The sequence below is a fragment of the Calypte anna genome, chromosome 3, assembly GCF_003957555.1.
Source record: "Calypte anna isolate BGI_N300 chromosome 3, bCalAnn1_v1.p, whole genome shotgun sequence".
In the NCBI taxonomy this organism is placed as follows: Eukaryota; Metazoa; Chordata; class Aves; order Apodiformes; family Trochilidae; genus Calypte; species Calypte anna.
Window position 1 is genome coordinate 94,720,971 of NC_044246.1, and position 144,179 is coordinate 94,865,149.

Consider the following 144,179-nt stretch of genomic DNA (forward strand, 5'->3'; position numbering starts at 1 on the left):
AGCTGGAGCAAATGTGCTGCTTCTCAGTAAAAATAGCCAGCAGGTCACATAAAAAATCAATCAGCCTAGTCTCAAGGGGGATGATTCCTGGCCAGTGCCACTACAGAATTTCTAATTTCAGGAGGTTAGGAATCATTTAACAAAACTGTTACTTCACACAGGTTAAATACTTGGTCCATATCTTAGGGACCAAGAAGCTCTAAACCTCCCTAGATTACAAGCTCCAAGTACAGCTCACACAGAAGTATGCAGGCTAGGTTTTACAATTAGGCAGGATAGAACACTGCAAATAGTGTACCCATGGCAGCATGGAGCTGAGCATGGATTAATGATTAGTTATTTACCCAGCTAATTAGGTGGGCTTTGCAGCCTTCCCTTACTGCCTCCATTATGCTGTGGGCACATGTCCAGCACACTAGGTAGGATTTGTATCCCTGCACTGTCCAGCCCTGCTACCAGTGTCTGTGCAGATGCAAAGCTGCTGGTAGGCTATTCTTTTCTGGTTTCAACTGGCAGACCCATGTCTTGGAAAAACAAATGTTGTAGCACCAAAATTCTGGAACTGTCATAGGTTAAACTTGGTAGCGTTTCTCCTGTGCAGTATCAGATACATAGTGGCAGGAGCTGATTCCCTGCAGCACCCCAAGATCTGAGTCACGGCCAAAAGCAAAACTGAAATAACAAAACAAGCAGTAAAGAAAACCTGAGTCCTTTTCCTTACCCTGTGTTTGACAGCTGAATGTTCCTGTGTGAAATGCTTCTTAGTATTGTAACACAATGGTCTCAAGGATTGGTTTGATGCTTTTCCTGGCACCAACAAAACATTTATTGTACTTCTGCTGAGCACCCAAAGATACATTTTGTATATTTGGAATACAAAAACCATAGGTGCTGTAGGCATGTTACAGAGGATACATGTAATGGATCTGATGCTGACTCTAGGTGATCTGCATTTGTGTAATATTTTTCACACATTCCAGTAATACACCCAAAATTCAATTGAATTGAAAGAAAAGGGGTGGTTGCATTGGGATGGTTATCAGCTTGAAGCAGATAGAGTAATAGTAGTCATAAGGAGAAACAGATCATAAAGATTTCTTCGGTGTTGGGTTGCACACTTCTGTGCACCAGAGACAGATCAATATAATTTTTAATATAAGCAGAAAAACCAAAACAGAATAACAAAAGAGACTGTATTCATGCAGACTTTTATCACCTGAAATAATGCTCTGAAATAGTAGAACAGCTCTTAATGAGATGGAAAACATAAGGGTAACAAGATGGAGAACACACAGCATTTACCTAGATGAACAGTTGAGAAAATCTGCATATCATCTCCTAATTCAATGAAAGAACAATAAAAATTGAAAGAATTTGAAAAAGAGAATGAAAGCCTACCCTGGCTGGTTACAGTGCTCTGAGATAACCCAGTCAACGTTTGTCCATATTATGTCCATAATGTCCATAACTGGCTATAGATTGGTCCACTACCTGCCTAGTAAACATGAATCTATGACTATGGCTTGTGAGCAAAATACCTCATGATCAGTCTATTTCTCCCAAAATACTGGTGTACCAATGAAACATTGTCATATATAGGTAGAGGCTATAGGCAGCTTTACTTGCCTGGACAGTGGGGGTTGTGCAGCTAAGGAAGTGACTGGCACACAGAGCCTCTGGATGCGTGTCAGTAATGTTTGAAGTGCTCCTGAGTTCAGCAGTGTAGATGCAGCTTAAGTTAACTGATGGTGTCAGTTGCTTGTGATCAGGATTAGGAGCATCACAGCCTGCTCTGAGCAACATTGCAGAAAAGAAGTTGCATTTAAAATCTTGGCTGAACTAGGGGTAATCCTCATTAATGCATGCAGCCTGTGCTACCCAAATCTCCAGGAAAAAAAAATCTCTTTAGAAAGGAAACATTAAAAAGCACTTAGTGTAGTCTGACAGGCTCAAAGTGAGACCAATAGAATGTCTCTCCAACATGGAATGATAGAAAGCAAAAATGAAAAATCCATATCCCTGTAGCTAGGCTGTGTCTGGTTTCTTGAATGTAAAACCTTTCTTGTGAACGTCATTTCACCATGAAAATAGATTTCAGTGGAAAGCTTGAGAAAACTCTGCTGGAGGCTCATCTGATCCATATGATGTCAAAATACTCTTTAAAACAGATTTCAAGTTAATTCTTAAACTGATTTCATCTCCCCCAAGGTATGTCATTTTAATCCTAGGTGTTATGGCTTATCCTCCAGGTTGGGACATAGATTAATGATAAATGTGATTATCCCTGGATTATAGCAATACACACAACAGGAGAACTTGCAGTTCTGCTGTCAAGGCCTGTTTTGCTGGACAGAATAAAATATCCCTTTGAAAACCTTTGAAGGTCATGCTATGAAAGACAATCTGCCTTTATAGTGTGGTTTCTGGAGCTTGGCCAAAACACTTAAAGTGCTCTCAGTCATATGTCGACATAGTTGCATTTTAAATGGAGTGACACCACGATTCTTCATTTGCCTAGGAAATTTCCAGATCCTTTCATCTGAAGGTGTTTCACTGTTGCTATTTTGACTCTTTGTTTTAGGAGGGGAACAGCATCTTGGCAGTTCGGTAGCTGGGCTTGCCCTTAAGGAAAGTACCATGATCAAGTAAGCACAAGTAGGAGGCAGCAGCAGCAAATAAACTAATTCTGAAAAAATCTTGAGCTAGATTTCTCCAATCAAACAGCAAATAGATCTAGCAGTGTGCATGCTACACATGGGAGGAATGGGAGATAGATGCTACACACAGCTATAAACCTCCTAATCCAGAAGGGTGAAGGGAGTAGAGTTTTGAGCTGTGGTGCAATGCAAGGAGCTGATGAACCATCACAGACCAACACTGAGACTCCTCATACCAACCTGGCAAGCATCAAGTCTATGATAGCAGATATTTACATCTCCTGACTGTAAGAAACTGGTCTCCAGTCCTAGACTGCTAGCAAGCATCCTATATGAAGTAAGTTGGACGGATACGTTAAGCTACATGATGGTCCTGGCCAGTTCACTCACACAGAGTGCTAAAAACCACCTGTACAGGGTGCAGGAGGCAGTTTATAGGCTTAATTATGAGCTGAGGAAGCAGCAATGGCTTTAATCTGTGTGCTTCTACAGAATCATCATGTGGCTTCAAGTCAGGCAAACATTCTTCAACTCAGTTTCTTCCTAGCTACAGGTGATATTATCTGCCTTCTTAACAGGACTATTGTGATGTGAAATATTGCTATGAAGATATGGAAAGCAATCTAAAAATACTGTATCAGATTGATGGTCTCAGGCAATGCACTACAGATTAACTTCTACAAACCTCTCGATTATAGTTCCACCTTTCAAACCAGATTTTCTTCTCACCTCCAAATTAATTTCACAAAAACTCATTTGTCTTTATTGAATCACCGAATGTTAGGGTTTGGAAGGCACCTCGAGAGATCATCTAGTCCAAGCCCCCTGCCAAAGCAGGATAGCCTAGGGCAGGCCACACAGGAATGCACCCAGGCGGGTTTTGAAAGTCTTTGGGCTTTCAAAGTCTCCAGAGAAGGAGCCACCACAACCTCTCTGTTGTGGTGGATGGAGCCTGTTCCAGTGCTCCATCACCCTCACAGTGAAGAAGTTTCTTCTCATATTGAGGTGGAACTTCCTATGTTCTAGCTTAAACCTATTACTGGGCACCACTGAAAAGAAATTGGCCCCTTCTTCTTGACACCCACCCCTTAGATATTTACAGACAATAATAAGATCCCCCCTTAGCCTTCTTTTCTGAGGGCTAAACGGCCTGTTTTATCAGTCTGTCTTCACAGAAGAGATGTTAAATTTTCTTAAACATTCTTATTGCTCTCCACTGGACTCTCTCCAGTAGATCCCTGTCTCTCTTGAAGGAAAACGTGCTGAGGGTACACTCTATCCCCTCATACAGGTTGTTGATGAAGATACTGAACAAACCTGGAACCAGTACTGATCCCTGGGGAACACTACAGGATATAGGACTCCAGCATGACCCTGTGCTGCTGATCACAACCCTTTGAACACTGTTGTTGAGCCAGTTACCAGTCCACCTCACAGTCCAATTGTCCATCCCACATTTCTTGAGTTTTGCTATGAGGATGTTATGGGAGACTGTCAAAAGCTTTATTGAAGTCAAGGTATATGACATCCACTGCCCTTCCTTCATCTGCCCATTTGGTGATGCCTCCGCAGAAGGATATCAGGTTAGTCAAGCAAGATCTCTTGATCCCTTGATTCTTTTCTTTGATGTGGTTAGAGATGGCCTCGGAATGAGCTGCTCCATCACCTTTCCAGGAATGGAGGTGAGGCTGGTCTGTAACTGCCTGGGTCTTCCTTCTTGCCTTTTTTGAAGACTGGAGGGACATTGGCTTTCTTCCAGTCTTCATGCACCTCTCCCATTCTCTGCAATTTTTCAAAAATGCCAGAGAGTGGCTTGTCAACAAAATCAGCCAGCTCTCTCAGGACACATGGATGCATCCCTTGGGGCGCATAGGCTATGTGTTTTCAGTTTATGTAAGCAATCTCTAACCCAGTCCTCACTGACCAGTGGAGAGTCTTCCTCCCTCCAGTTATGCTCCCTTATTTCCAGTGACTGGGATTCCTGAGGGCTGCTTTTCAGAGTAAAGACTGAGGCAAAGAAGGCATTCAGCAACTCCTCCATATCTGCATCTTCTGTTACCATATTGCCCACTTTGTTTAGCAGTGGACCTACTTTTTCCTTACTCTTCTTTTTCTTATTGATGTATTTGAAGAATGTGGTCAGAATATTGAAAAGGACAGAAAAGAAAGGAAAAATGAAGTTTAAGTACCAAACCAGTTCAAGAAATCCTTTCCAATATTCAGTTCCCTCTCAAAGGGAACCGAACCGATTCAGATTGCTTTGTAAATTCCCACTGGGACAGATTCCCACAGAATCTGTCTTCAGGTGTGTGAATGTACAGCATCCTTCACTTGTGATTTGATGGTTTTTGGAACCATATATTAAAGATGTGGTACAAAAACAGGAGCAAAAAGGAAGGCTTTACTAGCAATCAAGCATTTCTCAGTAACTTCTTGTTTGTTTATAATAGTGTAGGTACACACAAAAAGGCTATTGCCAAGTCTGATGAGTCCAAGTCTCAGTATTTAAACACAATCATGGGATTCTGTATATGTATCCTTTGGGGCAAATTAATTAGAGTGAATTGCCAGTTAGCAACTGAAAATTAATTTCCTCTGTTGATGCTGCTATCCTGTAACACTAATTTTGAATATTAATGCTACTCAGTTTTACATACCATGCATGCTTCCCAATGTCTCCATGTACTCCATGTATGTAGGCAGCACGGTAAAAATTCTGCTCTTAAATTCTACTCTATTTGCATTCATTGATACAGGGGTCAAATTATTGTAAGACTCTGAGTCATTCCCAGAAATTGCATTTGCTAGTGTTTAAGTTGTAGAGACCATAAAACTAATTGTCCGAATCACATACCCTATTTTCCATTTCATAGGTCCATTAATATATATTAGTCATTAATGGATGCCACAAATTGTAGCCTTCTCATTAAAATGACAAACTGAGAAAGGTACACCTGAAGTTAATTTTTATCAAATTTTTATTAAACATTTTTTTCTCTTTATACTTTGAACATAAATACACACATTTTATGGCTCATGTTATAAAAGACATTACTATGTGTTAGAAAACATATATGGAATATATTGTAGTGGTTACACTTGCTTCCCTCTTTCCCTGGTATTTTCCATAACTTCTATTAACCTAGCAAAATAATATCAGAAAGCAAAATCCAACCTACCTAGCAGCACAGTCTACAACAGCTATACAGACTATTTGCCAGCTGTGAGAGAAACTTGGTTCCTGCCCATGTTCATATTAAGGTAACACCAGTTAGCTGCATATCAGAAATCAAACATTGCACCTTGTGCTTAGTCAGTTACTAAAAGCCTAGTTCATGATAATGTGTATTTTTAAAGGCAGACATACAGCTTCTCTTTTTCTTTGCAGCTTAGTAAGATAAATAGATACATATTTTCAAAATAGCACAATGTAAATGAGGGACCCAGTTCTGTTCTTACTGAAATCATTGGCAAAACTCCGGTGTACTTTCAGAAGAACAGATTTGTATTTTGTTTCTACTGTTTTATTGATAAAACTGAAGAAAATCACATTTAAGCTGGAAGACAGGATGAATTTCACTTGAAAATTCTCATGCATTGCTGCTATCAGATCCTGTTATAACACCACCCAGGGTGCATTTCCACTTGAACCTGTGGTGGACTCTGCTCCTAGTTAGAAAGATCCTCAAGAGAGCGGAGGTGATCCTCCAGTCCCACAGACTCAGAGATGAAATCCCACGCCGAAGAAGAATTCAGAATAAAACCTGTGGTCTTTTTTATTGCAGTGTAGCAGAGGGATACTAGACTATGTATACTTTATACACAGAAGAATCTTTCAGCTTGTTTTTCAAGATGCATACATTAAACTGTACAATGCAGTACTTCCACACAGTGGGCAAAGAGCAGCTCCCAGGGCCATAGCTATGGAAGACTGTAGAAAGCACAACTGGCCTTGATTCCTCAAGCCAGGCAAGCCCCAGAAGTAGGCCAGGGAGAAGAGGAAAAGTCTGAGAAAACATCGCCAGCTGCCTGGCTTAGAGGCACTCTGCTCCCACCCCCCCCCAGGACTCATGCTATTAGTGAGCCCATGCCAATGCTGACAACATTCAAAGTTGTGAGCGAGACAGTTTAAGAAATGAAATAGAAGCACAAAACAGTATTGAAGATCCTAAGCCTACAACACCACCTGTAACAAGTTTCCTTTGTGACTCACTCATGTTTGTGCTGTTATGGCTCAAGAATCTTGTTCTGCTCAGATGTAGGACACAGGCAAAACCTCTGGAAAGAAATCAGAGTGAGTACCTGATTTCTGAATTGCCTGTTTTGGGGGCACCTACCAGGCAAAGACTGACTGTGCTGGCATTCCCTCTGTCCTGTACAACCTAGGTTCTTAGTAACTTTCAGTCTATTGCTGAGGGAAAAGGATGTTCTCAGTGACTTCATTCAATTTGTTATCCATATTAAACATATTTTCACTGAAGGATGTGTCTCATCACCATTTTTGGCATTGACTTTCTGAGCTGAAGGCTCTGTCTTATATTCCACATGTGCAAAGACTAGTGCAAAAAGCAATTACAGCAGGAATCCCAAATTCAAAGTTTCCTTTGGAAAGACATCGATTCATTAAGAAATTATGATTAGGTCTCTAGAAGTCAGCCCTCTTATGCTACCAAAGCAACTGCTTTCCCCACTGAGTGAATGAAGCTGTGAATGCTGTTTTCTCACACCATGCTCAGTGGAAACTTATGGTGAAATGAGGTGATGGACACTCAGATATGACCATATCACTGCTGTGACATCGTTTGATAGGTGCTTGCCTGAGGGTGCAGCACAAATCAATACATACCAGACCTATAGGCATAGTGATTACCTGTGCTTCCTATAGATATTCCAATGTTAGTGTATTCCTCCCCAATTAATGATTTAATTAATAATTCCATTGTTAATTCACTGGATGTGCATGTCTCCTTAAAAAAGGCATAGTCCATGCCTAGCTCTGACACTGAGTCACCGGGGGGAGAATGTGACAGCAGCACTACAGTGCACAGCTCTCTCTTATCTGCATTTTCTACTTGCCCCAAGACATAGCATCCTCAGAACTTTCTCTGTATAACAAAAGCAAGCCACAGACACATTGCACCTACCAAGAAAATTAATGCACTTTTTGTGCTGCAACTTTTTTTTAAAGAATATTGAGCATAAGAAATATTAATAAAAATATCTGTTTTCCATGTTGAAATAAACAAATAGCAGTCAATTAATATAACTGCTGCTGTCCAAACCAAACTCTGGCTTGTGGAGCGTTGTTACAAAATATTATAGTAATTACCAAATTAATATTAGCTTGCATTGGACTATTTATTCTTCTAAAATATTTGCTAATTGGTTAAAATCTAGAGTCCGTGCAATATGCCACTTTGGAAAAAGAGCAACAGCTGATTTACATAGTGAAAACCAGCATGAGATATGGCATGCATTCCTTGACTTCCCTAAGTGCTATAGAACATAATTATGATATTTATAAATGTGACTATAAATAAGGTAGAGATACTAAAACCATTTAAAAGTGTCTAACAGATCCTTTCTGTTCTAAGTATCAAGGAGAGCATCAACTGCTAAACATTTTCCAATACCCTCACACTGCAGAATATTCCAAGCATTTGAAGAATCAGTCTTGCAACCCTTAATCCTGTGATCAAAGCCTACTGAAACTGCTCCCAGGTGTATTAAACTCCATCCATTTGGATCCTAAGCTGGCATTTGCTGTAAAAGGGTATCAGAGTATTTTTAATAGCAGAAAGTATCTTGGATCCAGTTCAGTTAGATATTCAATAGAGGGATTTGCCAGACCATCACTGAAGACACTACTTCATCTTGTCGCTGCTGCTTGGTCTTCTTGTTCACTCTTCTGTGTCCTTGGCCACCAGAAATAACTAATACTGAACTTGCTTTCATCTTCTTGGACTTCTGTCTTTTACTTTTAAATGAAATATTTTGATCTTTCAAAAGCTCATAAATGTTACTATCCTCTGGCCTGTGTTCTAAGGAACTCGATCCATGAGACAAAGTCAGGGATCCAGAAGATGATGATAAGTCACTTTTTTGTGCAATAGATCCTACTGAACCCCCCAGCCAAATTGCATTGTCATGGGTGTTACTGAGGGAAGAGCCTGGTCTTTCACTGTGCAGAATATTCTTTTGGTCATCGTCCTGACCTTCTGAGCCAGGAGGCAGACTGCGCCTCACTTTGTTTCTGTTCTTCTTGTTTAGAGATGTAGCCATTACAAGAAACTTGACTGGGCCATTGTGTGCGTGGTACGACACCATTCCTCTTCCTGGAGTCAGAAGAAAAAGACAATTAGAGAATATAATCTATTTTATCACAGTGTTCCACCATAATTAGTTCATTAAATTAGTTCAGAAAAGCGTAACTTGTAAACTGTAACTGTATCCAGTCTGTCTTTGGCCTTGTCTGTATATAATTTACAGAAAAAAATGCACAAAAAAGCTATTGTACCACAGGTGTTTTAGGACTGTACTAATAAATGAGCTGAAACATGGCATTGTGAATTTTAGTAGACTTACTCTTGTGCTTTGTTCCTACAACAGTGTCAACACAGAAGTGCTGCAAACTCCTTTTTGTTGGCATCTACACAAATGTAACACTGAGTTTTCTCCAGTAATCCAGAAACAAAATATTTGGGTTTCAGTTAATGCCATTGTACCTCTGTACCTCTCCAGAATAGCATAAGAACATCTGTTTCATTGTAAGAGACCTTCCACACTATACAGTAGGAACTAAAACTCATCTTGCTCAATGGCTGTCTGGTTACCATAGCAGATTCATAAGGACAGGATTGAGCAATTATAAATTTATTTTTAAATATTTAAACAGTGGAACATTGGTGGTACAAGGAAGGTTTACACTATGCAGATCATTAGAATGTCTAAAAAACAAATTCCAAATGGCCAAATTCAGAAGCTATAAGAATATCAGTATATGTGGCTTTTAAAGAAGAAAAAGAAAAAAGCAAAAAAAAAGTCTAGCATTCTACAAACCCAGTTATAATATGGAAAAGAGCAAGGCTAAAAATCACTCTGTTCATCCCTAGCTCCCTAATGCTTTTCAGGGTATGATAAAATAGACTCTGCTTTTACAGAAAGTGTAATGAGAAAAAGTTGAATTATCAGTATTGGAAACACAACTGAAGAAGAGTCAATTTTTCAGCTCAAATCCCAAATATGGTATTGAAGACTATCAAAGAATACAAGAATAGATCTCTAAATGTGATGTTGCTAGATATGTGAAATATGAAAAATCTTGACTCAACATAAAAGCAAGAACATAAAAATGACAAACCACAAGAATCAAAACAGAAAATGGAGAATAAAATGAGATTTTTTTAAAATTCTGCAACTATGCTTTTTCTTGTACTGCATTTCTTTTCACCTAACACAGGCTCTCTATTTTCAAGAAGCATTTATCCTGTGTCACACTGGATTATTGCTGCGTATTTTGCTGAACACAGAGGATTTCATTTTCATTTTGCAAAGTTACATAAGCTGTTTTGTTTTTTTTTTTTCCCTGAAGGAAGTTGCAAACAGCTTGCCTCAAAATCTGTCAGCTTCCCTCCACAGTGCAGAAGCTTGAGCAGAATTCTGAACTCAAAACATAGCATGGCAAAGCCCCTAGTAGGCACTTTAAAAATCTTGCTTCTGCAAGTAGCTTGAACATTTGCAAAGAGATACAGCAGCATTCAGGCATTTATATTTCAAAAGGAGTAACTGGAAAGTAACTAAAAAAAAATGCCTCTCTTCAAAATGCAAAAATTTTGATCATTGTAAAAACAAACAGAAAGAAATATATACTTTCATATATTCCAAGCCTACTGTTTTGAGAGAAAGGGCACAAAACTAATTTACTGAATAACCAGTCAGACAACTTATTAAACTTTCTGTACCTATGTCTCTAAACCTAATGTGTCTACTTTCCCCAAATCTGGAAGAAAGCTTGTTTGCACTGTCTTCTCATGGCCATATATTTGACCACCTCTGACATGGTTAACACTTATCTTTGTCTTCTGTCCTAAAAACCAAGCTGTCTCAGCTCAAACAACTGAGCCAGAACTAGTCAAGTATCTCTCTGTACTGTAAAGCTCAGAAAGAAGAACAAACATAATTTCATCATAAAGCTCTGATACATATCTAACCAAGGCAGGTAACCTGGCAGGTTCATTTAAGCTATTGACAAAACAGAAACAATCTTCAGTATAAAACCATTGTATTTGGTCTGTCTGAGAACTTTCACTCACCAGTTACTTTGGGAATCCCCTGCAAGCGTGGCACTGGCAATGCTACAATGATACCCAGGTTTGTTCCAACCAGCAACAACCCATGGCACACCAGGAGGCTGCTCACTGAAACTCGCTGCTGCCCTGCAAAGTTTAGGAAGTACTCTGTTACTTAAGGAAGACTGTCACCTAGATCAAAGTAACCTCAAGAAAACACTATCAGTTGTATCATATCATTCAGCATAGCACTTATTGCAAAGGTAAATATTTTTCTGGATTGTGGCATTAAATTTCATGTATACAGCAGTTTAATTACTGTTTAACTTCTGAAACGTTCTGTCCTAAATCTCTAAACTACAGTATCTAAAAGTTGACAAAGATTATCTTTACAAACATGTTTTTTTAAAATAGACTATATTTGTATATTCTCAATATGAAACTGAAATATATATTCTGAAATATAAACTGAAATTTATATTCTCAACTCAAAGGCATTTTACTTCACAATACTCAATATATTGCCATAACACACTATTCTCAAGACTCAGTCCTGTTCACAACCAATTTTTTCTCCTAGTTTTTATTCTGTGAAACTGTATGAGAAATGTTCTGTCCCTCTGTTTGAGTCTGGGTTCCCCCACACATGAATGGCACTGGCATATTGGAAAAAGTCAAACAGAAGGTGACCAATATGATCAGGAGACTGGAGCATATGGTATACAAAGAGGTTAAAAGAAGTGATGTCTATGGCTGTCTGATGGGAAGGGCACAGAAGACAGAGCCAGACTCTTCAGATGTGCACAGTGATAGGATGAGACACAACAGATACAATTTGGAACATGGGAAATTCAGATTTTAAGTAGGGAAAAGCTTCTTCATCATAAGGGTGGTCAAACACTGCAATGGGTTGCTCAGAGAGGTTTTGGAATCTCCATCTTATCCAAAGACATTAAAAATTTGGCTGGACAAATCCTTAAAGAACCAGGTCTGAGCAGGCCTGCTTCAAGAAGGATGGACAAGATGACCTCCAGAGTAATTTCTATTTTTGGTTCTGTGATTTTCTATAACATATTATTTATGGGATTGCTATTCTTCTAATAAAAAAAAAGTAATTTTGCTTGCAAAATTCAGTTCAGATGGATTTTCAAGATGGCCTTGCCAAGTTTCAGAAATGGAAACTATGGCCTGCTCAACCTTCTGCCATAGTCCAAGTGTACACGGAGAAGCACTTAAACTCTGCTGCAATCCTTCACGTTAAAAATCTGCTTGCTCTTGGATTTATAATTAACTTTACATGTGAGAGCAGTAATTCCCATCTCCATCACAGCTCTCAGTTGTTAATAAGTTCATCAGTAAGTAGGCATTTAGATTCCAGGTCTGACATAACTTGGATGGACCTGCATGTTGCTTTGGAAAAGGACCTTAATTATGGTGTATCACAAATGAATAATGCATTTTCCATCTCATACCTTGAAGCTGAGCCAATCTACACCCAAGAATATATGAATCTCTGACCTACTTGGAAAGCCCAGAAGGAACAGCTTGACTGTAGCCCAAAGCACTCAACTCCAAAGCAGCAGGCAGACCACAGTTCAAGTCTTTCCTCACAGAACTTTACAAAGACAAAGTATTAACCCATTAAATCAGCAGCTGTAACAAGCACAAGTAAGTTCATGAGGCTCCATCCATCCCATGCAGACCTTCAGGGATTTATGTTGTTTTCCATAAACTGCAGATGTTTACGCTGTTAGGACTGCATCAGCCCTCTTCAGCTAGGTAATGGTCTCTGCCTATAGATAAATTACAAACTTTTTGAAGCTGGGAGTTTGCCTTTTTCACAGTTTTTTGGTTGGTTGGTTTGGTTTTGATGAGGTTTTTTTGTGCAAATTTTTTTTTGTTTTGCTTTGGGGTTTACTGAGATATTAATGGGATTAATTTCTTTTCCAAAACAAAGCACACAAAGGTGCTCTTTTGGCACAAAAGAAGTTCAAGCAGTGATGCCCAAGCACCTATTGGAGCATTCAAAACTCAGTATTTGAATTCTGTGATGTAGAGGTCAAGCTCGCTCAAGTTCTGTGTGGGGCCATACAAACCCCTCTGCCACAACTGGTGCCACAGCAAGGACAAAGTAACCCCAGATTAGCTTAACCTCACTCCTTTTCACCTGAAGCTTGTTTGACAAAGTTAAAAAAAAAATACCTAAGTACAATTTTAAAACTTTTAAAATTACAAAGGATTTCAACTCTACTTTTGCCTCTCAACCCCCTTAGCAGAAAGTATAAAACAATGTGTGTGAGTTCATACTCCAACTCTGAAGCAACTTCTAACCAGCAATTTTTACCAGAGAGAACTGGTAATATGCATTACTGTTTCCATGGGGGAAAACAGCAAATTATCATCCAGCAACTTAGAACCTTAAACACTGAGCAAAATCTTAAGCATGAACCACCTATATATAGTAAGGTTAAAAGGAAAACTGCTTGCTTTGAAGTCTTGGAAAAGCAGGAAACATCTGCATCTGAAAATGTACTTTGAAATAGCACACAACAATTAAAGTTGTATATAGATATTAAAAAGTCATTAAAATATCAACTCAAATTATAAATTTTTTATCTGCTAGTCAAGGTTTGAAATAATAATTTTCTTTGTTATTTTGTGATGTTTTATTCTGATATTTTTCACATTCAGTGGGAAAAAGTAAAGCAAATTCTTTAGAATGCATTATGCAGTAAGCACAGAAATTAGCATGTTAAGAAGGGAAAATTATATAAACATAAATGCAAAACCAAATCTAATACCCTGTATCTTTAAATTTAGACAAAGAATTGAATTCAACATTAAAGATTATACATGAACAAATTGTTTTAATTCCTCTGCTCTGCTGTATGTTTGCCTTTCTCAATTACAAGAACCACCAGATCCAGATGAATACCTGTGTGTTCCCACACAGATCTTTTGAAGTCAACCCTAGGTAGGTGCAAGGGCACACTGGTGCATGCCATCTTACATCACCATGCTGCTCTTACTATTTAAAAAATAACCCCGCCCTACAGATTCATTGGGCTGACCTGAAGTTTTTCTCAACCCTTTTATCATTTCCCAGAAGTAAAATAATTTAAAACACTGCATTTTATGGTCTGGCACCTGGTGGGGTAGGGAAAAACAAAGCTGCACACCTCGAAGTAGAGTTTGCTTTCTGCAGAGATGACATGATGCATTTTTTTGTTTGCTTTTCTCATACCTGTTTCCAGGAAACACACGTGTCATTAGAGGATATATGAATATAAACAGAATACAGCAACCTCAGCAGAAATCAAACAGCTAACCTGTCATCGTCCATTGTTCATGAATAAAATTATATGTATCAAAGTAACCTCTTTAAAAGGACAAACTCTTCTGGAGCTGAAAGGAAAAACATAGTTAAAGATGCTCTTGAATAATGAAATATTCAATGTGACTACACAAAATGAGCAGACTGTCTACTCAGCATAATGTGTGTGTGACAGGGCTGTGATGAAGGCTGGTGAAAAAATGCCTCTGCTGAGATTTCAACTACAGATCACAAATGCTAGGCACAGATATGCTCTACCAATGAGGTACACTGCACAGGTGTAGTGTGTGTGCTTTTCTTCAAATGCTAAGAATTTTCTTTCCCCCTCCTGCTTTGTATGTCCTCTGCTCAGCTAACAGAGTTATGCCTGGGCCACTCAAAGGCAATCCAGCTGTACTGTAGTTTACTAGATAATGAAATAAAGAGTTATCTGGACCTATAACAATGATGAAGTTCTTGCTTTCATCCATTCTCTTCCATTCTCATATGGCATTGGTGGGTTTTTTTATGTTTTGTTACAGAACACGAGGTTGCTATACATTCTGAGGGTGTATTTCTGAGGATACATGCAATGAAGGTACTGCGGACCATTCTGGACTAAATGTCCGCTCCATGGTTGTTTCTGTGACCCTGGTTTAATTTCCAGTCCTGCGTTCCTACACACAAACTTCCCCTAACTCCAGAAAGCGGCCCTCCATTTTTTCAAACAGACTTCCACAGATTTAACAAACTATGTCCAGCAGATAAAAGATTCTGCCCTACACAGTCTGATTTTTTTTTTAATAAACTTTGATGAATCCTCCTGTGCTGTTTCCCTTATACTTCGTTTCTCTGTGACTCCCACCCACTCTGCTGCGGAATTGTTTTCCTCAAAGCAAAGGAAGCACATCCCTTCCAAAAAAGAGCAGGCAGTGATATTTAATGGTGTCTTCTCCTAAGAACAAACTTGGGAAAATCTGATGCATGAGAACTGGTTACTAAGGTTTTGAGAACCTCCTACTCTTCTATCTTAATTACTACAGCTGTGCTTTAAATACAGCACTATAGCTCACCATAACCATTCATGACAGTGATAGGAAATTTTTCTTCTACGTGTAACAACAAAATAATTTCATTAACTTTTTAGAGTGATGCTTCTCTCACGTTGCTTTAAACAAAGACACAGGTGATATGTCCAGGTAGCCTATGAGGCCAATATTACATTTTGTTTTCCTACTAAAATCTGGGCAAAAGAAGTACAGCTTCTTCAAAGTTATGAGATCTTGCCTTTCTAACCTCTCAAGACTCTGAGCAATATTTTTACATCAATTTCTTCTTGCTCTTTTCAATACCAGTTCAATTTTTACTTATGTGTGATTTTTCCTTTTTAAGAAACTCCAGCTGGATTTGAGAAAACTAACAGAGCTGTTTTCTTTAAAACCAGAAGTCCTAAAAATCATCAGTAGAGACACACATATTTTGTAAATGCACAGTTATTTCACTCCTTTACTTTGTTGGGGGTTTTTTTTGTTTGTTTGTTTTTGTGGTTTGTTTAAATCACATTATATAATGCACAGAATTTGATTTATTCTTTGGCTGCTTTTAATACCAAAAGATCCTTCCTGCTGCTTTATTAGGTTAACTCTGCCATTTAGCCTTTGTTGTTGCAGCACTATTGGGATCATATAAACAGGCCCAAGAGCTACTGATAAATAATTGAAATTCATTTCATTTTTAGAATGGATTCTCCCTTGGAACATTTTCTGTAATAACGTTCTACTCCTGTAATAAATTTCCATTTTCACTCACTGGATTGCTTTTCCTGAAGATAGAGAAGAAGAAAAGGAACTAAAATGGGTGAGAATGACACAGAGGAGATACAATTAGCTAAAACAGTTTTTTTTTTAAAAATGTATGCTACATCAGCAGTTTTGTTACTATAACAATGAACACTAAAGCTAAATTTTTAAACTATACTTTTGAAGATTTTTATACACAGAAAACATGTATAAGGGAGGCTCTACTTCTCCTTCCCCCCCCCCCGCTGTAAATATCATACCACATTAAAAGTTAATCTTTTTTACAACTGATCTTGATTTCTGTGCATTACACAGTGATGAATTCAATCCAACAACCTATTTAAAGGAAGGTGATCTGCTGCTGTTCAGTGTTGGATCTACAGTTAACCACCAGATGTAAAAAACACCCTGTTTAGAACATGATATAAATGGATGTAATTTAAAATAGAGCTTTATCACAAAGCTAATGTCACCTGAAAGAAAACATGATAAGAAGACAGGGTCTGAAGGATTTTTGATCCAAGAATCATACGTAACTCTTGTAAGCATACAAATATAGCATCAGTGCAGGAAGAACTGGGCTGTGCTAGGTGAAAAGCAATACAGCTGGTGCACACATTGCCCATAAAAACTGCAGATTCTCTGTCTATTGCAGTCTGTAAACAGGGAGAGACAGAGAACAGTTGCTCCCTCATTGGCACCTCATGCCCAGCCATGCCAGTATTCCTTTTTTGTCCATATTTTCTCCCAGAATTGCCACAGCTCCCACCTAATGTGCTTGCTGATGCTTGCAAAACACTCACTTGCAAAACAGATACAGGAAGTGCAACTGTCTGGGACACTGATGATTTGAGGATGATTGAACAGCTTCTGTCTTAAAGCACTTAAAGATCTGTTAACTTTATCCTAACAAACATAGGTTATGTTTATTTAAGACTAACCTTTTAATTCAACAAATCTCCAACTAGCAAAAGACTGAACACAGTCTGAAATGGGAGTATTTTGAGTGGCTGAGCTGAGATCACTGGAACTACTGATGCAACTACAATCAAGCAAGTGAGGTTTGGGTCCAGATCCTAGGCAAACTGACTCCATCATGTTCTTTAATGCTAAGATCCAGAAGCAAATACTAAACTCTACAAACATATTTTCATGGCAGACTGCATTGTCTTATTGCTTCACAGTCATGAAAAAACCAAAACAAAAACCTAAACAGAAGAATCCACCTGCTTATCTATATGATTACACGTATAGCCTCTAAGGAGGAGATTTGCTAGTCAATAGCTCACTGCACACACTTTTTCTGGGCAGGCAACAGATTGTGATTTACTAAAGCAAACAGTCCCAAGACAGTTATCAGACTCAAAATCTGAGATGGACTTTTTGATTTTGGCTTAATCTACAATATTCTGGTGAATGACACTGAAAAAGACAAAACAAAAATGTTATAATACAATGTGCTTCAAGTACCTGGCAACATATTGTGAACAGGTGTGGCAATGTTAACATCCTGGAGGTGCTTCAGTGTCTCAGTGTGGAACAGGCGAAGAGTAGATCCAGATGTGAAGGCAATCCAGATTCCCACTCCAGCAACAGCCATGTGAGAGATTACCATCCCTTCCTCTTGATGGGCTTCAAAATGGGTCTGTAAGAAAAACAAGGATTCTGTGGGGAGATGCAACTGAATAACATTAACCAGCCGTCTTTATCAGCTGTTCAGTATAGGCACTGTATCTTTGTCCTTTAGACAAAGCTAAGCTTCCTCTGCCTTGCTCAGGATATGTTCTGACTGCTGCATTTGGTTGCTTGGTTTGTTTTTGGTTTGGGTTTTTTTGTGTGGGTTCCCTGTCTCCCCCTCTCCCCTCCCTTTTTCTTTTCTTTTTTCTTTGTTTTTTTTTTTTTTTAAATATATCATCATTAGTATGGAAGGATTCTCAGCAGAAGTTCTATCTAACGATAAAGTAACTTCAGGGTAACTTAGACATTGTATTTATTAAAAATATTGCATGTGAGGCACTAGCAAGCCTGTAACAGCTCAGACTTCAAAGGATTTTGTATTTCTTTATTGATAGTCCTTTGGGAAAACTACCACAGATGAGGTTCCTGGGAGTGGGCAGGTTTTTCCCAGTACGTTACTTTTATCAACAGCTAAGCTCCTCTTTGAAGAGTACGAAATATTTTCACCTGCATTGTTAGGGGGTATTTTCAGCACAAGGATAACAGAATCAAGGAAAAAATAATCTTTGGAAAGCAGAGTGTTTATGAATATAAATACACAATTATTTGCTCAGCTCTGTATGAAACAATGTGAACCTTAGTATTCCAGTTTTTCACCTCACAGGGAACTTCACAAGTATTAGGTATTTTGTTTTCCTGTCCTTTAAAATATTGATGCCTCTCATTTGAAAGGCCAAAACCCTCCTTCTGAAGTAACACAAAACTTTGAATATAGACCTTTTCCCTTGACCTTGACCTAGTACCTCCCCATTTACAACTTCTGTGTTGCTCCAGGCAGGCTGAAACCTCTCTACATGTCCTTGTTAATACCCAAGATAAAGCTGTAGTAAAGTTCTTTAATCATTAACAAGAAGTAGGGATTTTTTTTTTCCCCTCCCATTTTTTCTTCTAAGTAAATAATTTCTGAAGTTAAGCAGTCTTTTAATATTGTGCCAGCTATTATCAAACACAGGGAGCTATTCTGATAAACATAAAACTTCCTTGGCTAAATAAATGACACTGTTCCTTGGATACAAATCTGTCTCTGAGGGCTATGGAAGTAAATATCTGCTCTCATATTGACACTAAGCATTATATACTATTAATTGTATTTGCAGATCAAATAGAAAAGTACCTCCTTCCTCTTTGTAAAAGTACACTTACATTTTCTATTCATTACAATTAATAGCTACATTTTTGGTCATTTTGCATCAAAATCTAAAATACATGTTTCTCAGGATAAGATCTTAGCCTGAATTATATTTTGAATATACTAGGGTTATAGATATATTGTTCAAATTATCTACCTAAATTCAACAAACAAGCTAAGATCATAGGTAAAGAATAGAAGTTTAAGCTTTCACAATGTGTAACATTTGATATTATACTTAGTAGGCACTTAATTTTATTTTCATATTCCATGAAAAATCGGTTGTTTAAAAAGGGGATTTTTTTTAAAATGTGTTAACACTATTCTTCAAATTCTACTAAGTGAACAGAATAGTTTCTCTGCAGCTATTAGGCAGTGGTTGGTTTTGAGTGTTACTGTATACACTTCTTGATTCCTCAAATAACAACACGGAAGATTGCAGGGTAAGAACCTCTGGCAGGCACATTTATATTCACCATTTTCCTCAATGAAAATCCCTTCATTCTTTACCAAATGATACACATAATTTGAAAATCATACGATTTATTTAACAGAATAATTCATCCATGAACATCTTTCAAAGCTAGAAGCAGCTCTTGTGACTAAATTTCCCGATCATGCATGTTGAATTGCAAAAAGGATTTAAAAATGGTAACCTCTGTTTAGAGACTCACACATCCCTATACTGATGACCAACTGACTTTTGAAAACTTCTCCAAGGCCACTGAAATAAACCTAACCAGCAATTTTCTCTGGAGTGGTCTGAGCACAGCTGACAATTCTGTTGGTGCCACTGTAAACAACTTGCACATGCATTTTTGTCACATTCCATTTTCACAGGCCAGCTCATTATACTCCCACTTAGTCTCCCCTGCCTTTCTTACAGCTGTCTGCTGAAACACATAGATGCATTTAATGTAAAACTGTAATACTGTCAACACCATAAGAAGCATGTAAAAAGAACTATTCTTCTCTAAGATCTCCGAATATGGAGCAGGAAAATATCCCAAATCTGTATATTCTTTTTATAAATGTGTTTCCATATAGAGGATAGCTTTGGTATCTGTTTCAACCACATGTCCATCAGAAAACCAATAGCTGACCTTTTTCTTCAATTATTTTTTTCCTTCTCATAACAAGAAATGCAGACACAAACAGACAAAATATCTCACTCTCTTTCTTATAAAAAAAAAATTGAACTTAGTTTTCCTTTTTTCATAGCTACATTCCTTTCTATTCTGAGTCCAGCTCTTTCCTCCCTCGTACTCTCTCACTCAAACTCTATAGCAAGAGGAGAGCTGCAGAGGACATTCTGGATGCCCCAGCCTGCCTGCCCAGCAGCACAGCCTGACACAGCTCAGTATTGTTTCAGCAGTGCAGGGTATGGCTGGAGTCTTTCTTTTGAGGGGGTGATCACTTGCACCCAACAGCTGTGCCAAGAACAGAACCACAATTTCTCAAACTTCATGAGAGATGTATAATGGCTATCATTGTCCACAAGGGTAACACTGTCCTGTGGGTATCATTGTCCATAAGGTAAAACAAATGACTTTTACTCCTTTGAAGAAGTTACAGTACTCAGGCAACATACACTCATGCATAAGGATTTTCATTTATTCAGAGCAACTGAACATTTCAGAGCAACTCCTGTAGGGTCAGATTTTTAAAACAAGACAAAACAATGTAGGATGAAATGCCATTCAATTACTGTCTTTATTCTGTGAAATACACTGGCATTTTTTGTTGTTTTTCAACAAACACATACTACCTCTGTAGAGCACAGAGATTCACAGGCACAGAGGCCACTATGGGATCAAGGTCTATGCCCCACAGCAATAGAACTATCAGATCTAGGGTCAAGACTAAAGACAAATTTCTTCCTCACAGAAAGATTATCAGAGTATGTAATTAATGTAGTACAACAAGTAATGGATTTCTCATACGTCCCTTGCCAGAAAGCTTGAGGCATTGTGCCATTCTGGGGCACTGGGCCAATAAAAGACATTTCCTAAACCTTCTAGTGCCTTTATAGATAATGTCTATGACACAGGACTTATATATGCACAATAGTAGAAAGCAATGAACAAACAAGCAGCTGTAATTTGAAGTATATGAAGATATAAAGGAGTTCAGCAAAGAGGGAAGAGTAAAGTAGAAGTCCATGTAACATCTGGATCCCTGCTGATAGAGAAAAGGATGAATATTATGCCAAACATCTTGAGTCAAATCATTAATTCTCAACAAGAAAAGGAACACAGGAAGAATAAAAATTTCCTTTTTTCCTGTTTCCCTTCCTACAGCAGCTTCTGTTCTGCTCAATAAGGAAGAGGTAGCTCAGATGTACACAGCTGCTGATACTGTTAAAATATTCCCTATAGGCAAAGTTTAGCTTGCCTCATGTATAATACTGAAAAATATTGCACATAACCATGGTATGAACATCACAGTAGATCACTTTTGGAAATACAAACCCAGGAAGTTACCAGAACAAGTCAGGTAACTGATCAAGTAGCAATAGTGAAAACATTACTGAGCCTTTTAGTCTGGTGAGGTGATGAAAAGATCAGGTCTGTGGAATAAAAATATATAATCCTAGCATCTACTCAGACAAATCACCCAGAAAGCACAGATAAAGTCAGAGGAGATTAGGATGTTAGCTATTTTCCTGCAAACCCATGACAATGACTCACAGAATCAATTGTACCAAACAGACAATTGTTGGGAGAAAACACGATCATCAATGAAACAAAAAAGCAGCAACAAAGCACACAAAGAAGGAGGCTGTGTGTTCATCACGACTCCTGTGAGAAAGAACTTCATGGCTGTAAACATCATGCAACTCAGTGTAACTGTACCGTAGGTTGAAGAAGAGGCTTAATTCCTAATGTTTCATTAACTCTAAAATTTAGGCCACTAGGACAATCTTTTGGTGGAGGCTGCAATTTTGGCAGAAATGAGGCCTTAATACTTTCTGGAAAATGTGGTCACAAATATGATCCTGTATCCTTAACACTCATCTTTCCTTCCAGAAAAGCTGACTTTTGTATTATTCATTGGAAAATATCATTATGCAATGCAAAATCTGTAGGCCATGAAGAAGCAAAACTCTGAAGAAATATATTATGAAATCATCACAAGGTACAAGTAACATCTAACTGTGCAGAGGCAGCCTCTTAAATCTTCTTCTGGAACTAACAGGCAATGCCTATAGGCACCAAATTCATTGCTGCCTTTCCACACATCTCATTTTTAAGCAAACCTCTTGCCTAAAATACTCTATGAGTTTCAAGCACCTTACAGAAAACCTGTAGGAAAATGGAAGCAAACCTAGGTCTAATGAGACATCACCAGAGAACACCATGGGAGAAATTCAAACTTCAGGGAATGGGTTTTAACAGACCTAAAATTATTAAAGCTTCCTGAATCGTGAAGTTTCTTAAACTGACTTTAATGCTTAAAATTTCACCACACATTCCCTGTAGCAGTATGTGAGCAATGCTTTTAAAAGCTTTTACCTCTATGGAATGTGTCACAGTGCTGATTATAAAAATTTGTCCACCGCATGCAGCCCAAATGGTCTCCTCCATCACAAGCAGACTTCTAACAGGCAGAACCCCCAATTTAACTATCTTCAGAGGTTCCGTGTTCCACGTCCCATCTTCAACAAAAAAAACAAGAAAGGTTATACACAGCAAAATGGTAATCTTCGTTTTAAAACAGTTTTGAAAACACTCTCAGCTCTACTGGCTTGAATGTCTACAAGCTGCCACTTTGAGCTACACTGTGATTTAGGTATGTATCCTATGTGATTTAGGTTTAGCTTCCAGGGCACATTTTTTAGGGTAATACAAAATAACAGACCCAAACACTCTTTGGTAACTGAACAAATTTTACCTGCCTAAATTGATGAGGAATTCCATTTTGCTCTTCTGATTCTACCGCATTTCTTTCCAGAGGAAACAAAGTCAGAAAGCCATGGCTGATACAATTTTGTCCAACTGAGAAGGAGCTCACTATCAGTCTGTTTCAAGATGAATCACCCTCCAAGTAGGACAGTCCAAATTACATTATGCATGTGTGTGGTACAATCAATTATTCAGAGATCTGATAAAAACTGTATGCTGCAATTTACCACTGTGGTCACTCTCATTTGCCATCTCTTTGAAACAAGCATTAGCAGATTGTTTCTCTCCAAATTTAAGAGCTTGCAACATGGGTGTTCTTGAAATAGATGTACACATAGAATTTGACATGGAAATATGCCAATAATAATTTTTATACTTTTATATTAGTTTATTTCTATAAAGTTTTTCTATTAATAAATGCTCATTGAACACAAAGTTTCAAAGATGACATTTCTACCCATTATGCTTTTTACCAACTGTTACATGTTGGGCAGAGAATGGATTGAGAGCAGCCCTAAGGAAAAGGACTTGGGGGTTTTGGTTGATAAGTTCAACATGAGCCACCACAATGTTCAGTTTTGGTCCCTGCTCTGCAAAAAGGATGCAGACATGCTGGAGAGGGTCCAGAGTATAGCCACAAGGATGATCAAAGGACAAAGAGCACCTGCCATACAAAGAGAGGCAGAGAAAACTGGGTTTGTTCAGCTTTGAGAAGAGAAGGCTTAAGGGAGATTTTATTCCAATGCTAAAGTACTTAAGGGGCAGTTAAAAAGAAGATGGAGACAGTTTACAAGGAGTCACACGGACAAGACAAGGGGCAACGGGCACAAGTTGTTCTTGGCAAGATTCTGTTTGAACTCAAGAGGACAGTCAGACATTGGAATGGTCTCCCAGGGTAAGGGGTGGATTCCCTCACTTTGGAAAGTTTGAATTTTCAGCTTTACAAGGTGCTGAGACACCTCATATAAACAATAATATTAGAAAGGTTGGACCAGGTGATCCTTGAGGTCCCTTTCAACCTGGCATTCTATGATTTATGATTCTATGAATGTACACTTGCAGCCCAGAAAGCCAACAGTATCCTGGATGCATCAAAAGAAGCATGGCCAGCAGGTTGAGGGAGGTGATTCTCCCCCTCTACTCTGCTCACCTAAGACCCCACCTGCAGTACTGTGTTCAGTTCTGGAACCCCCAACAGAAGAAGGAGTTGAAGAGAGTCCACAGTAAGGGGACAAAGATGATCAGAGGACTGAAACACCTCTCCTATGAGGACAGGCTGAGAGAGTTGGGGTTGTTTATCTTGGAGAGGGCTCCAGGGAAATCTTATAGCAGCCTCCTAGAACCTGAAGGGAGACCTACAGGAAAGCTGTGGAGGGACTTTTTACAAGAGAGTGTAGTGATAGGACAAGGGGCAATAGCTTTAAACTGGAAGAGGGTAGATCTAGTTTAAACATTAGAAAGAAATTGTTTAATGTGTGGGTGGTGAGACACTGCAACAGGTTATCCAGGAAAGCTGTGGATGCCCCATCCCTGGAAGGAAGTTTTCCAAGGCCAGGCTCAATGGGGCTTTGTACATCTCATCGTTGTACTTCCTCATCTAGTGGGAAGTGTCCCTGCTTACTGCAGAGCAGTTGGAACCAGATGATCCCTAAGGTCCCTTCCAGCCCAAAGCATTCTATGACACTATACTTCAGCTATAACATCAAAATCTGTTCAAGTATCTGTTTTTGCATTGAAATAAAATGTCAAAAAGACCTCATTTCCTCAATTTAGCCTTCTTCCTCTATAAGCTGCAGAAAAGTTGTCTACTGAAACCAGTTCAACTCAGTAACCATTTAGATTTTGGTTGATGAAACCAAGGTAAACACAATACAGCTTTTTTCTTTACCCCCCTCCAATAACAAGTGCATCTTCTACGATTTGCTTAGATAGAGGGGCATGAAATTTCCTGCTTCACAGCAACAGCAGCAACAACAATAATGAGAAGTCTCAGCTCTGGAGTGCTTCTTCTTGCTTCTGACATTTGCATGACACAGCCTTCACTGAGTCATTCTCAGTATGTGGCTCTCTTCTGAAAGACTCCTTGTAAAAATGGCATTTAGTTTTAGGCTGCCAAAACAATTTTCATTATTTTAGTTTGCAAGTGAGAAACATGCTTCCAGCTATTAGTCTGCAAATTCTCCCAGTGATGTCAAAGTCACTCAGTGTTCTTCATGACTCATATGTACCATTAGTAATAAAGAAATTTTCCAAAAGTTTTCATTTGATAGCAACCACATTATCACAAAATTACATTATTGAGTGGAGGCTGCCCATTCTCTATGAAGGCTCCAACCACTGTGGGCAGTTCAGTACAAAGCCTCCAGACAGCCGAGCTGCGTACATGTGTGTATCTGACTCCCTGGATGGCATAGCAGCACCCAGTACACAGCACTCTTGTGTTTCCCTTTTAGGGATAGAGCCAGAACAATTCTAATATTATTCTTCCTGTCTCCTCTGAAGGATAAAAACCGTGATTTTTGGCAGAGCAGGTATGCTGAGTAAGAAGCTATCTTTTCTTCTGTAGCAGTATTTTCATTAAACAAAACAGACAAAACCATTCACTAAACTCAAAAGCTCTCTCTCAAATACATTCAAGCTTTATGTTAATCTACATATAAAGCATAGCTGATACTGAAGTGAAAGGAGAATAGGGATTTTCAGGGTCTCTGCTGTGGACACATTTAAATTTTGCTTAAATTTCAGTTCAAGCACCTAAAGTGTTGGGTTTTTTTATCTGGACCTTTACACCATGAACTTCCCCACAACTCCTCAGCCTGAGCATTTAGCCATGATATTAATTTGATCTGTTCTTATTTAAAATTATTATCTAGCATTTGTAATAGCTTTGAGTGAAAAAGAATATTAGTACTGGTGTCAGGTGGATGTAGATTGCAAAATAAAAATTTTAAAACAATTTACAGCAAGATAAGAAGGTGAGTTCAATGTTACCAATGCTACAAATACTACCAGTGTTAAGAATATTAGGCTCAACGAATATGTATATCAAACTCAATTCTCACAAAACCATTTTCTGTTGGTGCTGTTAGCAAAGCATTTAGCAATCCAATTAGCTTCAAGAGTTCAGTGAGATTAGACATCTGAAAAAAGGTGAGATAGAAATCTGACATCTTCCATGTTACTATGACTTCATGCAAAGAAATTGCAATCCCACTTGATTTATCATCCTGGGAAAAATCCAAAGCAATCACTCTATCCAGCTACCCAAGCCATGTGATAAGGCTATTCTGTAGTACTTTTAAAATTTCTTCCTGCAAACATTGCTGTCTTCTAAATCAGACAGTATTGAGAGAGAAGAGGGAGAAAAAAGGCCGGGGAAATGCTCCCATCTGCAAATTGAGGCAGCATTTAAATGATGGGTCAGCTGTGTTCTGGTCCCCGCCTCAGCAAATGCTCAATTAATTATACAAAGTGGAACAGCACTAGGAGGAGAAATTAAGCAATGTGAATCCCTTTTTTATTGTGGTAGGCAGGGAAATCTTGAGACTTGGAAGCATGAGTACAAATCCTCTCAAGCCAGGCAAAGGATTAAGCCTGGTAATCCAACATACTTTTGTGAATGCTTTAACCACAGGCTGCTGGTTAAAAGCAAGACTGCAACTTTATTTTGCTGACCAAGACCTTTACTGCCCATTACCAAAATTACTTCTCAAGACTGTGTCTAGTTCACAAGTTGTTTCAAGACTTTCAAAATGACAGGTTTAAGAAAATGTAATGCTCACTCTGCGTCTCTCCCCAGATCTCAGCAGGCTCTGCTCAACACCTGTCTGCACAAGACTTCATGTTTGACACGGTTTCATGCTGTCTGATTCAAAGTTCACTACTTCAAAAATCTAAGTAAAAAGATGCATTTCCTCTATTCTGCTTGGGATCCAAGATCCAAAACATACTTATTTAAGCAGATACAACTGGCACTACCCATATACCTAAAATTAGATGCAGCACTTTGCAAAAGATATGGAATGGCTTCATTTGTTGTTATAAACCCTCAGTTAGTTACTGATTTAAGAATAATTATTCTTCCTGAGAAAAAAACAAGAAGCAGCAAGAAATAGTAGCCAAGATAAAAATTTTTCCGACAAACTCAAAACATAGAATAGGACAAACCCAATGCAAGGAGCCCAGCAAACTCTTTTTTCTGAAAGGCAGGAATAGACCAAATGAAAAGTATGCAATGGAGATGTATATAATGTGGCTCCCAGAAATCTGGCTAGAGAATATCTACAGGAGTGCCCACAGAAGTGTGGCTTGTTTTAAAATCCTGTTCAATCAATGCCTTGTTTCTGTTCTCTAAACAAGCACTACTTCAGCTTGAGAAAGATTTTACAGTCATTTTGGTCTCTAGAACACTGAAAAGCCACAGACAATAAAGTCGTCTTCTACCTCTAAGGTAAGCATACAGATTTCTAATGATATGCAATATACAGTACATACATCCTATAACAGTAAGCAAGTCTGTATGTGGAAAAATCAGTTATCTGCATCCCGAGCAAATAGAAGATGGAAGCCTGACACAGGCTATGCGAAACACTGTTCAGAGATAGAGGTTTTCCTTCTGCAGTCCATACAGGTGTTAAGAACACACAAAGATTACTGTATTTACAAGTTCTAGTAGACTTGGATCTTAAAACTGACAACATCAAAGTAGGTATAGACTCTTACTTTAGATACATATATTTGATACATGAGACATGACAATCTCTGACAGTATCTGAAATTTTATTGCTATAGAATAGACATCTATATGAATTACAGGTACAGCTGTTTGCCAGAATAGGATTCATCTACAACATCTGAGAACTGTGAAATATAAATACAAATCTAGGGGCTTCTAGAAATAAGATGTCATAACTTCTGACATTTGCCTATTAGATGAATATTTAAAACATGAGAACATGATTTTTAATCACTGTTGCACCTATGCACCAATAGATCTGAGTTATGCCACTATTTGTAATACCCTCTAATTCTCCAATACTTCCATGACTTAGTTTATACCCCAATGTTCAACAGTATCGTGCAAGGCTTGTACCAGGCTGTAACTGCATTAGAGTAAGGTAACTCGTGCTCCCAAAATGCTTCTACAACTGTTTCCATTCATGTATTTTGCTACTAGTCTCATGATTTTTATGAGTTTTAGAAAATTAATTATCCTTCCAGTCACACATATTTAATCATATAGGAAAATATTTAAAACAACGTTAATTTTACAGGACAGTATGTTGGCTATTTTATCTTTCTGTGGTGTTTCCATAAATCACAGAAAAGTGCAGGGAAGTAATATTATTTTACAATAATTTAATAAAACCAAATTTTAATTATTTAAATTCTAAATAATTTTTTCATCCTTAGCATTTTTAGTAATTATAATTTCTTGGTGCTCTCACGTCTTCATAGGAAATAACTTTTATTTTATTAAGTTATCTCCTCTTTTGGAGGTCTTTTTGAAGTTTGTAGTAGTTTTCCCTTTCTTTACGCTTGCAGTCGAGCTGAACTGAACATGCTTTTTTGTTGATAGCTTTCTCTCTTGCTTAGCAGCACTATTGATGATTTCAACAGAGCTGCCAACACTGCCCTGGGAACAGTGGTTGTTGGTTAATTTGTGCAGTGGAGCACAAACATTTTTTCCATCACATGGTACATAAACCAACACTGTTGAGAAGTAAAATAGTAGCTACAGAAGTAAAATGTTTAGCACATTTCTTATCACTTGGAAGTAAGCTAAGATACTCAGGTCTTCTAAAAAAGGTGGAACTAGGAATGAACTCCACTACACATTCATATGGTAATTTTTTCTTTCATACCCAACAAATTCTTAATGTTGAATTGCTGGCAGAGTTCTACCTAAAAATATAGAGGGATGGTGCTGAAAGTGCAAATATTTGTATGAGATACACAAATAAGACTGACAGCAATGTCAACATATTTCTGGTAGCAAGTATTTGGTGATACTGCTAACAGTACAATTAAGTCAACAGCATTAGTTTGTTTTTCAGCATCACTGCTCTGGTCCTCTCCCAGACAACTTAATACCACTCCTTACTTTTCATAGCAATACCTCTCACCTTGTCTACTTTCTGTGGTAGCTGCATGCCAGAACTGCACCCCTCAGACACGCTGGAGCAACTGCGTGGATCCACGTGCCAGTGCTCAGTTACCCTCAGAAGAAAAAAGTGTGTCCTGACGTTCAAAGGCAACCTCCTGTGTTTCAGCTTGTGCTTGTTACCTCTGGTCCTGTCGCTGGACTACTGAAAAGAGCCTGGTTCCAACCTCTTTCCATCCTCCCTTCAGGTATTTATAGACATTGATGAGCTCCCCCTGAGCCTTCTCTTCTCCAAGCTGGACAGTCTCAGCTCTCAGCCTTTCTTCCCAGGAGAGATGCTACAGTCCCTTCATCATCTAAATGGCCCTGTGCTGGACTTTCCCCAGGATATCCATGTCTCTCTCATAATGAGAGTCCAGAAACCAAACCCAACACTCCAAGTGTGGTCTCACCAGTGCTGAGCAGAAGAGAAGGATCATTGAGCATGCTGTGTGCTGTGAATTTAATTCTAGGGAAAAGTGTGGAAGGGTTCACTGTGGGTGCTGTACACACATGTGAGAGGCTACATATACCAATCATGCCCAAAGGATGGCCACTGCAACCAAAGTAGCATCTTTTTTCTATAGCTCTTCTCTCATCTTAACCAAACTCTGAAACTACTGACATATTAATTGCTCTACTCTTTGCCTCAATCATTCTGAATGTTTTTTTCTTCTTCCTGTTGCTCTCCATAATCTTTACATGACCTTATAGAAAGGAAGTGTGCATCTATGTCTAGAAGAAAGGAAATAGCTGGAACTGCCTACAGTATACCAGGAACAATACACCTATATTATATAAAGACTGTGATTTCCCTTTCCTAAGATACTTTTATGAATGAAGCCAAACATGTGCTGACCTCTTTTGGTATTACATCACTCAGGGAACACATCTACTAGGCTGTCTGCAGTCATCACAAAGGGGGTTTGCTAAGTTTTTTTAAAATAAAGAGAGTAGAATGCACTTTTTCCTTAACCTCATCTAGCACTGTTTTGCCTGGAAATATTCCTAATAATTCAGCCTGAGGCAAACACTAAATACACAATATTTCTGACTGATAACTGTGCAAGAGTTAATAGCCCTGTAAACAAGTTCCCAGCATGCAAGATGGCAAAAACTTTGCAATCTGCATCACTGCCATTCCCATATATAACATTTCCCCAAACTGGTCTTTTACCCAAAGAAAACTAAGGATTATTGAGGATAATTATCATGGTTCCTATTTTTAGGGTTAACTCTATTAGCTGACCATCTTAGTCCATCTGTAACATTTTCACAAGATCATCATGTTTGCTCACATTTAAGAAGTAAATAGGTTTTATTTCATCAGCACCTCATTTGACAAAATCATTGACTTTCCTTATAATTTATGTCCAAATACATTCAGACTTAAGAAGTCTTTAACTCATAAGGGAAAACACATGGATAAAGAAGTGTCTCATTAAAACATGTCTACACTTCATAAAGGAAGAAGTGCTCACTGTGCACCCTCAACTATCCCAGTGGCATGGCAAGTATTTGGTTTAATACACATACTTTTTAGTTTCCATTTGAATTACTTCAAGATAAGCCTTTCTGCAGCTAGAGAGCACTCTGGATGCTATCTGTTTGACAAAGTTCTCTTCTGAAGAAAGTCAGAAGGCAGCGCTTACTGTTAGTAAACATGGTGGATATTTACATGCATTGAAATATCTGAAGACACCAGGATAAATTAGACCTATTTGGGTATTGAAAACTGAATGACTGAAGTCATTGGTCTTTGACTATACATAGATAAAGCTTCAGTAACTGAACTGATCTACTATACTTTCCGCCCAGAGAGGAAGACACAAGGTTCACAACTCTTAAAGAGCCTTTCAGGAGGGTTTTCATTCCAGGAGAAAGACTACCCCTTTTCATTCATTGAATCCCCCACCAGGCTGCACAACCATTTAACCTGTGCATACTGTAGCTTTTGTCCTTCTCAGACTTCAAATCAAGATGCTTTGTAACGCAGTGACCATATTTCAAGTTCACTTTTCATTTTTTCCTTAATGTCCTTTATGCTGACAGACCAAAACCCTACTTGAAGTGCTCAGTGGGAAGATAACCCCCTCTGTAGAACAGAAGGCGACCCTGATGAATTGCACAAAGCTCTTTAGAGGATGTATTCCCTCTCCCTCCTGTTTCCCCGAGTGGATTCCTTTGTTTGGTAAAATAGGTCAGTGCTCATAAAAACATCCCTCCAGGGCTGACTGCCTCACATGACCACAGTAGCCAACTATAAGGAAGAATGAATGAACACTAACACAGGAGCATCTGATTTCTGTAACTTTCATGAGGCATGGAGAACTGAAGTAACACACACAGACCAAACTGTAAGGAGGGGGGGACTAAAAGACGACTCAAAAAACCAGGAATGCTTCAGAGTTTTAGAGATCCCATAATGCACTGGGACAGGCTCTATGACTATCTAGCCACACAAAAATGGTATCTTCAAAGAAAGATGAGGGGAATGCTTGAGGATGCTATGATCCTGGTCAATAAAAAGTAGCCTCCAGCTCATAACATAATTCAGTCTGGATAACAGCTCTTCCCTGTCCTTAACATCCTCTGTAGATATGCAACACAGGCATACATTCTTTCCTATACTGACATAGATGCCACTCATGTTTTTGAAGTGGTCTTTTCTGGAAGAAGCTGAGTGAAAGCAATTGCAGTCTTCAAACAGCATAAAGTCACCAATCTCTTTCAGAGAGGATGACAGATTCACTTTACTACCCAGCCCAGGTCCATAGTGAAACATCAAAAAATTGTTATGATTTCATAACAATAGGGGCTCACTCCTGCATCTCCAAAGCAAAGGAAAATTTGCTGTTCAGTGATAAGATCTAATGTCTGGCTTCAGATCAGAGGCAGCAGCTCAAGAGGAAACCTACTGAGTTGAATATGACAACTGCTGAAAGGAAACCTTTTTCCCCATTCTTTTTTTAAGTCTTTTCTGCTTAAAAAAATTTTGCATCCTATACCTTTCCCAAACTAAGTCTTTATATGATCTAATACTGGCCATTTGTTTCAAGATTCAAGTACTGAGCTTGGGTCCTCACTTAGAGACTGCCAGAATTTAGTAGCTCAGGTAAAGTGCCACACAAATGCAACTGCACTGTTTACAGGGCCCACCTCATTAGAGAAGCATGACAACCATTGTTATGAGCTAATGAGATACATCAGAGCTCTGCTGGCTTTGTGTTCTGCAAGGTTAGGTGTCTCAGTGCTAACATCTCACTTGAAAACTCAAGTTTCATACTCTGAGTAAAGCCTCTGCGATTTTGAACCACCTCAAGTATGTATGTATGCAGTACTGCAGGAAAGCTGCTGAGATGTACTGGAAGTACACAGACAAGCACCCAAACCAGCTCTGGAGAAGACTTCTGCTTCAGAAGTATTACCTGGGTTTATCTTTGACTCAAATTATTTTAGACACTTACTTAGCTATGCACAAAACAACCAACTGTAATGCAAATGGAACAAGCAGTCCAACTGTGAAATACATGAGCTGCACACACAGGCAAGACTTCTTCTTATATATATATATATATAGTAAAAATGGAGCTGTCACATCAAATGAGATACACAGGAATATCTACCAATAGAGGATTTTTGTCTTTTGTAACACCAGTACTGAGTAGTTCATTGGAATAAGCATGGCACTGTGTGAAGTACAGTATACTGCCTATTATCACTAACTTTTAGATTCCTGTAACACTGAAGACCTTAGAGTTTAAGCTCAGGGGCACAAATCAGTTTTCACAGGCATATGATAGAAGTGGAAACACTATGAAAGCTTCTGCTATCCTTCCAAAAGGGAAAAAAAAATCTTTTTACAAATACTGGAAATTGTAGCAACCTTAGTTCAGCAGTTTTACAAAGAATTTTTGGAAAATATAATAGTGGAAAACTACTTCTGCCAAAATATACAGACACATGAGTTCCTCAGGATATTGTCAAATCATATCACTACATTACCTTCTGCTTTTGTGTAGATTGAGATGTTTCCATTTACCAAGCCAGCAAACAAGTATTGAGACATATATGTTAAACTCATAACAGTTGATTTTTCAGGAGTGAAGAAGTGTTGAAGTCGAATTTTCTTTGAGCCTTGGCAACTTTTGTAAATAGAAATGCTATAAAAAGAAGAAAAAAAAACAACCCATGAAATTACATTTTATTCAGTTCTTATTAGAATATGTACAAAAAAGGTTTAGAATAAAATATGGGGAGGGAAAAAGATTTACTACTTAAATACACAGGAAAATGCATATGAAAAGAAGTATCTTGACCCTCCAAAATGTCTATGTAGACAATTTGCAATTACTTAACATTTATATATGACAACACTTTTCCTATTATCTTGCCTGGACAAACATAATCCATAATAAAAATTCAGCTCCAAATCCTTATTATGACTCCATCCAAACTTTTTATTAGGGTTTTGTTGTGGTGTGGTTTTTTTTTGTTGTTTTTTTTTTTTTTAACAAAAAAGATTAAATTATTACCTGGAGAACCAGGGAAAAGAAAATCTCACTATAAGACATCAGTTACACTTAAAATTCCCAGCATTCCTACAGATTATTACCATAGTTAGGAATATTGAGTAGTTAAGTCTGGAATTAATTGCACTTCATAAGCAAAGATAATCACATGTTGAAACTTTTGAAAACAGAATCTTCCTTAAAGAATTTTGTTGTTCATCGTATAAACTAGTTAGAAACAGCTTCAAAACTCACATTGTTATGTATATACATACTTATATATACATATATATACATACTTATGTACTCACTAGCAATAACAAGATCTGTTCACTTACTGACCTATTAAGTTTAGAAAATACAGCTTTTTTAATAAATCACATGATGACTCAGTAAGGTCATCAGTTCAAACAGAGCAAAATAATTCATGCCAATAGTAAACACCAATATTATTTATTCATGTGACACATTCTGCACAATATCACAGTGTAGAAGTTAATAGTTTTGGTCATTAACACTTTGTCCTTCTGAAAATCTTCCAATGCCTAAAGATTATGTTTTAACATCACAAAAGTAATATTTACAGTTCTGTTAGGTTGCAACATTAAAATAAAGTAATATATTTTTTAGACATGATGATGAATTAAATCTCTTTCATCAAATATATGCATTATTTTATTTTCAAACACAAAATAGTTGATTATATAGAGTGTTATTTTTTCTTGATTTAGAGGGAAAGGGTAAATTGAAGGCACTTAGATACTGCATGGGTACTTTTTTAAAAAGGAAACATTTTTTTGCAAGCATCTCTCATAATTCTGCTATAGAATAGCAAACATAATCAGTAAATCATACATAGTACACTAAAAACGAGAATCACCTTCCTTCCTCCATGCCAAGGCAAATAGTAGGCACATTAGAAGTTTTTGCAAGAACATTTTCAGAGTCAAGAGCTTTATTTTGCTCTTTCAGTTTCTCCTCCTCTGGTATGTAGACCATGCAGAGAATCCGTGATTCCACATTGAAGCACTCAATAACCTTGGGGCTGGAGCTTTGAAATGAGACTATTGCAATCTGGCCCATCTGATTAGTACAACTTCCAATCTGAATTGGAAAAGAAAATAAAAAAGACCAAGACTGATATCTGTCTCCAGGTAGATGAGTATTAAACAAGGAATGACTGCAATGTTAATTGAACAGTGCATCTCGAATTATATATATGAATATGAGTTTTCATGCATTAAGTTATAAACAAGAAAATAATCCAGCACAAACTCAAGGTTTGAAAACACTCACTTGAGTGAGCTCAGTGATACATAATATCCCCTTGTAAAATCACAAAAACAGCAGTTTGAAAGGAATAATATTATGGTTTATTCTGATGTCTGACTCCAAGTACATGTGTAATACACTAGTTTAATAATTAGTGTTCTAGGTTGTCTCAGATTCTCTTAAAACAGATGACAGAGCTGAGGCCTGTTCTTTGCACAGTAACAGGTCTACAAATAAATGCTCTGCCCCAACAGGAAGAGACTTGTAAACTTGCTGATACAGGATCTTAAACTTCTCTCTGATCCAGAACTAAGTATCATCAATACGTCCACAAATCTGTATATTTTCATGACCTGATCTTAGTAAAAAAAAAATACCTGAGCATACTGCAGTAAGTGTTGCCAGACAGTAACTCTTAATCTTTATATTGAACAAAAAAAAAAAAAAACAACATAGGAAAGACAGATAAAGAACAATTTGTAGCAGGAGATTTTATTGGCATATATTTGTGACGACAGTTTACAAATACCAAACACAAGAAGAAATTATATGGGCCACCTTGAAAAAGACCACTGGCAAAAACTTTCTAACTTCTTCTAATTCACAAAAGTTCTCTTAACATTTCAGTATTATAGTAAGGAAAAATGCTACTAAAATCCTTGGCTTTTTTTTTTTTTAAAGTGCTATCTATTTCACTTTTTCTGCTGCAACATCTGCATATTTAGCACCATAGCAATGAGCCAGAACAGGGTTGGTTTTTTTCCTATGTAAATACTTAAACAGATTACTTATGACTAAAACATTTTTTAAATATGGAAACAGACAACAGGACAGTGTGAGCTCGTATCAGTTTTAGAAGCCCTCATTACAAATTAGCACATAATTCACTTTGGAATGTGCTCAGCATTTTTGAATTCATTTTGTGACACACTAACAAACCACACAGATGACAGAGAAAAGAGAGATCACATGCACAAAATTACTACTGATCCTTTAAAGAATTCCATCCTCCAATAATAAAAAAATGGGGGGGGATGAAAAAAAAAAAAACCCCAAAATTATTTCAGAACCCCCTTTTCAAGCTTTTAAAGATTATGCTTACCCAAAGAAAACCATGTTCTATGGCACTGGAATCTGACTCTGTTTCACCAGAGAGGTATGGTTCAGGATTATAAGCAGCACATTCAATCTTCAAAGGAAAAGAGAGCAGTTACCACATTAAAAAGATGCCCATTTCTGCTTATTTTAGTCTGTAATTAGCTAAAGCATCACAGGAGAGATAGTGAATCACAGGAGGCAAGAAGTCAGTTTAGTCCATCCAGCTGCTTCCCATGAGCAGGGCCAGTTGCATGTGTGTCGTTTCTTAAACATTCCTTACCTATTCTTACAGATATGAAAAGCCAAAGACTACAAATTCCCCAGCTGATCTGTTCATGCTTCATGACATTTACTAAGTTTTTCCAAATACCCAACCTAGCATCATTTTTGCTGTAATTGTCAGTCTGTTGCTTCTCACCTTGGCCATCACGTAATAACTTCCCTTCCGAAGTGTCTTTTTACATGTAAGGCTGATGATACATGTCATGTCTTTTCTTCATTAGGCTAAATTAAGACTATCATTTAGTTAAATAAAAGTTTTTAAAAAATATTTGATTTTTTTTATTCTTCTCTTTAAAACTCTTGATTATTATAACCCATGTCAGAGCTCCCTAAAGCTAATACAAAAACTTCAAATATACATAAGTAATTCATAACCGTGGAGAGATTTAAAAGGCTCCTGATGAGGTATGATACTACATTTTTAGACAAGATTATTTGTATTTTACATTAATGTTGTAATCTCAGACAGCAATGTATTGGAGATGATTTGGTTAGTATGAACTTAGACAACTTCATCATAACCTGGCAGCATCACCTCCCAAGAGTGTACAATTAAAAAAAAAAAAACAAAACCAAGCATACATCCTACTTAAACGAATTAATTAATTTAATTCTCAAAAGTGCAAAGATTTTCACAAATCATCCTGAACTCAGCAGGCATTACTGAGTGAGTAGCAGTAGTAAAAATAATGTGACTTGTTCACCAAAACTATTCACTATAAAGATAAAAGATGGAAACTGATGATGAGAAAAAGAAAAGAAAATGAGCTATCTACACCAGCCTTAGCATGTCTCATTTAGCACATGATGAAGTCATCTACTTGTAGGGGTGATTTACAGTAGCTGCGACAGCTGAACACATCACCAGCTAAAGAGAAGACATGCTGCATATTTCTTGAGCTGCTTGTTACTTTGCACTTAGTCAAAACCAATAATGTTTTTTTCACAGTTAAACCCTGGTAGTTTAGCTTTCAATCTTGACAGAAGCCCTTTGCCTGGGATGTAAACTTTCTCTAATGGAAACAGTTGTTTGAGGCTCCCAACACCCCCCAGCATCATAAGCAGCACGCAGAGAACTAACAACCAGAATCAGGGAAGTAAAGGGTCTCTTCCTACCCCAAGCTGTGGCCAGACAGCCAAATTCAGCTGAGAAAACCACCAGTAATACTTAGATCATCTTTTCCTGTGATATCTGGGAAAAAAGCACAACTACATAGGAGCATGAATGACAGCTCTGTTCACACCCACGTTATCTTTAGATGTGAAACTGGCAGCTGACCCATGGCTCAGGTAAGTGCTGCCACACACTGCTGTCTCCTGAGACAAAGAAGGCAAAGTCATCTCTCAACTGTATGGGCAACAGACTTGGCTGAGCAGATCCTATTATTACTTGGCTACAGGAGGTGAGCCTGGGCCTTCAAGGCTCCTGGCATGGACTTACAGGACTTAAACACATAGGCTCTGAGGAAACAGAAATACTTCTAATTTTCCATAAAAATTTGAATTAGCTTAGTTATTTCACCAGTGGTGACTTTAGAAAATAATCAAAACAGAAAAAGCCAACTGTTTAGTATGATAAGAATGATTACAGTTGTATGGGAGACTGGAGATTTTCAGTAGACTTTGGCTGCTCTGAAAACCAGTATCACAGGAATGGTTTGAATTAACACCATTACACAACTCAAATGTGTTTCCAACTAGCAATTATTTTGAATAATTTTTGAATCCAGGCTTGGATACTCACATTTGAAGTGAAGCTATCAAATGAACTTCCCTCCTGTCTAGGCTGCCCTAGAAACTAGGATCTGTAGACTTCCTGCTTTGAGCACTACCCATGCAATGATGTTCATTTAACATTGGGATTCCGGCCATACATATACAATTTAATTCCCATTAGTGTTTTTTCACAAGCCCAACTGATTGATGGTCGATAAGAAAGTCTGCTGATGCATAGGAAAAACCAGTATCCATCACCCTTCCCTTCCATCTGTTGGGTTGGACATCCTGTACTTTTCATCATTAAAGCCAGTGGTCAAAATATGACTTCAAAGTGATATATTGCTTTAGGAAATAAAACACAAAGATGACTTCTGTATCATTGGTCTAAAAAGAACTACATTTTATATAGGACCCCAAGAAAATGAATTTTGCAATTATTTTAAAACTGTTGCTCTCTGTGCACTGAAATATGAGGAGGATTCAACATAGTAACACAGAACAAGACAGCTGTCACAAAGATTAGATTCCTGCCCATTGTAAGCTGCAGGTTCCCTTGGAGCCTCAATCAAACACTTGGAAACCTCAAGACCAATTCAAAATTCCTAGCATTACTATTTTCATTGGGTGGTGAGCTTACATCTAAAATTGAATGCCATAATATGTGAAAATAAAAACTATGTTCCTTGGTGCCTCAAAGACTGAAGTATTTTGCATTCCTGTGACTGTCTTGCACCTTCCATTGGTAGTGGTCTTACACCAAGGTAGTAACTCAAGGGAACTGATAGATGTGAACTCATAGATGTATTTACAATATGGTATTCTTGAGCAGAAAGCAATCATTACACCAAATAAAAGTTCTGTTCACCTTGAACTCCTGTTGCTTGGCCATCATCACTGGCATGTGCCTAACCAGGAGAGGATGTTTCTCCTTTTTGATTTGATTCCCATCATCTTCTACACAGAACCAACCTAACAGGTTATCCTCTGCTGTAAAGGAAAGAATAAACAAACATCCCACAATACTTTCACTGAATAATCACACCTCTCCACAGCAACAGAAAAGAAATCTGTTAGGATTGGTTAATACTGATCAGGCTGTTCTTATACCACCATATATGCATAAATGACAATGTAAAATTATGTGTGAAACTTTAATATAGTTGATTATATAAATACTGATAATACAAAAAACCCCAAAAAAACCCAACCAAAAAAACCCCAAAAAACCAAAACCCGAACACCTTACACTAGCAAAATCTTAAGAGTTTTCTCTTAATGGTCTTTTCAGTAGGTTAGTACAAGAGGAAAAAGCACACCAATCCTTTCCTCAGACTCTAGGAAATCTGTTTTGCAAATAGCATTTCTCTGCCTCTGTAAGTAGCATCACTACAAACTACTACTTATCATAATTACAAGAATCCTCCTCCTGGAATGATGGAGACATCCATTTTTTTGTTGTTGTTGTTGTTTTGCCTGCCTTCAGTGAGATACCATAAAAGCACTGAATTTTTGAATTTTGAGGATATGCTGTTTAATCCTGCTTTCTAGCAAGTGAATATCCTCAGAGTTTCTCATCTTAGGAATTCAAAATCCCAGATATCTTTGGAAATCTATACACCCTGTGCAAAAATAGGAGACTAATAACAGGGCTAATTACAGAACAGCACGTTCTTTATTGCTCCCACCTAGGACAGGTGCTTATGATAATCTCTCCAGTAAAGACCAGAGACTTATGTTTAAAAAAAAAACAAAAAACAAAACACTTCCCCCACAAAACAACTCAAGTTTTACATATCAAACTATAGAAACAATGCATTACATTAGAACTACATAAGTAAGTTTATTTTATGCTCAGAAACCTGAACAAATTAACCCAACACCTGTACTGATATCTCTGAGCTAAGAGACATTTGAACCTGAAGTTCAAGGTTTAAAAAGTTACCAGAATGTGTATGAGTTTATAATGGAATAACTTCCTCACCTTTCTTTCCTGTAGTATCTCATTCTTGTTGATTTAGGTAAAATAATTAGTAATAATTAAAATAGACTTCTTTAAAATACTGCAAAAATTATGTTCCTTCATAATGAGACACCTCATCCTATCTATAACATCATTATTTTGCAATAATGCACAATCACTGCTATTTACTGTATTGCAATTTTAACATTTTTTTCACAAAAAATATTTTCTAAACAACAAAAATAAAATTACACAGGACATTGAGAACTGTCTTAACTTGACAGGAAATTTAAAGAACTAAAAATTACCAAGGGCCAGTTTAGCCATTTGTAAATTGTTGATCCAAGACTGTTTGATGGCAGGAGTAAATGTATTGAACACAGCTATAAAGAAAGTGGGCCGCCCAGACCTGTAAGAGACAAAAAAATGCACTCTAAATGCATTGAGTATGAGATACAGTAAAGGCTAGGAATGTCAAACAAGATAAAATTTCATTATTTTCTAACACTTAGACAAAGACACGTCTCTGATACAAACATGCAGGCTATGAGATGCCATACCTTCATCTTCCTATGCTTTACATGCAATGGTAGGAGAACACCCTCCGTGGTACATGAATCTAACAGTGGCTTTTCTACAGGAGCTGTCAGTGCCACAGTTCCCCTCTCCTTACACCTGGAATGCATGGATGAGGAACAGGAGAAAAACTACAACACTACTCTAGAACACGCAGGTTCTCAGAACTGTGGCACAAGAGCAGAAGTCAGAGGCTAATGGCAGAAAAAGAGGGGGGAAAGCTACTGATTCCCAAATCCTCCCTGGTACATCTATGCCTAATTCATAAGCCCATTTAGAAGGTTTTGTAATCAAGATTACTACTGACTTGTCCTGTTTTCCTGGGAGTTGCAGCTGAATTCTACAGCGATCTGCCGCTCTGATTTCATCTTCTTTTTTCAAAATCAGTTTTTGTAAGCCTGAGGTCCAGTCATGGGCTACAGATTGGTTTAAATTCTGAAAAATTAAGAAAGCTAAGATTCAATGCCAGACAAGTGGCCTATTTCCAGCAAGCTAACTAAGGTGATCTCTGCATTAAAAAAGAACAGTTCCTGGCTCCTAAGCCTCATTTATTTCACATTTTAATGATTGATAATTTAGCCATATTTGCAAACACATTTCAAAAGTAACAGTAAAAATTTTGCTAACATATTTTATCTGATGGTTTAATCTTACCTTTCTCAAAGTTTATGACACACAAATGACATTCCTAAGTGTCTGAGAGGTGTCTCAGACTAAGAAATGTAAATTCCCTTCAGGTATGCACCCAACCCTTCTACTTCATTTCAGTGAAGTTATACAGAGCTCAAAAATTGTGTTTCTAAAGAAAATCTCAGAAAAAATGTCTACAAATCATACTGCTAATGTCTTTTTTTTTTTCCAAATCTTTGGGACAAAATGTTTAAAGAGCCATCATGAAAGCTGCCCAAGTGGTTGGAATCTGTTTAAATAGGGTGCTGAAACAACAGCCCTCTGCAAGGTAAGTGCCCAGTCACAGAGGATAAAACCACACCTGAGTAACACAAAGTATCACTTGTAACGAGTCTTCATCCACAGGAGTATACCAATTTTCCACATTTTTAAATGAAAATTCACATCTTTTTCAAAAACAGGGATGGCCTCATTCCTCAGCTAAGCTGTTCTAATTATCTTACACATCTCTACCTGCAAACACTGACTGAATTTTAAGTTTTCAAAACACAGTTGGCTGTGACTGGCAGTACAGGCAGAAAGACTTTGTAAATGTGACAAGGTGAATATCTTACGGTACCTGTGCTATACATATTCCAAATAATGCATTAGCTTCACCTTCAAAACATGTTATATTTTGTCAAAAAGTATTGTTTCCATAATCTTCCTTTGCAGTACATATTTTCTCAAAAAAGTTTTGTTTTATTGAATGCCCTTGACTCTGAAGGCAAGATATACCATGAGAAAATTTGCTTTCACATACATATTCACACACACTTATGTATAATCAAAGCCTGTAGTGGCCGGTAGCAGGTAAAAATTGTGTCCAAGCATACATAAAGCATATAAAATAGAAAGCAAAAAAGCAAATTTATTAAGTCTTAAGGCTGTGGAGAATTAATTCTGAAAATTGGGGTAAAAGTACTGCCTCCTTGTCAGAATATAAGCTAAACAACAGGGTTATGAACAAGGTCAAAGCAAATTACTTTCAAAATTCCTCTGAAAATCTTTTTATATTTGCATTAAGTTTTAAATGTAGCTTCCCCCAAAAGCCAGGATTACGATCTCAGATAGACACCAGGAGATTCCTCCAAATAGTGATCCTACTGCTACCTTGACTGTTAGAATCCACATTCTTAATATTAAAATGTAATTGTTTCCATATAAGCTTATCAGCTACTGAGCAAATGCAGACAACTGTCATATCCGCAAAAACAATACAAAAAAACAAGATTAGAAAGACAACTGTAATCTACTTATAACACTAAATAATTAACTGTGAATTAATTACTAGAGGTAAAAATTATAAACAGTCTTTATAGAGAGAACTAAAGAATGTCTTGCACAGACCCCAGGCAGAGACAATTATGCTACTTTTCAACAGGAACATATTTAAAAAATAAATATAGCTTTGTTTATTACCTGATAGTTTCCTTTAAGGCTGCCTATTAATTGACTAATTTGACCAACTACATTCAAGTCATGTAAAAGGTTCTGCAGATCATGGTACAGTTGCCCTGGTCCCATATAGAGCTTGTCTAAAATGAATAAAAACATCAGGTTATATATAATAAATGTAATTTTTGGTTGAAGGAGGAAAGCATAACAAAGATAGCAATCTTAACATACATCACCATTTTAACACTATGAAAATTAAGCTTCTTAAAAACTGTGACATTCTCTCTAGATTGCAAAAATAACTCACGCTCTGATGTGCACCTAGGGTCTTCATTACTTCTGAAAATCAGAGTGGTTTATTTATACACATATCACCAATCTTTCTTTTTTTTTTTCACCAGGTGCTTTTAATGCCTTTGCAGGCAGATAGCTGTGAAATGCAACTCAGGAAACTGCAGCTTGTAGAATGTTACCACATATTAGCTTTGCATAGGCATTTCCTTTTAGCTCACTTTATAATTGCTTTTATGGTTGCAATTAAGGTTCAAGTTTGTTCATCTAGTATGACAAAGAGCAACAGGAGCAGTTTTAACAAGCACACACTAGAACTGCAACAAATATCAAAGTCTCAAGGGCCACAAAATCTCTTGATGAAAGGGAAGTTTTGCTTAGCACCAAGCAGCAGACTTGCTGTTACACCTCTGTTTAAACATCCTTCCTGAAGGTTGCTTTTGGTAGCATGATGAAGCCAAAAAATTTATTCAGTTCCTTCACTCAAAATTTGTTTAATCAATCACAAGACAGTTCGGGATCACATATCCACACCCTAACTCTAAGACAAGCCTGCAATTTCACTGACCCACTCAAAATTTTACTTCAATCATGGTTAAGCAAAAAAGGGACCTGCACTGAAATCAGCAACAAATATTAACAACAGCAGAAATACTTTGTCCTAACCATCAATAAGTACATCTGTTTATAAGGTAACCCTACTCTGAAAAACATTCTGATAAATTGTGTAAAGACACAAAGCTTGCAGAACCCTGCTAATGCCCTCTGGCTCTCAGATGTTGGAGGCAGGATGGCTATGTAATTCTTGTGGAAACAACACTCTCCCTTCCCCTAAAAATCCCACCCCGACTCATACAGATTCAGGATGTTTCCCTTTGGGTGAATGACAGGAACCAGGCTGGATTATCTTTTCAGGAAACCTCTGCAGATTATTTAGCTCACACAGTAGTAACCAAACTATGGATTCTTCATCCCTGCCACAGATTTGGAATCCAGTCTGTGGGCAGCAAACTCCCCTGGAGCACAAGGATTTCAACCCTATGCTGGCAAGAACAGGACCTAAATATAAGCCTGGGAACCCACTCTGCAGAGAGATGAGGATCAAGGAGAGGAGCCACATCACCTGCTCTGGCTGCAGGGCAGATGGGTGCTGGACACTGCACAGCTGCCAGCCAGCACCTTCCTTCCCTAAGTCTGCAACAGGCACCAGAGTATAAACCAAAATGCAACAAACCAAAAAGAAAGCTATCAAAATAGCATAAACTAGAATAAACATGAAAATAAACATGTATACGACAGTGTTTCTTAAATCAGCACTATGTATGTATCAAAATAACTGTTTTCTAAAGATATTTTTCTTTTTGGAGGCATTATACAGATTAAGGCCATTACTGGATGTTTTCTTTGATGCAATTTGCTATATTAAACTAGGCATCTGCCTTAAACCTTGGAGAGTATAACATTTCAAGGATCAAGGAACACATTAAGGGTTATTTTATCTCTAAATTCTCTACTTCATAGCAGGAAAAAGCAACATAAACCTGAGATATTACAGAATCCCATAAAATTTCAAATTATTCTTTTGCCTTTAAATCTTTTGTGAAATTGAATCAAATGAAAGGATTTCTGTATATTGCCCTTGAGCACTTCATGGGGGAATGACTGCACTGGCTTCCATTTACACAGCCAAAGAATAGATGCAACTTTCATCCACCCTTCTTTGCCTGTTCTGAATGTTAATTAAAAGAACAGTCTAGCCTTTCTTCTCCTTAAAATCAGTCCATAAGAAAAGATAATTATATTTACTGTACACAATGCAAATAAATGACTGCAAAGTAGACATAAGAGGAAGAGTTTTGAGATTACAATCACTAGAATATGTTTGCAAATCTGTTTTTAAAAAATGAAATGCTTTTCTGGAACTGCAGACTACATTATTTCAGTAAGAGGCATTTTCACTTTCTCCCATTCAAATACTTGAAAAATCAACATCTGAAAGTTGTAAACGCTTCTGCCCTTGTATCATTCTTCTGCTAGCTTAAGCCTTTCTTCTTACTAACATCTACAATAATTGTAACATGTTAAGCACCAGAATCACTAGTTCCTAAACACACAGAATGGTTTGGGTTGGGAGGAAGCTTAAAGAACAGCTAATTCCAACCCCCCTGCATGGGCAGGGACACCTTCCACCAGACCAGGTTGCTCAAAGCCCCATCCAGCCTGGCCATGTACACAATGTAAGTGGCATCCACAACTTCTCTGGGCAACCTGTGCCAGTGTCTCACCATCTTCACAGTAAAAAACTTCTTCCTAATATCTAATCTAAATCTACCCTCTTTCAGCTTAAAACCACTCCCCCAGCCCCATCACTACATGTCCCTCCTGGCTTCCCCGTAGGTCCCAGTCAAGTAATAGAAGGTTGCTGTAAGGTTTCCTCAGAGCCTTCTTTTCTCCAGGCTGAACAACTCCAACTTTCTCAGACGGTTTTCAAAGGAGAGGGGCTCCAATCCTCTGATCATCAAATTGTTGATTTTGATGGTGTTGCTTGCAAAGAAATGGGTGGGTCAGTGTTAAGGGAAGTCTAGTGAAATGTAGCCAAAAGCCATGATAATGTGTTTGGCACTGTAAGGGACAAAAGTTCCAAATTTCTATAACAAAAAGATAACATCTGCAAAACAAAATTTACACTAATTAGAAGTAGCTATTACCTTAGCTGAATTTTTGAGAGAAGTCCATTCACTTACCTGTCATTTATAAACTCCCCTACTAAACAAAAAAAAAAAAAACCACTGCACTGAAAAATAGACTACAATATTTCTCAGTTTTTTTCTTGTGGGTTTAAACCAAGAGAAAAGTTACCAGGCTGCAGAAAGCTGACAGTTCTGAAGATTCCTTTTTATAGGATGGGTATTTTCACTCAAATGAATTAAGTTTTAAAAGCCAGTATTACTCTTTGCAGCTTCACAAATACAGAGGTACCAAGCACTTCATTTTATTATTGAAAGCAGGTTGGAGAATGGACATTAACCACCTGACAGCAAGCATTCAGGCAATTCTTTGATGCTGCAGGACTTCATGCCAGGGTCTTCAACTGGACTTGCCTTGTGAAATACATACATCCACCATGCCTGAAAAAAGCTGCCCTCTGTAAAACTCTTCCTGAAGCCCCAAAAGCTCCTATAAATATCCTTATTCCAGCCTCGGGACTAAGTCATAAATCTTGAATTTCATTCAGTAACTGTCACCTAAGCCTATTTTGTCTGCACCATACATATTTTATAAGCTTTTAATAAGTCTAGATAAAAAGGATGCAATGAGTGTGAAAGCAAATAAATTAACCTGGCATTTGAAATTCTGACACACAGTAAAAACAAACAGGAGTCACTTTAGGCTCATTCATTAAAGACCACATTCTTAGTGGAAAAGAAGCAAAAAAGCAAATCAATAAAATATGAAAGAGGGCCTGCTTCCATCCTCTGATGTTCTAGAGAAGACAAATGGCCATATTAAGAAGTTTTAGCAGTCAGTAAAGGACTAGATCAACAGCCATGGCTAATGTAACGCTTTAATGCAGGTCCTTAGTGGGCAAAAACTAACACAGATAAGAAGCTGGGCTTCCAGAGATCAGCAATGATGGACTCAGCAGAAGAGACTTCTCTGAGAACTGAACACTTGGTTTGTGCCACTTGGAGTTACAAGGCATAGAAACTTCATATCTGAACTAGGTTCTGTAAGGGTTACTCACAATGGCCTTTAAAATAGGATTATTAACTTGGTGGCTAACAGAATGCTGACTACCCACTGGATCTGGCTGAAAACAGTCTGACAGAGGGTGAAGGAGGCACATTTGTCTGTTCATCAGATTCATTTCTCAGTTCACAGCCAAAGACTGCCTGCTTCAGCCCACACATGTTCCCTGACCATATACTGTTGCCTGTTTTGAGGTGGGTGTTCTCTCTTTTTTTTTCCACAGAAAGCATTGAAAAACTCTTGGCTATACTCCAAAGCAGATACGTGGTTGGTTTTTCTTTGTACTTTGAAATGTTTCACAAATTATAAAGCCATTTCCTTCCCATTTCTAAGCCGCTCTTGCTAATTATCAAGCTCCAAAACAACCTATTTTTCCAATGAGAAAAAAACCCTGAGTTTAGACAAGGTTCTCCCCAGTTTTACACATCCTGTGTGTTACAGAGGACAGTGCACCCGGGTAGGAGAGAAGGCAGCATTCTGTAACCAATAATCATGTTTGTGCCTTTTTTGTATTCCACCTACAGCTCAAGGGTGAAATCCTGGCCGCGTGCAAGTTAGCAGGAATTCTTTTCATCAACTCCTTTGTTGCTAAGATTTTACCAGAGGAATTCATGGTTCCCTGCAACAGGCAAGTTTACTGCCAACAACCAGTAATTCATGTAAAATACCTAAATTGTTTCTCTGAATTATTATGAAATATACTCAAGGTTTAAAATGAAAACAGAACTGCCACTTCCTTTAGCAGGAAGATAAAAGTTTTAATTCATTTTTGCAAAGCAGGGGGAAGATTCTCTTCTTTAAACAATTGCTCCTTAGCTGAACTATATTTGAGTATAATACTAAATACCTATTTTACCTGCTTGTTTCCCAGTGTTACTCTCAGTACCACAGCTTTAAATTCACCAGTTTTGCCCTGTTTGAAGTAATTCTTGTAATTGAAACAGAAGCAATTTTAGCCCATTTACATCCAGGCACTTTCAAAGCCTGCAGGAAACTCCCTGGGTGTGGTTAATATCAGTTTCACTTGGCTCCAGCAAAATTAATACTTGGAAGGTCCTGCATAAATAGACACATGCAAGAGAACTGTCTGTGTGTTAGTGCTCGGGTGTGGGCAGAGGGGGAGAATTCCCACCTCCTGCAGCAGGCTCATTGCTTGGGCACACAGCCAGCAGCTGCAGCTCTGTCCCCCCACAGCCAGCACAGCAGCAGCTGCTTTAATCTGCACTGGCAGAGCAGCTGCTCCCTTGGGATCACTCTCTAACCATTTCCCCTAAGTTTTCAATTCTCTAGGACCCTGCAAGCACATCTGATATTATAATCCTGAACCGATCAAACCCTATTCTCACTTTCAAAGAATTACTAAGGGATACATTTATTTACTGTGGTGATTTGCTACATGTAACACATTTTCCTGTAGCTTTTCCTGTGTGTTCTGATTCTTGATTGTGAATTAATAATTTATCACAGATTTATGCTATTAAAGGGGAAAGAGAAAGTGTTTTAATGCCTAGAGTAGTCACTCATAATTCAAACATCTATTCCCAGGAAAGCAAACATAATGGCTGAGGTGGTCCCTTCCCATACTAAACTCCTGTTTATTCCCAGTTAGGATTCTTTCAAGTAATAGTATTACATAAATCCAAACAGCATGCAAATAAACTAAGAGCCTCATTCAATAGACTCTCAATATTTCAACTACATTCTTGCAAACATTTCTGTATTCTATGTCAGCATGAATTTATGAAAGGCCTGACTAACCCAATCTTCTGTGACAACGTGACATGCTTCATGGACAGGGTAAAGGCTTCCAAAGTGGTTTACCCTGGAGCCTCTGACACCATTTCCCACAGCATTCTCCTTGAAAAACTGGCTGCTCATAGCTTGGACGAGAGTACTCTTCACTTGGTAAAAAACTGTCTGCACGACTGAGTCCGGTGAGTTGTGGTGAATGGAGTTAAATCCAGTTGGCACCCAGTCACAAGTGGTGTTCCCCAGGGCTCAGTACTGGGACAAGTCTTGTTTAGTATCTTTATTAATGATCTGGATGAGGGGATCAGCCACACCCTCAGAAAGTTTGCAGATGACAGTAAGTTGGGTGGGAGTGTTGATCTGCCTGAGGGCAGAAAGGCAGAGGGATCTGGACAGGCTGGATTGATATGCTGAGGCCAATTGCATGAGACTGAACATCGCCAAATGTTGGGTTCTGCACCTGGATCACAACAACCCCAGGCAATGCTAAAGGGATGGGGAGAAGTGGCTGGAAAAGCTGCCTGGTGGAAAAGGACCTAGGGGTGTTGATTGACTGATGGCTGAACATGAGCCAGCAGTGTGCCCAGGTGGCCAAGAAAGTCAATGGCATCCTGGCCTGTATCAGGAACAGTGTGGCCAGCAGAAGAGGTTTGATCATGTCTCTGTACTCTATACTGGTGAGACAACACCTCAGATACTGTGTTCAGTTTTGGGTGTCCCACTACAAGGACACTGAAGTTTAGTTAAGCTCCTGAAGGGTCTAGAGCATGTCTTATGAGAAGTGGCTGAAGGAACTGCAATTGTTGAAGCCCGAAAAAAACAAAGTTCAAGAACCTTATTGCTCTTCACACCTACCTGAAATTAGGTTGTAGTGAGGTGGGGGTTGCTCTCTTCCCCTTAGTAGCAAGCAACAGGACAGGAGGAAGGTGCATCAAAGGAAGTTTAGATTGGGTATTAGAAAGAAAATCTTTACTGAAAGGTTATCAAGGCACTGGGAACAGGCTTCCCAAGAAAGTGGGAGTCACCATCACTGAAGGTATTCAGAAAATGTATAGTTGTGGCCATGGTTTAATGATGGACTTGGCATTGCTAGGTTAATAGTTGAACTTGATGAGCCTAAAGGTCTTTTCCAACCAAAATGATTCTGTGATCATGTTTAAGCCACAGACTGTCAACAGATATACTCCTGGGTACTTTTTTCACTGCCTAGTAACTTGATAAGATCTGCCTTGAATATTATTATAGTAATGACCTTTTCCCCACATAGTTCAAAACCACAACACATCAATATAAATTGCATTCAAAAAAGTCATATTGACCTGACGAGAGAACAGATTCTGGGAGCTGAAGGTCCTTAGGAAGACTGATTTGCTTCTGAGAGACACAGAGCACTGAAGTCAGACTAGGTGTTCCAAAAAATGGAAGCTTACAAAGGTTAATATGAGAAACCCACAACCATGACTGAGACAGCCTAGTTTCCTGACTCTCATTCCAGACTTACTAAGGGGTACCACAAAATTAATGATTAATTTGAAGAACATGTCAGATTTGCAGACTACTCTGAAAGGCTGGTAGATCCCAAATTTAACTTGCCATTTGCAATCTGGTCTTTAGGCTGAGAGCATTTGTATTGCTTCCTCCCACTGAGCCATCTGTGTGTATTCAGGCAGCATACTGAAACATCAAGTGTTATGAAGGGAAGAGATTTGGAAAAAAATAAATCTTCATCGTGAGCCTAAAAATCACCTGGGACAGGGGGGAGAAGTTATATTTATGGGAGGTAACTTTTAAGGTTGCTGTCTCTGAGGAAAGTGTAACAAACTGGTACTTCTATAGAATTACACACTCAGAACAAATAGAAAAACCAAACAAAACTCCTACAGGTACAATGGTATGCAACACACACAGGACAAATGCCTTACAGCTGCCCTAGGGAAGAGATCTTGTCAAACAGGAAAAACATTCTCCCTGGGGAGGTTTAGTAGAAGTAACTCTCTCAGTGCAAGTAGAAATTGAAAACTCTACATGATGTTTTCATTTACAGGTGATCTCAGAGCTACAGATGTCATTTATCTGGATTTGTATGGGGCCTTTGACATGGTCCCCCACAACATCCTTCTTTCTAAATTAGAGTGAAAGATTAGATGGATGAACGATTCAGTGGATGAGGAGTTGGTTGGATGGTCACATCCAGAGGGTAGCAGTCAACAGCTCAATGTCCAGATGGAGACTGGTGACATGCAGTGTCCCTCAGCAGTCCATACTGGGACCAGAACTGTTTGGTGTCTTAATTAATAACAGTGAATTCACTTTCAGAAAGTTTGCAGATGGCACCCAGCTGTGTGGTGAGGCTGACATACCCAAGGGATGGGATGCCATCCAGAGGGACCTGGACAAGCTAGAAACTTGGGCCTGTTCAACCTCATCAGGTTCAAAAGGCCAACTGCAAGGTTCTGCACCTGAGTTGGGGCAATCCCCAGTATCAGCACAGGCTGGGGAATGAAGACATTTACAGCATCTCTGAAGAGGACGGATTGTAGGTACTGGTGGATGAAAAGGTGGACATGAGCTAGCAACATGTGCTTGCAGCTCAGAAAGCCAAGAGCAGACAGGCTGTATCAAAAGAAGAACAGCCAGCAGGTTGAGTGAGGAGATTCTCCCCCTCCACTCCTGTGAGACCCCACTTACAGGACTGTGTCCAGTTCTGAAGCCACCAACACAAGGACATGGACATGTTGGAGCATGCCCAGAGGAGGGACACAAAAATAATCAGAGGGATGGAACACCTCTCTGCATATGAGGACTGGCTGAGAGATGGGGTTTTTTTGGTCTGGAACAGGCTTCTGGGAGACTATAATGCAGCCTTCCTGTACTTAATAGGGACCTATAAGAAAAATGGGGACAAGCTTTTTGGCAGGGCCTGTAGGGAAAGGAGAAGGGGTAAAGGTTTTAAGCTAAAAGAGGGCAAATTGAAACTAGCTGTAAGGAAGAAATTTTCTAAAATGAGGGTGGTTAAACACTGGAGGATGTTGCCCAGATAGGTGTTAAAAAGATTATGAATATTAGGAAAACCAGAAACACTGCTATTCACTTATCAGGTGATACCTACTGCTAAATATTATTCCCTCTCCCTTTATAAAACCCTTTGCACCAGAACACCTTGCTTTCATTGGAAGGCCAGTGATGAGGAACCCCTGGCTGCACTGAAAACTTCTCTTCCACACAACTTGGACAAATCCAAGCAGCAGCTACAAACAAGGGAGGCACCTCTGTACCTCTGATGCTTTCTGTCTGGAAATTCAGTACAGCTGTTGATGCCAGTGACAAAGCAGATGAGATTTTACTTTTAGATGCTGAACTACAAGATTCTTGCACATCGTGTTATGTAAGCAAAGCCCATGACAGCTCCCCCAGCACCACTCTCCTCCTATTTGTGTCTTTCCACTTGTTCACTCAAGCTGCTCCTGTTTCCATAGACACCTCAGAGAAGCATGTGGGTGGGTTATGTTTTCTCATTTGTACTTTACAAGAGCATTTTAATAGCCATTTGGAATTTTGGTTAAAAAAAAAAAGAGTTAAAAAACCATAAAATCAAATGACAAAACCCCCAAAACTCCATTTTTTGTGAATCCAAAAATCTGCTGTAAGACTTAAACAGTTAACTCACAGTTCAATTCAAAGTTCTTAAGAGAAAAACAGACTTTCCGCCTTCCCTCTCTTTGTTCTTTCATGCCAAATCCAAGAATTTGTCTACTGTAGCATACTCCCTAAAGATCTGAGCCACCATAGCTCAGCAGTATCTTACCTGAGATTATATCATGCTTTCACATCCAAGCTACACAAATATTTAGGGAGTGCTATCAGTCTCCAGGTTTGGAAATTGAAGCAAATGGGAATTCAGGAATGCTCCCAGAAAACAAGAGCTTAGTTGGCAGCCATCAATGAAAAGATGAGCAGCTACTCACATGCAGCTTTATGGCACAACCCTGAATTAGGTTTAGTAAGCTAGCCCAGAAAGAAGCAGCACAAACATGTACATACTATTAATTGATAAGCAATAAACCTCTCATATTACTAGAATATTAACTATTAAATTCAGATATGGGGTAAATAAGCCTGATTACCCATAGTGTCAGGATACATCACTATCATCAACCAACTTGAAGAGCATTATCAAACATGAAATTACATTATTCGGTCTAATCATACCTTAATAATGTAAGCACCTAAAGGTAATCTTTATGAGATTATTTACTGAATCTAACAATCTGAGCCTCTATAAATCTCTAATGTGTTTATTCTCACAGCCATGTAAGACAGGAGTTCTGCAAGTCCTAGTCACAGACAAAGAACCAAGTACCACATGCCATCCAGTACATACAGAGCAGAGCTGGGAAACAAACTTCCCAAATGTCAACTTTGGCACAGTGTTTTTAACAGGCTTCACCTCTCTGTCAGCTATAAACACCTTGCTCTCAACTGGTAATTACATGAATGATGAGAACTGTCTCACTATATACACACACCGTATCAGACCTGAACACCACAAAAAGAAGATGAACAAAAACAACAATTCAACCATGAAACTCTTTCTTCACAGAGCCTGAACAATGTGAAGATGAAATCAACAGCTTGCAACTGCAAGTACTGAGTAATGTATTAAATGCATAGTGCTATACCATGTGTGAGTACAATCATGCAAGAACACCAAGGAAACACAAAGTATCTTAAGAGGGTGAGACGTAGCTCATACACTGAGAGCATGGCTTCAAAATCATATTAAACTCCAGCTGCTCCTGACCAAGCAGGGAATTTCCAAGACAAAATGCCATAAATATTTTTCCTGCTGACAGAAGCAGTGGTGCTGTGCCAGAAATGAGACAGGAAGCAAAATCAGTAGGAAACAGGAGGGAGAAACACTGTAGCCCCAATACATTGGTAAGAGCGGACTCCTGTCCACTGGCTCCTCAGCATCATGCGAGCCAGGACAATGGTCAGGTGCCTTCTTGGACTAGGTGCTAACTCCAAGTATGGATCAGAGAAGCTCCAATTCCTGGCTCTATTCCCACAAGGAAGGAATATCCTGTAAGTAAAGAGACTTCAGAGTGAAAGAAAAGAAGTGCCATGTTCCTTTGCTCTAACAGGTCCAGAAAGGGAAGGCCTAGAAGACCACCAGAGAACCTCTGGAGTTGTGCCTGCATCAGTATGAAGGGTTAGGAGGGAACTGGATGTGAGGAGATAAACACTGACATCAACAGGCAGTAAGATACCTATGTGAAGGTATATAAATGATGAAAGTACTGCAAAAATCTCAAGACAAGTATGCAGGTGACTGTAAACTGGCCAAGCTCCGAGAGGTTCACCCTGGAATTCCCACCAGATTATCCTTAACAACTCATGTAGAAATGGTACTAAGAAGAGCTTGCCTTCCTCCTTCACACTCATGTGCTCATAGCTAGGTTTCTACTCATTTTACTACTCTGTGTCAAGACATGGAAGAGGACCCTGGCAACAGCAAAGCACTTTAATCACTATAGAGCATATAAAAGGAAAAGAGAAGAATCTCATCCTAAGTGGGTGAGAGAAACTTAACAGTTTATTCTGTGCCTAATCCACCAGCTAGAAACATATACCTGCTTCACAAATGAACTATATAGTATCATCCAGTGTGTTCAGCTGAATAAGCTGTTCAAAGTAAGATTTATTTATTTTAAATCTCTGGTCTTTTGTTCACATATATCAACAATAGTTTACGATTTTTAGAATATTACAACTGCTTTAGTATACAGTAGGATTTTCACTCATTTTAAAATAAGGATTTACATTATTACTCTATACATATTCCACAGAGATTAAATTTAGTTCAACTAGCAATTTCTGCTATTTAGACTTGCTTATTCTGGACATTGTATTATGATTGTCCAGCTTTAAACAAACCAGTGGAAAAAACCAGCTTTAATGGCTATGGCTACCACAGTAGCACTACTTCTGTTTTTGAGAAGTGTGGCCCTTCCACTGTGCAAAACACAGGTGTACACTACAGAATATCAAGCATCCCTACCTGTTTCCCTGGCAACACTAGGAGATGTACAACACAAAGTGACTGCATCAAGCAGAGGGGAACTTAGAAGAGAGTTCTGAGAATCATACAAGCACTTCAGCATAGTCAGTACTACATTTAACAATAAACAAAACCTACAATCAAAACCACAGGCGAGTAGAGAGTTCAAATGTATCCCTGTAAGTCTGACCAGGAAAGGAGAAAAGAAATGGTTTAGCAGTACTGAGGTTTGACCTCATTCATGGACTGCAAACTTGTGAAATAAAAAATAACACAGCCACAGACATTGAAACACAGCCACAGACATAAATGTGCTAACCTGTCTTTTCATTTTACTGTTATCTGCTTTGCTCATCACTGCATGATCTATAGCACAGATGCTTGCTCATTTTCTCTTTCATCCTTTAGCCATATGGCTCAAATTAAATGGTTCTTTAAGTAATAGACTATGCTGTGTATGGCTTCTAACCAACATTATCAGCACCAGAGTACTGCTGACAGGCAGTGGCTTACCACCCAGAAATGGCAGAATGCTTAGCTCTCTTCCTTTGCTTCTTCAGAGACTCTGTAGTCTGGTCTTCTTAAATAAAATCACTATAGAAAACTTTTAAAGCTCAACATTTTTATTCTTGGGAATCAGAGGACAGACAACTCAGGGTGATCACTGTGACACCAAACAGGCATTCATATTGGCACAGAAACCACACTTCATGGCCCATCAGCAGTTTGAGGAAAGTGCTGCAGATTCATAATAACACAGGCTAGGAGGATGAGAAACTGAAACTCTAGCCAGTATATTTGACTCTTGCTTCCATATTCCCCTTTGAACAAGAGTAAAAAACAAGTATTTTCAGTGATTTCATATATAGATGGATGGCTTGCAAGTGAAGGTCAATTTCTGATGCTTCTGGAGGGAATACAGTACATTTTCATGTTACAAATTTGCTTTTGACTAGATTTTCTGCATTTCGGGAAGGCATGTTTTAAATATGTCCTATTAATAGGACAAATTAAAAATAAAGTTTAATTAATTGCTCTTTCACCCACAGACTCATAGAAGAGTTTGGGTTGGAAGGGACCTTTAAAAGTCATCAACCCCCTTGCACTGAGCAGAGAAATCTTAACAAGATCAGGTTGCTCAGAGCCCCATCCAACCTGACCTTGAATGCCTCCAGTCAAGGGTCATCTATCTGCTACCTCTCTGGGCAGGCAAACTTTTCCAGTGTTTAACTACTCTCATGATAACAAATTTCTTCCTCACAGCTAGTTTAAACCCTCTTTTATTTTAAAACCACTAAACTTTGCCCTATTGCTACCAGCCCTACTGAAAAGTTTCCCATCCCACCAATCCTCTTTTTTTATCAGAATCACGCAGATAACATTTTACTTTCTAGGTACCCTCTGCCATAAATTTAATCCAATTTATCACCCTTTTTGATTGAATAAACACCATTGGCTAGTATACAGCTATGCAGTAAGCTTCCTTGAAAGCCAACAAAATAATAATGAAAAAAACCCAACCAAACAAACAAAACAAAAACCCCAAACCAAAACAAAAAACACAAACACCCCCCAAGAAATTACATTCATTAATGTAATTGTCTCCTTTTGAACTTTTAAACCATTTATAACCTACATTTAGCCCATATTATATAATACTTTTGCTGAGTTCTTTTCCTGAATTACAGTTCTTGTTGCTTCCATTTAGCAACCTTATCTACCAATCTAGTAATTTTCATATCTTACCATAAAAACATGTCAAATGCTCACATAACCACCAAAAACATGCTTCAAATATCTCTCACTGAACTCCATTATGTAGTTCTTCCAGCACAATCAAATCACAACCAAGAATATACAACTTCATGGCAAAAATATTCCCCTTTTCCTACATTTATTCAACATTTTTGTACCATGAATGTGTCTGTGCATCTGCAGATGGACCAAATAAGGCAGGAGAAGAGAACAGGAACTGCCTACCACAAACAGCATATTGATTTACTAGGGAAGAACTTTAATTTTTCTGCAAATGTTTCTACAGAAGAAGAATAACAAATCAGGTCTCTTTGGCACACCAAGGCTCACAGTCTGAGACTTTCAAGCAAGATTAATTCACATATGTGAAAATGGACTTTTCTTCATTTGCTCAGAGGAATGTAATCCTACAAACATGCTCTTTTTTCAAGAACTGAGAATCTGAAATGTTTTCTGCAAACACAAGTTATAATTGCACTCCGCTAGAAAACAGTATTAGAACCATACAAATAAAAAACTTTGCCAAACAGTTGAGACTTCAGTCCTTCTCCATGTTCATAACCAAAAGAAATCATAGTCTACTTTTGGTGCTAGGGGAGAACTACAAGGATAAAGCAAAAGCACACCAAAGACAGGAGCAGAATAACAGAATACTCTCTAGGAGAAATTTCCTGCTTTCTCCCCCATACTCTCGGGCCACAGTTTCTCCTGCCAAAAGAGAAAAGACTTATAAAAAGGACATGAAGTTAATAGCCTCTAAATGTGTCCTCCTCTAGACCTCGGAGACAAAAGACTGGTATGCAAAGCAGAACTGGGTAGGAAACTGCAAACTGATGGTTTTGTCAAGTGAAAACCAAGTTCACACAGCCCTTGCTTTCCTCAGAACAGTATTAAAGCATGTGTCTTATTTATATGCACTCAGTAAAACTTTTCAACCTTTCAGCAGTTGCACATCACATTCTATACGAGTTGAAATCAAATTCAGCTATTAATTTCTCTCCAGCACTCAATGTAAAGTTTGCATCTTTTATCTATATTATCCCTTCTTGCAGCATCATGGAAAACTGAAAGCACCAATTGCATTTAGCCAATAATAGATAGTGAGATACACTTATGACAATTGATTCCTCATAAAAAGTATTTGAGCAGAGAAAAAGTGCCATGATAAAGGAAATGTAAATAATAACCAGCAGTCCTCACAAGGACACAACCAGGATCCATCAAGAATCCTTGCTAGTCACAGCAGTAATGTGAGAATATGAACCTGACAGGGGTCAAGCTCTTAATGTCTGTGCTGCAGATACAAAGCAACTTTTCTCGGTCCTCCAGAAATAGAAGCAGTAAACCCCCTACTACGTAATACTTTTATACAGAATCATCATCATTCTGTATCTCCACTGTTCCCACACACTGGAAATAGGAGCTGAAACTACAGTCTGAGTGAGACTGGGTTCTGCATCCTGGAAGCAGGATTCTGCCTGCAGCATCACATTCTTTTCTTTATAATTAAATGTTATTAAAACTGCATACTATGAGGGCACTGGGATTTCACCACAGCAGTTCCTCAGTGCATACTTTAAAAACAGGGGAAACACAAAATAACTTTATGACAACTACGAAGCCATGCAGTTTTGAGGCAGAAGATGACAATGGTTTGCTAGTAGTTCTTCTTCACTTGTGGTAAATACCCAGTAGTCTCACCAACAATGTGATTCAACCGTGACAAAGACTGTGGCAGCATCAACTACAAAATGCAGCATCTTGGTAAGTGCAAATAAACAAGCAACAGTGAACCATTACATAAAGCCTTACCAGTCCTTTCCCTCTGCAGGAAGGCTGTACTTTCTGAGCTTCTGTAATCTTTAGCAGCCAAGAAGACTGGAACTAAGGGGCAGCTCTACAGAATAACACAATTAGGTCTGCATTCAAACTTGTCTATACAGGTCAGTCCAGACAAGTCTTCATTCAGAGTACCAGCTAGCACAGATAGAACAGTACATGTAAATAGGTAGGCTATGATCTTCCTCTTTCATGAGTGGTTATTTTCAGCTTCACTGGGTCATCTGGCAGAAACATTTGATTAAAGCCGAGGGAAGATTTATTCATTTGTATAACCATCATCCTTCATATTCTTTTTAATTATTATCTTTTGATTCATTTTATTAGGGGAGTTATATACAAGAGCTTACCAAGTCAACAGTTCATTCAGCTTATCTTTTACCTACTCAGTACCATGTAACCTAGAGGTTAAGACTGCAACAGATAGAAAAAGTACTGTAATTTTTTTTATATTATCACCAAACAGCATGAATCTGAGAAACCTCAAAGCCAAGAGGTTCAAGTAGGTTCCATACAACTGTTTGGTTGAGAGTTTTTCTTTCTTAACTCATGTTCCACTTCCCCATCTGATCTTGCTGACAGGCAAGGATTTAGTCTAATCTGCTGTGAAGCTGCAGCACAATGTCACAGTAGGAACATTCAGTGAGCTATTCCTCCCACACTCTCCAAAGAAAGGGACCCCCATTTCTAAGCAATATGCTTTCTTACATACACTCCTCTTGGGGTCATGAATACAACAGCTGGTAAATGATAATGTAAGAGCTTTGGTCTCATTGTCTAAGCCCATTAATGCTTAAAGTGAGTTACAAGAATAAAGTTCTCCTTCAAAGTGAGACATAAGTACCTATAAAAATTTTTTGTAGCTTTTTACACAGTGATATTAGCCATCATGGAGAATACAGGGGTATCAAATGTTGCAGCTGCATCTCACATCATTCTGAAGTGTTAGATGTATGCCACCTTACAGTACAACTGTAGGGAAATTTTCATGAGGCCAAGGTGCAATATTAAATCAATGCAGTGTGAAATAATGCCCAAAGATAGCACTGAAACCATGTAAACTATAGTCCATTAACAAGGTTCACAGTCTAGATATATTAAATGCAGTTAAAAATAATTAGAAAAAATGCACAATTTAAAAGTACTCACTATATATGTGAAAGGCTATCTACCCAGTAAACTCTTATTCCTTTATCTCTTGAGGGTAGTTGTCAGGCTTCAAAGGGTATTACCAAGCACAGAAAGAACATGCAAACTTCAGAGCTGAGGTAATTTTTGGAGAGAGTTTAGGAGGAAATTACCTACGGGCATATTGCTTCAAAAACATTCCTTAAAATGAAAATTTTACTTTTTTCTGAAGCACTTGTTACTATGGTCAAAGAGTGGGATGCTATGAGCTTGAGAGAAGTCACTTCTGCCCTGCAGTAACCCCTTGTGTCCAGACTCTAATTCCACAGCAATGGGGTGGTTGGTCATTTTTACTGAAAGCAACTTCCTTGCTTGAAGTATGGGATAAAAACATGTGCACAACCAAGTGCCATGGGATACCTGGCACACCACACCAAAACAATCTTTTTGCATGCTTTAAAACTCTTCATGCATTCATACATAAAACTCCAAACCAGGACCAAATACAAGTAATTCAAGCTGCAAGGCAGGAGAGCAGCTATCACTTTATAGATAGATTCTCAGTTACCAATGGAAGAGTTTATATTTCTCTTATATTACAGAAGTCTTCATGCAGAAAATGATGTCCTTTGTTTTCAGTATCCATTGAAATTCAAATATGGATTTTAACAAAAAAGTCTGTAAAAGTCTGTAAATCACTTACTTGGCTTGGAGTTAATGATGACATTTTCAGCAGAGTGTTGGGGTGGAAACCTGCAGTTTTCTCCTTGGCCCTCACTGCTGCCATACTCTATGACTTCCACTTGTCCCAGTGGCACACTCCACTTCAATAAATATCTCTGGCCAGTTGTCACGGTGCCACTACTGTCACAGGAAGAGCTGGAAGATGCACAAATTATTGCTGTGTCAAGCAACTGTGTTTCATGGCATTCCATGTATTATTTTAGCTTCTAAAGTCTGCTGCTTATCAGTATCAGGCACAACTTGAAAACAATACAGACATCAGGCTGACATTTCTGAATGACCCTTCCTGTAGGTGCAAGGCACAGCTAAGCAGATACTGATCACCTATTTACAAATAGCATACGACTGCCTGTAACAGTCTATAACAAAACCTATATGACCATCTTTAAGATCAACATGTATTTTGAAATATTAATGATGTGCTTAGGATGATACCATGGTTCCACTTTTTCCCAGTTCTTTTCGATTGTGCCATCTGAGTCAGTACTTGAAAGACTGCTCAAAAGAAGTAACTGCTACGTTCAGGGAAGTGCTAATGATGAGACCCCTGAATAACTACTGGGAGCAGGAAGGACAACATGACCTCTTAAGGCCTGACAAGCTAACATTTCTGCTGAGCCCCACAGCCCAGGATGCTCTTTAGAGCAGACCTCTGCAGCTGCTGTGGCTTCTGAGAGCAATCATGAGCTGCTGCACCAAAAAGAAGTGTGTAACACAACAGGGATTTCTGAGGAAAGAGCACACTGAGGAAGCTCCCTTGGAATAGTAATGACATTAAGACTCCTCTTCCTTTGTTTCCTTCATTTTCTTATTCACATTCAAGAAGAGATAATAAGCTTTTATTATGGAGGACAAGAGAAGTTACAATTAACAAAAAAGGTCTATTTCACAGGAAGCATGACTGAAATACAGAAGTTAAATGGTTGGGAGAAATAAGCAAAATGTATTTATTTAGAACAGTAGCTAAGTGTTTCCCCTGATGTTCAGATAGTCAGCTACCTATTGAAAACTCACTCTTTTATTCCATTGAGAAGGTAAGTATGAACAGAATATATAAATGCCACAGCTTAAGTAAATATTTATATACTCTTGATCTAGTTCAGAAAAAAAAGAAAACATGACTGGGCAGGACACAGCTGTTCAGTCCCTCAGGACAGCATCCACTCCTTCTAACTCCAGCTACTTAAAAGTTAGTTCTCTGGTACAAGCAGGTCATCTGATCACATGATGAAGGAACTTTTGAGGTTCAGGTACTCTGCAGAAATACTTATCTTTTGCCAGCTACAGAAAACTGGTCTGGAACCAATGGTTCTCATATTTCTGGGATGTCTGACTATTTCTGAAAAGGCTGCAGAAAAGGTGGTTGAGGAAAGTGAGCTGACACATACTGCACAGCTATATGTATGTGTAAAGCATTTTAAGAAGTCTGAATTTACAATTTCTAACATTAATAGGCAATTCAGGAAGCCAGTTATCCATTTATTGTGACTACTGCTAGAAATCATTAGCCATGGTAAAAACTGTAACTAAAACATTCAGTACATGTTTTTTATTCCAATACAAGATGGAATGATAATTTAAAAAATATGAATCGAGTCCTACCGAATATTTACTGTTGCACACATCAGCACATCATTTAACATGAAAATTCGTCGTTCTTTGGTTTTGATGATTTCTCCTTTGTCATTGTAAACTGTCTCCACCATATCATCAGTCCGTATGAGGTATCTGTTTCCATTGCTGAGTAGCTAGGTTTCAAAAACAATCAACACTCTAAGTTATACATGGCATAGCTAGCATTCAGTGGAAAAAAAAATAAAAAGAAAAAACAAGAGGTTATCACTTGCCACCCTAGTACAAGCGTTTACAGGTGGACTTGCCAGGTGAATCAAACCTCTTTACTGATTTACTTTCCAGGAACAGTAACTTCTGCTGTCAGCAATATGGCATGCAGGGGGTTTCAATCCTAATATGGAACATAATTGCTCTGAAAATCTTTAAAGAGCCCATAGTGAAAAAAATCATAGCTGCCAAGATTTCTGGTGTTTCCTTCCCTCATCCTTTCTTTCCCCTTCCATTGAAGTGCTGCCAAAGGGGGAGGTCAGGGTGGGAGGGAGAAGAGTGCTCCCACCTGCTCTGTCTGCCTGAGCTCACAGAGGAAGCTGAGGAGCACAGAGGGCAGGTTGCCAGAGACTGCCAAGAAGGTAACGAGTACAAAAGATGTATGGCATGGTAACTGCTCCTGCCATTTACCTTTAAGGTCTGAGGATCAGCACTGTGTGCAAGCATTCCTCAAAGGTCAACTACATCAACAAAATGGTCTGTAACTCACTCCTTTCTTATCCATCCACCTGCTTTTTGTGCTTTACAGCCTGTTTCACCCAGTCTGGCTTTGTTCCAAAACTGTCAAGGCACATGAACACAGGGCCCTGCTACTTGGAGGAACTATCCACATATATCTTGATTTGTCCCCCTGGTGCAGAACGTGCAAGACTTTACAGTTTTTATATAGAGAGTAACAAAAGAAAACCCGTACCACCTCTTAAAAAACACATTCTCTGTCTTGGACTCCTTCAGCTATGATGATTAGTAGCTGCTTCAAGAAAAAGGATTAGGAAAACAAGCAAGTAAAATGTCTGAATCAATCTTCTAATACACTTAGAATGGAAATACTATTCCAATATGACAAATTCAGTATCTCCTTTTTTATAAATAGCCTTAATAAGTGTGTTCAGGTTGACTACTTTCTTCACTGAAAACTAGGCTTTTATCAATCACAAACAAAATCACATGCTCTTCTTCAGCATGTTTCCATCACTCCATCCCAGACTAAGTCCATAAGACAAGCATATCCATAGCACAGACAGGTACTAACAAACTCAAAAGAAGTAGGTGCTACTTGTAAAAATTTTTCACAGTTCTTTAAAGACATTTTGGTTGAATGATCAGAACACATGAATGAACTAGACTGGAATGTTTCTTAAAACAGGGAAGATGGTGCACACATTCAATAGCATGTTTTGAACTGCTCCATAGACAGAACCGGTGCAGTACAAGGAACTGGTTCTGTCCTTTATATAGGAACAAATTTCTCAGTTCCAGACTAAATTAAGTTTTGAATGTATCAGAAGATGTACATGAGACTTAATTACAGGAGGAGGAAACAGGGTTACTTATACACTGCCAAAGGTCACTACTGCTGCTGCTACTTCAGCACATCATCAGCTCCACCCCACAGCAATTTAACCCATGAGCCTATTCAGGTAGCTCACATCTCACACTTACTGCTAGACTAACCCCATACTGTTGTGCTCTACAGAAAACCTCAGGTGTCTCTTTGGTGTCTGTTCTAAAGATTGCTCAAGGCCCAGAAACAAATATACTAACTCTTCCATCACACATTCTTACTCCCTAACCTTGTTGAGATAACGTTCGTTCATTGCTTTTGCTATTTGCTTTATTTCACAGCGCTGATCCGCATCCCTTTTCCTTTCATTTAACTTCTCTGCCAGTGTTTCAAGTTCTGTAAGAGCCATCTGTAGAGGTAGTCTGTCAGGATGTCCTTTATTAGTATTCTTCAACATATCCTGAGGAGAAGTAGTAAAACAAATGAAAGAACCAAAAATTTAAATAATAAATAAATAAATAAATCACAGTTAACTTCAAAGTCAAGGTCAAAACATTTCAGAATGTAATGATATTGCTTCATTCTTTACCCAAGTAATGATTTACTCTACTAAAGAACAAGACCAATGAACACCTAATAAATATTCAGATAGAACATCACTTACTTTCCTGAATACCTTAACAGTTCTTAAAAAAGATACTGAATGGGGTCACTGACTGTGCATTTACAGAAAATCTAGTACAGCAAAGGAATTTAAAAATCAGTGTAAAAACACAAATGCTGAGGTAAATTTTAAAACGCACACTCTTTTAAAATCAATATTACAGTATAATTTCTAGATGTCTGTAAACAATGATTCAAAATTAAACTTCTCTGATATTTACTACTAAAATCTTATTATCTTTTTTACTGTTTTTATTCCTCTTCAACACACTGACAGCACATTCATTGCAACGTAGGAGACAGTGCTTCATGGAGGTTGCAAGAGCCTTTAAAAATCTTTCCATTTTGTAGGTGTAAAGTGGAACAATTTGAATGAAATTTTTGCTTCTTTCCCACAGTAGTTAAAAACCCCTATGTATTCACTGCAGTTCCTTACTGCAATACACTCAATTTCTTCTGCCAACTCACAAATTCTAGCCACAACTAGCCACCCGCACGCTTCTCCACAACTATCTCTGATCCTTCTCTCTCACAGTAATTCCTGGACCTGCATCCCAAATCTTGTCCTCCTCTGTGACACCTGCACAACAGCTAAATCATAACAATTGCAAGGATAGACCTGCAGTCTGGAAGAAGTTACAAACAGCCTAAGTTGGTCTGGAGCCTGTCTGTGCTGTGCTCTTCCTACAGCCCAACTCCCAGTTAAGAAAAGACCTGAGGACTTCCTGCCAAATGTTTAGTTTCCATGGGAAGGAAAACAAGGCACTGCAGGACAGAAGGAAGCTGCAACACACTCCAACAGGTTCTGTAAGCCAAGCAGTCAGGAAGAAAGCATGCTTTTATTCCCCATCCCACATATATTCCAAACTATCCAAGGCATGAATTACATCCTCTTGACTTTTTTTTTCTTAAGTGGAAAGTAATGCCACAAAGTTCCTAGTAATTACATGAACAAGTAGCAGCTTAACTGCAAAGTGATTTACAAGCTAAATCTAACCTAGCAAATAATCTTGAGTAAATCTACTTTACTAAGATTTTCCTGCAGTGAAATTGCAGTACTATTGCCTTTGCTGCCATCAGAATACAAGATCATCACATTATGATGCACTCAAATTTTATCTTTGTTATTTCCCCATGATCCAGTGGTCACTTCACACTGCACTGTGCTACTCCAGAAGACAACAGCTACCACACAATCCCCAAAACAAACCACATAAGAATGCAACAAGCACATCCCTTTAGTAAACATTAATTACCTGCAGTAGTAGAATGAACTGTGGAAAGCGCTGTATAGGTTTCATCATTAAGCTGTACAGTGTGATTCGATCAGGGCTTGACTCCTGGCACTGCTGCAATGCAAGCAAACCACACTTCTTACTACTGTGAGCATAGTTCCACCAGTTACAGAAGGAAAAGAAAACGTGTGGAAAAAGTCTTCTATGTAATTTACATTAATTGTAACAGTGCTACTGTAAACATTCCATTTACTATAAATATATCAGTTAATATTACTTAAAAATAAAATCTCTATTAAAGCTATGGCATGTCACTCAACTGTAGTCTTATCCTGCAGCAGCAATGCAGCACCTATGTATATATTGATATAGCACATTCATGCTTTTTACATAAACACTGCACTGAAACATCTGCTTAGCTTCTAGCACAAGGAAGGTAATGTCCTTCTTCTATGTCTTAATTTTAAAAATGTCAGCAATCCATTGATTTATAGACCTTAATTTACTATTTCTACTGTGTTTCTTAGAGCTGGGAGCTGAGAGACTATAAATCTCTAAGTACCCATGTGTTTTTAAGAGGAAATGTAAGAAAAACAATCTCTGTGCTATGCAAACAAGATATTTTCATTTTCCTTATTAAAAGAAAGTAAGGAAAAGAACATTCATTTATGTTTGGAAAGAAAAATTTTAAAATCTATTATTTTGGTTATTGAGAATGGGAGGTAAAACCATACAAATTTCATCTCCATGTATAGAAAAGCCTTGTCCCTATAAGAAATGTCAGCATTTGGATATATTTTTACCAGAATCACAGCTATCCCAAAACAAGGTGTTAGAGAAAATACTCAGTATTCAAAACAAAGCAAACCCAAGCAATATTAAGCTGGTGTTTTGTTTCAGTTGCTATTTATTGGTACAAAAATCAGCCTCACAACAATTTGTTTCCACCCTTATCTCCACAACCCCCCCCTCCCACAAAATACCTGCAGTAGAGATTCTCTCTGTTGCTGGTGAGTAAACAAGAAAAGGAAGGTACAGAAATGGCTTCTGTCCTCATAACTGGGTGCTCACTCCCCAGCTCTGAACACTACCAGTGCCAGCAGCAACAAGCAGCAATTAAGAGTTTTAACTTAGGTCTCTATTGGAACAACAGGCTTTCAACATTGAGAAGGGATGAAGTGACTATACACTCACAAGAGAGTTTGATCTTCATGTTGCCTCAGGCTTCCAGAATATAAGCCTGAGTAGCGCTGGCCACATTCTGAAAAGTTGTTAGTTAAACTTAAAATCTGGATCAGCCCCCCTGCCACCCTTCCCTAGGCAAACTGAGAGCTTCACTATTTAGTTTGGCCAGGGCACCCAATTTGGTGCACTCTATTTTGGTTTGGTGAAGACCTGACAGGGTGACAGCTCTGAGAGGCACAACTCAATCCAGGTCTCTTGAGGGATGGGACAAGCAGAGCTTCCAGGCTTTCAGCAGTGTCACAAACAGCCTAAAAGCCTTGCAATGAATTTTGTGCACCCCCTGTAAGGTACCATCCCTAGGGATTCGCAGCGCTTGTATTCCAAGTACCAGGCTCTCAATGCACATCATCAGGGTAGTATGTGTTCTGCACAAAAATTTTCAATTTTAACCCAAAACTGGAAACATGATTTCAAAATACTAGACAATTGTTATAGAATGGAAATCTAGTTACACTACTTTGCATAACACAATAAAGATGGTGCAAGTAAAATTAAATCCCAAATAAGAAGAGGCCTCAGATGGTGAGCTATTTCTGAAGCTCATCTGCTACTAAAGAATCTCAGTGTTTTTCCAAGTACATTCATGCAAACACCTACAAACTGATCTGAAAACAACAAAACCACTCTGCATTTCAAAATACATCTTAGACCTAACATCTTGTTATTATTCTGAAAACACAGTTGTGGAATGCAATGGGAATTTTTCATGCCAAATCCATAAAACCAAACTCCTTAAAACAGTCACACAATATACATTATTTTTCTCCTAACTTACAATAGATACTGTCTTATTTATATCACATGCCAAGCTCTTGATTGAACTCACCTTTAAGAAGTCTAAAAAGGCGGGTTTGTTGGCACACGTTTTCTTGAGAATCCCTACTGCTGTACTGAAGTTGTTTACATATTCACTGTATGCATCCAATACCATAGATTTTGAAAACTGAAAGCATAAAATGGTAAACTTTAACTATAAATAGAAGAGATCCCCAAAAGCACAAGTGTCTAAACCTCTGACCACTAAGGACTCCTCTTGCTTGGAGCTAAGGGTTTTGCTTGGTTTAGTGCTGGATCTACATAAATAATGGCAATACTCAAACTAATCTCTCTGTAGAAGACAAGGTAGAAACCTAAAAGTGTAACAGCTGTGAATAACTGAATGTAAATTTACAGAAATTCATCTTAGTAATGACACTATGGCAGTGTCTGGGGAGTATTGAAAATCAAAGGGCATCCACTGAGATCCAAAGTGGCTGCTGGGATCCCCTGATCATCTCACTGCCACCCATCTTCCACATCTTGTGGATGACCAGAGTCCTAGGGCTTTAATGCCCCATCTTCAACTGGGAATGCTTTACTAGGAAAGCAGACAGATTGTGTGGCCTGCAAACAACTACATGAAGGCTAAGATCATTGCCCATTGCCTCCTTAGTCATTTTATCCCTCTCTTCTACAGACCTGGTTTCATAAATGCAACAAAAAAAGTATCTGTTTCATTTTGACTGGAATGGGACCAAAGCACTCAAGAGACAGAGATCCCAGTGCTCTTGCAGCAGGCATGAAGAGATGGTACTTCCAGCAGCTGTGTGGCAACAACAGGAGGACTCAAACCAGCAGGTACCCAGCTTTTTCCATGCACACTCACACTAGGAACAATGTCCTTCTGTTAACCAAAGCCACTTTTTGTTTTCTCTAATTTAAAGCAGTGGCAAATTCAGTCCTTTACCAGATGGACTTCCATGAAGGGTGGGATAGTGTTTTACAAATACTCTTGATTTGTGTCCCAGGCTCAGTTCAAACCCAGGAATTCAGATCATATCACCCACTGTCTTTTTTTCTAATCCCACCACCTATTTGTGACTACCTACTTGTTAAAGTGTCTCAAATTCATCCTAATTTTTGGTGGGTTGTGATTCTCTGAGTCCTACTGTTTACTTAAATCTCTGAAAGCTTGATCAAAGCCTGAAAATTTTGCTCACAATCCTTTCACATTTGCCAACCAAGCCAAAGACATGTATTGGTGTCAGTTTCCTTACCACGATGGTACATACATACTCTGACAGCTGCCACAGGCATTGGAGAATATGGGAATAAAGTGGCCAAGTTAGATAGAGAGATACTGAGATGGAATAACAAGCTTAAAATAACAGATTATATGTTCAGATGCATTTGCTTACTGAAGCAACAAAGACATCTCCAATCATTTCAACAGAGTCCCACTCAGACACACGACTCGCCAGTGCAATCTGAAACATGGAATGGCACTGAAGAATTTCCTTAATTCGATAAAAGACCATCTTAAGTTTTCTTTCACTCAGTAATTTTGGTTCCATATCTGAAAGGGGCTTTTCATATTGCTGTGGGGGAAAAAAAATAAAAATAATATTAAAACAAACAAAAAAGGGCCTTCTACAAGCAGAAAAAGCAACTTATGTAACAGTACACACAATACCTCAAAACATTTGGCATGAAGCAAAATCTACATGAGTCATAGTACAGATTCTTTGAAGGTTTGACCATGTTTTCAATTTCAAAATTTTAAAACACAAAAGATCTTAAGGTACCTCCAAGATTCTTTTGAGAGCATCCACGTAATTCTTCTCACTGTCAACTACAGAGCCCAAAATATACCTTCTCACAACCTGTTAAGAAACAGAATTTTGTCTGAAGCTCTAATCAGATAACATGTTTATCACAGTTGGGAACGTTGATGATAGAATGCTTACATTAACAAAGCACAAGAAACACAAAGAAATACAGGAAATGCAGTAAAATAATGCTGTACCTCTTCAAAAGTAATGAAATTTCCTCTTACTGTAAAATGAATTTATTTTAAAGAACTCAACATCTCTTTTGTCTGTAATCTTTACTGACTTGCATTTCAGGCTTTACTTTTGAAATTTGTCTTTTCATCTAAGATGTATACATTTAAGCATCAATATAAATAAGTATAGATAACATGGCTACTTTGGTGACTTGCTTCAATGAAACAGGTAACCAGTTTTCAAAAACAGTCTTCAAAATAAACTTTGCTTTTTAAATATGTTTTAGAATTTATTAGGAGTAACCTGAAGAACAAACAAGAAAACACTAATTCGCTTTTTAAGGTAAGGTCATATAAACTGTACCACTGAGAAAGTATCTAAGTAAGTCAGCTTTCTTTTTTTAAGCATGATGCATAAGTGAAAACCCTGTCTCATCTATGTTCTTAACAACAGAGTTGTGAGAACTTCATGATGTACTATCATTTTTCAAGTTTACAAACTACTATTTATCACACCTCCTACTCCACCCCCTGCCTTTGCAGTTCAGCTGAAACACACATTGTATGCACATGCAGGTGACATGACAGAAAGAACTGGAGAACCTACTTGCTTTAAAATTTAAACTTCTTACTGTTATTGATTATTTCTCGCTGGTTTTAAAGACTTGTTTTCACCCAAATACATTTATTTCCTAATCCAATTCATCCCAGAGCTTTCTAAAGCTTGACTACTTTTAAAAGGGAGAAGACAGCACAGGGGTAGGATCAAACCACTCCCTACAATTACAAGGGAAAGCAAAGCTACTCTTTTTTTTTTTTCTTTCTTAAGCCAGGCTAAATGACCATGAAACTCAGATCTCAGACTTGTTTCTCTTTGCTCCTGATCCCCATAACCTCCTTCCCTTTTCTGCCATGGCTGCCTTTGATTCTTCGCAGTAGTATTTTGCACTATTAAGTTAATTTAGCAGTCTTTTATTTGGTATAATGTATCAGATGGTCTGGTAAAAGATACAAATCCACTTTTAGTTACAGTTCATTCTTCAGAAAAGAATAAACATCTGTAGAAAATGTGTTTTTTCCAAGTTCTATAATACAGAATACAGTTACTTAGTAGTGCCCATAGATTTTGCAATAGATACGAACAATTTACAGCAGGCTTGCATTAAAGTCCTATATTTATAGACACATTTATGCTAGTAATAGTTCCATAAAAAACCCCAACTTGTCATAAGAATCCAGATCCCAGTATTAAAACAAATCAAAAACTGACATGACTGAGACCCAATGCAGGACACAGTATTTAAAACAAAAGCTATTGTGCCACCTGCTGTCTAAAACAAGCAGATTCAGAAAGTCAGCTGCTTGTGGCAGAGTTGTCCACACTGCACGGGGCTTCTGGCCTTCACCTCCTCCAGCTGGGATGCCCAAGGCTGCTGCATCATCTGCCGGCCCCTGGCCTGTGCTGTGGCACAGGGTTATCCTGTGCCACCGCCAGGACTTGTGATGGCCTCTGTTGTGCTGCCAGAGTTTTCCATCAACATCATCCCACAGAAGTCATAGTGACTGGCAGCCCCATCCTCCCACACACTGCCTGCTGCACCCCTCCATAGAATCATCATGGTTGGAAAGGACTTTCAAGATTATTAAGTCCAACCATCAGTCCTACAACACCTTAACCACTAAATCACCTCCCAAAGTGCTATGTCCACCTATTTTTTTAATAGCCCCAGGGACAGCCACTCCACCACCTTCCTGGGCAACTGGCTCCAACACTTCACTACTCTTCTCCAGGCTTAACATCCCCAGCTCCTTCAGCCTCTCCTCCTAAGACCTGTCCTCCAGACCCCTGGTTCAGCCTAGCTGCCCTTCTCTGTACTTCTCCAGCACCTCGATGTCCTTCCTGTGCTGTGGTGCCCAAAACTGCACACAATACTCAAGGTGGGGCCTCACAAGGCTGAGACAAGGGTAAGATCACCTCCCTGGCCCTGCTGGTCACACTGTTCCTGATCCAGGCCAGGATGCAATTTGCCTTCTTGGCCCCGTGGGCACACTGCTGGCTCATGTTCAGCTGCTGTCAGTCAGCACCCCCAGGTCCCTCTCTGCTGGGCAGCTCTCCAGCCACTCCTCCCCAAGCCTGTGGTGCTGCTGGGGTTGTTGTGGCTGAAGTGCAGGACCCAACACTTGGCCTTCTTGGAACTTATACTATTGGCCTTGGCCCACCAATCAAGCCTGTTGGGATCCCTCTGCAGAGCCTTCCTACCCTCAAGCAGATGGACACTTCCACCCAGTTTAGTGTCATCTGCAAACTTAGTGAGTGTGCCCTCCATCACCTCATCCAGGTCATCAATAAGGACATTAATGAGGATCAGCCCCAGCACTGAGCCCTGGAGGACACCACTTGTGACAGTCAGGCTGCCTGATGGATTTAACTCCATTGACCACAACTCTTTGGACCTGTCATCCAATCAGGTTTTTATGCATTGAAGGGAGTGCACATCCAAGCCATGAGCAGCCAGCTTCTCCAGGAGAATGCTGTGGGAAACTGTATCACAGGCCTTGATAAAGTCAAGGTAGACAACATCACATCCAAACATTCACCACAGCTGGCATCTGGATTGTTAATAAAGATACTAAAAAGGACTATTAAACACCACAGGTCCCTTATCTGCTCCTGAGGCACACAGCTATCACTGATCCACCTACGCTGACTGTTCACAACCATCTTCCTGTCCTCCCAAATCCAGGAATAGCTCCCAGTAACATTTGTTCCATCATCTTTGCAAGGACTGTGACAAGGACAGCCAGGCCCTAATTTTCCTTCTTGCCCTTCTTGAGGATGTGTCACATTTAGCAGTCATCTGATCACTGTGATACTAGAGAAAGGCCTCACCCTCACAGCACCCTTAAATGCATTCCACCTGGTCCCATGGAAACCTGTATGTACAACTGGATGCAGCACCCCCTCACTACACACAATGCTTCACTCTGGCAGGGCATTCCTCCAGGCTTAGGGGCTTCAAAGGTCTGAGGACAAACCTTACCAGTAAAAGCTGAAGCAAAGATACCTCAGTCTTTTCTGTGTCCTTTATCACTAGGTCCCTGCCCCAAGCAACAGATCTGTATTTTTCTCAGCCTTATTTTTGCTGCCAATGTACACATGAGAAGCTCTTCAGTATTGCCCTTCACGTCTCACTAGCAACAGATGAGTTCTGATTTTCCTAGCTCTGTCCCTGCCCACTTGGGCAGCTCCTCCTGGGTCAGTTAGCAACACCTACACAACGCTTACTAGTTTACTCAAAACTAAGAGAGGTCCATTTTTCCAAAAGAGGGTACACAATTATTTTCAATTACCTACAAAGAAACCTGTCAAACTCCAAAACTGTATTTGGAAAGAGGGAAAGGACAACATCCAGACCTTACAGTGTAATGAAATCTTACCGTATTATAGCATAGCTTGGGAGTTGCACTGTTACAGATTAGCACTTTAACATGCTAAACACATTAGAAAAATAAACCTCACCAAGCAAAGAAAGAAAATTTACACCATTCTCCTCAACTGCCCCTAATTTGTTTTTTTTGCTCACCTTCTGAAGACACAAGAAACTCTCATACAGTTATTACCAAGAAACTCATACAGTTATTACTTGTCATAAGAACAGAGTAGCCCACACCCACAAGATTTATTTTCAGCCAAAATTTCTAACTAATGTCAATTTCAGTGTTTTTTGAAGTGTTTTCCACACTGACTATAAAGTATGAAGTGAGAAACAGCAAACTGTACTCTTCTGTAGACTTGACTTTACTTGGGACAGTTTATTTGGGACTTTATTTTTTTAATCAGAGCAAAGTTGGGATTCAGAGAGTACATAGGATATTCTCTAAAACACAAGCAATGCTGGAGCAATGCTTCTGACTCAATAAAAACATTTAAACTCTTCTTTTTCACTCATAACCATCATATTCAGTTGAAGTGTTCAGTTAGTAAAATAATATAGATAATTTTGTGATTCAAACCAACATTTTGCATCTCTGGATGAATTCAGGGATGATGCAATTATATGCACACGTAACAATTTTCAAAAAACTCCTTATTCAAGTTCTGAATTTTATGTCCACCTAATTTATGGTAAATGTCCATTTGTTTGAAGAACAAGGCACGTGGGAGTCACTGATGCAGAGCAGAAGAGGAGGAAAAAGAAGAACAAGATTGTATTTCCAAAATCCTATTACCTGCTGCTGTGATAATCCTTCAGGCATAGGAGTCATAATTGCTTCTGTATGCATACAGTCCACATCAATAAATAAATTTAGCTCTTCTTCTTCCAGACATGATGATCTATGATCTACAGATAATTGAGTAAACAAAATGTCAACTTTCAGAACATACAGATGCAAAGAAGAAAAAAAAATACAAGTAGCCTGTTGTCCAAGCACATTAATCACACCACAGCCTTGCTTTTACTTAACAAAAAGAAAGTTCCCAGCACTTGTGTATCACCTGTGAAATCACACAAATACCACCATCACTGATAGGTGCACTAATACAGAACATCTTTCAAAGGTATCTCAAAATCCTAAAATCCCCACAGCAGAAGACAGCCCATGCACCTTCCGCTTGAACCCTGCTCGCAGCCAGGAGTACACGGCTGCCCAGAGCACAGGACATGACAATGAGGGGTAAAGCACTGAGGCTCCAGGGCTGGCAGTTTTCAAATAAGGACCTTTGGGAAGAAATTAAACACCCATAATATGATACAGTTCTAGAAATTCCATAATCCTTCCATAACTGAACTAAAATAAATAGCCAAATGTACCAAAATACTGGCTTTTGTCAGATAAGAGAGGAAGGAACTCTGCATTGCTCCCTGTGTACTAATTTTATGCAAAAAGCACAACCAAAGTGCAGTGACAGGTGGCAGTACACAGCCAGACAAACAAGCAGACACAAGCAAGGAAGAGATAATGAAAGAACAGTGTAAGGTAAAGATACTGTGTCTTAGAACAAAAAGAGAAGAGGAGAAGAGGAGAAGAGGAGAAGAGGAGAAGAGGAGAAGAGGAGAAGAGGAGAAGAGGAGAGAGGAGAAGAGGAGAAGAGGAGAAGAGGAGAAGAGGAGAAGAGGAGAAGAGGAGAAGAGGAGAGGGGAGAGGAGAGGAGAGGAGAGGAGAGGAGAGGAGAGGAGAGGAGAGGAGAGGAGAGGAGAGGAGAGGAGAGGAGAGGAGAGGAGAGGAGAGGAGAGGAGAGGAGAGGAGAGGAGAGGAGAGGAGAGAGGAGAGAGGAGAGAGGAGAGAGGAGAGAGAAGAGAGAAGAAGAGAGAAGAGAGAAGAGAGAAGAGAGAAGAGAGAAGAGAAGAGAAGAGAAGAGAAGAGAAGAGAAGAGAAGAGAAGAGAAGAGAAGAGAAGAGAAGAGAAGAGAAGAGAAGAGAAGAGAAGAGAAGAGAAGAGAAGAGAAGAGAAGAGAAGAGAAGAGAAGAGAAGAGAGAAGGGAAGCTGTTGGCTGGGAGAAATTCACAAGTTCATTTACCATATCTGTCAGTAGCTCCCTCCTGATTTGGTAAGCTGCTAAAGGACTAAACCCAGGGAGGTGGGAGAGTCCCTGTCCCTGGGGCATTCAAAAAATGAGGAGAGGGTGCTTCAGGAGATGATTTGGTGGTGAAGGTGATGTAGGGCTGATAGTTGAACTTGACAGATCTTGAAGGTTTTTTCCAACCCTGATGAGTCTTTTTACTTCTAGATATTTTATTTTGCATCACTTTGTTTTCTCAATCCGAACTCAGCTTTCATCAAAAACTAGTGAAGTGTAATGAAGCAGAACAGTTTCTTTCCCTAATTCCACTCTTAAGCATGAAAAGTGGTTGTTATCCCTTGGCCTAACAAATTTCTTAAATGGCTAACTATCATTTCAGTGAAAACCATGTCTTAACAGCAAACTTTCCTGACATTCAGAAGTTACTTGATGGGGGGAACTGGACAGACAACACAATTTCTGTACTCCTGTTTACCAATGCTTAGATAGCATCTACAACACTGTTTGGTGGAATCTGTTGTTTTAGTTGTTTCTAAGTGAAACCTTCTCCATGGTCCTTGGGCTTCTCAGGCTACTCCAATTATTGACTCATACCTAAAACTACTGAAGCTTCACTGACCATCTGTCACCTGAACTGAACATTATATCTTACTTGATTGATATAAAGCTGATCTAATGCATCCAGTGCTCAGCTCCTAGTAAAAACCCTGGTAGGTGATTCACTTCCTTTCTCAGAAATTACTAGAGAGTAACAAACAGTATAATTGGCACATACCTTGTGAAATAAAAGATTTTGTTCTAATGAAGGAACGACCCTTTTTCACAGCTGCTTTTGTCTTTTCAAGCCCATCTTTGGTACCTTCTCTAGCAGCTCTCATAAACTTTTGCATCTGTAAGATAAAAAACATGGTCTACATGTTCAGTTAATAATAGGAACACAATTGAGCATACCATGCACAGTACCTTTGATCAAAATTTCCTTAGAAAAAACACTGTTGAGTTGTTTAGGCTATAAATATTGCCCTCAATCAAAGGATTATATAGCAAGCACACAGATTTACCAAAGCTCACATGTGAGCACCTGTATTTTTTCTTGATAAAGCCAAATGTAGAGAACGGGACTCACTGCATGGCAATACTGTATGCAAGCCTAAAAATAGCAGAAATGCTTAAGAACACTTCTCCATCAAACATCTGAACTCAAAATAGTCTCAAATGCTCAGCTTCACATTTTATAACAAATGTGTAATTTTGTAGCACACTGCTACAGCAAAAAGCAATTTCATGCAAAAAAAATCTAAAACGAAACGTTCTTTTGCTAGGAAATATTTATTAGAAAAACCTGCTTTGAACGTTTGCTTTCTCAAAATGCCACCACAACAAAAAATCCTTCATGTCAGAGCTCCTTCATCATCAGCAACAACAAAACACAACACTGTCTTGCTGCAAGCATGCAATTTCTCAGTTTGAGCCGAAACTTTCACAAAGACCCAGCCTTTTCAGACTGACTCCATTCAAACTGGAGGGCATTCTGACTCACACTATTTGACAGCAGGTAGCCAGAGGGCTAGGGTCACGCTAGACCTGTGTAGCCCACCCAGATCTCACACAGGCACTGGGGCAGAACACCTGGCCCAGACTCTGGGATAAGGGCACCAGTCAGCAGGAAAGAACAATGCCCTATCTCATCTTCTGTAACTGTTACCATTAGCAATAAGCATGAGAAAAGGTCCTTGAAAAGTACTTTCAAGACAAATTGCATAATGATTCAGCACATTTAGAACTCATTTCATACCAGTTATTGCCAGCTTTTTCAAGTTATTATTAACATTGTGTTGGAAAAAGCAATCATCTAAACATAACTAATTACAAAAATCAACTACACTACCTTCAGCTCATGTTTTTGCTTTAGTTGCTGAATCTCTACTGGTCCCACAGTGTTTGCCATCAAATCTTTCATCCTTTTTTCATAATGCTCCTTTAAACGCGTTAGGTCATGAGAAAGCTAGTGTATAAAAAGACACAATCTTTTCAAAAAGCCTGCAGTGCAAACTTCATGCTAAAGTACTCGCATATATCATGCATGTTGCCTACTGATACAAAAACAACTGGGGGAAAACTATTACTTAGGAAAGCTCTGACCCAACGACTACACCCTCACTCCTGTACATTGCTGTACTTTCTGAAACTCAGCCAGGTGACATTGCACTTGACAGCCAACTGTGTAAAAGAGATGGACAAATTTGCTCACTCTAAGCTAGCTGTGGGAATTTTCCTAACTAGTCTAAAGAGTTTGATTTCTTTTATTAATACCTTAAGAAAAGACTGGAAAATACCTTTGCATGTGAATGCGTAATCCTTAACACGGCTACTGATTTAGTATTTGGGGTGGTTTTGTTGTTGCTGTTTTTAATCTTTCCTGTTGTCTGTAGCTTCACCTTTGGCAATAGTCATAGGAATCTATTTATTCATTTGCACAAAGCAAGGTTTAAAGCCATTTTTTAAATGCTTGTAAGTATTCTTTGATCTGTCACAGAAAACAGTTGGCAGTGGATTAAGAATACCAGGATCAGGTACAAAGAGTCAGAGACCCTGTAGCTCGCTTTTCCAAGCCAAAAGGTTTTGAGGACTGCTTTGTGAGGATGGGGATGAGAAGCATAGGAACACTTCAACTGGTGAAATGAGAAGCAACAAAAGCAGGGGATTTCAAGGGTCCTCCTGATATGAAATCATAAAGATGAAGTGAGGGCACACATCCATGCCATAAGTCTCTCTGCCTCCTGTAGCATAGATGTAGCTTAAGATACTAGACCAGAGATGTGTCAGAGATTTAATCATTTTAATCATGCCACATATTTTCTCCCCGTAATAATAGTACAGGCTTCTCTTTGCAATTTTTTTTCAGGAGTCTTGTAAGCTCATTCACCTTCAAATTTAAGACAGAAAGGTTTGGAACGCTGGCAAGCAGTTTTGTCTTCTGAGCACCTGAAGGAACCCAAAACTTCAAGTCTTGTCAGGCTTACCCCCATTTGTTCCTCATATTTTCTACACTCATTTACCACTTACACTAATCCAAGCAGATGCAAAAGCAGAAAAGGTGAGGAATGGCCCACAAGCAAAAATAATCTCATTCTTAATTTTAATTTCATTTAATTTTAGTTTGGGTTTTTCTAAAGGAGCTTCTGTTTAATATTTTCATCTTTTCCCTGTTACATTTTGTTGTGGACTGTCACTCCTACATTGATTCATGTTTCTTTTAAAAAGATGCTCAGGCATATGAAACCAGCTTGAGGGGAAATAAATATAGACAAAGCAGGCAAGTGTTGGAAATCAAGATACTCTCAGTGACTTGGCAGCACTTTGGGATACATACATGTCTCTTGTGGTTTCCTCGCAAAAAGGAGCTGGGAATTCCATTTTTACCCTCAGAATCACTCTGCTCTTCATAGCTTTCAAACTCACTTGAACTCCACCCATATTCCAGTGAGCTGTTTCCACCATCATCACCATTTTCAACATCATCATAAATCATTTCCTCTATAAGAATTAAACAAAATTTTAAATGTTACACTGACTTGTTCAGGGTGTTCTATGAAGATCTCTACAAACTTTTGTTTGCATATTTTAAAATGGGCATTAAATCCAATATTCAAACAGCCAAAGTAGGTTGTCTTTGTTGAAGCAGAGTGCTGAAAGAAGACACTGTTCTGGGTACATGCCACGATTTGTTTAAAAACATGCCCTACCCAAACCACACTCTTTTCCTCAAATCCCACAGCATGTTTAAGAAGAAATACAAAGGAAGTCCAAACTGTAGCTGTGAACACACATCTGCACTCAGGAAAAGCATCCTTCCATTTGAAAGCTTCCCATGTATCCCTAGGAACATCATCATCAGCTCAAATGACAATCCTAAAACACTTCAAGAGTCAAATGGAAATGTCACTCCTTCAAGCAAAACAGATCTGACCAAAGCAGCAAGAAATATCATACTTCAGGATTCCTCATTATTTCAACTGCACCAGTCACTAGGAGTCTCTCATATCTGAAGGTTACCTTACCTATAATTTAGTCTAATAGCTTGAAGTATTAACCTTTTCAAGATACAAAAAGCTATACTGCAAAGGCTAACCAAAGTATTACCTGTTAAAGACACAGGTCTTTTTGTTGATACAGATTCAGTACAAAATGGAAATTTTTAGTGCCCATTACTTCCCAGGAAACAGGCATACACACAAGCAGCATCATTTGCCTCTACAAGTAGAGAAGTGCTGACACTTCTGTCAGGGATCTCTAGTGTCAGTGGTTATAACACTTCATTTAACATTAACAACAAAAGTTGTGCTTTCATTTTAAAATTGAAGTTTTACTTAAATTAAGAAAAATTAGGTCCTTGAAAGATAAGTTAGCATATTCTACCCATCCATCTAAACTCCACATTCTATGACTTAAAAACTAAATTTTGACCAGTGTTTAAAAAAAAAATTAATATTAATATTAACATTAATTAATTTATTTAGAATTAACACAGAGGAGTCTCCTCTGCTTTGGAATAATCAAACTAACATTTTTTTAAAAAAAAAACCTCCATGCAAGATTCTCCTTAAAATATACTTACTGAAGAAGACATTTTGATGATAATCTAGCACAATGAATGATTTAAGAAAATCATTCCAGTAAGTCAAAATAAGTCAAGAGTTTATAAAAGTCAAATTTTTTAAGTGCTACTATTGGGACAGGCAAAAGCCAGTGATGTGGTGGACATATCTTGTCCCTGTGCTAACATAGACCAAGTTTTGACTGCAATTTCTTTGAACAGTTGCATCTCCCTGATAAAATATTCAATTAATAAATAACAAGATCACAAATGTATAAAGATTAAATTTCCCTCACAACTATTTTTTCTGAAACTTTGGGTGTCTTTGGGGACAAACAAAAAGCCAAGATATTACTTAATATCTTCTAGGCTAAGCTGAAAATTCTGACTAAGATGCTCAGCAGAGCTTTGCTCCATGTTCTACCCCTCCCCAGCTCAGCCTCCTGACTTTGGTGCACATTTCCTGACCGAGCAGCCAGAGCACAAAGATGTTCCTGCCCTGAGCAGCACAGGACACTGAGGGACCTTCCAGTAATAAAAGCATTCAAGTCATGAATTTAACATAACACTTTCAAACACTAATGGAAAAAAAAACCAACTTCAGTAATAATTTGTAAAACAGTTTGCCTGAACTCTAAGGAGAAAAATGAAAATGCTGCAGCTGTAAAGATAAACGTGGTTTTCATACAAGAATGCTTAAGCCTATCCTTGAATCATTGACACCTTTAGTATCAAAACCTATACCCTCTGAGAGCCATGACAAATAGATGCAGATTTCCTAATAAGCCAATCCACTCAAACACAAAATAATTTAGCAGCAACCATGCTTTAAGCAGTCTTCACCATAACAAAAAATTATAAACAAACTTCTTGAGCCTAGCTCCAGCATACCCAGTAAAGGTTAAATCCTTGGCTCCAGCATCTACTATAAGATCTATCCTGGCCCTTGCAAACAAGGTCAGGAATGGGAGCATTCCAAAGCTGAAATAAAACATTTCTATGGAGTCACAACCTGGATGGTAAATAAATGCTCTGAGTCTCCTGTCTATCAGGTACTTGGTATTTGAAGGGGGACTTTTAAGAACAGAACAGCTCTTTAGATAACCATGACAATGATACATCACCATACATTATTCCACTATTTAAACCACCCTTTTCCTACATACCTTGCTTTATTTAGGTCACTATAGCTACAACACTAAACACATTAATTCTCTACTATACAGAATACTGAAGCATTTGGGACAGTATCTACAGAATACAGTAGAACTCATCTTCTGAGAGAGAGGTGTAGAAGACCTGCTGAGATAAAGCCTTTCACAATGTTAATTTCATTTACATACATTTTAGGTACTTAACGTATCAATTCAATATACATGCACGCAGTTCCATATTACATTGTTTTCAACAGGCTCTGTATTGCAAAGATCTCAAACCTGTTTCAGAATCTGAATTTTCTCTTGGCACATCATCATAAATTACTTCATCTGGGTCTAAAAGCAAAACAGAAAAAAAAAAATGAGAACCCCCCCTTCCACTTGCAATTCCTTCCCTCCCATCTGCTCCAAGGATGTATTTGCTAATTAATGCATGAGAAGAACAATTTCATATATAGTCACAGATCAAGACTCTAAACTTGAGTTGATTTCCACTGTACATGTATCATCATGTACCTGATGACTTCTTTAAGACAGAGACAAATGATTCCACAGACTCTAAAAGGCATTCCATGGAAAACCAAATGTTAATGTTATTCTAAAATACAAAATATTATTATATTGCTGAATGTTTCCAATGCTATAACTCTGTTCCAGAACGTAACTGAATACAATAAAAGTTAACATGAAAATTCCTGTAAAATATGTGTGTGCATATTGGTAAACACAAAGTGTGTCAGCTGCCATTCTTCTATAGCTGTACCTTGGTGTTTCCCAATACTTACTTTCCATCCATGCTGTATTTGCAGGATCTGCAACCCACTTGGCCAGAGCATCATCCTCTCTCTTGGCCTCATTACATTCACTTGAAAAAAAGGACATAAAACAAAAGCATTAAAAAGTACAACACATTGTTTTCAAATAACTGTGAAAACCAGCTATTAAATACCTTACTGCCTTCCAGTTCCCACTTGGAAGCTTCTGATTACTCATGTTTCACTATGTAATCAGGATATAAATCTATGTATCAATCTGAGAATTTCAGTCAAGATACCCAATCTCAAGAAATATTTTGCTTTTTAATTCTTCTGCCAGAACACAGAAATCTCTCCCTTGGAAAGCAGTAAAGTGAGAGCTCCTCTTTCACTGTAAATAAGACTAGAGGTGTTCTGGGGTACATCAAGAGGTATCAGGCTTGGCAAGGCTGTTATCCTCCCCTGGCTCGTGCTGGCGAGGCTAAACCTGCATCATCACACCCAGTTTTGGCTTCCCAACACACATCCCTTCTAGAGAGCTGTGGAGAAATTGAAGCTGGGGACTAAAGTACATGGACTACAAGGAAAGAGGTGCAAGACATGGAGTTTACTTAGTCTAGTGAAAAGGATGCTATGGGGTCACCAAACAGCAGATACAACTATGTGAAAGAGAGCTACAGAGGTGATGGAGTTGGTTTGGGTATTTTTCTTTTTTGTGTTTGTGTTGGGGTTTTGGGAGCTGGTTCTTTTTCAGTGCCAGATGATACACAAGTGGGAGTGGTCATAGTGGAAGTTTTGGTTTGTAAATTAGGGGTAGTATAGCAGGGATGACTGTGCAGGAAAGCTGCAGCACCTCCACCCTAAGAGGCTTTTGAGGCTCAGCTATGAAGGCCATGGCTGATCTTACAGTGTATTGGCAACTGAAATCAGCAGGTGAGACTACAAGATCTCCAGCAGCCTGTTCCGATTGACATTGCTATGACTTTATAAAAATTAAACACAGTTCCTTCAAAAACATCAATCACAGTTACACATATAAAACTTCAACCAGTGCTACTTTAGTATGCAACCAGTTATGGACTAGAGAAAATTAAAACAAGCAAATATCAAAGCATGATACAAGAAAAATAAAATACTTATCACAGGGAAGCCTTCTTAAGAGTTAAGGTTTTACACATCATTAAAACATGCTGAATTGGCAATCACCTATTTTGAGGCTCCTCTAAGTTTGCAGAATTACAAGGACATTCTTCAGTTGCTGGTTGTGTCCCTGCTAAGTAGAAAAAAAAAGATACCATCAGCAAAAATTCTGGGAGGAAAATGTCAGTGTTGCTCAAATGGTACATTTTAGCATAAGAAACTGATTTTACTAGCTCACTGACAGTGAGTAATTATTTCTTTCAATATTCTGTACTCTTAAACAAATCTAAAAATGTGGAAGTTTCTTTACGCTATTTTTGCTACTGAAAGAATTCAGAGGCACAGAAATTTTATGTAAGAGCTGTTAAGAGGAAATTAAAATGTCTGCTGCGTTTAACTCTAGTTTCTCTAGTTGCCTAGCTAAAGAACATTATCTTCAAAATTTAAGAAAGAAAAAAAAAGGCAAGATATGGAGACCTTTCTGTTCCTCCTGCTCTCTTGACATTAATCTGTCAATTTTACCAAATGGAGGATTATTCCTGTTTCTCTAATAATCCATAGTTCTTTCCCTTTCAGGTTTCCCTTTCTGTCTTAAAATTGCAGTAAAGAAACATAATTCATCAAATTGCCAAGCAGAATATCCCACAGCAACTCTAAATCCACAAAGACTGGAAAATAAACAAACAGACATGCCTACAGAAAAGGCAAAAGGGGCAGGAATTCTGCTGATACAGTATGAGAAGAAATCATTTAGCCTAAACACCGAACTACGGCTCTTGAAATTCTCTCATGGCATTGAAAGGGAATTAGCATTAATAATTCTTAATGGCAAGATAAGACAGAAGTTCTCCCTTGTACTACATGTTGTAATACAGTGCCAGCAAAAAAAAAAGGTAAAGCATCATGAACTTAAAGGGTGACTATATACATTTGTTTGTTCTTACACATCTTTACTTAGGTATCTCTGTAAGTTAACCAGAGTCCCACATCAGAAATATTTTTTTCTTTAATAAATTGACATTTTTCTTTCAAGTCTGACAAGAAACTTTAGTTCATACTGCAGAACAGTTCTTTTTCTATTTTGACATAGAATCTGCCAGAGGTGTCCAGGCTGAGTGCTACAAAAACATTTACAAAGCAGTACAGGTGCCTGAAGTTAAGCAAGGATTCCCCTTCAAATACATAAGGTGCAAACACAGTACCTTCTTCATCTACAGAAATGCTGCGTATTATGACAGGACTGGAGTATGCTGGCACTATCAAAGGTAAATTAGATGGCACAGCATAGCCACAGGGAACAGGAACAGAATATCCACCGGACAAGTTTGAACATTCATCTTGAGGACTTGGTTCTGGTGATGAGGATGGATCCTTGTCTTGGACTGGTGAAATATTTATGATGGAGTAGGGATTTACTTTGGCCGGAGTCCCTTCTGCAGCAGGTTCTGATGCTTGCAGCTTCTCAGGCTTCTCAAAATTATCAGGCCCTTTATTTGAAAAATTAAACACAACAATGAAGTTTTATTCTTCATACCTGTTAAAGCTGCTTATTATTGCTCTTTGCAAATACCCTGAACGCTGGCTTGACCCTTGCTACACAAGCTGCTTACAATCTGTGACTCATAAAATTCCTAAACAGTAGTGCTAACCTCCCCATTTTACAGTTGAGGAATGCAAGAGCAGCAAAACAAGCTGGGTTACAAGGATGCCTATGGGAAAAAAACCAGTAACTGCATTGTCAGTCCTGAATAGGAGAATTTCTGACATGTAGCAGGGTCTTCTTTCCTTGTTGTGCCTGAAGCCAGCCTTAAACCCTGAAGGTTAAAATCCAGATTCAAGATAAATTTGCATCTTATTAATGCAAGAAACATTTTAGGAATAGCCACAAGGAGAGAAAAAGTTCACTGGAGGGACACTCTTGAAAGCGCAGTCCTGAAAATGGTCTGTTAAGAAAGGCAGAAAGAAAATAACCTTCCAAGTTTTCATCCTTGAAAATAAATTACTTTCTGATACATAAAGTTCCTGGTACTTCTTGACATAAGCTGAAGTACAGCAGAACCAAAGGCCCCTCTAAAGCAATCTAATCAATTGTATCCCAGATGATCAGAAGTTTTTGATCTGCAAGTACAGCTTCACAAAAGGTTGAGTGAGCAACAGATTTTCAGGGAAAGACAGTGTTTAAATTCCATGTTGTCAAACTGCATAGTCAGCTGAAGTTATCTGTCTTTAATTGCCACGAGTACAATAACTCCACTTACAAATATTGGGCCAAAGTCAGCAAAATCAGCTGTTGCCCATTTGAGCAGAAAACAGTGATTTCCAAACTGTACCTCAGCACTGGTAACATCTGCATGTTTTGTAACATGTTTTAATGATAAGGCTTCTGTTTATGAACTAAATTTATACATTCAGACTCCACTTATTTTTATGCACATGATTTTAAGATCAACAACCAGCAAGCTTAGCTGTGAAAGCAGATTATTTCAAGCCATCCACATCAGTGGAGATGCAAGGGCACTAGGTTTTCCTGCAGCATGGCATTATGACTAAGACCAATCCATTGGTTTGGATGCCACACTTGGATGGGAAAACAATCTGACAGTCACTTGCTTGGTCATATCTACCAGGTATATTCAAAACAAATGTATGGTATTCCCACCGAAACCTCTTTTTTAAAGTATTTTTATTGCATTGTCAAGAAAAAGTATCCTTTAATCAGTCCTGATTATTGAGCCTACTGGAGGCACAGCCCAATGGGCTGACTTACCTACGGCATTAGCCTCTTGGTGCTCTGTGCTGTTTCCAGGATCAGGAGGAGGTGGCACAAGGGCTTGCCTGTCTGCTTCTGGTATCTCATCTCCACTGTCAAAGTCAAACTGTTCTCCCTCATCCTCCTCTTCATCGTTCATACCTGTGGCTTTTGGTTCATGCTCTAGAACTGTGCAGAAAGATGCATTTGGGTGGTTTGCTCTTAGTGATTTCATGGAAACAGTAAATATTCCGCATTTCAATCAAAGCTTATACAATGAACTCTTAGATTTTTTAGGTTACTGGAACAGAACTGGAAAGTTCCTTGACATGTTTTCAGTTTTTTAGTGTAAACAATGAAATAAGTTGGAAAGCAATTACAAACTGAAAATGTAAAAACCCTTGCTTTTCTCATAATGAACCGCAACATTTTCAGTGTAAAACATTTACACTGCTGATTCTTTAAACAAGATAAGTTCACAGGTCAATTTCTTTGTAGAGGGACTTTGGGACTTCATAACATCAAATTTTTGCTTTCTAACTCAAACTTTCAAGTCTTTTCTTTCTTAGCAGTGTCAAAATGCCAGTGATGGTAACTTCACACACATCAGGAGACCAGCAGACTGGTTTTCCTACTCCAATATGAGATAGTTTTAAACCTATAACCTTATATCCTTATAGCCCCATTACCACACATAAGGTGTTCTTCAGTGGAGGTAGGGGAGGTTGAGCTTTCAGTTCTTACCTTTGAAGAAATAATGGCTGGAATAATTACACCCTAATATAGCTAGGAAGTGGGAACAGGAGGAGTATTTTTGTCTTTGCTTGTGAAGACCCTGCAGCACAGATTTGGCACTATAAACAGGGCTGGGGAGCAGGTAAAAGTGCTAGGCAGTTTTCCTCCATGCTTTTCTTACCCACAGGATTCTCAAGAACCCACAAAGATTTAAACCCCTCACTGCCTTATCTACCACTGGTTTTGCTGTGTGTTAGCATCAAAAAAAGCCTATCCACAGCATCCAAACCTTCTGTCAGAGACATTGCACAGAGGGATAGCCAGAGCAGCGGCAGGGAGGGATGCCCAAATCCTCCAGCCTCCTCCCTGCTTAAAGAAGCCCTCACTGAAGCTACACAAATAAAAAAGGGCTTCACCCCTATACCTCCCTCCCTCCACCTGCCTTTTCTACTCTCCCACCTTCTGGAGGAGAAACTCTTACCAGAGGTTCCCTCGGGGCAGACATGTAATCTGTAGATATTTTTTGGCCCAGAAGACCTTCCTCCCAAGTTCTTCCTCAAAATCATGAACAATATCCAAGTTTTACATAGGTGTTCAACTATGTATTAAAGCTGTTATACAGAATCAATATAAATACAGCATTATATATTAAAATTCATAAATCTGTAAATATCCAAATAAGTTATAAAACCTTACATGAACCTGATAGGGTGCCCCCTCACCCCTTCAAGTAACAAAATTTGAAAAACAAAGTCTTGCAAGGACAATTGGGTCTCCTGAGTCATGATGATACTATCAGCTTTTCTACCATCCAGGGCACGTTTTGTATCTTTATGATAAAGCCCACACAAACCACAGCTCTAGTCTGCTTAGATTGTCATGGTAATCAGCATTCCTGCCAAGGCTTCTGTTTCTTCAGGCAGGCTGAGCCAGCATATTTTATCACAGCCACAAATAACAAGATCTTTCATGCAGCTTCTCTGGAGGAGAAAAAGTGAACTAATTGCAAAAATAGTAAGGAACAAAAAAGGGGTTATTCTGCATTAATTGTCACAGCTTATTGCTAAGGCAGCAGGACATTAGATTTAATTTTGATGCTTTTTAAAACCTTTCTGTAAGAAGTCGACTTTCAGATTAAGGCCTTTCATTTTTGCTTTTGTCCATTAGCCACAGTTTTTTCCCCTGAAAGATTAAAAAGTCTTGCAGAGCTCTTCCACATGGTTCACAACAGTCACAGGAATCTCCCCTATTTGGCATCAGCCTGACTAGACTTTGTACTACTTGCTGCTTGACAGTCATGGGGAAAAGAAGGAAAAGGCAAGTGGAGGTGGTGTTTTATTTCTGGTTTGTTTGTTTGTTTTCAATTTCTTTATGTTTTTAGTATCTGTATACTTCAAATTTGGAAAACAAAACCCTTTGAAATACTAATTAGAGTGGTTTTTTGAGATTACCAGTGTGTGAAATGTTGGTTAGTGTGGCAGGTTAGGAAGATTAATGAATTGATGGCAGTCACAAGCAGGTAGCAGGCAGAGAACCACAACTTCTTGTGTATGCACACTGCTCTCTGCCTCTCCTCTTGCAGTACTGTGTAAGTGAACCACAGCAGCAACCACTTCAATTCCACTTCTAGTGGGAGGTGTCCCTGCCCATGCAAGGGGGGTTGGAATTAGATGATCTTTAAGGTCCCTTCCAACCCCAGCCATTCTATGATAAAGTAGCTGCCTGCCCTTCATACTGTGGGAGGTGAGGGAAGATGAGGTTACTCTTATGAGTCAATCATTTCTGCACGATTAGACCACCCAGAAACTTGAGGCATAGCTGGAGAGGAGCTCAGCTGAAAGCCACAAACCCACCTGCTCACCAGAGCTCAGTTCTAAACATCAGCAAAAGAAAAATGGGGGATGCTGATGAAACATTCCAACTGCACAAGGAAATGATGTAGGAGCAGCAGGCACCTCTGAGGTTTTGTGGCTGCTAGTTTAGGGAGCTTCTGGATCAGATGCTTCCTTGGGGAAGTAACTTAGGTATCAGATACCTGGTAAATCTCTCTACTCTGGCACTTTTACACTGATGCGGTTCCCCAGGCACTCAAGTCCAGTGCAATGCCATTTGTCAGAGACAGACAAGACCTGCCACTGGCAAAAAAAAGGTAACTTGAGACACTAAAAGCAAAAGGAATTAATCAGGATCCAGAAGCAAAACCTGGTTGAACAATGCACAATTCCCCTTTCTCGCCCTAAAGAAACAACCAACCCATATTTTACAACTGTTGGAAGAAATATGAACATAGGAATTTGTTTTCTCAACTCTTGCAGAAAAAAAAACAAAACTAAAAAATAAGGTGCCATTTTTTTTGTTATTGTTGTTATGGCTGTTAATATTGCCCTGTTTTTTTTTTTAAGTCAGAAACATTTATTTTGCATCAGAAATAAACAAGGCACAGAAAGCCTAGAAAGATCCCCTAGATCCCACCACTGATGGGATGGTGGTTTAAGACTACAAAACAGACCAAGAAAAGAGAAATTTCTTTTTGGACTACATGTTCTTTACAAAGGGCAGACTGGAGACAAATATCCTCACTTTAAAAAGTTTGAAAACTGTGTTTCAGCTTTTCACCACTTCTGCATTTGCTTAATTCTGCAGGTATTAAGATAAAATTCAACCCTCTAAATTTACTGATCCATTCAGTCTCATACTTAAAAATATTCTTCTTTAAGATCTTAATCTCAATATTGTACTATTTCATTTGATGAAAGAAGCATTCTAAAGACAAAAATAAAGGGAGAGTGAGAAGCTTTCTGCTTCAGCTGAAGAGCTGCTCACTAATGCAGATAAATGCAGATTATGTCATATAAAAAAAGATATCTTGAACAACTACAGCTTTGCACATATGTACTTTTTCAACAGTTGTTTGTATTTTGCCAAAACAACACACACAAAAGCATTTGGAAAGCAAAACAGTAACTCAGAAAGACACACAGCACAGCTACACTTGGGCTGAACCTGGCTACAGAAAAGCAGGACAGATCTTGCAAAATTCCATGCTCATGAAGAAAGTCTCAGTTTTGCCAGCTGTCTAAATTTAAAGAGAAAGGATGAAAAAGTCCTTTTCCTGGCAGCTATGCTTGCAGAGAAAAACTGTGGGAGTGAGGGGAGGATTTCCAAAGGCACACCTGTCCCCTAAATGACAGAGGTCAACTACACTTTTTTAAAAATTGATTTATTTGCATAATTTTAAAATGCCTTTTTTTTCCCCCAAAATTTATAATCCTAAAGTTCTTAGCATTACAGAGTCTGTTTGGAATTACCTCAAATAATTAGTTTTGAAAAATCCAGTTTGCCCTTCCAGCACTACTCAAAACTTTAGCATTAAGAATGCCAAAACAGAGCAATGAGAATATAATAACCAACTAAATTTTTTCTCCTATGTCAATACCATTCTGCAGCATTTCCTTTGTCAATGCTTCAGGGAAATCCTTGCATTTCTAAAAATTTTGATCTATATTTTTAAAGCATGAAAAAAAAAAAACTTGATATAATAGAAAGTTGCCTTAAGTGTAAAATACAAATTCAGGATTAGAAAAAGCAACTTACGCTCTCACAATTATTAGCACAACACAGATTCTAGACTTTTTTCTGTGGCATGTTATGTGGTGACATGATTTTCTTAAGCTTACTTCAAAAACAAGCTATCTTAGGCTGTGTTTACAGAAACCTGCTGGGCCATAAGCAAATTTTAACAATTTTTGATTGCTCTGCCAATTGCAATGCATTCTTGGCACCAGCTGTTTTCCCATTCATTTTCCTTAAACCATTTACAGTTCAATGTAATAGAGCTGAAGAGTTACATGTTTGAGGGTGACCTTAATTTTAAAGCTGAGATTAAGCTAGAGCACCTGCATTAGTAGTTTTCTTCAGCACTTTATGTTATAGACAGGGATGATAAAATAGCTCTGCACTTTCTATCAAGTGCACTTTGAATCAGTGCAAACATACAGAAAAAAAAGCACCCCAAACTCTGTCCTTCACGTATAATTGTGTTAACTCAGAGATGATCTTGAAGAATTAAGCTGTCTCTTCCATGGAAAGCCATGATAAGGGAAAAAAAAGAAACAGAATCCTAAGCCACAATCTGGAGCATGACAGCAACAAACCTGGAAGCACTAGACGTAATTAGACACTGCCATCAAGAAATACAAGGATTTTCTGTTATGTTCTAAGGCTTGAAAAATACATTTAGAAATGCAAGTAAAGCTTCTGAATAATTAGGACTGTCATTCTTGCAATCACTTGAAGTCCTTTTTTTATTATATATTTTATTTTTCATTAGTTAGCAGGGAATTATGGAAAAAAAGAGGAAATATATACATTATATTTGAAAGACTCCATGAAAAAGAATTTTATGAGGACATGTATAGCATAAGACATGGTAAATATATATATTCTCAGAAGGGAAAACTGTTCTTCCATTCTAATAGTCACTTTTCTTTCAATACATTAATTTTATTTTGGATTTTTTTGGTTGGTTGGTTGGGGGTTTTTGGGTGGGGGTGGGCTCTAGAGAGTACTTTATCTTGTATATTCACTGAATGATAAGCTTTCCTTTTTTTCTGCATGATAAATTGATAAATATTTTTATTTACTTCTACTGTGTCATTAACTTACAGTGACCAGTGAAGAAAGTAAGTGGATAATGCTTCAGATGGAAAATATCTAACTCTTATTTATTGAAAAAATATTAGCACAACTGCACTTAAGGAGCTGGCAAGACTTGCTTGTTCTTATTCCAATGTGCAATTTTAAAACATTTTTCTTATTTGCATGTATTTTGGATTACAGAATGACTTCGAACTGCATAGACCTATCTTCTTTCAATCTAAATTCCCTGTTTTAACTTCCTATAAATGCTTGAGTATCTTGAAATACACAAAACTTCCAGTACAAACTATCTCAGAATTTTTTTTTATATTATAAAGTTGAATAATTTAGATGAGCTTTTAAAGTCTGCCCAGCTCCTTACATAAGTATACAAGACACAAACAAGAAATAAGAAATGGAAGTGTGCAGATATTAGAAAATAGCTGAATTTTTAACATTGTCATTACTTTTATGAAACTAACCATTTGGGTCCAAACATCCCTTGCTGACTGTGCTGCACAGTGAAGGGGGCTCTCGAGTTGTTCACTTTTTATTTCAGGTGCAATTCCACAGCAGAGGTTTGGCATTTGCCGGGAAGGTGACCCTTGTGCTAGGAAACACTTGCGCCTGTCAAAGTCCCTGATTTAGCCAACTGGTAAACCTTTGGAAAGTGAAAAGTCTGAAACCAAACTGTGTAGGCAGAAACGCAGGGGTTAGGCACTACTTCCCATGGGAAGGAGATTGGAGCCAAGGACTTTCACTCCCCTTTCCCTGGCAGCTGCACTGAGCTGGCGCTGCCTGGGTCCTGCTCATGACACAGCCAAAGGCTGATCCAGCCTCAGCCTCACAAGACCCTGTGGAAAACAGTTACTAAAAAACCCCAGCAAAACTGAACAGTACACACATCCATGCAAAAAAGTGTTTCCAGTGATGAAAACAAAAGCAAAACCACCATAAAATTAAAAGGGTCTCCCTGCAAATGAACAACGAAGAAATAAGTAAAACCCACCTCTTTAGTATTTCATAAATACACACATTACACACTAATTATGTTGTCAAGCATGCACAACAGATGTTATTCTTCTGGATAAAACAAACAAACAAACTCCAAATATAAGTCAAAAGAAGGATGAATCTCCCTGGTCAAGTTTCAGAGAGATGCTGCTAAAAGCAGCATGCTGAATACTAAAGAATTTTATTTCTTGAAATAAAACCCGGATGTGTGGATGTTAGGAAAGATTTACAAATACCAAAGACATTGAAACTTACAAACCATTCACAGTGTTAAAAATAAAGCTTAAAGTCATCTAAAAATTAAAAGAATAAAAAAACAAAAGTAAATAATAAAAACATTATAGTGAACAAGGCTGTCCAAAGAGTAGTGGCAGCAAAACCAGCAAGACCTGTACTCTTTTGAAAATCCACAGGATGCTTTTTGGTGCTGACTGTGGTATAATCAGAAAGGCTGCTAGATAAAACTAGCATTTTGTGACCATTTACTTCAAATGCCTTCATATGTGGCCTGACAGTGATACTGGTACTGCCTGTCAGTCAGAAACATAGACCAAGTCTAGTCCCTGGAGTAATGTGTCTTTTCCACCTCAGAACCATAGGAGTAGATAAAAATTTCACCCAAAGATGTTGCTGATAAAGCAAATGAAGTCTGCAAAAGGAGGTGCTGTTCAGAAAGTGTACACAGCTACTATGAAAACTGTATAGATACAGGATGGAGTCCTAGATACACTGTAAAATATCTATCCACATGAAAGGCTAAAAGCTTTCTATCACTATTAAAGGAACACTAATAGACTTCACAGTTAATAGTATCAAGGTTAACAGTCTGAATTAATATAAATCCCACCAAGCACCTAACATGAAGTACAGATGTCAAAACACTCAAGTTCCCTTGCTGTCTGACATGTCTCTTGATAGAGGTGGATGCTGATGATGGCTGAAACCTCCTTCAACATCTGCGACAGGGACAGTTAATGCAAGCAATGGGAAAAACAGGGTAAACCAGAAATCAAACACCAGAAGGACTACAGGCTTATAGGGAAAATGAAGTATCCAGCTCTGGCAGTGTAGGGATGGGGCATGTTGGCTAACCATAGGGTAGAAGTGTCACAAGAAGAAAACAGGAAAAGAAAAATTTTTTAAGAAATGTAGTTATGACCATACAGTTGATACAGTTTTGAGAAATAGCCATTTTCAAGGAAATTTCCACCAGTAAGAGCAGTCTGGCTTGTTCTTTATTTTTTCACCTCTTTTCTCCTAGCAGCTATCATCTATTAATGTCTAGTTTTCCAAATAATTACATTTTGCATCGAAGCAATTACTGTTTAATGGCTTGAGGAATATGCATTTCTCTAGTACAGTCTGCTTAATTCTAATTAACAACATGAAACTGCTGTACCATCTGACAATATCTTGGACTGCAAGGACTGGAAGAGTAATTGGGAGTCCCTTAAAGCAGAAAGTGGCAAAAAGAGATGCTGGAGGCCAAAAACAGGGAGCATGAGATTCCACTTCTACAGAAAGAAAACATGTAGTTTGGGTATATAAAATGTGTAACATACCAAAAAGAGCTGAAATCTCTCTAAAGTAAAAGCTTTAGTAGCTCAGGCCTTGGATCATGTCTGGCAACAACTTTCCACCAGGCTGACATATTTTGCATATGAAGTAGGATACATTTGGAATACTTCAAGACTAAACTTTCAGATGACTTAGGCAACAGAATGTTCAAGTTCAGGACCACTGGTCCAGGCTGCACAACCCTTTATCTAGTAATGTCAAAACTGAGGTGCTCACTGGCACTTCCAAAAGCAGCACTTCGAACACACAAAAGCATCTGACTTCCTTTGCAGCATCAGAGGCATTCCTGTGCTCAGACATTTTCTGTAGTAATGCCCCAGCAGGGATCAGGAGATGCACACAGCTTCAGGGAACAATTAATCTTTTTGGACACACTGATACAGGTTCCTTTTTCCTCAACAACAGTAACTCCATCTGACAGTCATAGAGCACTGTGTGCAGCCTGTTCACACTTAAAATAACCTCTAAGAGATGAGCCTCCAAGATGATGAAGGGAGTGGAACATCTCCGCTTACGAGGAAAGGCTGAGGGAGCTGGGTCTCTTCAGCTTGGAGAAGAGGAGAATGAGGTGTGAGCTTATTAATGTTTATAAATGTAATGGGAGAGAGTCAGGAGGATGCTCTGGTACCTGACTCTTCTCAGTTATGCCCAATGATAGGACAAGAGGCAATAAATATAAACTTGAGCACAGGAGGTTCCACATAAACATGAGGAAAAATTTTTTCACTGAGGGGGTGACAGAGCACTGGCACAGGCTGCCCAGGGAGGTTGTGGAGTCTCCTTTTCTGGAGACATTCAAGGCCTACCTGGACACGTTCCTGTGTGACCTGCTGTAGGTGACCCTGCTCTGCCCTGGCGTTGGACTCCATCCATGATCTTTCAAGGTCCCTTCCAACCCCTGACTTTCTGTGATTTTGTGACTGTGATTTTGTGACCTAGATTTAGCTATTTGTTTCCTCCTCAGTGCATCCTGAACAAGGAGACAAACTAGAAATCAACTTTTGCAGCAACTTACAGCATCTTTTTACTAAAAGAAAATTTATAGACTAGAACACAATGGCTCTGTCTTATGGACAATACTTGAAATAATTTGGATATCAGATGATTTTTCAGCTCCTCATTTCTGTTGTTACACCTTTGTCCAGCCAAAAGAGCACCAAGTTTAATATCTGCAAAAATTGACAAATGCATTATCATAGCATCTAATGGGCAGAGTTTTACAGCAGTTATTTAGCATTTATTTTCATTATTGTTTTAATTATCTTACTAGGTGCTGTTATAGCTCCAAAAAGTATAGCTGTGAAATTAAAGCAAACTCATGAAAAACGCTGATCCTACATCAAGTATTTCTTACTAACTGAACTCTCTAAAATCCTATTTTACAATAGCCTTTTAAACACAGCTGCTGACAGAAATGCCATCACCTCTCTGGACACTGGCTTGAGCTGGGCAACAGTGGTGTTTCCTTGAGACTTTGCAGTCCATCAGCCTCAGGGTCCTTCTCATCACCTCCTTTCATTAGCCATGGAGGGGAAGGGAAGCCTCGCTTGAAGACAACCCACACAACCAAAGTTCATAATTCAAAGCTTCAGTCAGTCTGCATGGAAGTCAGGAAGGAATTTCTTCCAACATGAAGAGTCTTCTTAAGCAGACCATGACCCACTCACACACTCACTTCATTATCAAGTATGTTTTCCTCAGAATGCTAGGCATAGTTTCAGTTCCTCTCTGTGACAAAACCGAGCAACAGCTAATATATGTTCAGTAATTCAGGCACTTTATTTAACTTATCATAATGCAAACAAGTTTTTACCCATGCTAATGTACAAGACAAATATTATTAAAAAGTATTTTAAAAAGTTTCTCTCTCTACAAACTCCAGAGCAGAATCATTACAGAGACTTCAGGCTTGGTTAGTGAATATTTACTGGGATCAGTGAAATTAATTTAAAAAATCCACACCCCGAGAATCCCTCAGTTATCTGGCAGCAATTTATACTAGCCAGTTAATGCTAGACACAAGTGATAAAAAGGCAAAAGAAGGAAAGCAAAAATAATTTATACCACTCTTTATATATTGCATCACTGTTTGAAATTAAAATTTCAGCACCTAGCTTACACAAATATTCATTGCAAGAATATAAAAAAATCAGTACTAATTCCTTTACAATATGTTTGTCTTTAATTAACCTATACTCTATTTTTTGCTTTTCCCAACACTCAAATACACTTGGCCAGAAAAAAAAAAAAAACCACAATTAGGAGTGACATGTGGCACAGTATCTGCATTTTGCAGTGGGAATGCTCTTGTTGCTCTTTGTTACACAGCTTGTCTGGACTGTCACACAAAATAATTGATCCTTACCTTAAACAATGCATTTTCCTTTATTTACTGAGAAAAATGTGATCTTTAGAAATAAATAAATTGTTCTGTTACAGATGGGATGTCAGACAACAGCGAGCTACTGCCAGCTTCAGAAACAAGGCACCATTCATAACTACAATTCATATTCTGTTCTCATTCTTCTGAAACCTTGGGTCCTGTTTTACTGTCATTTGTAACTGTCTGTGTGCTGAAAATAGATATCTAACAAACAATGCCATTTAGCCCATACCAACTGCCTTTATAGCTGCAACTTAATTTAAGCAATGTTCTTATTTTAATTCCCCAACCATAATACAAAACATCTTTTTATTTAACTTTAGTCCAAAATACAATCTCATGTCCTCTCAGTGTTTTTCATTTCCACAAAATAATCTAAGAATACAAGTGCTTATTATAAAAGCCCAAATTTAACTGCTCCTTTTCTCAGTTACAAAACTAGCTTTTTAAAAAAGTTTAAATCTAAATAAACTAGGAAAACATTCACTAAACTACTGAAAAACACAAGTAAATAATCTGAAAGACATATACATATCACACAGAATAAAAAGCAGTTCCCTTAGCAAAGAAATACAATTGTCTCAAAAGTGAAGCACAGCAGTTGTCCAGCAGTTCCCTACTAGGCTTAATCAAGCATTTATCTGAAGTTTTTGTGTTAGATTATGTAAAGTCATCCCAATTTTTATGAGAATATGGTTGTTCCTGCTTCACATTCACCCTCAGACTCAAGCCAAACTTCCATCTGAGGGACAGAGGAATTATTACTTATTTTAGTGTTCCAGCCCTGGCAGGCAAATGAAAAAAAATAACCACAGAGAAACTCAATTACAGTACTCAATCACATAAAGGATATCCATATTTAATTCCTTGCCTTTTGTCTCCCCACATGAGGATCAAAGAAATATCTCACTCACAATCCTAGAGAGACGATGATTTATAGAAAGAGACATATAAAATGCTTTTATGTTCAATGTCTAGGAGATATGCTCAACCTGTTTTAAGTTTAAAAAACACAAATTTCATCCCATTGAAGAGCAACTTAGATCCCAAACTTCAGCAGAACAAGGCTTCTCACCTAGTTTTACCCAAGGTACTGGGGACGGTGGTGTAGATGAGTGAACATTCAGCTCTTCACTGACACCTGTTCTTTAAGGGCTCTTCATGCTTCCCAATAGAAGTTACAAGTGATTATCTCTCAGGTAATAAGAGTATTTGGCAGCAACAAAAAGACTATGCTTTCAAATTCATTCTCACAATGTCCTTGTATGAACAGTGAAATGTCAGTATTTAATTTTTAAATTTTATTATAACTAATATGTTAGTTTCCTATAAATACCAAAAAAAAAATTACCATCTGTTCACGATTTAAGAACTGCATGTGATGCTGTTATACTCCAGATCTCATCACTATATATTAACCTATCCTGACAAACTCAATTATTTTAAAATAGAGCTTACTGTAGGTAGGTATTACAACTGTTGTATAAGGCAACTCAGTGTAGGGCAATTGGGATGAATTGTTGGTAAATATACTCAATGAGAAAAAACACCCTCAGTATTTTCCAATAGTTTCCACAAAGAAATCATGAGAGGTATATTGCCATGTACCAGAAAAAGTGAGAGACATAATCAGAGATGCCTGTGCAAAACCAGAATCCTATTCAACATGGAAAGCACAGCCTCACCCAGCTTTCCTTGGGCAAGAAGCTGTTTGCTAAGTATTCATCCTACTAGTAAACAAAGGTGGTTTTCCTTTTGAAACAGGCTGCAATAAACACTTAAAGAAAAGGACTTCCACTTCACAAGTTTCTCAAGTAACGAAAAACAGCCAGAGGCTACACCTTCTAATAGGTAATAACACAAGCACAGGCTACCACTTGTAAACACCATTAATCAGTAATCATTAAACATCAAATCTCCACTCCTAGGCTGGTGAGGGTGAATATGGCACCTCCACAGGAAAACCCGGGAGGTGCTTCTGATTCTCAGAATTATCAGCTTTTTAATTCCTCCACAGTCTGCAGTTCACACCATATCCTTTTCTTGTCTAAATGGGTTTAGTTAAGGACGCTTTACTACAGCAACCAATTAAAACCATAATTATAACTTACAGCCATGGCAAAATTTGCCATTTTCATTTGGCTTTTCAAAAAAGGATTATAATTTTGTTGATAAAAAGAAGAATAATCCTGTATTTGATTTCACAAAAGAGCCACAGAATTTCTTTATGAAATCTTAAATAGCAGCACTTTGCACATAATCTCATATGCAAAGAACACTAAACAAGCTAGTACTATCATCTCAAGTGTCAATTTTGGAAGCAGTTTTTTGGACTATGTTCTTAGCCAAAGAAGCCCTTACATCCACACCCCTCTAACTGCTCCCTGTCTGCTAACACACACACTCATTCAAAATATGCAGAGAAAAATACTAGAGAATTTTTATCATGGCTAGAAGAAAAATCTCTTTTTAAAGCTGTCTGGAGGAGGGAGCATACAGGCATTAATTTTTCTGAAGTTCCTCAGCACTTGAATTTCCTCTGAGGTAAGAGAAATAACCAGCACAGACCTGTCACTGACAAATTAACAATGCATGAATGATATGACCAAACAGCTATGAGCAGATGTGTTGCATAACTATAATAAAGGAAATAAATAAAAATGAGTTATCTTCCAATCTTTTATCACACGTAGTTTTTCCCCATCAAGAAGTGGCAGAAGAAACTCTGCTATTGACCTTCACTGTACCTTAACTAAAACAAGGCAGAGATTCAGATGTTTATTGCTAATGAGAAGAAATTATTTATTTAACATTAATTGCATAGTTTTCAAATACATTCTCACAACATCCCAATGACAAAGATGCAGGCTTGCCAATATTTTTCCACTTTGTGTACATTAGGATTTAACAAAAAAATAGAAAACCTACTTGACAAGAGAAACAAATTGAGATTTATAGTGCAAGGTAGCCATCTGTAAGTGGAAAGGAATCCATGTGGCTTTCAATACTACAGCTACATTTGGTAGGACAACAAACTGAAAAAATTTCCATAATGTAACAAGCATTTAAAAAAAAAAAAAAGTGATTGATTTCATCTCGGGTCCCAGTTTAGGGCTGCTAAAGCTAAAATTATTTTTTAATGATGTATCAAGGGGTCCTACACCCCGCACACAGTGGGAGCCTCATCCTCACTACAAGCCACATCAACTGAGCAATGCCATGTGCCCACAGTTTGAAGGCACTGCCAGGTGCTGCTCATCCCTTCTCAGCAGACAATATGAGTGGCCAGTATGCCAAAAAACCCTCTCAACCATTACAACAAAATCCTGGAAGTTTCCTTCCTTTGTTACGTGTATTGCAGCCGTACTTGGGCCAAAAATTCTCATTTATTTTCCACCTGCAGACTGCTCATGAGAATTATCTAGAAACATAACTATAGAGTACTTTAGCATAATCATTAAAATGTATCTTCACTAACATTCCTTTTATTCCTGTGCTTTTTTTAAAGAGAGTTAACAATGATAAAGTACCCAAAAAAACTCCAACAAATAAACAAACAAAATAAACAAAACCCAACCAAACAAAACAAAATAAAACCCACAAACCCTAAGTCCCAATAGTTTCACAAAATCACAGAATGTTTTAGGTTGGAAGAGTCCTCCAAGATCATCCAGTCCAACCTTTGGCCAACACCATAAGCTAATTACTTTGTCTGAACTACTGTTTCAGACACAGCTTTGTAAAATGACAATAAAAGCTTCCATTGACTCAAGATTGGGAGAAGCAAAATCTCAATTTATGTTGAATAAACCTAATCCCAGCCTATTAAGGAGTGACATGTTTGAAAGAAAATAAGGAAGCAATACCTACAGCTCTATGTGACACAAAGAGCTTTGTAGAGAAAAAAACCTGAATTCTGGAACCATACTGAACTACTTCAACTCTGATTTTTTTGTCAGAGTATCCCACATACTGACATGCTGCACCAAGCGTGTAGCTGCAATCAGCTGTCTTTGAAAACCTGCAGTCCCTGCTCGAATGGAAATACTGATTCATAAGGGATGACTCTTACCCCAAAACACTAATTTGCTTTGGAGATGGATTATCCAACAGAGACAGTTTCACAGTAACTGTCACTAAACAAAACAGAGCTAAAAGCTGGGGCCTGGCCACATGGACTAAGACAAGGACAGAAAAAAAATTTTGCCAACAGTAACCTCTATAATATCTCATAGGATAAATACAACTGCCAACAATGCTAGCCAGAAATCTAACCCATTAAAAGCTGACACCTTTCTGCTTCTTTTACATTCCAAATTTCCTAGGTAGTACCTCGTAACAGACCTCTACCTCTGGCAGTGTCTAAGTTAAAGAGAAAGCAGTTTTTATCTTGGATGGCTATTCTCAAATTCCTAATGAGTTATGGCTGAACAAAACTAAGATAAATCATTTTTCTTACTTAAATGCTTTCATACAAGTAAAAGCTGTTTGAACCCTAAGTAAGATGTCTTATAAGCAGAGAAATGCAGAAGGCAATGACACAGTGTCTTTGTACATCCTGTCTTTATGCTCTCTAGAACATGGATATACAAGTGACCATACAGCTACCAACATAGAGCAGGCAAGGTGCACCGAATGCTAACTTTAAAGAACCAGTGCCATAGTCCAGTTGTATACTGGATAATACTGGAAATACTGGAAATACTCTTTCATAAACTTCTGTACTCTGACCACACAGAGGTTCACCTTGTGCATGCTTCCCCTCTACTAGCCATGGGAATGCATTCAAGCTAGAAAACTGCAGCATAAGAAGAATGTCAAGAAGGTCCTTCAGCTACAGATGAAGGAGAACAACTCACCCACTTTTTTCTTCTCAATTCAGATGCCCAAACTATCCAGGTATTTGATATCCTATGCCACAGGCTTCAGTTGCTTTTTCTCTACCATGTGCATGAACACTTCCAAAGCACATAATACTGTGACAATACAGTCCACACGATATTGCCTTAGAAAACAGGTATTTGCAGATTTGGACTGAAGGACCAATTGCTCCCAGATTTCTCCCCATCATGCTCCTGAAACATGAGCAAGCAAGGTCCAAGAACAAGACAAGGTAGATGACAGGAGCTCATGTTTCAGCAAAATGCCACTGAGGCCAAATCCTGAGATGATATAGGGAAAAGGGACTGTTGGGGAGGGTAAAAAACTTCTGGAAATATAATCAAGCTTTAACAACAAAATCGGATGTGAACCTTGAACTATCTAAATTACCTTCTGGTGGTGGGGGAGGGAATTCCTCTGCGTCCATCCTAGTGTATCCACTGTGCCTTTAGCAGATTGAAAAAACCCTGCAAAAATAAAGCGAACATGTTTTGTAGAACATAATTTCCAAATACTGAGACACTCCTTTTCAATTTGGCCAAACTCATACCTATTAGCTAACACCATTATGGAAGAGAGGAAATCTGTCTGGCTTCTTGCTTCAAAATACATTTGATCCAAATTTTTATGTACACAGCCCTCAGTATTGGAGGCAGTTCTTGTAATGATCTCAATAATCCAGCTGAAGAAAGATGAAGTTTTAAAACTATTTGGTACTCTGCAGCTCCCATTGTGACAATCACAAACAGATTACTAAAACATGCTATTTAAATGCCTTTTTGGAGTACATATTCTGTTACAAAATCTTCACGAAGGAGAGGGGGAAAAAACCCTAGGAAGCTCATGAGTTTGGATGATGCTTTTCTCCATTTGGCAGTCTCACAAATTTTAACTGTACACTTTATGGACAGTTGTGGTTTTTTGTTTTTTTTTCCCCAATCCTAAAACCTCCCTTTGAGTCCATTTATTTTCATTTCTAAGGAGAGTCAAGTAATAATGAGCAGTCTCTCGAACACTTTCTTTTTCCTCTCCTCTTCTCAAACACTGTAGGTCTTACGCTTTAAGGAAAAGAATAAAACTACAAAGCATTCACGTACTTGGATCCCAAATACACAGAGAGAGAACAAAGCTCAGAACCCACAAGAGGAATTTTCTTTCCTCCCCCACAACCGTAGTTAATTGAGATATTCCAGTATCATCTGGAAGGTCAAACTGGACATGCTGTGCTCAGCAACACACACTCTGCCCCAAACACATTTTCACTGTAACTCAAGAGACAGCATATCAAAAAGAGATTCCAGAACAAGGATGAAGAGGAAAAATAAGTTTCCAAAAGCCACAAAAAACAGTGAAAAAAAAATGCTAAATTTTCTGTCCTATTCTGGAGTAGACCATAGATGTTAATCTCAAGAAGCTCCTGTTTCTGCTTTCAAATGCAGACTAAACACCTCATGCCCTTGGAAAGTCTCCATAGCAGAAGTATGAAATTAATAAGCTGAACAAGACAGTGAAAATCAAGGTATAGTGGAGAAATAATAAACTAAATTAATCAGGATACAGAGATCAAATCAGCTGCCACTTACAGAAGACATAGCAGTGAATGGAAAGGAGCACCTCAAAAAAGGATCCAACCAGAGGAGGTACCAGACAATTTACCTCCCTGATATCAGGTATGATGTGCCAGGAAGGGTAACAACTCTGGTAATGCAAGATCCTCAGTGTGAAGAGACAATTCATAACCTGCATTTCCCAAGCATACAGAATTCCCTTTTAAATCTTCTTAAGCTTTGGTAATTCCTCACCAAGTTATAGACAAAAACCAAGCAGCTTCAGCTCAAAAGGGATTCCTACACATATACATCTGCCTACAACACACAAAATATTCCCTTATGTGCTTTCACTAAAGGGGTCCCTTTTAAAGCCTCTCTCTACAACTTACATCTGCAGAGCTCAAAGGCGTGGGTCTGTCTGCATCTTCCCACACCATAACTGTTGGCCAAAACAAGGGAAAACTATAGTTTGAATAAAAGGTTATTTTCCTTTATTCCATCACTGGAACACAGATTTTCAAGTGTGAAACATGCAATAATGGGCGAACCTCAGAGAATTAGTCTGAGCACTGCTTCACCTTTAAGATGCCAAAAAAGCCTTCCAAAATTTTTTCATTTCAATGTATGATGCAAATTTTTAAACACGTGTGGAAGTTAACTGCAGCAATGATTTTAAAAATCAGTCTCTTCCTCACAAGCAAACACTAACTATTCACACACAGAAAGCTGAGCTATGAAAATTTTCAAGTTTTTTTTTTCTGTTTTGATCTAGCTCACTGCAATATGCTATGAATTAAACAAGAATTGTGTCAAGAAAGGACACAGACCCAGTGTTAGATTCTGAACCACTGACCTGCCTGCTCTGACCTGAACAGTGCAGTTATTCTCAAGAAAACAGCTACACTTTCTCACTTAAGAATGCCTCAGGGGTTGACTTGTACATTGTGTTAATTCATCTTGAAGTTTTTCTCTGCTTTTTAGATGCTGAGGAAAACACTGCAGCAGCAAAAAGAGCTTGTGTATTGTACATTCTGGTAATACCCTCCATGAAAATAAAACAGTTGTTGTTTTATGCAGCTTATGGCATGCTCATAGAAGAATCTCTAGCATCACCGTATTTCAAAGATAAGTTTTTCACTTTTATATTGAAAGGCAGGGAAACTAGAGATGCTTTAATCAAGAATAAAACAGATTATTTAATTCAACTAGTAGCCCATGGCACAGTTTGCACTTGTAGTTCAAGTGGCTTCCCCACTGATTCTGCTGTTAACAGTTACACACCACACAGCTACACAGAGGCATTCAAACAATAACTGTGGAAATCACAGCTCAAATCAAGATGAAAAGGACTCTGAATGATCTCTTACACACCCAGGACAAGAAACTTCAAATCCAATCAGGTTGCTCAGGGTTTTTCCACCCAAGTGCAGCAACCCCCTGAAGGTGGAGGTTTCCCCATCTTCTGGGGCAGCCTGCTCCTGGGCTTAACCACTCCCACCAGGAAGAGATTTTCCTTTATGCCCAACTGGAATTCTCTTGAAGCAGCTTGTGGCCACTGCCTCTCATTCTCCTGCTGGGCACTTCTGAAAAAAAAGCCTGCCTCTGACTTCTTTCCAACCTTGCCTTAGGGAATAGAGGGCTGCATTTCAACCCTCCTCAGTTCTTTCATCTCAAAACACCATAAACCCCATTCCCTCAGCCTCTCCTGACCTATTCCCACTCCCAACCATGGCAGTGGCCTTAACTGGACTTGTTCCAGTTTGCCAGTCCCTCACTTGTGCTGGGCCCCACACTGAACGCTCTATTCCAAATGCAACATCCATCGAGCACTTAGTATATGTTATTTAGTTTAATGTAAAGTTACTTCAGGAGCAGAAAAACTTGTGTGCTTTTAGATACAGACAACTGTGTGCTTTTCAGATTCAGAATACAAGAATTTCATTCCAAAGGTATTTAAAAATCCCAGTTGAAACAAAATAACCTATTAAACACGAAATACATGAGCTATTATATGTCTGTACATTGCATTATAAAATTATTAATCTGAATAATTGAACAACTGCCCTGACAAATTAGGTATGACACAAAGGTTATCAAAATACGGAACTTTTTCTCTATGAAATTCAATTTCTCAGACACAGTATAACCTCTGCTTAAGAACTCAAACTCTCCCTTCCAGCATTTATAGAAACACAGAGACAGAACACAGCTCTTGAAGTTACTTATCCCACAGGTTAAGATCTCCCACTGGCTTCTAGCTGCCCAACACTGTGCTCTTCACCTTCAGGTGAGGGTAAAGAGGTAGCAGTGGGCAGTGAGGACCACAGCAGTGGTCTACAAATTGATGCTCTTCCCTCTCTTCCCCCACATTTTCCTTGTGTGCTCAATGTACATCAAACGCTGAGAGAGAGGCCAAGGAGCACCCGAAGTTCTATTACAGGCAGGTGACCTGTTCTGTCCAAAAGACTGGCCCTCACTTCCCCTTTCTTCTTCCCAATGTTTTTGCTTGGTCCTTTTCTGTCCAACTGTCCAAGGCATAGGCAGCTCTTATTCATATTTACTGACTGGAAGAGGAAAGACAGCTCTCCAACTCTGCAAGTTCCTACTTTATTTGTCTGCTTATATCAGGTTAGTCACTGAACTACCCGGACAACAGGTTAGTCACTGAACCAACCTACCTGGATAACAGGTTAGTCATTGAACCAATCTACCTGGGCAAACTCCCATAAAGAAAATAGGCTAACTGCTTTTAAAAGAACAAACAGATTTGTAGCTGGGTGTCATGCTTTCATTCCAGCAGTTTAGCTGGTAATTCAGTAAGTTTGTCTTTAAAAACCAGCAATAACCATGTTAACTGCATGCACTTTTAAAGAAAAAAAAAAAAACAAACTCAACCAAAAAACCAGAACCCTTAATACACTGTAATAGATTCAGGACTCATCAAGTCTGTAATTATTTCTAAATTTTAAATCAATATTTTAGAAAAAGCAATTCAAATACCAATTGAAATCAGAGGTCCTGTGTGATGCTTCTCACACAGAAAAGTCCCATGCAGTGGAAGCAGCCAGACCTGGAACAGCACTTGCACCAGAAACCAGAGTCAGCCAAGCATGAAGTGATAGCCAAGGACACCTCCCAGCACGAACTCCCAGAGAGCTGGAAGAAATGTCCCATGAGGAGGGGCTGAGGACTCTGGTTTTGTGTAGTTTGTAGGAGAGGCGGGTGCAGGGCAACCTTGTTGCTCTCTGTAACTTCCTGAGGAGAGGAAATGGAGGGGGAGGTACTGAACTCTTGTCCCTCATATCCAGCGGTAAAACACATGGGAATGGTTCAAAGCTGCACCAACACAGGCTTAGACTGGATGTTAGGAAGCATTTCTTTACTGAAAGGGTGGTCTGGAACAGGCTCCCTATAGAGTGTGTCCTTGTCCCATGCCTGCCAATCTGCGAGAGGTGTTCAGATCTTGTCCCTAATAACCTGATTTAACTTTTGGTCAATGACAAATTGATCAGCCAGTTGGACTAGATGATCATTGTAGGTCTCTTCCAACTGAAATATTCTAGTCTGTTCTATTCTATTCTATTCTTTCAAATTTTCCACCAAGAGTTCACCTTCAACCATGAAAGCTGTTAGGGAAGGAGATTAGAGTCTGTAGTACCCCACAGCAGACCTTAAAGCCTCAGAGCACTAACACCTCAATAATAAAGGTCAGCGGGCTCTAATTTGCAAGACTGAAATTCTGACTCCAGAACTGCAGTTTTAGCACAGAAAACAAAAGCACCTTTATATTTGTTCAAAGACTATAGAATAAAGTAGTTGTTCCTCTTATGACTCAATTTCACCCCTTATTACCTCTGGTATCTCCTTCTGTCACCAGTAGAAGGTCCCTTAGCTACAGCTGCACATCAAATGTCATTTGATAATTTCCTCTAACTGTGGGATGAAACCAGACCACCTGTCCTCAGCTATCCAGATACAAATACTGATTAACATTTGCATTTCCACTTCATCAAAATTATTTTCTGAAAGTCATTACACGATAGACAGAAGGCAACAGAAACAGGACCAATGCAAACTCCACTGCAACCACGAGGCTGTGCAGCATTTATGAGCTACCCACTGAGCTCCCAAGAGGCACAGGAGGCCAAGTTTTCCAACTCCAGCACACTAAGAACTGTGAAGATGACATATCTTTGGTTTAAGGAGTGTGCACTGTAACTGCAGCAACATCAGAATTCTTCATTCTAAATGGTGCAGAAAGAATGAGCCACTGAGCATTTTTTAATAGAAAACCGAAAAGATGAAATGAGATTGCTTCCCAAGGAACAGTGCCTCACAGAGAAAGTTCAGCACAGGCATGCTGCAAAGCAACTTCTCTGAGTAAGTCTAAAACTTAAATGTCAACAAAACCCAAACAACCGGAAAAAAAAAACCCAAAAAACAAAACCTCAACTAAAAAAGAAAAACAAAAATCTGAGATGACAAAGCCAGTTAATGTCTAAAAGCCTCTGATGTCCACATCATCTACTCAATATTGCTGTGTAATGCTCAATCAAGTCTTCTTCCACCTATAACTTCAGTACTCCTGGTAGGAAGTAAATCTTGATGAAATTTGATAGACTCTCTTTTGAGAGTGCAGAGAAGCAAGAACACAAAAGAAAGGTTAATTTTTTTTAAGTACCTCAAGATGGCTCTGCTACACAGACAGAGTAAAAACTGATAGCATAATTTGTTCTCCATACAAGGCTATTCCTAGGAAACACAGAATGTAGAATTTCTTTTTTAAAAACAATGGTTTTATATACTACAGTGGATGTGAATGAAGCAGCCATTTATATTATGACAGCTTCCAATCACATGCTGTAAGCCACAGAAAGGCTGTATCAAGATGTGATCATTATTTCTTCCAGTGTATATTTGGTTCTATTAGTTGCTAACAGCTTTATGCTATACTAATATTATTCTTAAATTTACAAAATAAAATTACTTAAATCATAAACAAGGGAATAATAAATATGAGCCTAGTTCCTGGCTCAGCTACATCAGGGGAAATTCTAACACCGGCTGCAATGCAAAAAATGTTCAGATCTGCAGTGATGAAGTTTTCAGACTACATGAAGAATCCACTTCCCCAAAAGGTGTATCACTTCTTTTTCTGCCATCCTCTCTCACTCCAAGCAGCATTCTGCTAAAAGCTACAGAAAAACACAGCAGAAGGCTCTGAAGAAGCACTGATCTACAGGGACACCCTAAGAACATGGCTGGAGATTGGTATTGATTCTTCTTTTTACATGGTATTATTTACAACATTTCTTTACTTAGAGCAGATCCCTGCCCAGTACATCATCCACAGGAGGGAAAAAGAGGAAGAAAGCAAAGACTCCACTTGCAGACTTGTCTGAGGGCTCCTACACAAGCAGAAAGCACTACTTTTCTTTTTTTGTTTTTTTTTGTTTGTTTTTTTTTTTTCCTCCATATTTACATTTATTCCCTTTAAGGACAGCTTATTCTTATTATTGAAAGCCAAAATACAGAATCACTAAATTATAGAGTCAGCAGGTACCTTGGGAGGTCATGTAGTCTTAACTGCTTCTCAAAGCCAGGTCAGCTATCAGGAGAGATTAGGATGCTGTATCTACTGGGATCCTGCAAACCTCCAAAGACAGAGATGCACAACCTTGCCAGGAAACACCTCCTGCTCAGTTGTCCTCTCAGAGGAAAATGTTGCCCTTGTATCTGGTTAGAACCACCCTTATTTCAGTTTATGACCACTGCCTGTTGTCATGCCACCTTCTTGATAATCTGATGGCAGGTGTGGGCAGGCTGCCATTGGGCCACCCAGAAGCATCTCTTCTACAGGCTAAACAATCCCTCAGCTTCTCTCCCAGGACAGCTCCTTGACATGATGTGGTCTCATGCTGAACTTGCTTCAGTTTATCCACATCATTCTTGTACTGGGACTGCCTGGGGTGTGGACATAAAGCTGGATGCAATAATCCAGGTGTGGTTTAACAAGTGCTGAGTGAAGGGGAACCCTTCCCTTCGAAGGACCTCCTCTTTCCATGTGTACAACCTTGCCCTCATGCTTGCTTAATTCCACAAAGTTCCTTCCAGTTAGCTCCTCCAACCTGCTCAGGTTCTTCTGAATGACAGCTGGGGTCTTAAGTGTATCCACTACTTGCCCCTTCCCCTCGCTTGTCACCATTTGCAAACTCAGTAAATGAGGGCTGGTTACTTTCCAAGTAACGCACATCGAAAAGGACACATCCTATGACAGACAGCTGGAGCACTCCTCTGCTTACCAGTAAGCTCAGTAGCACCATACTTCATTTACAGATGGAAAAGCTAAAACCAACAAATATTTAAGGAATGAGAGGAAGAAGGGATAAAAAGCTATTTAAACAAGAGGAGAGAAAAGGTTCCCAAACATGCATATGGGGCACTTGACTTTTAGTGAATAACCTTTGCTCCTGCCTTTTGTGCTGCCAACTCTTCAAACAGCCAAAGGAAGAAGAGGGGCATCATCACCCTGGGTTTTGGAGGCCATTCTCTTGGGGTCAAGCATACCATATCAATCACAAGCATCTGAAGAATTAAAAGCAAAGGCTGGCATCAAATACTTCTGGTCAGTACTAATTGATTATTTATTTATTTGTGTGTGCCAAACAAACTATAGGACTGCATTACTGTATGGTTCAAGACCATAGTATTCCACATTGCATGCACAGACAAAATAAAATAAAATACATAAACACTAAGACCATTTTCCTAAATTAATTTCTATCAACTAACTGCATCTGGAAATGTAGCCCTATTTCCAAAATTCCCTCTTTTAAACTTAATCTAAATTCCAATATCAGAGATCAAGCATTACCTTAATTGGAAACATCCTCAGGAGGAATTTTATTTTTAAGCTAGAGAAATGCTGCATAACACTTCAATTCTGATGCAAAACTATGTATGGTTTAGTTGCATACATATTAATATAATACACATGTAGTTAGAATTATGATGCAGAAACATTATAAATGTTGCGGGGGGGAGGGGGTTTGGGTTAGTAATTCTTATCAGCTTGACATTTAATACAGTATTTTTGTCAGAGGGAAAATTCCCCCTCATGAAAACTATTTTTATTCCCAAGCAAATCAAGTTTTTTACTTCCAAGCCACCAACCCCCAAAACAAAACAAACAAAAAAAAATGGGGTGGGGGTGTTTCTTATGGATACAGTCAATAAAGCTTTTTTGCCCCAGTTTACTTAATGAGCATATTCACTCCAAAAGTCCTGGACAAACTTACATTAAACCCGCAAGTCCTGGTTCTGCAAAGCTTAGGATGCTTTTCAAGATACTGATGACAGTATCATCATCAGTATCATGATGATACAATTCATCAATTGATGATGAAAATTTCCATCAGCAGCTTTTTCCAATGATACAAGTGAAATTACACACTGAACTGAAGATTAAGTTCCTATCACTTTCTGCAAACCCAGTCCTGACAGAGACACTTCTCCTAAACATTTTCTGAGTTTGGGTACTACCATCCTTGGAAAAGTAACCATACTGTTTCTCATAAAGGACAGCCCATTATAAACAATGAATCAAATCTAATCATTACAAAAGTGTTCAACTGAACAAATATATTTCATCTGATGAATAGACTTATTAGGAATAAAAATACAAACCCTTGTTCCTGTGTTTCATTTGGAGTGAAATACGGAAGTAAATTTCTAATCATAAATTACAGTGACAATGCACACTCTAGAAAAATAAGAGAAACTTCACTGATGTGTTTTTTATAACATCAAAATTATATTCAAATAAATCAGAAATCTGGTAATGCTACTGTCATGCCCCACCAGGTGGGTTTGGCACTGTCACATCTCACAGAATGAGCACAGCTCCCCAGATGCGGGGGCCGAACAAAATATCACGTCCCATGGAGTGGGCACAGGTAGGGTTCCCCAGAGTGCAGGTCAGTCCAGGGAGATTCAGACTGGACACCCTTGCTTTCTAAACTCCCTCAGAGAGGAGCCTGGGTGCAGCTGGGCCCAATCCTTCTCCTCCACTAATCAATCTCTTAACAACCCATTCAGTAAGAATGTTTGTCTGGGAATTCTCTGCATGGTACTCGGGAGTACCCAGAAGGTTTGTATAAAAACACAACTTTAGTTAAAAGTGAGTAAGATTATAAAGCATGTGAGATTACAACTAGCAGAATAATAAATGATGGTACTTTCAAAGCAACGGATTACAATTTAGGAAAACTTAAGGAAGTGGTCAAAAGAACAGGTTGCAACTAGCAAAACTTAACAAAGCAATGGAGAGTAAAACTTCACCAAGTTAGAAACTATGTTACCCTCATGTGCTGAGATAAGGTTAGAAAGAGAGACAGAGAGGGAGAGAGAGATAAAGAAGAGATAGGAAAGATATTACAACCCTTGGATTCAGCAATGATCTTGGTAGGAAGTTTGCACCCTTGGATGGCGGGCGCATATCCAGCATTTTGAGCGTGCCTCTTTTATGCAACCTGACCCCACCTTTTCGTGGGGAGCTTTCACATATCTTGCAAAGCCAGGTGTTCACTTGGGCCCCTCCAGATGGGATGAATGGGCAATAACCCTTATTTCTGTGCATCCACCCTCCCCAGTGGCTTTTACCCGGGACACAGACAAGATGTCACTCTGCCCCTGTCCCTTATGGAATAAGGACAGTGTCCTGCCTGTCAGGATGGCAATCACACAGAGCTCCCCTTGCAAGGACAGTGTTCAGCTTATCGGGATAACCCCTGAAGAAGGGGCTGCTCCTGTGAGAATAGGGCCCTGTTTATCAGGGTGGTTACACACATGGGGGTCTCTCCTTGAGAGACCAGAGTCCAGGTGGCTATCAAATGAGGCCTCTACCTGAGCACAGTGTCCACTTTGTCTGGGCGGCTGTTTTGAGACAAATATTCTTTTGGGGATCTTATAGCTAATATTATAGCATAAATTAGAATAAGAGAGAAAAACAGTAATAGCACCTGCACAGAAAAGTCCTCATCTTCAAAATACACAGAAGGCCATTTCCCATGGAAGCGTTAAGTTCTACATTTAGTCCTAACACCAGCAGTCTTCACTCCTTCCTTGAGTTGGAAATGACCAAGTAGACCTCTTCTTTCTCCAGCTTCTACAGTTCAAAGTGAAATTTTTAAGACTAAAATTTGTCAGTTCATGGTTAGAATATTATACATGGTTTTCAATGTTGTTTCAAAAAGAACATCAAGAATGTAACACTAAAAGCTTTAAAATTGTGAAAAAGTCAAGAGCCATAAGCTCATGATTCACTGTGGTCCTGGCAGAAGATCTAGATATTGCTGTTTACTTTCAAATAACTTGCAATTCTATTTTACAAATGAGGAAATAATGTTTACCCCCTTTCTTTAAATTTCTGCGATGTGTACTCTGTACCCCTACAGAAAAAAAATATTAATATGATTTCTGCAAACTTTTTGAAAGCATTTCAAGAAAAGAGATCACCGAAACAAAGTTGAGATTTAATGTTTGACCTTGAGCTTGGATCCTAATAGTTTGCATTCATGGTTCAGTCCCAAGTAACAAGTATTGTACAGTACAGTAAGTCACTGAAACAGATTTTTTCCCAAGATAATGCCCCTATTCAGCACTACAAGCAGAAAAATTTATTTTGCTCTGGTTAACTGTTTCACCCACCCGTTTGACATTAAGCTTCAGGCTTCCTGACTGAGCAGCAAACATGTAGAACATGAATCAATGTTGTGCAGTTATGCATCGCTTCCCACAGTCTTGCTGATTCAGGCAACTCAGAATAAAATATGAATCAAGTTTTGGATCTAAGAACACAAGTTCAAAAACATATTTTTCAACTGTTGTTTAGCATTACTTGTCATTATTTCCTTAAAGACAAGTTGTACTGCTACATGTCCCTGGTTTCAAAATTATCCCAAGTGTTTTGGTGTAACTAAAACTCAGATTCTTTACTGTAAGAAAATACCTGAGTGACTCAAATCTCAAAAGATGCTAATAATGTGGCAGTTTCCTCCCACAGATATGTGACAGACCTGGAGCCATTCTGCTCCCTGCAAACCACCACCATGACATTAATGAGAAAGATGTAAAAAGAGAGCGAGCACTAAAACACAGATGTATAGATCCATAATAAGAATCTTTGCTTATTTGCTCACATATCTACCTTCCTCATCATAAAGAGCACCTGCTCCTCATAATAATCTGTAGTCTCCCTAGGTAATTCTCAGGCTTTAGTTTACAAATCCCTGATAAATTCCAAGTATCTAGGCTTAAGGTTTTTTCACTCTTCAAACTAATTCAGAAATTCATTTACCAGTATTAATTTTCCACTAACAGATGTAGCAACAAGAAAGAATTTGTATGAAAAGGAAGAAGTGGGGGGAAAAATATCTGTAATGTATGCTCATTTTAACAAAAGACAGCCCTGTATGAAAAATATTTCACTCACATTTTGTAGAATACATACAAAATGAAAGATTAATTCATACCACTATCAATGCAGCCACATTTATTGCCCTGCTGTAATATACAGAATGTTCAAAAAGTAAGATGCTCTCTAAAACTGAATTCACAGCATTTAATTTAACACTCTAAGTCCAAAGGAAGTTTCTCTAAAGGACAACTGCTGCCATAGATACTCCACAAGAGGCATCCAAGGATAGTACAGAAATGCACTGGCACCTAAAAAGCCATTGGTAAGATGAACTTACAAAAAGACAATTTCAAAAATGCCTTTAAATTTAGATGCCACAAGACAAATCTCTACGAGATCCCTTCTAAACTAACACATTAAATTGAAAGACAAAAAGAGAAAACAAGTGAAAGTCACTTTACAGAAGCAGAGAAACTTAATATCCCATGTATGTAGACATGAAGAAAATAAGCACAACACACTGCCCATTTCTCCATCATATATAAAACTGAGAGCAGTGCAGTATTATAGATGCATGAATAAACTGACCAGAGTGCTGCACAATGTATAAATTTTAATCTGAAAGTCTGAATCAAAACTTCTGCTCCTCCTCCACCTCTTGGATTGCCTAATTTGTTTCCTGACTTCTTCAGAAATAGATTGAAGTTTATAAATTTTTGACAACAGATTCTAAAAATAATTATACTTTATGTAGAAGCAGTTAATAGACTTCCTGTTATACAAATGAGTAATGGACTATTCCCTGTTGCATTAAATTCCGTCAACAATTATGAACTTTGACAATAGCCCTTCAGGTTCCAGACAAGCTTGTTGTCTTCCTTCAACTGTTTAGAAAATATGCAAGGACTCCTAAAGAGCTCAATCAAATAAACAACTCCTCTAGTATTGAGATTTCTTCATACCAAATTTATTAATGCTGAGACTAAATACCCTCAATTGTAAAAGAAATGGAAAGCAAAATGTAATTCCATACCCTTCAGGAGTAAGTAGCAGTGTCTTGGCAAAAAAAAAAAAAATAAAAAATCAGTAGAAGATTCTATACCTATAAAGTTACAACCAAGAAAACAAACAAATGAACAAAAAGCTCTGTTAAGAGTAACAACTTAATTCGACTGAAGGACACAAAACCACTCCTAAAGCATTTCTTAAGCACTGGGATGTCTAACATTAAAAACTCAGCATACTCCAATTCAAATTCTGGACATTTTAAAGACATGCTACACGGACACTAGCTTTAAGATAATCAAAAGCTTTTAGATTCAACACATAACTAATATAAGCTTAATACTAAGTAGGCTTAGTATTTCAACCTTGTGTAAGTCAGTACAGTTCCACTGAGGTTAATGGGGTTAAAGAAAAAACATACAAGATGATGAGGTACCTAGACCCTTGATTTCAATCACAGTGAAAATGAGAATCTAAACACTATTTATTTAATAATGTGGGTTTTTTTAAGTTAATCTCACTAAATGTTAAACCTTGTTACACAGGATTCAACTCTGGGAAAGGATTGTCATGGTCTACTGATGAGTGAAACCATATCCAATCAGCTCAGATAGTTCCTGATCAGAAGAGGGCTCCCGTGTGTGGAGAGAACCACCTCTTCAGTACTTTGGTGTGCCCACCACTGAGCTGTCACCGTGAGCATCACAACACTTGTAGGCTTGGTCTCAATGCCTCAGAAGTGCAATCCCCATCGTCCAGTAATATGGCTGCTCCCCCGCATCCTCTGGTGTACAAACTCCCATAGCCCAAATCCATAGGATGAGGTCCTAGCTCTCAGCAGGAGCTGACAGGCAGTATGTTCCTCAAGCACTTAGCTGCTTTCACAGTCCTTCTTCCCAACACATCCACATCCACATTCACCTGTGGGTATGAACCATGAAAGCCCAAGCACTGAACACCCATTGCCTGGCCAAATCACAAGACATTTGTCGCCATTCAAATAGTAGGTCATGTCTCACATACAATGCCACAGGTAAGTGAAGAAATCCTTTTACTAGGTAAGTCTTGAAATCTCACTCTAAAGCCTTCAGAAATATCAGATTTCAAGGTAGTGCCTAAAGAACTACTGTTCATAACCCGATAAGCACACGTGACTAGTTCCTGGGCTACTGAGCCTGAGGGTGGAAACAAAAAACAAAACAAAAAACAAACCCACAATGATTAAACAAAGCAAATCAGACAGATTATCAAGATCAAACAGATCACCCAAGTGAAAAGAATCAAGGGCCCATTGAAGAAAACAGCTGAACAGCCAGAACCCCTGCCTGAATAATTGGCTTGAAGTTTTAAGCATCCAACATGTCCCATACACAATCAATAAACCTATTTTTACTGTGCACCAACAGCATAAAGGCTTTGGGAAAATGTTTATTTTCTTTGCAATATTAACAGTCACAAACTTAACATACCTTGGTATATCCTCACAGTATTTATTCAGCAGGAGACAATTTGTAAACAGTCAATCTTCTTATTTCCCGAATCATGAAAAAATATACCAAAGCCCTATACCTTTTTATGGTAATAGGTAAATTGCACAACTGAAAAGAAACAAAGTTTCACATTGCAATTAAACAACTTCAAACCCACTAGCAGAAGATAAAAGTGATGACCTTAGTAACTTCGGGGAGGACGGAAGAGGAAAGCACTGAACAAATGCTTAATTTGAAGAGAATTTAGGATGGCTAAAATCTTTTTGGCCAAAATACAAGTACCACTTAAAGGTCTTTAATATGGTCCTTTGCTGTGGGCAAATTATTAATATCTGTATTTTCAAGCACCTGGTATTGCCTACTGACAAAGCTCTCACTCGCCCAGGTAAAGGACTGACCAATCTTTTAAAACTGTTCTTGCCTTCCCTTGTAAGAACAGGGCATCTTTCAAAAGTAAGTACACGGCCTGGGATCATATTTAACTCTGCCAATAGTATTAATTACAAAGAAAATTTTAAATCCTCCTTCGGAAAGCAAACAAACAAAACAAAAGCAACCCCCACAGAAATGGGCAGTTCTCATCATGTGGAAGTATTTTTCCCGTTTCATGAAAACCAATTCAATTGCAGATGCCAACTGCATCAGCTGGTGTTGAACACAGTTTTAAAGAAGGGGGGAGGAAAAAAACTCAAGCTCCTTCTGGCTACGTGGATTTTCAGCAGCCTTGTCCATCCCTAGGAGAGGCAGAGGGAAGCCGGAGCGGGGCAGCTCCAAACGCGGCACAGCACGAAGGGGCTCGCAGCTCAGCCAACACCCCAGCGAAAACCTTAGGGCAGGAACTTTACCAAGGATCAGGAGCTGGAAGTCCAGAAAAGGACTAAATGCCTTTATTAACCATCCCTTGCACCCTCGCTTCGGTAACTGGCCAAGCCACGTTACACTGGAAAAGCCTATTTAATTATATATATACATATATTTATTTTCTTTTAATCAGGTTCTCCTGTCCAGCCCCGAGGCGGGCAGAGGTTCCCAGCTGCCACCCGCGGGCTCCCCGCAGCGAGGCACCCCCAGCGCCCCGGCGGTGGGAAGCGGGGGGACGCCAGCCCCCGGTCGGGGAGGGGTGTCTGTCTCCACACGGAACACCGAGCCCTACCTCGGAAGACGAAACTTTCCGTGACTAACAACAGAGCGAGTCCCCGGCGCTCCCCGCCGGCTGCAGCCACCCACAGCCCCGCAACTCGCCGAGGGAATACCCACCTCCTCCTTCTCTTCCACCACCGCCGCTTCCACGAACTCCGATGCGGGTTTCCGACCCCGCCCCACCGGGCCCGGCCGCTCCTCAGCGGGGCTCCGCGGCTGCCCCGCTCCCCGGACACGTCACTCACACCTTCCCCCTCCCACACACGCACGCACACCGACCCGGGGCTGCCGCCGCTGCCAAGCGCTCACTCACCGCCGAGCGGAGCTCCCGAGCCCTGGCGGGCAGCCGCCCGCCCGCCCGCCCCCGCTGCCGTTACCGCCTCCCCTGGGCCGCAGCCGGCCCGCCCCGCCCCGCCCGCTGCCGGGCCCCCGGGGCACCGCCCGCCGCCATTGGGGCAGCGCGGGGCCCCGCTGCCTCCCGGTTGGCGCAGCCGCCCGCCGGTCGGGGCGGGGCGAGCGGCGGCAGCGGGCGGTCCCTGCATCCCTCCCAGGACCCCCGCAGCATTCCTGCCACCGCACGTGACGCCGGCGGCGGGGCGGGAGGCCGGGGCGATCCCCACACCGCGGACCCCGGGGCGAGAGGCAGCGGTGCGCGGTGCCGACGCGGGAGTCCGCGGTGTGACGGGCAAAGAGAGGAGGCGCCCGGCTGCTGAGGACCGCCGCCAGCCGGTCCCCGGGCGGGGGAGCTGGAGACAGGCGGGACAGGCTGAGCTTGTCTCCCCTCCTTCTCAGAAACAGCCCAAACACGCACGCTAGGCCACGGTAGCGAAGACGGAATTTGATCCCATCGACCACTTGGAACTATTTTGAAAACTTAAGTTTTTTGTTTCAAGAATCTGGCAGCTCACACACCTAACGTGCAGATCCTTCCCGAGTTACTTGGCCTGACACCGAGCATCACTGCAGACCAAGGCAACTCCGTGGCATACAAGAACCCAATTCTTATCTTGAAAGGAACGCGAGCCACTGGTACTTTCATAGAAGTGCGATTCAGAACTGAACATATCCCTTCCATAAAATTAAAAAAAAAACCTCAACCCGACCAAATCTTTACAAGATGCAATTATTTTGAAAACGTGTGTTTCATAACATATCCATGTACAGATCTGTCATTTTTTGATGAAAATAAATGCTCTAAGTCCTTAAATACATAAGCCCTTGATATTAATGGCAATTATTTAATATTGCCTTTGGACCAGTTTTAAGCATGATAAAGTCAGGCTAAATGCCATTAAAAATCATCCAGAAGTGATCCTTGCCTGTTAAAGTGTTTTCATGATACAGCCAGTACCATGAAATACACCCAGATGGAGTAAGCTCTTTATCAATACACGCAAGTGTTAGCTAAAAATTGTGGCATTTCAAAATACATTTGATTAATCCACCCTTTTTTCTACAGGTTTAATTTGTTTATAGTTTACACATGCACAGCTATTCTATGTCTTCATGTGGATTCATATAACCTGAACTGCAGCTTAAGTATTTTCAATATTACTTCAAAAAATGTTTCCATCTTCAAAAAACTAATAGCCTTTTAATGCAGTTTGTCACACTGTACACTTAAAATGGTTCTCACATAGCTCTACAAATGAAAGAAACTTAGATGAGAAAATTAGGCCATGTGTACAGATTAAGACAAGGAACACCATTAGGACATTCAGTTTGGCTTCCAGCTGAAAGACCCGATTATCCTATTGTTTGTATGATTTTTTTAATGTGTTGCATTTCACTCATTTCAGGAGCTTGAAATGGCAGGGAATCAGTTTTTGGCAGACTGCTTATCATTAGATGCCACATTAAAGAACAGACACATAACCACACTAAGTGCAACTATCTCAGCTCTGCATTTAAGATATAATTTACTAGCAATATCCTTGTTTTGGCAGCTATCTCATAATACAAGTGCATTAATTTCTCCCTTTCATAATTTTCTTTCACTGTTAGAGTGAATTTTTTCCTGTAGTTTCTTTCCCAATTCTTTAGATCTTTGACAACTTCTTGATTTCAGTGACAACACATAAAATATTCTTCTCTAATTCCAATAAAAGGCTGCTGTGCAAAACTTCTTGTACAACTACAATAGCAATTCAACTTACAAAAAAGCAGTACTATCTTTCAAAATAACTTGCACTCTTTCTACTACTTTCTGAGGCAACATCCTATTAGCAATCATAATTAGCATCCTAATCATTGTAATCACTAATTCATTACTTATCCACCCTTAAATATTTGTCAGTAATTAGAGTACAGATAATGGCTGTCTTCAAAGTTAACATGGTGTTTTTCATCACCAAGCCCTAAGAAGATCATGTTCAAATTGGTTTAATGGGTGATACATACACAAGAACTCAGAATTTACTTGTTGTCATTGCTGCTTACAAGGGCTTAAGCAAAGGTACATCTTGCCTCCGCACTACCATAGGTCATGCATCCACTCCAGTAACAGGTATCTTCAGGACACCTGGACACTGAGTGGTGTCCTGTCACCACATGACACAATGCCATAAAGAAGGGACCCTTTTTTCTCTCTCCATGGAAATTGGGGTGGTTGAATGCAAAAAATTTATGGCACCTAAGGGCATTCCAATGGCTTGCTTTCCAAAATGTTGCATGAAATCTGAAAAAGTTAAGTAAAACTTAGGTTACCAAGTTCTCCTTTTTTTATCAGAGTCTCTCTTCTGTTTACCAGCTGTTGTACCTTGCACTTACTCTTGGAGAGTTTTCCCCAACTGGAAATTCAGAGAAAGATGGTAGTCATCTACTTACTGTAATCCTTCAGAAACCACTCAAAGCTAGGATATCCGGCGGCCTTGCTTAACTTCTGCAGCACCTGCAGCACTCCTGCTGGAGCCCCTCTATTTTCCTTACCAAACAAGGTAACAAGGTTGAGTGACAATACTCCTTTTTTTAAAAACAAAACCAAAACCAAAAACCAAACAAAACAATGCATACAGCTTTCATAAATTCAGACTACTACATCAAAATAACATTTGCTTTTATAAAAGCTCTGCTCATTCATGTTCCAATATAATGCCTATTGCTGGCCTGTCTTCCAGGTCTCCCTGAAGCATCAGCACCACTACTGGGACAGCCTGTCAATTCTGAGCATACCAGTAAATGCTAACCTGAAAACTGAGTTTTATAATACTGTCCTGTTTCACCAGCACTAGAACTTCTTTCATTAATACCTTTAGAAACTCACTGCTTACAAGGAGTCTTTGCAAGTCAAATTCTAAAACTGCCAGTTCAGACTGACTAGGTACAAATTTTCCTACATTTTAATATTCATCAGCACCAGAGCCTGTGTTACATCATCTCCTTGTTGCCACGGATGGCATGAGTGATGGTACAGCCAATAATGCCGTAACTCACTGTGGTGGGCTGACCTGGATACCACTGAGACCCCTAGCCAGCCTTTCTCTCACTCCCTCTCAACATGACAGGAGGAGAAAACAAGATGAAAAGCTCATAGGTCAAAATAAAGACAGGGAGTAAAAAACACCTTCTCCTGCTGTACCCCCCTTCTTCTCAAGCTTGCCTACCCCTTCCCTAGCCTTCCCCTTCTTCAGTCTTTCATTCTCAACCTCTCTGCCTCCCCCACCCCGAAGGAAGGGCCATAATGGGATGGGTAATAAGAGGTTGTGGTAGTCCATAAATGCTCCTCTCTGCAGTCCTTCCTCCTCACATTCCTCCCCTGCTCCAGTGTGGGTCCTTCCCACAGGCTGCAGTCCTTCAGGATAAACCTGCTCCTTTGTGTGCTCCTCCAGAGGCTGCAAGGGAATCTCTGCTCCAGTGCAGCAGCAACTCCTCCTCCTCTCCCCTCAGTGTCTACAGAGTTAATTCTCTAACTATTTTCCTTACTCATTATGTTGCCTGTATCATGTTTGTGCTGTTTCTTAAATACTTTTTCCCCAAGGCACCACTAATTTAGCTGGGGGGCTCAGTCATGCCCTATGGTGGTCGGTTGGATCTGCCCAGAACCAGCTGTGTCCGGCATGGGGCAGGCCCAGCCTCTCCTCACAGAGAGCCTCCGGCAGCCCCCTGTCAGCACCCAGGCACCTGCACACAGTACAGTAATAGGCACAAGTTATTTCTGTAACACAAAATTCACACTTTGGGATATTTTGCTTCACTCTGAAGCTGAGGAAAGAAAAAACTTGAATGAATTCACTGTCCCAGGACCACGAAGCACTAAGGTTGTGTAACTGTGGAAGACAAATGAAACCTGTGGCTGAAGCAGAGCTATTTCCAGTGGCAGAAAAGAAGTAGTAGTGTAGCGCAGGGTGTTGAAAGGACTTTGTGTGGAATACCATGTGTGGAATACCATAACCCTTAAGTTGCCAACATTCACATAAAAGGAATTCAAGTTGGAAAAGTGGCAAATAAAAAGCACTAGGAGGGCTAGGAAAAGCAAAGAGGAGATTGATTTATACTCATGACTATGCAAAACAGCCTCCAGGGGAAAAAATAATTATGCAAGATAAAAAATGATAATACATGAATAAATTACTATGAATTAGAACATACTTCACAATTAGAACATCCTTCAGCCTCCTCCAGAACATACTAAAGGCCTCTACCGAAACCATTGCTTAAGAGTTTTGATGTCCTAAAAAAGGTCAAACTTATCCTCAACCACTGTCAAAGTGATATTTAACAGCATGTTGCTGAGGAAAAAGTTAAAGCATCAGACAATCTATGTAATTAATGTCCAGATGCAACTCGTCAGCACTGTACAATATAACAACCAATCTCATCTGCCACATCCCAAAGCCTCCTATTTTTTTTTCATCTTTATTTCCTATGACACCCAAGCAAGGCTACTGCTGCTTTCCAGGATATAGTTTCTTCCTGTAAACCTACAAGATGACCAAGCTCATGTTAGATGCTCCATGTCTACTCTATTAAAACCACTTCTATGTACACCTGTATTTTGCTGGCATTGCTTTGTTTTCAAGGTAGTTATCACCATGGTGGTCTTAAAAGGCCCTCGCTACAGAACTACATGGTCCAGAAATGTAGGAAAGTCAGCCCTCTGCCTTCTACAAAATCAAGTCCTTTCCAGGTATATATTTACCCCTTGCTATGTGCAAGATACATGCTAAAACTTCTGTGAGCACAGTTTTGGTGAAAAAAGGCAACGTTTGTGAAGGCAAAGTGCTTTTGGCAGCAGAAGCAGCAAAGCAGGAGAGGGAAGCTTTAGACTTATATAGCAACAGCAATATAAGTCAGGAAGAGTGAGCACCTTGAGCTGCCACAATCAATTAGTACTAAAACAAGGTATATCCTCATATGTCTTTACGTGTCAGAAAACATAGTGGTGAGAACAGTGCCAGTTTATATGGCACTCTAACACATAAGCATTCGAAGGAACAGACAGCTAAAAAGAAAATCCTCCTTACTTACATGTGGAAGTTAAGTTTTGCAGACCAGAAGTAATGCCTCCTTTATCTGATAAAGCTAGTATTAAATTACCACTCAGTCAGCTCAGGTCACATCCTGAAGGACTCAGAAGTGACCCTAGCTGACTCATCAGAACATTCACACACACAAACAGCAGCAAGCAAGGGCACAGCTGATTTCTTTGCTTTCCTCTTTGTGAAAAAGAGAGCAGGCCCCACTCCCTTCTTTTCAAGCTAGGTCCCTTTGCCACCTTGACCACTGCTACACACTTACACATTTGCTCCATCATTATGTTTCTCATTCCACTTTACCCAGCACTTTTACTTACAGAAAACAGGAAGACACAATGTGCAAGAACACTTGTTTCTACTCTGTGCCACTACCATTAGCAGAACACACTAATTAGCCAGTCAGATCTAGAGCATGCAATGTCCCTTCCAACACTGGAAATCCGTCTGAGGGCTGTCAGATACAGCAAAAGGCACAGTTTACTAAATTAATGAGTCACTTATATTTTGTTCCAAATTATCAACTTAAAATAGCAGTACCATGACTCAAGATCAAAATATTGTAATTATTGGATAACACTGCATCACAGCACAGCATGCTCCAATACTCTTCTGGGAATATGGTAAGAACTACTAAGTAAAATGTATTTACCTATTAATCGAAAACATCTAGAAAGCAAAATATAAATAGCATTTTAAAAAATAATTTCTAAAAGGAACTTTAAAGGACTTTATTAATACAGATACTATTATGCATTGTTCTTCTCATCCCAGTCTGTACCCACACACATTCCAGTCAGTGGAGCTTTATACACAGACATCTTTCTTCTGCCTCTGTTAGTCTGGGGAGTTCTATGCAGAGTCAACCAGAAAAACTATGCCAGCCAGTCACTTCAACGGTGCATTTTTATAATAAGAATAATTAAAATACCATTAATTTCACTATTTTCTTTAACTCACTAATGCTAAAAGGTACCAGAAATTAATTACTGCAAAGCACTATGCAAGATACACATGCTTGATGTTTAAAACTGTATTTTGTTATTTAGCAGCGACACAACTTTGTTGTGAGTTTTGGTGTTGTTTTTTAAAAAAATTTAGGGTGTTTCATACTAAACTGTGAAGTGTCAGATGGTACCAAATGAAGTTTGGTTATGAAATTCACAGTTAAGAGCCTAATGCAAAAATATACCACACACCTGAAATATACAAGACAGAAGGGTCATTCCCAAGTGATGCTTTTTAACCATTTTTAAAAACACTTACCTATGTAGCACCCCTTCTAGTGTTTTAGTCATGTAACTAAACTTGTTCATGTTAATAATGTGTTACATGTTGAAGAGACATTAGCTTACAAGGTTTTATAGCTATTTCCACTAATATAACATTACCTTTGTCAAGTTTAACAGAATAATTAGAAATAAACAAGTCATCACAGTGTAATAGAATGTCAGGTTGGAAGGGACCTCAAGAATGTCTGGCCCAACCCTTCTAATATTATTGTTTATATATGTCTCAGCAGCCCATGGAGCTGGGACTTAAAACTTTCCAAAGCAGGGGCATCCTCCACCACTTCCCCTGGGAGACCATTACAATGTCTGACTGTCCACATAGTGAAAAACTGTCTTGTGCCTGCAATGCAAAAACTGTTTTAAGATACAGACAGGAACTAAAAAATAATAGGCATTATTTAATCAATAAATGAAAATCACAGTCGATAATTATTCAATAAAATATTTTTATTTATGTACACAGTGTAAAGATGATGTATCGTCCAAAAAATGTTATATTGTACATGAGCAGACTTGAATTCGTTTAACATTTCTAAATTCACTTTAAGTGGGAGTCTCCCTGAGGTTAAGAAAGGTGTCTTATAACTGTACATGACATTTAAAAAGGAAAAAGCAAAAAACACTAAAAAATGTGGACACAAGTATTTAGTGAACGAAGGCCCCGACAGGACATACTAAAACATGTAAGACATCACTGAGGTAAAGCAACTGCTGCAACAACATGATTAGTACTGCAAATAAGAGAAAATATTATAGAAAAATTGGTAGGTGGACGGGGAAACAATGACAGGTTTTAGAAAAAATGTAAGACAGGACACAAATGGAGGCAGATGTAAACTGTGCATTAGGAATGCTGTATGAAGACAGTAAGAACCAGATGCCTGGCCCAGGGTGTCTTAGATCTTGAAGGTTTTCTTTAAAAAGTAAAACAGCAACAAAACAAAACAAAATCCAAAAAACCTACCCAAACATTTTCACCTTCATCACAGTTTATTGGGGTTTTTTGTTAAAAAAAAGAAAAAAGCTTCAGCCAGAAAGGTGACACAAACAACAGTCCTTCAATAAGCTTGTCTATCAAGAAATCAGGATGGAATCTCTCATAGTCACCAAAGCAAACAAAAGTTACCCAAAAAAGTATTATGCAACAGTTTTCCACATCACGGCAGCAGCACACACCCTGTGACTGGATCCAGCCACTCCTGAAGCTGACTCTGAATTTTTCTACCATTGGATTACAAATGAGGCCTTGTAAGACAAGCCCAACAGCACTGGGATTAGTTTCACATAAACAAATTTTATAAACAAATGATAGCTTGTCAACCTTTGGATTGAAAAGCAGCATTTAGCTGTAAGAATAATTAGACACCTAACCCCTCATTTATATAGAAAACTTTTTAGTACTGTTTTAGAGCAATGAGCCATCCACAATCATAAACCAGAAAATCCTCTCGAGGGGAGCAGCCAAAGGGCAATGAAGAAAACACTCAAAAAAATAAAAGAAAAAAAAAGAAAAAAAAAAGGCTTTGTAACTGAACTGGTAGCTCCCATACTAGGCCATCAAGATGACAAAGGAAGGTTGTCTGTATCTTTGTAGTATACTTTGTACTCTTCTGTATTTCTAGTTGGACTGTAAAATCCCCTCACCTCTCAAACCAACAGAAATAATATTAATGCACAGCTCTCCTGTTCTAGCAGGGTTTAGATAAGCAGGTGCCCCTAGGTATTGTTAATTATATTGTTAGACATGCAAAAGGTTTGAGATATGTCATAAGAAGTCTTTGCATGAAAAAATTCACAATAAATTGCATACTAAAAAGATGCCTTATTATGATACAAGATACTTTAAATGGCAGATTTATAACCCACTTAACATTACAGGAATTAATAATACAAATCATTAAACTTTAGAAGCTTGGTGCCACTGACATAACCATCCACTTGGCTGCTTGGACCACACTTACTCATTTTTCTTAGACCAACAGACACTAACCCAAACTCTCCACACCCTTTTATTTAAGACAAAGAAACTTTACCTCCTTTACCTAGTAACTGTAGGAATAACAACACTTGGCCCAAACTTATTTTTCTTCTGATGCTTCTGTTTTCTGTACCTGGGATTTTCAAAATTATTACCTTATTTTATTGAATCCAAACCTTACAAGGCTAAGGCTCCTTACAAGGTATCTGGTGAGTTATCCTCTGCATTCCCTCCTGGAACTCCTGCAAGTGAGCTCTATATTCTGCAAGATATGCATTTGGATCATATATCTGTGTTCTGTTCCTGAGGAATTTATCACTTTGCTTTCTCTTAAAATACTTTTACTATTACTGTCTCACACACAAACCCTTAGGGGAGGTACCTATACGATGGCATTTAGACAGGCTTCATTGCCAGAACACCGCAACTTAATTCTGGCCTGCTTAAAAAACAGAAGGTAGTAAAAAATTTAAGATTTGTATCTGCTGAATGTTAGCAGGAAAACAGAAAGAAGCTGCTGCAATTAATTTCATCCACTCAGCCTACTTTTGAGCAGGTGGTTTCAAATACTCACCACTTCCATCAAGATCCAGCTACACATTTGTGACCTAACAGTAAGTTTTCCTCTTTCTCATAGAACAACTCTTCCACAGTTAGGAAACACAGCAACCTGACTGCTAGCTTCTTCCCTTTACTCACAATGAAATCAAATATATTCTCACAAAAAATTAATCAAAGGGGGTTGTTTACACCAAACAGTACTGCCCTTACACATTTAAAACAGTATGGTCTACCACAGTTCAGTAAACAAAGCCTCTAACACATGCTTTGGCATAAATTCTTCATAGCTTGGGCTTGCCCAGTCTTACTATTTTGGAAAATAAATCTGTGTAGCAGTCAAGTCACACTATATGACAAAGTTTCAAGTTACAAGTTTTTTTATTTGACTACTAGTACAGTGCAGCAAAACTAATTAATATCTTATGTCATTCTCTTACCACTAGGCGTCACTCTTTTCTGTCCTGATCTTTATACCTTCACCTGCTGTCTAACATTTCAGCCAGAAACCATCAGACCAGTGCTATTACCGAGAACACCCACTACAGTTTGCCAAGTCTCTATCTAAAACAACAATCCTATTCCCTTTGGTCAAGGAAGGATTTAGTGATGCGGCAGATAAAGTGCAAATGATAGCTAGAGTTGCTTTACATGTTCTCTGAAGTAAAATAAAAATACTCTAACAACTCAACTCCCAAAGGAGGTGCTAACAGCCTCTCCTCCATAGAGGAGTCACCTCTAGATTCTAAAATCCTCTACAACTAAGAGAATTTCCAAAAATAAGGTGAACCATAACAGAAGAACTAATGGAACTAACTGCATTACAGCTCATGTGGGACCTACAAAGAAAATATTATCCATCAACCAGCAAACTTTTCAAGGATGAAACAGAGTCAAACATTCTATTGTTGTCTCTTGTATTTCACAGACTTTAGGTCCAGAAGGAACCACTATGATAATCTAGCAAGACCAACAGTAAAATGAATGCCTGCATCCTTACATGCACGTTTGTGGAGGATATGAAATCCTCCCACACTGAAGGCAACCTGAAAACTACACCTTTGACAGTGAACACTTGAACAATTATCTTCCTCAAGCCCACTTAAAAAAAAAAACAAAACAAAAAGAAAAAAAACAAACCCAGCCATGACTGCATTCTACCACTGATCAATTCAGCCACCTGGAATGATTTAATGGCACATATGAACTAGGTACCCATGCATACCAAACCTGGGTCATAATTGAAAAACAACATAATTTCCAGTATCAGTATCTATGACATATGTGAAATAGGATTCAAGCTAAGCTTGACTCACTCTGAGCTTAACAGACAAATTAACTGTAAAGTCACTTTGAAGCATTAGGATAAAGGATACCTTTAGACAGCATGTTGCTACCCAGTTATGAAATACAGTCCAACTTGACAAAATCATTGGCAAAATTCATAACTAAGAGGTTGAAGATCTTATGTGCATGTACAGATGAAGCACAAAAAATGCTTTTAAATACTTCTGCATATTCATACAGAATACTACCAGCAAGGAATCACTCTGTTAATTAGCTTCTTGCAAAAGCATCTAGTTCATGGGCAAATGATTACTTCACATTGCACTGTTCCACTAGAGCTGTTTCAATGTTACATCCTCTTCTTTTCATGTGTTTCACCATTTAATTTTCCATTTTCCACTGCTTTTTTTTCAAAGTTCCAGTCAGTCGGTCTGAGGAGTTGTTGAGTTTTTTTGTATGTCCAGTATGGGTTAAGTATTAGCGTAACAGCAAATAATCCTGAGAATAAAACAATAAAATGAAGAAGTCCCAGATTCTCCACGACCGAATTCCAATTGAAAATACACACCCACCACATGTGGTAAGTAAGAATCATGCGGCAGTGAAACAGGTGGATCATCACCCACTGGTTTGCCTTCCAGAATAAGGTATTAGCACAGCCAGCCTAGAAAAAACAAGAACAGAAAGTATGCAGAAGTGAGATTGTTATATCAAGTTAAGGCACTAAGGAAGCCATAATGTAAATATTCAGCTTTCACATGAACACATTCTCAGGCATTTTTTCCATGCAGAGCTGTAATATTCTGCACGTATACAGCATCCCAAACTCACACTGAATCCATACCATTTCACTATTCACCTGCACACATTGTAACATAAACCTATATGGAGAACTACAGATGTCTCATCACAAAAAAAAGCAGGTATCACAGTAACATGAACATCAGTTGGATGAAAGCAGTTTTTCTGAGACAAACCACACAGATCACCTAGCATGTAAAGCAAGATACATGACGACTGTTACAGACATAACTTGAAAATAATGGCATTCTTACCTTTAAAAGCATCCAGGAAACACACGTTGAGGGAGTACTCATCTCCAGCAACATTCCCATCAAAGGCAGATAATGTCCAGATTTGACATTAATCACTAGGCCAGCCAAGCCACCAAAAGCAAGCAAGTGATGAACTACCAAGAACACATCAAATGTTCTAAAAATAATGTTGGACATGTGAACAGCTACATTTTCAAGCAAGAAAAATCCAGCAGCTATTAAACAGTTAAACCAACTCCACTTCTGCTGAGAATACACTTTGTCAGCATGAAAAACGGGATCTATGAGCAAAGCCCATAACCCAGCAACACAACTCTGAAGTCCAAACACACCACGTGTGACAGCCATATTCCAGAACACCTTCTCCTTTGCATACAAAGCACGGTAAGTGCTACTTATCCATGAAGACAACCAGTGGGACAGAAGAAACACTCCCAAGTAGATCAAAAAACCAGCAGCTAAAAGCGTCAGACGAACTTCCCATAAGAGATAGTCCCAGTCAAAGATGGTCCCAAACACTTGATCATCATTTGTAGGATTCATTTCTTCTTTTTTTACAGAGCAAAGCCTTGCAAGAGGCTTGCCACTTCTCACACTACTGTCTCCCTTATGCTTAGTCAGAATCTGCTACTATGCAAATCAGAAACCATGAAATCTTCCATCTAGAACAAGAAGAAGAAGAAAAAAAAAGTTAATTTTTAAGTCATCCATATACATTTCAACTGAACCACAGAGAACTCCTACTGCAGTTGCTTTGGACCTGTTGCCATCAGGCAGTCATCCCAAAGCCAAAGGCAGAGAGACAAGAAACTTTAAGTGATGTCTTTAAGATTAGCAATTGGCCTGCAAAATCTGTACTAGTACAAAGTAATGCACTGAAACAAAACTTGAGGAGGGACAAGCAGGGAAGCAATAAAAAGGAAGAGAAAATACAAGCAGTAAAGCCTGTTCTTATTAAACCTGAATTTCAAGAGCAAGTGTGCTGTTTTTTCCTACACTCCTGCATCCCCCTCACTTATTTTCCACCACTTCCTATGACACTGGGTGCCGTTCAGAATCTCATATACAGATCTGGGACACAAAAATACAAAAATGTAAGCAGGACCACTTACACAGAAAATTACTGCAAAGACTGTATCTCAAAACAAGACTTTGCAACCAGTTTCTGAACATTAAATCACTTTCCAACAGCAAAAAACCTCAAAAAGAACAACAACAACAAAAAAAAACATGCCAAAAATGCAAGAAGAGTATGGAATGCAGACAAGCAACATTAATACATATTATTAACAACATTAGTGTAATTAACTGAACAGCTCAGCATTAAGTGCCTCAAGTTAGCTGAAACTTCCTGAATACACCGTAGTTCAAAAACAAAGACTCGTGTGAAGGGAAAAAGACAGATAATTTTGAAATATCTGAATACCAGCTCGTTTAAGGGACAACTTAAACAATATCAGCATGAAAACTAGACCCAGCACAGCCTTTGAATACTCAGAACCACAAAGCGCTCGGGTGTTCGGTGGAAGCGAGACGAAAAAGCCGCAACGACCACCAAATCCAGAGCCCCTGGTGAGATGCTCCTATCGCACTTTACCATGCAGCAAATGCCACGACAACCCAGCCCCTGTGCGGGCCCGCTCATGCTGAACTTTGATCTCAAATGCCCCTCTCCAAGACGGGAAGGGTGGAAGGTGAGGGGGGGGGGTAAGGGTGAAGGAGAAGGCCCCGCATCCGCCAACACGAACACGAAGGTGGGGTCCCAGCAGCACCTCTCAACCCCCCTCAAACTCCCAGAATAAAAAAAAAGAGGCAAAACACACCAATACTATAGCAGGAACAGGCCCAGAACAGCGCGATCCATTACGGCAAGCCTTGGCCCTGGAAGGGCCGCAACACCTCTCCCCGTCCCCGTCCCGTCCGTCCCTCCGCTCCCTGTCCCCGCGGCCGCGAGTCCCTCACGCAGACCTGAGGGGCCGGACGCAGCACACAGGCCTCGCTCACACCCGCCGCCCCTCACCTACAACGACGCTCACGATGGTGGGTCGGCCCTTCGCGGCTCCGGGACTGCCCCGGCCGGCAAGCCCCCCTCACCGGCCTGCCGTGAGCCCCCAGTCCGTCCCGCCCCGTCCCGCCACCCTCCCGACAACAGCCACCCTCAGCTGGGCAGCCGCCATGCGCCCCTCTGCGCATGCGCTAGGCGACACCACCACCCCTGCGCGCAGGCCTGGCGGCACGAACCATCGCTGCTGGGAGGAGGGGGGGAGGAAAGTCGTGGCGATACCACTTGGGTGAGGGGACACGCGAGGGGAGTCTTTTTGAGGTGTTTTTCTTCATTAACAGGAGGCTCATCACCACCACTGAAAAGTTAATAATATTTAACAGGCCCCTGTTCAACAATATATATTAAAAAAAAAAAAAGGTAGCCGTAATGTCATAGCCAGCACATTTACCTGGTAATTATCCAATTTCTTTAAAGACACTGAACTATTACATGGATGTGGCAGAGTTCTGCTGTATGATTGTTTCCGTGCGTGTGAAAATTGACGCTGTCGTCCCGCTGACTCAGCCCAGCTGGATCTTGTGAGCGTCGTCTGGGGAGGTCCCCTGAAACCACACCAGGAGGGCTCCACGGCTCTGCTTCCACCAGAGAAAGCTCAGCCCCACACGGACTAGGTGATTACATCAAAAAGTGATATATATAAAAAAAAAATAAAATCATACCACAGCTTCTTTTATATGAAGGATTAGTCTACAACAGCCAAAATCCTAAACTGGGCCTGCTTGTGGTAAGACACCTGAGCTGGGAAATCAGCCCTGGGAGTCTGATGGGAGCTCAGTTTCCGTCCGGGAGGGTGAAGTGCCACCGAGTGCTCAGGAAAGCTGGGTCCTGACACAGTGGGTGGATGTCTGGGATGGAGGGGTTTAATGCATCTGCTTAATATCGCTAATGTGAAAACCCAGTCTCTGACAAAACCCTTGAGCTCTGCGAAAAGTAAGATCTGTTCATATGGCCACCCCCTCAGCAGTTTAGGCACAGGTTGACAGCTTCAGTTGTTTATGGCAAACATCTGAGAACGAAATCTACCACTTGTATCTCCTTTTAATGTGCTGGGTGTGAGGCATCACACCTTCCCTCTGAGCTCCTCTACAGACAGCCCCAAGGGACATCAGGGCTGGGCTATAGCCGTGCCCATGCTCCCAGACACTGCCCATGTGCCACCGGGGTGAGTCACGAGTGGAAGCACACCAGGAACCTCACCTCTTCCCAGAAGGTCCAGGCTCAGCAATGTGGGCCAAGACATTTCAGCCAAATGTAGATCTTTCATGCAAAGAGCACACTCACAAACAAGTGACAGAGATTCTAATGATGTAGCAATGGCTAGCAAATTGGTCTTGTATACAGACCAATCATCTTTGCACAAAGTGCGTTTTTGGAAAGACTTGGTCAGCGCTCTTTTCTAATTCTGAAAGGAAAAAAAGGCTATAGGGCCTTAATGGTGCCAAGTAGAAGGAGGGCAAGTCACTGTGGACTTCCTACCTGATGATGGGTATTCATTTAATAACCTCTTTTCCCTAACAAATGCTGGATCTGGGTAACAAAACCTGGGGGAGCAATGGTTGGAAGACACTGCTGTCCCAAGTGACAAGATGGAACTGATGCACCATAGGCATGTGTTTTGTCTTTCCCTTATTCTATTGTTTCCATAGCTGTCTTTAAATAATTTCTTTAAATTTTAACACCTTGAGGCAGGAAAGTTTTTTTACTTACTTACAAGCAACTGTGATCACACTGTAAAAAAGAAACAAGATCACAGATGAGCTGCTGTATTTCTTGGGGATTTCCCATCTCTTCACTGCCTTTATTGCTTTCTCAAGCAAAATCTCATGTTTTAATTACTACCAGTCACAGACATGATGTAATAGTTCAGTGTTACTTTCTGAATCTACTGATACTACAACCATACTTAGTGACAAGTTTTAAATAGGTGCCTCATTATGGTAATTATAATCACTTCAGGTATTTCAAAATAGTTCTTCCTGCACTGAGGCTCATATCCCATGTTATGCCATATTCAATTCTCTTACAGACATTCTGGCTGGATATTATACTATGCCCTAGTCCAAAGTTAGAATTCCTGACTATTTGCCCTGTTGTGGTTTTGGAAGGCTTGGCATCTTCAGAATGCCATGGCTGGAAGAGCAAAGAGCACCTTCAGGCAGAGAGCTCTGCCTACAGTCTGGATGATCCACCCCTTGCAGTGAAGAGCCTCTTTATGCTGGTTCGGTAGTGCTTGCCTGCAGTGAAGAACTGAATGTGATTTTTTTTTGCACTTTACAACACCAGTGTTTTGTTTCCTCAGGGGCTACATCTGTACAGCCCCCCACGTGGGGGCTTTCATTTTGAAACAACATGGCTACATGCTAGCTGCCCATGGAATATGATGTTGGTACACACAATCTCCCAAAATATCCATAGACATGTTGGCTTGACCATTTTATAGGTCTCTCTCATCCTCTAAGTAGGATATGAAGGAAATGAAGTTACTGCCTTAGGTTGTCTTCATTCCTTTTTTAATTCCAGAGTACCAAAAACTTGATATATGTGGTACTGTATGTTGAACTAAGTCCTATAAGTATAAATAAAACCTGACCTGGTAATCTTCCAAAAAGAGGACGAAAAGTTTACTAAAATCTTAAGTCACGACTTTGTTGATTTCTGAAAGATTTTTAGCTCTTCTCCAAGTTTTAGAAAAGCTTACATATTTATAGACACAGATCCATGCATATCCTTGTGCACTGTCACATGATCATATATTTTCAGTGACATACTTCTTGAATTCTTTTTATAAACTGGTTTTTTTTTTCCTATTAACACCCACTAATCTGTAGTCTGTGCTCAAATCTATGGGAGCTTTACTGATAATTGTGGGAGCTTTGCTTTTGGATCTGTGGGAGGTTTACTGCATGATTGCCTCAAGGAACTCTGTGTCAATTCTGAATGTGTCATCTCACTTTGTTAATGTTTTACACATACTCTCAAGGTCTCCTGATTAATGTCCAGTGAGTATTTATGCAGTATTCCTACATGCAAACTAGGGTTATTTCAAGGAGCACTTTGAACATGCTTGTTTACAACGTTTTTGTTCTCAGCTAGTAGGAAGCATACTCAACTTCTTTCAGAAAACCCATATTACAAGGCTTTCATGTGTGCCAAGGATTCAGAAAGTCATTGCATAACATTTTCATCTACCAAGGCTGGTTCGCTTTCCTCAATACTTGGGAATGAGCATTAGTTTCTAAAAAATCTTTTTTTTTCACTTACGATAATTTTTAAATTAGTTAATCAATATCTTATGCTCCAGAACAGATAGTGACAATAGTTACTTTGAAACACGTGATGTTGCCAACATGTTTAAAAATGCAGATACAGGTAGCTTTGAGCTACCAGCTGTGGTGTGCTTCCGTCTTTCCAGATATTTTAAGTTATGTAGAAGAACTGGAGATTCAGTCTCTCAAGTCTCTCTCAAGTCGTTCTCAAGATTATGCCCCATTTTGCTTTACTGGATGAACATGTTATGAAAATTCTGGGGGTATACAACCACTGTTGAGTAGTGCTGTATATCCCAGTCTCACTAAAATACTCTGTTGGGTATAGATACAGTAAAGGATGTTTATCATATCCATATAGACCTTGTGATATTTGGCTGTTCCCTGTTCACTGTTTAATTGGACCTCAGTAAGTACAGCCCCTGGCAATCATTCATTTAATATTTCTTCCCTTCTCATTCTTCCTTCTCCATACTTCCACTCAAGGTGAGACATCCTACCCTTTTTTCTTCAAATCCTAATGTATTTCTGTTTTCATGCAAGATGCTCTCAAGCTCTCTCCTGCTTGGTCCAACCATTTCACTTAAGAATTTATCTAAATCGCAGCTTCTCTCTTACCAATAGCCCTGCAATTAATCTGCAATGCATAAGATGTTCTGCTCCACCTCTTCTTTGCCTTATGTTCAGACCTCATTCCAAAATTTTCTTATTCTCTTGCTATTTTGCAAGCTTCTCTTTGTGTTCCGTGTACCATAAACATGTCTCTTGATTCACTGTTTGAATAAATTTCATCATATGTTTTTTCTCCCTTTTCTCCCTAACTTGGTTATAGCCCTGTCCAGTCCATGCCTTATTTTCCTCCTCCCTGAGAATTTTCACCTCCCAGTGCCCAGCATCACTGGTGACACTATAACCACTTCTTTTACCCCATAGGAATAATAAAGAGTAATACTGACTGTCTGCAGTCCTGTATCTAAGTTCCTTGGCTGCATCTGGTTGGCTTCAGGTAACTACCATGAGATGATAATACAAGCAGTTGAACCTTTTTATTCCTCCTTCACCAAGCTACATGTCTTAACAGTGTTCACTGGAACAAGTTATTCTGACTTAGTAATTTTCTCTTGCTTCACAGCTGTAGTCATAATGGTTGGTGTAACTGGTGTTTCAGGTTTACCCAGAAACTCTTGTCCTTCTTTCTGCTTTCTCACACAGGTACCTCCAATGCCTCTTCAGGAATGAAAGGAAAATCCTGTGTCTGTCTTATGGAATATACGCTTATCATTATGGAGTTTCATTTGGCTCCAGGTAGTCTCACCTGAATAGAAACTGGGATTTTACCAGCAGGCAAAATAATGTTTGTAAAGTTAGGAGCAGAGAAGTCTGTGGCTGGCTTAGCTGCGGGTCTATATCAAAGATCTGATCCCAGATTACCACTTCACACCATCTTTCAGTTGTATTTGTAGACAGTTTCAAATGGTTCCTATGAAAACTATCTGAGATGAAGTCAAGGACCTTACAATTGCTGCCTGGCAGCGGTGGACAGAAACTGGGAACATTTCTGTGGCTTCAGCAGTAATCTGTTGAGTTTACTTTTGGGGATTTCAGTGAAATGACAGCAAATCCATCATATTGACAAGGTTCTCAACAATTCAAATGACTTCTTGGAATATGCAGCCCATACAGGAAATGGGATGGAAGGTGACAAGCAATTTTGCTGTTTTCAGCTTCATCCACATGGTAAGATTCAGGTATTTCACAAAGCTGCAGTACTGCGCAACAGTGACAACAGCATAAGGCAACAGTTAATATTAGAAATGGAGAACAAGCTAAAATAAAATCTAAGTTTGTCAAAACATATTAATAGGGTTGGTTGGAAGAAATCTAAGATGTTTAAAACAACAGCTGAGAATAAGCTTTTTTCATGGCAGGTTATTTGGACTTGCAAAGATGGAAATAATTTTTTATGTCATCTATTTAAATTCATTTAGAATAAGAAGATTCTAACCATTTAAATTTGTATACCTACAAATACATTCTACAAACATATTTTAGTGTAAGTAAACATCATTTTTCCAGTTGTTTGGTTTGTCTTTTTTTTTTTTAATAGTTAACAGAATTTGTAATTTAACTAGTTCTGAAAAACCTTTCTAATACCTCCTTTGTCTCCAAAGTTAGCTTCATATGCAGTGGTCAGGAGTCGAGAATTTTATGTCTACCACAAATCTGTCAAGAGTGTTAAATGAGCCTAGAGTTTTCATCACTCTGCAGCGAGCTGCATTATAACAACTTTGTGGTGTGCTGAAACAGAAGCATCATCCAGCACATGACCGCTGAATTCATTTGTAACAATTTGTGGTCAGGCCCTGTGTGGGCTTTTTTCATTTCTTTGTATTCCATTCTTCCAGAACAGTCACTTTCAGGGAAATATAAACTGGCCTTTACACCATTTCACTAGACTCTTGCATACTATAGTAACTTTGTCAGGTATGAATGGTTAAAACCTCAGAGCTTCCATTCACAAGTGACATATCCACAAAGATGAAAGAATGTATTTCAGGAGTGAAAATAAAAGAAAGAGAAATGTGCAGAGAATTCTCTGCCCTTTTATTCTCTCCTTTTTCTTGCAATCTTAATCAAAATCCCACTGAAACCAATCATAACAGGTTACGGATACAAACCATTTTAGTGATCTTTAGAGTACTTTAATGAAATTAAAAGAAAACACTCAATCAAAAACCAGTAAAATTTAAAGAAAATAAGCTTTTATGTAATCTTACCCTTTGCACATTAGCCCACAGGAGATTTTCATAGTGCCTTTTGAATCAGATGGCTGGTTTCATCCAAAGTGAATATTTTCTTAAAAGTTTCATAAAAACAGTAGAAAGGAACTACTAATAACACCCTACAAAATGAAAGGCTGGACCACAAAACAACAGTTGTCTATCCTGTTTGACTTACGGGTCCATTAGTTACTATGGGTAGCTCAAAAAGAACAGCACCTTGCCAGATGCATCTGTAGGAGCAGTTCACTGTTGAAGTTGCCAAGAGTCATGAAGATAAGTGGAGTAATGTGTTACTGAAGTATGAGAGAAACTTAGTGCTGAAAAAATCACCAGAAAGAAGTTTCCTTTGTTTGCTTCTCTCTCAAAAATAATTTGATTTTGCAATTAGTAATGGCCAATCAGAAGCACAAACAGGCTTTTTAAGCCTAGTTCTCAGAAAAGTTTACATCCAACTTGATTTTGGTGGAATTTCCCACAGTGAAAAACATGAGTCTTTGTGGACTGAGGCTATGATTCATTTTATCTATATGTGTAAATATTTTGTCACGTTCAAAGGGTTAGGCTGCCGCACAGCCCCACTGGTAACCAGTGGTCTATGGAGGGAGCCAGTTCTTAGTGGTCTGAAGGCTAAGCTATGCTACAGTTACATACCCACCCTCCTTTCTTTGAAAATCATGATGCTACAGCACAATGCTTTATCTGTCCACTAGGTGCACACACACTGTCAAGGATGGGTGTTGGCTACTGTTTGTTGCATCCTTTTATTTTGGAAGACATGCATTTGAAAACACAGCACAAGGAAAATTATAATATAATCTGCATGATTTTCCAGTTGAACACTGATAGTGACTCAAGCCTCTGTGTAACAATAAACTTTTTATTAGATGTTATCTTCTTACTTGCACAGAACTTGATGACTTTTCTAACTGTGAAGTCAGCCTGGTTTTCTTGTTCTTGAAAACAATTATCCTAATTCCTTACCAGTTACTTGAAAAAGAAAACCCAAACCCCCATGCATCAGGAATATCTTATATATAAGGAATCCAAATGAAATAAATGTCTGAAAAAAAGAGACAAACTCAAGACAGAAGAAGCCAATTAGTTACTCAACACCTCTGTTACAGGGAGAAAGTTTTGACAGTAGCAAGGTGTAGGGTCTCTGCTGTTCCAGCATCTCCAATGGACAGGCTATTGCCAGAAACTAGGTTTTTTAGCTGCCAAATAATTCTAGTTCTGATGTGGTATTGAGGCAATTCCAGGCTTCCTAAGGGTCAAATAAAAGATCCCTCTGGAAATGTTTTTCCATTTCAGGAATAGACAGGAGTAAAATGGCTGTGCAGAATGAAAACTCCCTTAAGGTCTTTCAGCAGTGAGCTCGCTTTTCCCTATAAAATGAAATGCAAATTTACCTACACTACCAGAAATCAAACTGACCACCAAGGAGATAGCAGGTGTGCTCATGAAATAATTTCAGTAGAGTTTGCTGAGCATTCAACCGTTTACCACGTATAAAGGGACTCTGCCTTGACAAGGCAGTAGATTTCCATTTGCTAAGGTTATTGTTTCATTCTGCCGAAGTCACTGCAATTAAAACTGCATGCCAGGAGAATCAGATTGATCATTAACAGTGCTGAAGAGGATAAACTCAAAGACAAAAAAATACCCTGAGTACTTCAGAATGACAGATTTCTGAAGAAATCTGATCATCCACAATGTATTTTAACAGCAATAAGTAATAAAATACCAGCTTTGCCTGAAGCCCAACCATAAGGACCTAAATACACACTTCTTATTTTATCCCATTTAAGTGGTTATGCATTCCCCATTCTCCATGTTATATTCAATACAGAGCTGGTATTGATGGAAGAAGGAAATATATTTGCTATAGCAATAAATCACTGAAGTGCAATCTATTAAATTAAATTTTTGTGACTTGAGTTATTATGACTTGCAAACACCTCATCTGTTACAGAAGGTAAAGTTTTCACAAACAGACCTGAAGAATGGAAATGAGAAACCACCTCCAACTTTTTTCAAAGTAAGAGTCAGGAATGAGTATTAATTAGAGTGGTGCTGTGGCATAACAGAAATCACAATACCATCAAGGCCAGTGTCTTCAGAAGTGAGAGAGGAGTGAAAAAGAATAAAGAAGGGAACTTTAAGAGTGCTCAGTGGGCAATTGAGCATTAATGGAGAAATATGCAGATGAGATTGGGATAGGTAGAAACTGTTAGAGGAAAATCATACTTCCAGTTTGTTCCTTATTTTAGGCAGATGAGAAAGCAAGCAAAACTAATATGGGGCACACATTGACTCCAAGATCTGGCTGTGCTAGGAGAAGTTCTTGTCTTCAGATGAAGACAACACCCTCCCCCAACATCCATACTGCACCATACTGCAGTTCGCTGCTATGTCTAATTTGCTTCTGGGCTACTGTGAACAGTTTTCTTTGAACTTTGAACCCTTTTCTGACCTCTTACATTTAGCTCCATGTAGGTAAGGAACAGTTCCACAAGAAGCTACGCAAACAGCTGGGAGAGAACTATAGCATCTGGCAAGAGACAATAATGGCCTTCTAGCTCACATAGCCTGGAGCTGGAGAAGGAGCTGCATCTAGCATCTGGCTCTCCACAATTAACTGGTGACTTCTGCGACTGCCATTTGGCACAATTTCATATGTAAAAGTTCATAAAGTATTAGTTCTTAATGGTAGCAAAACCAGTGTAAGAGCTTTACAAAAGAGAAATCCTGGAGCAAATCCACAGACCATGGACCTTAAGTTAGGCCAGTGTATGATATGCCTATAACTGGCAGGAGAAGAAAACACAGCATTGTACCAAATGCAAAGTACTCTGTCATTTGGCTGAAACCATCAGCAAACTGAAACATTCTTCTCCCTGAAAATACAGTTCTTATTACCTCTATGTACCAGAAATGAGGCCAGTAGCTGCCAGGAACTAATAAAAAAGAAATAGAAAATGTTAATGCAAGTGCTGAGAGTAATCCATACAAACATTATGGTATGGTGGTTCATTATGTGGTAAGTGTGGTGAGTCATGCCAATGCTTTTATCCAGTTTTATCCAGGTTCAATGTATAAGAATGGGACATATGTTCGCTGCTAAGAAATGTCCCTTCCTGAGACTAAAGCTGAGCTGTCCTGTATGAGACAGAGTCATCACATTCATACAGGTGAACAACAGGGCACTATGCTGAACGCTCTGCAATGCTGAGATGTAACCTCAAGTTACAGTGCACTACCTACATAATGTCACCTCATGCTCCCAAACCTCCAGAAAGCAGATTATTATTGTCATTTGACACACAGCCACAGAGAGGTTAAGTGAATCACCCCCAGCCAAAAAAAAAGGGCAAAGTGATGATTAGGCTTCAGAAACACCTGACTGTGAGCTTAACAGGAAGCACACTTGGATGTATATTATCTTGACAAACGAGCACATTGTTCCCAGGCTGTGCTGCTATGCATTTTAAAGGTGCAACAGTAATAAAACTGCCATGGACATCTCTCAGAAGGATATAGTTACAGCGCCAAATAATGTCACCTTCTTTGTAATCGTTTTGAACGACAGTGCCAGTGAGAATGTCCCTGTCTGATCCCAATGTGACTGAGGGCTTGTTGACAGAGCTGGAAGTATGATTTAGAGGACAGAATGTGTTCCAGTGCTGGCTGTGAGAGGAAGGAGATACCCTCTGCAAAGGATAATTTGATATTCTGATTAGGCTAAACAAATTGAGATATAAGCCTTGCAACAAATAACCAAGCTATGAGGTTGTTGTTTGCTGTGGATAAATTGAAGAAGCCAGTAATTAATAAAGGCTTTACAATTATTTACTCCAGCCTTTTGATTAACACAGGTCACTGGACAACCATTAATTCATTTCCTTCAAGTCCAATAGATGTTGCTGAATTAAAACATGTCTATCAAATAAAAATCCTATGTTAAATTAATTCTTTTTAGTGACAGGCAGTCTTTGATAGATTATTTCAAAAGTTAGTATGCACACGGATAACTAATGAAAGCATTATTTATGGTCTGAATTAGTTTAGCTTCATCTCCCAGTCACTGAATCTCATTATACCTTCAACAGCTAGATTTGGCATTTATAAATTGTGATCAAGGGGCCTTTAATCTTTGATCATTTAAATAGATCATGCTTTTAGGATGATTAAGCAATCTATAACAAGTTTTGTAGTTTTCATCAATAATTTTTTGAAATGTTATCCCTTTGGACACAATATTTTAGTAGTTGTTTTACTAGCAACGAAAGAAAAATACTATGAAAATGTTATTTCTATTTTCTAGGTCCCTGTATGCACACAAAGATTAACAGAGCGATCTCCAAATTTCTTGCTAAATTTCTGTTTTCTGAACACTACTGTGGAGGTATTTCCTATGTTCTTTGTGCCTGGAGTCATGGTCTTACTTCTAACTAGGGTAGCTCTGCAGACATCCCCTATGTGATAAAGCTGTTGATGTCCCCACTAATTCACAGTGTGCCTGCTTGTGTGTCCAGCTGCCACTCCCATTAGACACATAAGTAGGTGTTAAGACTCTTCACCCGAGTGCAATTTTTAACTGAGGTACTGTAGCTGAGAACTGACAGATTTTTAAACAATTATCCAGCTGTAATTGGCTCTGTGAGTACTGCTGGCCTGCTCTTGAAAGAGAAAACAGTGAAATTAAAACATTTCTGAAGGACTTTTGGTCAGACACAATACAGAGGGTCTTATCTGCATGCAGATAAGCAGTAGAAGGTATATATTTGTAGAGAAAAGTCTTTATACATGTACATAATTTTAAATGAAGCCATTAAACTGTGCTTTTAAGTAGTGTCATCAATTCTGGACAAGAAAACATAGCATAGCTATTTTATTTAAAAGAAGACCTTATGTCTTAAAAAGTTTGCTCTTGTAAGATGATATTGTGTGACCTTTGTTTTTAGGAAAGCAGATCACAAACAGATGTTAGATTAATGAAGCTGAATAACAGCAGAAACCAGTGGGATGTAATATGCCAGAACCATACAAAAACAGCTGGGCTGTTTTTGATGATGACACATGAACAGCTAGGGACAACATAAAAAATGTGAGGCAGACTGCTGGTCCAAGTTTGATGTGAGTCTTTCCCAGAAGACTCCAGGCAACAAGAATGAAGGGACATTGAGACAGAAATTACAACTAAATCTACAGAAGGCAATTTAAATATCCAGTAGAATCATGATGGCCTTCAGCTTTCCAACACTCCACTACCATCACTAGACTCTTATGAACAGACATCTACAGTGCAGCAGCCACTCAACAAAAAACATTAATCCTGGAGTAAACCAGTTTTAGCTGTTGCTGAGCAGTGATTACTCAACAGAAAGGACAGATAACCTGCTACTGTACACACATGTTAATGGGCACCATTGCACTGTCAATATCTGCTTGCCAGGGAAGAAGCAGTTGGGAGTGTGCACGGGGACAGTATTGACAATGAGGATCAGTGTCATCAGCCTTGTCTAATAAACACTCCTGTCACATCCACTCCCTGCTTCCATTTTGCAATACCCTCAGGCCCAGTTCTCAAATCCCTCTAATCTAAGTTCAGTGCCACCTCCCCTTTCTTCTGCTACTGCAAAATAACATCATAGAATCATAGAATCATAGAATTGGCTGGGTTGGAAGGGACCTCAGAGATCATCGAGTCCAACCCTTGAACCACCGTTGCAGTTGCTAGACCATGGCACTGAGTGCCACATCCAGTCTTTTTTTAAATATCTCCAGGGACGGAGAATCCACCACTTCAGTGGGCAGCCCATTCCAATGACGGATCACTCTTTCCGTAAAGAAATTCTTTCTAATATCTAACCTAAACTTCCCCTGGCACAACTTAAGTCCATGCCCTCTTGTCTTGTTGAAAGTCGTTTGGTAAAAGAGCCCAACCCCCACCTGGCTACACCCTCCTTTCAGGTAGTTGTAGAGAGCGATGAGGTCTCCCCTGAGCCGCCTCTTCTTTAGGCTGAACAACCCCAGTTCTCTCAGCCTCTCCTCGTAGGGTCTATGCTCGAGTCCCTTCACCAGCCTGGTTGCCCTCCTTTGGACCTGCTCCAGGACCTCGATATCCTTCCTGAACTGGGGGGCCCAGAACTGGACACAGTACTCAAGGTGTGTCCTCACAAGGGCTGAGTACAGGGGCAGAATCACTTCCTTGGACCTGCTGGCAATGCTGTTCCGGATACAGGCCAGGATGCCATTGGCTTTCTTGGCCACCTGGGCACACTGCTGGCTCATGTTCAGCTTCTTGTCGATCCAGACTCCCAGGTCCTTTTCTGCCTGGCTGCTCTCCAGCCACTCTGTCCCCAGCCTGTAGCGCTGCATGGGGTTGTTGTGGCCAAAGTGCAGGACCCGGCACTTGGCCGTGTTAAACCTCATCCCGTTGGAATCAGCCCAACTCTCAAGTCTGTCCAGGTCCCTCTGCAGAGCCCTCCTGCCTTCTAGTTGATCAACACTCCCCCCCAGCTTAGTGTCGTCTGCGAATTTGCTGATGATGGACTCAATCCCCTCATCTAAATCATCAATGAAGATGTTGAACAGAACTGGGCCCAACACTGATCCCTGGGGGACACCACTAGTGACCGGCCGCCAACTGGATGCAGCCCCGTTCAGCACCACTCTCTGGGCCCGGCCCTCCAGCCAGTTCCTAACCCAGCGCAGGGTGCTCCTGTCCAAGCTGCGGGCTGACAGTTTTTTCAGGAGGATGCTGTGGGAGACGGTGTCAAAGGCTTTGCTGAAGTCTAGGTAGACCACATCCACAGCCCTCCCCTCATCCACCAGTCGGGTCACCTGATCATAAAAGGAGATCAGGTTGGTCAGGCATGACCTGCCCTTCCTAAAACCGTGCTGGCTGGGTCTGATCCCTTGCCCATCCTGCAGGTGCTGTGTGATTGCACTGAGGATGATCTGTTCCATGACCCTGCCAGGCACTGAGGTCAGGCTGACGGGCCTGTAGTTTCCTGGGTCCTCTTTCCGGCCCTTTTTGTGGATTGGCGTGACATTCGCCAATTTCCAATCATCTGGGATGTCCCCAGTGAGCCAGGACTGTTGGTAGATGATAGCGAGAGGCTTGTCGAGCTCTTCTGCCAGCTCCTTCATTACCCTTGGGTGGATAACCTCAACATCTTTTCTCTTCCATACCACAGCAACCTATTTTCTTCCCTGTGCCACATCCCCAAAATTTTGCTGCCAAACTACAAACCTTTTCTTCTTACAGTGCCCTTTATCCAAAGCCATGTGAGTGCTCCTGGGTGTCCATCTCCCAGCATGACCATGCCATAGTAATTTAATTGTCCCCCTGGTATTCCTTTCTTGCATCTTGGCCTGCTCACACTTGAAAGGTCAGGTGGCATAGGACTACTTTAAAAGTTGGAGAGAGAATGTCTTAAAGATTGACTTCCTAGAGCAGGCTATGACAGTTCAGTTTGTAGCATGTTTGCTTTTCTGCTGGCAGGATAACAGCCTGAGATGGTCTGAAGGGAATCTTTTACAGCCAAATCTTAAATCTTCTAAAATGAATGCTTATAAGAGCACCTTCTTTACACGAAGAGCAAAATTTAAGCTAGACAACAAGTGAGGCTGTACTTCTGTTTCTTATTTTGCATTTCTCAAGCAGATGAGTGATGTTTCTCCAGGGGCTGGCAACCCTGAAGGAACAAGTGGCTTGATGCCGTATCTGCTTTTAGCCCAGATCTCTTGCCATATGCATAATAGGATGGGAAAAGAGATCAGAAGCTAATTCTGCAGAAATGTGCTAAATTCAGGAAGAAATATGTAACTGAGCTCATACAAGTGCATAGCCATAAAAGCATTTATGTGCCCTGTTTTATGAGCTGCTGTGCAATCATTAAGCACCATCTGAGGATTGTGAAGGCTGTGCCACAGAATATTTACATCCCGCCTTTCACAATGGCTTGAAGTAAGAGGACAGAAAATACACCCTGTGAAGTAAGAGGACAGAAAATACACCCTGTAAAAGCCAAAGACATTTTGCATTGGAGAGTACTTAAACTACAAATATTTCTGTGTATGTAGACCCATGTCAATATTTGAGGAGAGTATAGCTGAGAGGACAGAAGCAGGGAGTGGAGCCCAGATAATGTGGTAGAACCATCAGACTGTCAGGCAAGTGTTTAATGCTTAGCGTGCAGATATTTTCTCTTCAGTACATTACAAGCATCCTTCAGAGGAAAAAAAAAAACAACCCCCAAAAAAGAAGCCAAAGTTGAATCTGAACAACCACCCTACTAATGAACTTTGGCAATAATACACCAAGTGTCAATTTAAATATCTGAACAATGTTTATTGTGGGCTACTTCAGTGCAAGGATTTGTGGTATTTAATGTTTCTGTTTCTAGTGGGAAAGAAATGCTCTAGGAAACCAGCAGGAAAACAGGAAAAAGAGCAGAAATTTTATTTTTGAGTTTAGGAAGAGCTTCTACATACAAAACTTGTTTGTCCATATTGAATCTGACAGCTGGTTGAAAACAAGTGAAAAATTACTTTAAAACAGAGATTTCACCGCCTTTTCAGTGTTGCATTTAGATGCCTTATTACTCAACCTTGCTTTCACATTGTAGTTAAAAATTTAGATTATGTTCATCACTACGGCTAAAGTATCCTTGATTTTCATTTTCTTTGTTGTGATTTAGTAAATGTTGAAAATAATTTATTACAAAATATTTATTTATGAAAGTTGAAGGCCCATTAGACTCTGTGAGTTGTTTGCCAGCCACTTAGTTTTCTACCATAGGTTTCCCTAACAGCTTTCAGCTGTTTTATTTATTTTATGTGTTAGTTCATTTTAAT

General features: G+C 39.1%; 2 protein-coding genes across 3 annotated transcripts; both read right to left on the reverse strand.

Moving 5' to 3' along the window:
• Window positions 1-8,312: 8,312 nt before the first annotated feature.
• On the reverse strand, window positions 8,313-115,807 carry ARHGEF10 (Rho guanine nucleotide exchange factor 10). The gene is made up of 29 exons (XM_030448639.1): window positions 115,677-115,807; window positions 100,348-100,424; window positions 84,747-84,917; window positions 83,182-83,466; window positions 82,046-82,112; window positions 80,870-80,949; window positions 80,364-80,420; window positions 77,704-77,867; window positions 76,219-76,335; window positions 75,106-75,220; window positions 73,037-73,149; window positions 68,607-68,684; window positions 68,220-68,399; window positions 66,869-66,985; window positions 64,819-64,911; window positions 63,189-63,359; window positions 61,375-61,520; window positions 59,732-59,907; window positions 42,480-42,595; window positions 40,696-40,823; window positions 40,121-40,221; window positions 38,718-38,839; window positions 35,856-35,942; window positions 34,362-34,585; window positions 32,976-33,133; window positions 22,439-22,581; window positions 17,528-17,702; window positions 10,970-11,092; window positions 8,313-8,992 (listed from the first exon to the last, which is right to left on the reverse strand). Exons 2-29 carry the CDS (start codon window positions 100,382-100,384, stop codon window positions 8,478-8,480), a joined length of 4,059 nt encoding a protein of 1,352 aa, XP_030304499.1. The 5' UTR covers window positions 100,385-100,424; window positions 115,677-115,807; the 3' UTR covers window positions 8,313-8,477.
• Window positions 115,808-122,751: 6,944 nt separating this feature from the next.
• Window positions 122,752-129,415, reverse strand: CLN8 (CLN8 transmembrane ER and ERGIC protein). 2 transcript variants are annotated; one of them, XM_030448108.1, is made up of 3 exons: window positions 129,221-129,415; window positions 127,201-127,862; window positions 122,752-126,809 (listed from the first exon to the last, which is right to left on the reverse strand). In XM_030448108.1, the coding sequence occupies exons 2-3, from the start codon at window positions 127,741-127,743 to the stop codon at window positions 126,495-126,497; spliced, it is 858 nt and encodes a 285-aa protein (XP_030303968.1). In that variant the 5' UTR covers window positions 127,744-127,862; window positions 129,221-129,415; the 3' UTR covers window positions 122,752-126,494. The 2 variants fall into 2 exon arrangements, with proteins under 2 accessions (XP_030303968.1, XP_030303969.1); XM_030448109.1 differs by having other exon boundaries at window positions 129,169-129,323.
• Between the last annotated feature and the right edge of the window lie 14,764 nt (window positions 129,416-144,179).

Bases quoted from the DNA above. Each gene is read 5' to 3' on its own strand.
- ARHGEF10 (XM_030448639.1), bottom strand. From the start codon at position 100,384: ATGGACGCAGAGGAATTCCCTCCCCCACCACCAGAAG. The intron at 82,113-83,181 runs GTACTGTGTTTG...TTTTCTACTTAG, and splicing joins CATTTCTGTAGATGAAGAAG to CAGGGACACAACCAGCAACT. The intron at 66,986-68,219 runs GTAAGCAAATGC...TTATGCTTTCAG, and splicing joins GAGATGTCTTTGTTGCTTCA to TTTTCAAAATCTATGGTATT.
- CLN8 (XM_030448108.1), bottom strand. From the start codon at position 127,743: ATGAATCCTACAAATGATGATCAAGTGTTTGGGACCATCTTTGACTGG. The intron at 126,810-127,200 runs GTAAGAATGCCA...TGTTTTTTCTAG, and splicing joins TTTCCTGGATGCTTTTAAAG to GCTGGCTGTGCTAATACCTT.